Consider the following 144179-nt stretch of genomic DNA (forward strand, 5'->3'; position numbering starts at 1 on the left):
GGTTTATACATGCAGGTGTATATGTTTTGAGATCCAAAACAAGCAGGATTTCGAGTGGGTCGTAGGCGATAAGTGGTTTTGGTCGAGCTCCTCCCGAGCCCATACACTGGCTGCCACATGGCCAGGCCCCGGAGAGAGAAAACCAACCTTTTCGAGCGGTTAAATCCCGTATGCATGAGCCGCCCAAAATGAACCTCAGCAGTTGGATTTAGATCTCTTAGATCAACGGTGGAGATGCGATAAGCAATATAAAGGCGAACCCAATAGGAGTTATAAGGCGGAATTTATAGTATTTCAAGTCCAATAAATGGCAGATTGGCGGATTTTCACAGTTTTACGTGTATTTCTCTGTGTAAACAGAGAATGACCATTTTGGGATTTCAAAGGCATCGATGGTCCATTACGTTACAGAACATGTGGCCACCATCCCTGAAGGCGTTTAGCAATGGTTGCTAATGCTCAGAGGGGGATTCAAGTGGACAGAGGCCAAGACCCAAAGAGCCCGAGAAGGGGAAACGAACAGACATCGTCGATTGGCTTTAAAGCCACAGAAGACAGAAGACAAAGACAAGTAGCGCTAAGACAGAGAGTAAACAGAGACAGAGATTCAGTGAAGAGAGTCTGTGTACTCAGAAAGACTTGGGGGATCCAAGTAAAGCCTTGTTGTTTTGTATTTGTTGTGTGAGACTCAAATTGAGCTCACTTTTGCAAAAACTTTGCTTTTGAAGACATAATAGAGAGATCACCACTGAAGGCTTGACCAGGAGACGTAGCCCAGGAGCGTTGGGTGAACTCCCTATTAAACTTGATGTGTTTATGCGTGTTTGTCTATTATGTTTTTTAACTGCTTCATTGTCTATGTATTTCGCAATCTTGTCAATCCATTGCACAAAGTAACATAGGGAAATCCATGCACATGAGTCTGTAATACCTTAAAATTAATCTAAGATCTTCATTTTCAGATCACTTGTTGCTGGACACCTGAATTTATGTTGCTCAGATGGAGATTTTGACTGCATGGTTGGATTCTTGGCGAGAAAACAAGCAAAAATGACTATAAGCATGACAAATTATTTCACTGGCATCTCTGGCCTTCCAAGGGAATCTTTTCAGCATCTTAAGATTCTCCATGTTCAAGGTTCCGCTGTCTCTGCAACTCATGGTTGCGCTCTAGTCTGGCTCGGCACTCCTCCGTTGGTCTGTTGGGCAAAGTGTACGAGTTTAAATATAAGACCGTGGGCGAACATAACAAGGCTAGACCCCATGGTCTGTTGGTCGGAGTCAAAATTAGTTGGGCAGAGGTTCCAAGATCGAACCCCTAGCCCACACACAAAACAAAATTTTGTCATTTAATTCTCAAGCGGATCGACGGTTATAACAAATATGCGCAACTTTGATAATTGGAATGTGGAGCAATTGCATATAATTTTTGACAAACGGTTATGTTATTTTTAAGTGTCGAACAAGGTTTCTTTGTGGAGGCACTCAGGTAGCAGGTCAGCCAGGCTGGCCAGGGGGTTCAAACCCCGCCACCTCCAGTTATAATGACATATGGCATATTGGAGAGTGGCGGGTCTGCCTCCCACCAAACACAACATTATTATGTTATATGGTAGTGGGGTTTTGGCGGGGGTGGTGACCCGCCAACCCGTTTTTGGGTTTTGTTTTATTATAATTAATCCAATGTTGACAGGTGGGGTGGGCAGGTCCGGCAAGACCAACCCGCCCATTTTTTAATATACTTTTTTGGTTTTTATAACCAACTTGGCTTTTAAATAAGGGTCATTAGAAAAATTAACGGTTCGACAAATTCGTCTGTTCTAATGACCAGATTTCGTGCATTGGGTTTCTGCGATTTTGTTGCCTCTTTAATCTTGCCACTTGGCCAAGTTTGACCAAAACTTTGATCGTGAATATCTAGTGCATACAAACTCGGCTTTGAGCGTCGTTTGCACCGTTGGAATCAAGATTACGAGCACTACGATCTGGTCATGGTTGCACTTCAATCTGAGGATTTTTATTTTTAATTTTTTCCATAGCCACTGTTGAATTCTAAGCATGTCTAGAACCACCTGGATCATAAGAAATTCTTTGTTCCATTCAATCTTATTGTGCATCATCTTCTCACCCATGAAGCTAACAAGATTCAACGGGACTATGGCAAGATTTTTCATCTATCCAAACTTCTTGAGCTTAACCTTTTAAAAAAAGAATTTTGATCCATCAACAACCTTAATGATAAACCCAATATTATTATTTTAAAATCCAATAAAAGCAACAATACAATAGTCATGAATACCTTAGACAATGACTCTAAGACCTCACATCTTTTATTTGTATAAACCTCTCTCCAAGAATCCAATTAATATCATAATTAACGTAATCACTAAATACATAAAATCTTCTTCTTTAGACCTTTTGGTTCAAAAATTTATTATTTCTCATAACCCTCAATCCTCAAGAATCTATAGGAAATCCACAATTCATTTACAAGACATCCATCTTAGACCTATAGTAAGCACCATAGGAACACACACTTACACCGTAGCTTGTGTTCTCTCTGATAAAATTCAACTATTTATTGGACAAACTCCCTTATTATTAAAAAAATCCTCAAATTTTATTAAAAAAACTTGGCATCTTCACCTTGATGAATCATGGTTAGTTTCAATGTTGTTTTCTTACTTGCCAAAACCCTAAAACCCTTCATCTTATTGAAGTATGCATTAAATTCACTTTCTTTACCTTTAAAAGAATATCCATTTTCTTTATCTTCAAAAGCAATATGCTATGAACAAATAGAAGGTACAACTATGGGGTCATCCTTATCCTTTGTGGTTACCAATATATTTATGGAAATTTTGGGGCATTAGCCTTTAAATATTTTTCCTCTAAAGCCCAAATGTTCATTTGATTTTTTTGATGATACTTTCACCATTTGGTCTCATGACTTCCTCATTGAATTATTTTTGTAATCATGTTAATAGTATTTCCTCTCACATCTAATTTACTATGGAAATCCAAAATGGTAATTATCTTCCCTTTATTGATGTTTTTATCTCTCGTCACCATAATGGTACTCGACCCACCAAGTCTATAGAAAAGATACTCATACAAATTGGTTCTTTCATGTCCATTCTCACCACCACCCAACTCAAAAATCGATCATTCTTAAAAAAAGTTGGTGATTCAAGCTATTTGAATCTCTACTTCTCATCTCTTTGAAAAAGAAAAAGCCAACCTCACTAAGGTCGTTTTTACCATGGATACTCAATCATCCAAATCAATAAAGCTTCCCACTCGATCATCCATTCTAAATCCAAAATCCCATATTCCTCTTCCTCGCCTCTAGCTCCCATTTCTCTTCCCTACATCCAAGACATGAATGATCATATTCCTAACATCCTAGCTAAGAAGAATGTCAAAAGCCTTTTTAAACCGTGTAAAACCCGTAACTGATTATTCAGAATTGTTACTTATCAATATAATCTCGTGCTTAGCCAAGGAGTTCACTAAAATCTATGCTATTATGGCCAAATTAGAAGAACCTTCCAAGACCATCTTAAGGAACATATAACTAACACATTCCACCATTGTATGTCTAAGCCATTTATCACCCAACATTCAGGTCAGTCTAAACACCTTATTTTCTTTGACCAAACCAAAACTCTTGCCTAAGTAAACCTATGACTCCTTCCGTATTATTTGCGAAGAGATAAATTAAAAAGGATTTGAAAATTAAATAAGAATAAAAATGTTGAAAGAGGTTTATTGAGCTAGATGATAGATGGTGGATTTTTCAAAATGATTAAATTTGTACTTAATTTATTATGTACAAACTTAATCATTTATTAAGCTAGATGATAAATGATAGGTTTTTCAAAATAATTAAGTTTATACTTAATTTATTAAATACAAACTTAATCATTTTCAAAAACCCACCATTTATCATCAAGCTCAATAAATCTCCTTCTACATTTTTACTCTTATTTTATTTCCGAACCTTTTTTTAATTCTTATCTTAAACTATTTTTCATCTTTACTCTTCTTAAATTTAAGATACATCCTTTTTATTTTATAATTTATAATTTATATTTTAATTTTATCATTTCACTTCACAATTACTTTATTATTTTAATAACTTTCCTATCACATTTCTTTCTTTATTTTATTTTACTTATTCAAAATTTTCTAAAATCATTCAATAGTTTAATATTATTTTATAAAAAATTATCTAATAAATATTTTTATTTAAATTCTAGCTTTAACTTCTTCTCTATTTTATTTTACTTATTCAAAATCTTCTAAAATCATTCAATTATTTAATATTATTTTATAAAAAATTATCTAATAAATATTTTTATTTAAATTTTAGCTTTAACTTCTTCTTTTATGATCATAATTGATAATAAGTAAAACTTTAACTAAACATTTTTTTTTACTTTATTTTACTTTTACATTTAGATAATTATGTAAGAGTAAAATATCTTAATTTTCAAAAATCATTCAATAAATTAATGTTATTTAAAAAAAAGTTATCTAATAAATATTTTTATTAAATTTTATTTTTATTTTTTTTTTCCTATTATAATATTTAAATATGTAAAAAAGGATAGTGTTGAGAGCTCAAATCTACAATGGCACCTCTCGCTAGGGTTTTCAACGCGGCCGCATACGCAGGGGCTGGATCACCCCAGAATCCGCTGGAAGCTGAGGCTCCACGTTTCCAAAACGAGCATGCGCAGACTTTCTATGGAATTTATCAGCAATGCGGCACACGGAAGGTTTTCTTCGCTGCGGAATCCGCTTTTGCTCCCGCGACTGACCTCCTGGACAGGGCAGCGGCACTCTGTACGCCGATCCCCCTGAGCAAGATCCATGGCAAGAATGAAAACCCCTGCCACTGTTCGGCGGGTTGGATGCAAAGTGCCCAGAGCAGGGATCTCGCAGTAGGTCCAAAATATGACCGCATGGGCATATGGGAAGATGAGAACTACCAAGCGGATGGCCAGATCTGGGGCCTCCCCACGGATACCAGACATACCATTTTGGTCGTCTGCGAGTACCGAAAGATAGTTGAGGAAAACTGTCAAGACCCGATTCTTCAGATCTTCAGGGCGGTTGGGCAACAGAAGGGGCAACGGTGTGTTACTGGGTCTGGATCAAACGGATCGCACGACATCACTGTTGAATGCTTTGGATCTGTCGGATTACACATCGGATCTGCCAAGGCAGCACCTGGAAAATTGCTGGTTGGAGGCGGACATTTCTCTTCCACAGTGGGAAGATATATGAACCCTAGATCTGCCATCTTTTCACCAGATCTGGCTTACAAACCAGTGAATCATGGCCTACTCCGCATGGGCGCAAGATCTAATCCAGATTTTCATCAAATCAATTGGGAGCAAATACTCTTGCATGTTGCTTAGTAAGGGTCACCTTGGAACCCCAGCGCAATATCAAAACCTTATATATTCTGGATACAGTATGCAGGACAACCAAACACTCCATGTAGGTTTTAACCCTGTACAGAAATTACCTGCATACGAATTCTTAAACAAAGAAAATAAACAATGCGAGAGCATAACCCATAAAACACATATGCACAGAGATTTTTCCCTGGATCCCAAAACCGGGACTACCAGCTTGATTTTTCATTATGTTCCTTTCAATGTTACAATACATATTTATACATGCCGAAGCATCCAATACCATGGATCGAAAACCATCGCGTCCAATACCATGGACCGAAAAACATCGCGTCCAAAAAACATGTGCGAAAATCATGCACAAAACCATAGGTGGGTCCGCCCAACCTAACATATGGTCCAAAACCAAAATTTTCCGGGGCGCTGCCCCGGACCCGATAAAGTGGGATTACGGGTGCCCTTCAAACCCCCTATTAACTACGTGGAAAGAATATAACACAACCCAACACTCCAGCGCTACAGCATTGCCAACGATTCAACCATTATTCTTAATCTCCGACTGCGTGGCGGAAACACTGGTACTAGCTCTAAAAATACAGGTTCCTTTCGAGATGCAGTGAAAGGAAAGGAAAAAATGAAAAATAAAGCAGCACCATCACCAGAGCTACCGAGACCCTACATTGTTGAACAAAAGCCAGAATCACCAATGCTACTAGTATCTGAGCCAGAGGTAACTAGTCTACACACAGATCTATCCAAAAATGCAGTTATTTGTAGATTTAATGGTTTCTGGCCAAAATCAGATGCCCTGCACCAATGGATATTTTCAACATGGACAACTAACTGTGAAATTTACCTATGCCCTAAAGGATTTTTCATAGTTAGATTTAACACAGAACAAGAACGTGACAGCATTATCAATCAGGGGCCTTGGTTCTGGGGCAGTGCTGGCCTCTTCATTATCCCCTGGTATTCTGATTTCGACGCCAATACTATGAAAGTCTCAACTATGCCGGTATGGGTAAGGCTACATGGTCTCCCTCTACATTTTTGGCATCACAAAGTACTAATTGCCATTGGGAACTCTCTGGGGAAATTCCTAAAAATGGACGAAGACAGAGCTATCAGGGGAATATTTACATTTGCCAGAATATGTGTAGAAGTGGATCTGAGTCAGGGGCTACCTGATCATATCACTCTAAACTTCAATAATTCTCAATGGATACAACCGCTCGACTATGAGAACACAGAGTTCCGGTGCAGGGGCTGCATGCAAACAGGGCACCTACAATATGACTGCCCATTTACTCGAAAGGACCCCAGGAAAACCAAGAAACAACCAAAAAAGGCCAGAGGGTGGTAGCGTTCAGACCCTTTGGAAGAAGACATAAACATGAATCCTACAGAGAATCAAACAGAACCTAATACTCAAATGACACATAAATACAAACAGGAAGAGAACGCCCCAATTACTCACTTGGGTCCACACATTTCAGATCTGCAACAAGAGCCACAAATGGAAGTAAGTGGCATCAAACAAACTCATGGATTAGAGGGCTCAGAATCCGACAAAGAACTTCCATTGATCCCAATGGAAAATCAGCTAGCTATTATTACACCCACTCCTGATACTGGCGGTTGGCGACGCGTGGAGAAAAAGAAGGGCACAAAATTTTAGGCTTGCTGGAACTTATTTTTTTCTATATTGTTATTTTTGTTGCTTTCCTATCATTACAGGAACAACCATCTGCTATTTTGTGTTTTTCTTTCTGTTTGTTGCCTGTCATTACAGGAACAGCCATCTGCATATGCTTCAAGCATCTACAAAATGTAATTTTATCAATATGAATAAAATTACGACTTTTTTTTACAGCCAAAAAAATAATAATAATAATAAATAAATTTAAATATGTAAATTTTAATTTTAACTTTTTCTCCTATTATTAAATATATTTAATAATAAATAGAGTTCTCAAAATATAAACCTTCTATAAATTTTTACAAAATATATATGCAAAAATTCAAACTACCCGAGATGTTTTATAATCAATTAAATAATCATTTTATAAAATAAATGATAAAAATGAATTTTATTTTATTAAAAAAAAAAATACTCTTTATTACAAAGTAAATCCCAATAAAATCCAACCTACAATATGGAGACCTTCTGGAAATTAAATTGACTACCAATAAAAGCCAATATACTACACATTGAGATGATATTTTACCAACAAAAGCCAATATTCAATATTGAGATGACATACCACCCTCAATAAACAATAAAACGGCTAAACACTTGGTACCTAGCGTGACTATTACTCATATTTAAAAAATAAATAAACAGCCGAAGTTGCTTTTGCTTTATTTGACCACTTCATTGTTAAAAAAACAAATGCCTAAGTTACTTTTGCTTATTTAACCACTTTATTGTTAAAGTATACGTTCATATCCGATAACATTAGATTTTCTTCATCTTTAGATAAGATGGATATTAATTATTTTTATTAAAAATAAAGGCGGCCCCTTAAGTTGCTTTTGGTTATTTGGCCAATTTTATTGTTAAAGCATAAGTTCATATCAGATAACATTATATTTTCTTTATTTTTAAATATGATATTAATTATGGAATTTGCTACATGGTAAATATTTTATTTTAAAATTTCAGTGATACACTGTTTTAAGAAACTTTCATACAAATTCAAATTCAAATTCAACCATTGAATAAGATTGAATGGGATTGGTGTGGTCCAAATCAAGTGAGATTTTTGGGTGATTTGGCCAATTTTATTGTTAAAGCATAAGTTCATATCAGATAACATTATATTTTCTTTATTTTTAAATATGATATTAATTATGGAATTTGCTACATGGTAAATATTTTATTTTAAAATTTCAGTGATACACTGTTTTAAGAAACTTTCATACAAATTCAAATTCAAATTCAACCATTGAATAAGATTGAATGGGATTGGTGTGGTCCAAATCAAGTGAGATTTTTGGGTGATTTTGATAACCTAGAAACTCTTGTACTTGAGCCCTAAGTTAATCCCCAATTTATATATAAAGTAAGAAAAAAAATTAATAATTTCTCCAGGAAAAAAAAGGTAAGAAATTTTAGAAAAAAAATGTGCAACAGATTCAACAATTCAGTAGTAAAAAAGGCAGTGCTTCGGTTCACACCAAAGTTCAATTTTCTCTCAGGCAAAAGCAAGCAATTGGGGCCTTTGTTGAATCAAAAATGTTTCCTAGAAAGAAAACTAAGACATAAGTCAGAACACAGGACACACAAAATTGAACATTTATTGCATTGATATAAAAAAATATTAAAATTCTGCCACCACTGAAGCAATAACAAGAAACTCTAAGGAGCAAAAGCAAGCTTAATATACAAGTTAGTTCCAAGTATCCAAGATCCCTTCTTTGTTTCTGGGAAGTTTACATCTATGAGCTCGAATCAGTCCAACAGTGAATCTATCACAGCCTGTACAAGGGAATGGTCTTATCAACAGCAACTGATGATATGGAGCATTTTCTATATAAATAGTTGTGCCATACTCTGTCCATGGTTTTACAGATTATCATGCAGTAGAGCTGCATCATTTCACTGAGGTAGAGAATTTTGTTCATTGCAGGTCATTGGAGAGTATCCCAAAGAGCAACACCTCTCTGGATAGATGCATGATGCTTCTGCCTTTATCATCTGATGAGTATATACATAGGCATTCATACAGCATATTCGCAGGCTTGTAAAGTGGCTACCAGACTGGCTTTGTAGCAGTAAATCATTCTTTAGAGTTCATATATCATAGCCCTGCCAAAAGGATTGCGACTACTGATTTTGAAACCTGAAACTCGAGCAATCATTTCGTTGTCAGCAGCTATGATGCAGTCTCTATATACCTTTTTGTCAGAGAAGCCAGTAATGGTGTATGTAATTGTTCTTAGCATCTATTCGGCTATTCCTACCTTTGCATCAGTTGCCGGGCATGTTTTGCTCTGTATAGGTTCCCAGTCTCTCTGTACTGGTAGTTATACAGATAACAGCATCATATCAAGTGAACTGATGGAGAAACAAAGAGATCTTCAACCTGCAACAGCAGGCTTACAAGATGTGCCAAAAAAACCAAGGAAGGCTTCACTTTGTACTGTGAAGAAAACCTGGCAAGCATCAAAAGAATCTTCATCAACATAGCCGCAACAAATAAAGAATTCGGTGGTGAGTAGAATAAAAAAGGCAAGTTTGACAAATCCACTAACTGGACGTCAAGTGATCTTTCCATTGTCAGAGCAGAAAACCACTTCTATGCAAGCCATATACATGAGAAGCTAGTCAGCCTCTGCAGCATTGAGGATCCCTTACAGACACTCTCTGTCAAGTGAAATTTTGCAGATGAGACCTTTTACTGTTACCAATACTTTCATAGGAAGGAGAAAGATGGATAAAGTGAGGTACTGACTTCCCTAGAAATAAGAATAGTGCATCAATAATTCCCTCTCACTGATAAAGGATCATAATCATATGCTTCTCCAGCTTTAACAAAACGACCTTTCTCACGTTTTCTTACATCGGCCCTGGCTTTGCGAGAGGCATACCGTATCCGCTTTTCAAACCTGTTTTTCAAAGAATGACACCATGACAGTTAAGTATTTATGGAAGCAAGACGCAGTATCAAGAAATCAAGAGTAGAAAACTACCAATGAATTAGTCTTACTGAACTATGAACTAGTGAAATTCAGAAATATGCAAATAATGTGACCAAAAATTACATACATGCGTAATTTTTTCTTCTCCTTGTAACGCAACATTGCATTGTCTCTAGCCTGAGAAAACGCACTCTCAGGGCTTGTAGGGCACCATGGAGGATCACCCTTCAGACAAGTTGTTGATACACCGCAGTCCTGATAATCAGCAGCACTGCTTTCTCCACTGTGGCCTGACAGAGAAAGTGACAAGCTGGAACGTGGCTTCCGTCCAGAAACATCCATGATAATGTCGCCAACTCTACTTGGACCAGGCATACCTTGAACAGATGTACCAGATACAGGATAAGCAGTTGCTACTGGTCCAGCAAAGTGAGAAGATGGAAGCAAGCAGCCAACTGGTGAGACTGAGGATGCCTGTTGAAAGAACAATACAATTTTAGATACTGAACTTCTTCCATGTTTAAAGTAGAGTCAAAACTCCAACCAGCCCAAGTTTTAATGTCCAAATACATGAGATACCATATTGAATTGCACTGAAGGAAAGTTAACACCATAAGCTACTAAAGTGAGCTTAAAGTTGATTTTCAAACAAACAAATTTGACAGCAACGTACTATGGTACACATACATCAGAAATCACAAAAATCTAAAAGCAATAACTGGCTCTGAATCTACCACAGGACCCTTCACTTTTATACAAACATCTACAAATTCACTCTAAGAGAAATAGGTAAAAATCCATGGGCATGAGCCTTTTCCTACAGACAGATGGGCATGAAGCTGCTGAAGATGAGATGACAACCTAGCCTATTCCTCTCTCTTCTCTGTGACATTAAGAGGAGATGACAACCTGGGCCGGCAGTCAAAATGAATGAACGCTAAATCTCTGAAGCTCAAACCCCGTGCATCATTCAACAACCAAATGGGTCTAATTGAACCATTATTGCTGCATCCTCTTGTACCAAAATTGACCCAAACTCAATCCTCAACAAAGCAAAAGAAGGAAACTGTGTGACTTCTAGCAAGACTGGCCTATTTTGGAGGATATAATTTTGACAAAGTTTCAACGGATGCTCCCTTTATCTCTGCATCATATAAAGCTCGGACGCTACTAGACCTGTGTTCGTGTAATTTATAATTCAAAGCATAGGCTGTCACACGCAAAGGAGAGTTAAGTTTATACCACCTCTTGCGAAGAATACTAAATAGTAATGATATTTCCATAAAGTTTTCCACGTAGATCTTTAGGCCCCTCTATTGCATTTCTATTTCTCTCTATTGTGTTGCACATTGTTTCAACCTTCATGTGCCTCCTCCTCTAAAGCAGGCAAATATGTCTGAATCTCCAATGGCCTTCAATACAAGCTACATGAAGGCCATCATATATTCTAGGCGCTCCCACTATAAGCGCATGTTGTTGGATTATTTTGTCCTCTTTTATTTCAGATTCGCTCCATGTCTTCCAAACATTATAAATAACCTTAGTTTGATGGAGACAGATACAGGTGCCCTGACTTTTTTTTGAAAGAGACGTTATGTCTTGGAAATGACGCAAACACGTGTGTCTGTAAAAGAAACTATGAAACAGGAATGGTTGAATGATCTCAAGCTGACAGATATTTGTGTTAGAATATGGGAGGGGACGAGTTGCTTTTTAGTTAAGATGACAGTTTTATCTTTACTCTCAAGTATTTTAAATATTTCTTTACAAAAAAATCAGCTACATTTTTGGAGTTTTTGGCCAGATCTTAATTTCTTTTGTTGTTTAAAATGAGTTTTTGATTGCATATATGGATTCAGCACCCTGAAAAACATCTAGAAAACTCGGATTGTGGGCAGTTTATAACTCAAACTTGTGATTCTAAGAAATCTCTGTCGGAATTTTGGGCAAATGAGACTGAAAAATATGCTGGAAAACTTTCCAAAATGTATAACAGATAGACTATGGCTAAAAAATCACCCTTTTGCAGGAAATGACATGAAAAAAGTGGATCCAGAAATTTAGATAAATTTCAGGAGAGTTTCCTGGAGCAGAACCAAGAACCAAGCTAGATCAGAATCCTGACAAGATTCGGATCTGACCCGGGGATCTGGAGATAGTGGCATCAAGACAATCAGATCTAGTAACATAGTAAATAATCATAGGTATTTTCTAAACATTTTAAGTTTTAGAGTTTTACGTCGGAATCTGACAAAAAAAAATTTGGTCTAAATCTTGATATTTGTGGTTTAAAATAAGTTTTTGACTGCATATATGGATTCAGCACCCTCAATAACCATTGGAGCACTCGTATTGTGGATAGTTCACAACTCAAACTTGTGACTCCAAAAAATCCCTGCTGGATTCTGGTCAAATTATACCAGATAATATGCCAGGAAACGCTCCACAACATATAACATACAGACCATGGCATAACCATATAGCTTCTTTACATAGGATTATGTGTTCAATTAAAACAAATAAAAAGCATATTGGTTTGAAAAGGATCCAGGACAGATCAGAATTCTGACAAGATTCAGATCTGACCTGGGGATCTGGACACACTGACTGCAGGACAAGTGGATCTGGTAACATAGTAAATAACCGTATAGCTTCTTTAAACGGAATCATGTGTTCCACTAGAACAAAATAAGAAGAAAATTGGTTTTACCGACTCCCGACTATTAGGGGTTTAGTTTTGTTATGTTGAGCTGCCAAAGGTTTTTAGGGTTAGTTTAGGTCTTTCGTTTGCTTTTAACTTTTGTAAGTTAAAGAAGAAAATTAAAAAATTGTCAGAAACAACCAAGTCATTGCCAAGGCAAGAATATCATTTAGATGAGCAAACACAAGAGAATCAGAGGGGCCATTAGATTCATCGTTATCAACCTTAGACGAATTGGATTAAGAGAGCATATAAAAGAGGGAAAAAATAATAAGAGGTAACCCACAAAATGCTTTTGAATAGTTATGTTTTGATTTAAAATTATCTAGGTGCGATGTCACCATTTTGGTGTATATGTGGCCTACTGTTTTGGGGGCATCATCACTCATACTAATCGAAGTATCATAAATAATTTTAGAGTATTGATATAATCAGCAAAACTACTAGAACAACATTGATATAATCTACAGAACTTTTTAGAGAAGCATTTTACACTAAATTGTTTTTGGAACTTTCAGGTAGCCTTAGACAACATCCATCATCGCCATTATGGCATTTTCGCTAATTACAATTATAATAGGTTACAAGGTTACACAGATTTGGACAAGGAAGTAAAATATATTTTTCCGATCCATAGCTACAGATGACAAGAATGTCCCTTTCATGTACAATTACAGCCTACAGGGTATAGGCATGCACCAGAAACTAATACCAGCGGAATAATGTTTATCAATCACACAATATGTGGTTATAAGTAAACAAACCTTAGGGGCACTCTCAATGTGGTCACTTGAATCAGCAAAAGAAACATTCATCTCCGTGGAAGAACAATCTGCTCCTACATCCCCGAACAAGGATACAGACTGATCTTCAGAACCAGCAAATATGTCTTCATAGTTTTCAAATGTGAGATCAACATCAGACATGTTAAAATCATTGCAACGATCACCATCTTCACAAAGGCCAAGGTCTTCCATGTGTGGATCCCATAGCTGCAGATTAAAAGAAAAAGGTTCAATAAACACATATAGAATAACAAATCCTCTTTTAAATGCACATTCACAAGCATGTTACCGTGTTAATCTATCAATGAGAGACGTCGAATATAACCAGAGCTGAAAATATTAAATTCCTGTTGTACACTGTTATGATGTTAGACCCTACATCCATATGACTCCACTAGGCATAGTTTTAAGTTTTAGCTCTTTTAACATTCACAGGCAGTGCAAGTAAGAGGCACAAAATACCTTTAAAGAAAAATCAAGACAATGTAAGCACAAGCAGTCAATTGGGTTTATCTCGGGTGGTTGGGAGTCAGGACGAGTGATTGTAATCCTCCCAACCTAGGTTCAATTCCCACACGTGACATAATGAGCTTTGCTGCAATGGCTTCAAGCCTTACAGTTGAGTCTGAGTAGTCCCTCAAAGACCAAAACATGTAAATTGCTCATATGGAATATAAAGATATAAAGATATTTCTCATGGAGAAAAAAATGTAAGCAAAAGCAACATAACTAAACATTCAAAAAAGTTTTCCTATTCCCTTAATTTTTCCAATAAGAAAATTGGCTGACTTTACAAGTTATGTTGAGTTGGTTCCCTGATATTGTTGTGAAACTGTTCCCACAATGAATTGTGATGCTAGATGGAAGCAAGGGCATTAATCACAAATCTCAACTATAAGAAAACCTGAAATCACCAAAAATCACAAACAACATGATGATTTCCACCTTTTTACACAACATTTTTATAACACATAAATATTTTCATATATGTCCATATGCATATATCCATATCAACTAATGAGAAACAGTTTAGACAAGTATCCATTTAATAGAAACACACCTGGCTAATTTCACTGGCAGTATTACAGTGCCAGAAAGAGTCCCCTTGCATGAATCGTTCAATATTAGCATAGGACTTGAGCTGCTGTTCCTCTGGTTGAAGTGGAGAAACAGATGGCATTTGTCGTTCCTGGTTGTTCTGCTGCTGCAATTGCTGCTGTCCTTGAATCTGATCCTTCTGCTGCCTCTCTTGGTGTTGATTTTGTGCTTGAGAATCTTGCTCCATTTGTTTAATGGGTGGAGGTTCCATGAGTTTAGACTCCATTTGAACCTGTGTCCAATTTCGAGGCTGCACTTCTGGGTACTTCTGATGTTGAGATGAACTATGAGGAGGCATCTTTTGTAAATCAAGCAACTGCTGAACCACCACAGGATTTTGTTTTGACTGCTGTCCCAGGGGACCAGAGGTCTGCATAATAACAATTTAGCATTACAAACTGGCATTTTCTATTTGGCCAAGAAGAAAATGAATTTCAAACAAAAGCAACAATTCCAACCATGGCAATTTACAAATCTCAATTTTGGACACACTACATGTAACACAGGAGCCTTAAAAAAACTAACTAAACTAGCCTACATGTAAAAATCACGAACCTAAGGCAAATAGCAATAAAACAGAATCAAACTAGTGAAAAAATAGCAAAAGTATGCATGAGATTGAACAGGAAAGAGATCATTTAATTTTAAGCATATATATAGTCAGGATCACGGGCAATGGAACGAATAGTTTTTTCAAATGCCTTTGCTAAGATAATATGCATGCCATGCGGTATGGACCATGGCCCCTGACGTGTTCATCCATTCACCTCAATTAAGCAATTCATTTATTAAAATGAGGACCCTCGACTACCATCATATATGTGTATTTCCGTTTAGACTCTCAAGCATACAGAATGGCAAGAGGTGTTTGCACCAGTTTAACTGAATGCGGTTATTGTCCACTGTCAAGGCATGGTACAGGTAGCAAGTATATGATGTTTCAGCAGCTTCAAGGGTACAACATGTAAATACGTGAGCACTTGCACCATATAAATATGTGAGGACTTCTTATACCTGTCCCAAAAGGGCTGCAAGACTCTTCCCTTGAAATGAAACTCAGGAAATGCTATGTATCATCTAAGGGAAAGAATGGAAGATCCTTAATGTATCGAATCAGCAGCGTAAGAACACGGCATGTGTCTTGAACTACAGAATAATGAAGAAGCCCTTCAGGTGAGGCCTGCTTATCAAAAAATGCCCTTCCCGGTCGCTCATCATTCATTCATGTTCAATCTATTGGCAAAAACTAAGAAACTCTGAAAAACCAGTATCCATTAGAGGTTATCTGCATAAACTTTGCAGATTTCTTGAAGATGAAGCTAAATCTTTGGGACTTTCTCATACATTCACAAACATCTATTTGATCCCCACAACAAAGGTTGATAATGATCTAGAACAGTCAACTATCACATAAACTAAACTAGTGAAGACCACCATTTGAGTCAGACAAAAGATCTGGTTAGCTTTTCTAACGGGCTGAGCTCTGACTGAGAAAATTTGAAAATATATAATACACAAAAATAATATTCTAAGCTACATGGATAGATAAATAATCTCTGATTCACACTGAGAAATTGGATTGTAAAGCAGAATGCCATACATCCTTGAAATTTCTAACAGGATGATGCGATCCCTCTAGACAATACAAGGTCCCCTTAGAAGCGAGAATGCTTTCAGGGTTTTTTCCTGGTTTCAGTTTAATTTAAAAAAATGGAAACACACCTCAGCTGCTAATGTAGATCCATCCAGTCCGTCTGCAGCATATAGCATCGAACATGCACTGGGTGCTGATGGAGAGGTCTCCGCCATAATATCGAATTTTTGTGCAATCCGTGTGTAATCCGTACGGCCAGCAACCACACAACCCAAAGAACTAGCATTTCTTGAAGCAGCCCAGCGACTACTGCTATTAGCAATATTCTCATTAATTGCAAGCAAACCTGAAACATTCGTAGAAGATTTTCCATAAGAATCAGAAACAGTCGTGTTAGGAAAATCATCCAAACCCCACATTGCCGAAAGCTCTGCAGCAGAAGGGCACCCTGTGTAGCCATTGATTGCACGCCTCTTATGTTGTGATCCCGTCGGTGAGCTTCCGTGAATGTTCCAATCACAATCTTGACAGAGTGAAATATTTTCTGCGTGGCATCGAACTGCAGAGGGCTGTAAATTGCATCCATCGCAGAGAAGAGTACGAAGATGCCGACCCGAGAGGGCATTTGCATTGTGAACATGGCGATCGCACGATAGACAGAGACGAGCTAAATCTGATCTACAGTATACCGTCGGACATACCTCCTGGCAAAAGTCGCAAATATTATCCATTTTGAACTTCTCTTGCGAAATTGTCTGTCCAGACAATTTCAAAACTTTAACCTCTTTCACGAATCCTCGCAAAAATAGCAGAACTTATACAGCAAAAACAAAATTTTAACTTTATACTGAAAAGTCTACTTACTTCTGTTCTTCACAGCTTAATCTTAAATACTCAACCTTTAGGCGGAATCGAGGTATTTGAAGCCTATACAAGCTATTGACTCTGGTAAACACAAACTCACAAAATCCTTTCCCAGATCCCTTAACTTTCTCTTACACAGATTTCCAAGTGAGTCTGAATCTCTGCTGCTCACTTCTGAAAACTTTTTCATAACAAGAACTCAGAATCCCGCTTAATGCAAAAGACTACAGATTACATCCATAAATCTTCACTTCCTTTGACCACAACTTACAGTAAATCTGACATCCACAACTGATATCCAAAGGACATACTTCTCATTTTACAAGACTAGCTTTCCTTGCAAAGAAATCTGACTAAATTCGACCTGGAACTGTGAAGATCTCAGCTTCATTTACACAAAATCCAGAGAAAACTCAAGTCTTGCACGGCTTAGCAGACACAAACCGTGACTGCTTTTCCATAAAAGAACTTTCTTCTGCTCAAATTCGGAGTATTTCTAACCGTTAAGCTCTCTGTGCTAACAAATTCATAAAAAATCCGAGCCTTTACAGCCGAATCCTTACAAATTCATATCGGCACTTAAACTAGCTCGCACATGACCAGCTATATTACAGAATTCCGTCACTTGACAGAAATTTTTTAATCTCCGACAAGGAAACCAAAATTGCAGAACCTTCGCCTCACTTAGGCACTTAATACTTCAAAATACACAGAAAATACCTTAATCTTCACAGCTTTCTACAGCGTTCCCACCAAGCTAAAACCCTGCGTTCCAGATAAAATGAAACTTCACTCAGCGCGACCAGAGCTTTCATTCATACATCTTAAAGCCGAAACCATGGGAAAACTGCTCTAAATTCAACCAAGAAAAAGAAACCTACCGTCTTCGAGAGATCCTCTGCTATATTTCCTCATAAATACACCAAAAGACCCCAATTTTTTCGCAGATTTTATCTTCCCTGACTAGATCAAGAGTCACGTAAACGATTCAGACAGAAGCAGCAGCTTCTGACGCAAACTTTAACGAGCTTCAAAGAAACTCCAAGCTTTCTTGAACTTCGCCGACATGGCTCAGGGGTTGTGAGAGGGGGAATGAGAATTATATAGACACAGTAAACACTGTGCCCGGAAAAAGATATTAACAGTGGGAACTTTTACCTGTCGATTTTAACCCGTAAAAGTGCCAAAAAGAGTCGGCCTTTTGCTATCCGGAATTGTGAGGCAGGGACCTTTTCAGGGAGAAGGCACGCCTCCGTTCATTCATGATAAGCTCCGTTAGATTCCGGCAGCCACCCGTGCGGCCGGGTCCTCCTAAACTAACGGAGAGATTTCGTCTGACCTAACGGAGACGGCAGTAACGTGGCAAAGATTTTATTGTGTTTGCTTGACGTCATCAATGACGATATCGGGACATTTCACAGACAGGCTAAAAGCGTATATATACCGATGACGTGGCAATTTGTGGGGTAGCCATGTGAGATAAGGCTCGAATGGCTTGGATGTACGTGGCGGCCAATCAGACGGCTATACCGAACACACTTACTATTATAATAATAATGGCTTGGATGTACGTGGCGGCCAATCAGACGGCTATACCGAACACACTTATTATTATTATTATTATTATAATAATAATAATATCGAGTAAGCATTTTTGAAATATCTTTCGTTCACGTGTATCGACAACTAATATATATATATATAAAAGCGTATTTATATCGATGACGTGGCAATTTGTGGGGGACATGTGAGATAGGGCTCGAATGGCTTGGATGTACGTGGCGGCCAATCAGACGGCTATACCGACCGCACTTATATCGAGTAAGCGTTTTAGAAATACCTTTCGTTCACGTGGATTGATAACTAATATATATATATATATTTCTTATTAAAATATTAAAAAGTATTATTATTTAAATATTATAAGATTTGATGAAATATATATATATATATATATTATTAAACATATAATATAATATTAGTTGTTTGATTAAAAATCATATATATATTTAGTAGTGGAGGATGACATAAAAGTGTCTACGGACTAGGTTAATCGCCAAAAATAGAATTGAGAAACATGTTAATTGCTTAAAATAGAGGTAGAGGTATTTAGCATGAGTGGAAGTCTACTCTTTTATAAATGATGAATCTATAGTGTGGTTTTTTTTAAATAATTTAATGAATGAATTTAAATTAATTAATAACAATGAGTTGTCATCAACACTAATAATTTATCAAGTAAGTTCTTTTTTTTTTTCTAACTATACTAATATATTATATACAGAAGTCAAAAATTTACATCAAATCAAAACAGAAAGAACCAGGCACCTGAGGTGTCAACCTGGAACAGTTGAGACTGCAAGGTCCAAAGGACTAGACCATTCAAAAGAGCTAGCCCACGCAGGGGCCTCAACCAAAAGTCCAATTGATCCCGTGCAGGGGAGACAGATATAACCCAGACCATTAACAAAGGTTCTTGAACATATACAAAATGCATACATGACGAAACTAAGCTAACACAGACAACAATAGAAACCAAAAGACCAGACAGAAGAGCCATGTAGACCTTGAGCGAGGGCGTCTCTATTCTTCCAGTTTCTCCTCTACTACCCGGCACAATCCGTAAGCCTCCACCTCCGCAGCAGTGGGGGCAGTGTCCATATGGATGTCTTCTATTTCGCTGGTCCTCGCCTTCTGATCCAGAAGGCTTTTCGAGACATTCTCCAGGTCTGTAGCAGGATCCTTTGTTTCTTTCTCCAGGTCTGTAGCAGGATCCTTTGTTTCTTTCTCCGGGCTATCAGCATGCACCTGCCCACAATTGTCCAGAGAGTCATTGTCTTCCTGGGAAGTTTCAATGAACAGAACCGATACATGCGCACTGATCTGGGGGCTGTTCATAGAACTGCTGAAGTTAAAAATAGCAGAGCCGAAGGCGGGCAAGGAAGCTGAGTTTGAAGCACCAGCATCCATGAACTGACTAGATTGAAGGGGGTTAGCTCCAGTAGAGCGAATGCCATGGCAATGACAGCAGTGGGCAGAAGTATCAGCAACGGGAGTGCATGAAGTTCCTCCCTTGGAGGTGCCTCGACGGCTGAGCATGCGCTGTCGAGGCCTTACCATCCTTGCAGGGACCGAAGGGATGAGACCCAGCTCCCGAGTGTGATACAAATCCTTCCTGTGAGGAATGCGAACAGACAGCGGAATAACCCAGACAGACAGCGTAATGACCCAGACGGAGAGGCAGTTGCATGGAGCTGCGCAGAGCATCTGAGGTTGCATAGACCTGCCTGAAGGAAAAACCAGAAACATACCCTGACCCGACGCAGTGACATGGTTTTTAATCGCAACGACCTCACCTTGGAACGCGTCCGCCATAACTGCAACCTCCAAGCGAGCCGAATAGCCGTGCAGGGCATTAACTCTGCTCTGTTGAATGACCTTATACCTGCTTCCACTTACACATATACAGGCTTGAGCCCAAACGTCTGCCACGTGATGGCACATGGCTGGCATGTGGGCAGCGTTAAACTCCCGTCCCATCCTCACTATCACCCGCATCCGAGGAATTTATCAAGTAAGTTATACATTATAGTAGATTTTTTTATTATAATTTAGAAAAATTATACATATATAATAAATTTATGAGATTATTTATTATGTTTATTGATTCATAAAAAGTAGGTGGTTGTAAATTTATTTTTATTTTTAATATTTAAAAAATATTATAATTAGGTGTAATTTAATTTATAAATGAAATGGTTTTTTTTTAACTATTTTTTTTTTTTTGTTAATTTTAATAAAAAACTCTCACTGAAATTTTAAAAAAGTTGAGTTTAAGTAGTTTAATTTATAGAATTTGAGTGCCTTAGGATATTTCCGGAGTTAAATCCATTTATCCATTGGAAATAAGTCTTATAATAATTTTTTTTATATTTAAAAGTTAAAAGATTTAAATGAAATAATAATTTTTTATATGAAAATTTTTAATATTTTTATTATATTAGAATTTTTTTTTCATTTTATTTAGTTACATATATAGAATACTTGTATCAAGCAAATCCACCCTAAGAGAACCACGGAGCCTAATCTAGAGAGTGTCAAGAGAATTCAATCCAAGTTTTTTAACAATAGGGGCTCCACAAATTGAGCTAACCCTAAGGCTAAGTAGATTATCTAGTTGTTAAAACAGCCCTTGTAATTTTGTTGATTCAAAACTCTATACGTTATAATGTTAGGTTGATAAAAATAATGAATCTAGTTATTGAATTATTTACACTCCTAAAAAAATTTACTTTTTTCACTTTCATATTATTGTGTCGATTTCCAATTCAATATGGTAGAGATGTTCTAATGTAATATCCTGTAAGCATTTTAATTTGGTCAAAATAAAAATAAAAATAAAAATAAATTATTGTTTTTATTAATTTTTATAAATTATTACTAATGGTTTTTGATATTATGAGAACCTATGGTATTCACATGGAATATAGTTTATGTAAAAGAAGGAATTAAGCGAACCTAGATCCAAATTAATTTTGGATCCACAAGTATCTAAAAAAATTAAATTCCTTGAAATACATTTTTTTTAAATAAAATATAATTTGATATAATAAATTAAAATTTAAAATAAATTTATAATAACAAATACAAACTTTATTTTATTCTTATTATTTATATATGTTAAATTAACTTGAAACTAAAAATATAAATTTTGCCAAAAAAAATAAAAATAAAATATTCAAATGTTTTTCTTATTAATGTATTAAAATTCAATTCAATGATATTTGATTCAAAATTAATGATCTGATAAAATATATTCTTTACACAACATTTTCAATATCATATTATGTTATTTAATGATGAGAAATTAAATTTGGCTATCCCATTTCCACTAAATTGTAAAACACGCCTCATTTTTCTTTGAAGAATATTTTTTTTTAATTTGTGTAGATGTTTACATTGTTTAGGACTATAAAAATGTTTTTGGTTTTTAAACTATTGCTTAATATAAGCTAAACATTATAAGAATAATGCTCGGGTAGCCAACAAGTCTAAACTAATAAAGTTTATAAACTATTGCTTAATATAAGCTAAACATTATAAGAAAAATGCTCAGGTAGCCAACAAGTCTAAACTAATAAGGTTTATAAACTATTGCTTAATATAAGCTAAACATTATAAGAATAATGCTGGGTAGCCAACAAGTCTAAACTAATAAAGATTGGGGTCCCATATCGACATTTTTATAGGGGATGTTCTTTAATTGTTGGGGAGTTTGATTTTAAAAGTGATGGATTGTGGGATGGCAAAGTTATACTTGTGATTTTTTCTTCTATGTAGTTATTTTTTCCTCTACCTAAAAAGGTGTAAGTAACTTTAAAAAAAATTATAAGCAGTAGAACTTTCATTATACTATGCAAACCACTATACTATGTAAAGACTAGGAAGCATTATCTTCACTCATTTCAATGTGAATTAGTGAAAAGTGAATGGTAACCCCAATGATTATAGTTATATAATGTGGTGTAAGTTATAAAATGTGTATTCTAATTTTGGTGAATTTTCATTTTTCATTTTGAAGTTTTATTTAGGTTTATTTTAAAATATATATATTATTAGTAATTGTATTACATGTTGTAAAGGGAATATCACAAGTCGTCGGTATATGGAAGAATAGTATAGATGAAAAATATATGATATGTTATGTGATTTAGTCGTTGCTTAGCTTGTAATTGTTTCTTTTGCAACATAAATTATTGCCTTTAACCATAGGTAATAAATTAATTTAACTTTACAACAGGTTTACTTGGGCATACATGAATGGAGGCCCCTAATTCCATGAGGTATGTGTCATCTGAGCCTGTTATATGATAGTCTAGTTGGTATAATATACCTTTCAATATAAGCAAATTTAAATAAATTTATATTGAGAATTTGTAACATTTTAATTGCCCTAAAAAATAACATTATTGCTAATAGTTGGTTTAGTTGTGATATTCAACTTTGATTCAATCGTGTCCCACTGGTTGGGTTTATGTTGATTTGCACAGTTTGCAAAGATAAAGTGGAGGACTTCAACTGAGACTGATTGGCTGGTTTGTGGGTTAATTTTGTGGGACTTCAACACTGTCGAAGGTAGGGCTCATAATTGTAACTGAGAAAGCCACAATAAGAACATGTTGTAACATTGCATCCACCACTTGTAGGTTGTGTGTTGGTGTTTCCAATCATGAGATTGCCCTTTTTACATTGCATACTAGAGCAAGATGTTGCTAGAGGTAGTGGAGCACTATACAGGCTACCATTTTTGCAAGCAGGTGAACTCAAAAGCCTAATTTCTAAAACAAATATATCTATATTGAAGATTCTATGCAAGTTGTTAGAAAACTGGCATCTGCAAAGATGTTCAAAACATACAAGAATATGACAAATGCAAAGAGGATTCATTGACTTCTGTGTTACTCTATGAAACCAAAGGAACGACAACTGATGCAAACTTCTGGTCATGCTTAGGAAGGACAGTAGTTTGAGGAATATCATCAATATATGCTTCTTCATAAGTATGTTCACTGATATTATCTGCTTCTTCATAATGAACCATAGGCAGAGATTCCTCAGAGCCAATGTCACTTTAGACAAAAGGAACTTTTGAACACAAGAAACAATTAGTTTTAAGCTTTGTTGGCCTTGTGAAAAGATTGGCCCTAACCTCACTAGCATCACTTGTAGATACAGAATCAGTCTTGGAGAAACAAAAGCAATGCCATATCTAGCATCAAGATGTTGTAGAATACATATCAAATACTTTGTTTCTTGAAATAAAAGCAGTTAGTTAAGTGATAAGAACGAACTCGAAAGTTTAAAAAACTGAGATGGTTGAGATAATTAACATGAAAAATAAAGAAAGACTTCAAAATTATAAGTTCCAAATATTTAAAACTTACATAGCTCATGCCCATCCATAACAGACATATCTTTGTCCATTAACACAAGATCATATGTTCTGCCTTGCTTGAAGTAGTCCACTGCAACCTTTCCATTCTCAGCTTCTTCACAGTGAAGGTTAAGGCTTTGAAGCACTCACCTGAAAATTAAATGAGGTTGATTGAGTCAAAATTAATGAATGAGATCTTAGCAACATGCTTTAAGAAAATTAACCTTATATGGCCACATGTGCTACCTTAAAACCAACCAATAGATTAGTCCTTATATAACTTGCCTTATTGATTGTTGTCACTCTTCCATGAGCGAGATTCATCAAGGGAAGCTACAAAAATGCCAAGAAATCATGGAAAATTTTGACTTGACATTTCTAACTCTATGACTTATGGTTTTAGTCTAAGATTAAGTGTGGTGATAATCCCATATAATGTGTGTTGAGTTGCAATCTATTGTTTGAAAAAACTGTTGGCATTATGTTACAGGTGTTGTCCTTGATGGAAACTCACTCAGATGACAATTCACAGTACAACAACAAAGGATTACAGATCAAACTCCAAAGAATGAAGAAAGAGAGGTATATGCAGGTTAACTTTGTCCAAGGAGCGTATACACACGGGTTAACAGAACAAAAGGAGCATATAATGTATGCACGCACTTTCACAAAGGGAAAAGTGCGTACATGTTGGAAAACTAAGTTTTTGGTCCGAGGTATTTTGTCCAAGGTATTTTGATCCAAGGTATTGATCCAAGGTATTGGTCCAAGGTATTTGGCCCGAGGTATTGAGCCGAGGTATTTGGTCCAAGGTATTGGTCCTAAGTAGTTTTAGTCCATGGTATTGAGAAAGGCATAAAACTATATAAGGAGGAGAATATCATTAGGCCAAGTGTACAAGTATTGAATATCCAATGAAGTGTGAGATCTAGTATGCAGCTTATCGGCTTATGGTGCTTTCCTTGATCTGAACCAAGGATGAACCTTAGTGGTTGATGAGGGATAAGATCTAATGATGGATCGGGATCTTAAGGCTTGAAATGAATTATCATTATGTGGTTTGATCATGTATAGTCTAGATCTGAATACTGACGCATGTGTTATTCTGTAAATGTTATGATCTGGGTATGACTGAAGTCTGGAATAGCTGCAAAATTATGAATTAATATTTGCAAATATGTACACTGGTTGGCTTTGATAAAAGCGCGTATACACGCTCGTTCGACACATCCAAGTAGAAAATACAGTATGAAATATGATATTTGAAGTTGCAGTTGGATCTGACTGTTGTTGCCAAATTCTAGGTTCTGCTTTGTGTTCTGGTGACTGTGTTTTGATGACAGTATTCTAAATGTTCAGATTGGTTGATTGTGATTTGATTCAGTGATGATGGGCCTTCAGTGATTCAGTTGTGGGTGATTCAGAGATTGATGATTGAGTTTCAATGATTGGTTAATGCAGATGTATTTGATGGTTGTATTGTAGTTGTGATTGATTTTGAGCTTCAATGTTGTTGATGGGTCCAGTATGAAAATTGGATGAAACGTGGCCTTCAGATTGTGGTGTTGTGTTCTAGGAGTATCCAGTATGAAAATTTATGAAACGTGGTCCCTGGAGGAAGAAAGAAGGTCGTAGCCTTCTGTAGGTCGGTGCCTACGTACTAGTAAACATATCGGCTAGTACAAGAGCTAGGGGGTTGTAGCTCCCTTCCAGTAGAAGCTAGAGAACGAGAGAAGGTTGTAACCTTCTGCAGGTGGGTGCCTGCGTACTGGCATGAGTCTGCACCAATACAAGATTTTAAACAGGTTTTTCTTATATTAAAAGAAGATAGCAGCAGGTGGTTTTTGTCCCGCATTGGGTTTCCACCTTAAATCTTGGTGTTCATGTGTGTTTCTTATGTGTGATGGTTTGTTCTGATATTACTGCACATGGTTACTATTTATATGGTTAATGAAGTACTGATGCATTGATTAAAGATCAACATATGATGAATTAATTGAATCATAAGTTTGCTGGATATACGCTGGTTGCCTTAAATACAGTTGCGTGTACATGTGAGTTACCTTCATTGAAGTAGCGTATATAAATTAAAGTATGAAAAGAAAAAGTTATTGATTTGACTAATACTGATTCACCCCCCCTCTCAGTTTTATTTCCAACAAAAACAAATGAAACCCATCTCAATGGAGGGAAAACCATTTGAATGTTATCCAAATAAATGGAAACCCATTTCAATTAAGTTAAAACAAATGACACCAATTTCAATAAAACAAAATGGATATTTAGTGCAATCCAAAGAAATGAAGGAATATCATTGAAGTTACCTCTCTTATTGTTTACAGTATAAGCCTTAACTCTCTAGGTTGCCTCCTCTTTCCGCATAGCCCCACAATAAGACCATTCTTCTTATGCTTTCAAGCCATTAGGACCCGATGACAACCTATGGTATCATATGGTCACTGAAATACACATTGGTTAAAGTTTATACAACCATAAATTAATTAATTAATTAATTAAATAAATAGATCCATTGAAATATATTATTATTTTTATAAATTCGTAATGTAATTATTGCATCATCAATCCATGGTAGTAATTGCACCACTTCCTGTGGATGAAGTTGAAAAAATCAAAAACCATATTACAATTTCCTAAATATAATAATAACAACCTAATCTTACAATGGCGAGAATTTACAGCATTTGAAGTTGCAAATCTTACCATTATGACCACCAGGTGAAAAAATATAGCAACAAAGTCAATGAAGAGGTCCAGTGATTGTTTTAAATAATCAGTCTCCATGGTTCACTTTCTCAATGATCATTTATGTGTCAAATATAATATACCCAAGGAAAACTAGAAGACTGAAGTAGATTTGCAAGAAAGTAAGCTTCAGTAATTATTCCAAGCCTTTGGGAAATTTAATTCATTTGTAATATGATATACAATGCTATATTTTGTAATCCCACCAACCCTTTGTAACATGCATATTTTATCTTCTGCAATCCTAAAAACATTTCTGCAAAAATGATTTGATTTGTAATACAATATGTGCATTTTATTACTTACAACACTACTGAAACCTTTCAAAATATGACTTGATTTGTCCTACTACGAACAAATCATCTTTTGTAATTTTACATATCCTTGTGCAAATATGATTAAATTTGTAATTCAATGTGTCCTAGCTTATCTCAGCAAATTAGACTACGTGTGCAAGTTCCTTTTACATTTCTACGAACCCATGGACCCTGACACAAATATCATTTCATTTTTATTAATGTATGTTCTAGCAGAGGCAAAGAACTTTAAATTTTTCTACCTCAAATGTGTAAATTGTCGAAGGACCACCAAAGATCGAAGACGTGAGTTGTGGGCATATCAATATATTGATACCCAAGCCCAATAATCCTCCTAGAAATGGGTACTTATGTCTCTTGGCTGTGATTGTTGCTGTCGAAAAGAGAGTGAAGGCCAAAGAGGTCTCAACAAATGCACTCACCAGTATACTGCCAAAAATTTTGAAATGAAACAAACAATTTCAACAAGATCCATCCCAGTAATCAGTGTTGAGATTATTATAATATTACTAAAAACATCAATAAATATTTTATTAAAATAATTTAAACAAAAAATTAAAACCGTTCTTCACTTATCATAAATATAAATAAGGCACAAGTCCAAGTTGTTGAGAGGAGTGTTATACTCACTCAACCTAAAATCAATTCCAATTCACTTTTAACACAGATATAATCATGGTATCCAATCCACTGAGAGGAGAGTTATGCTCTCCAACTAAAATCAAATTCAGTTCCTTATGATCCAATTCCATTGAGAGGAGAGTTATGCTCTCCAACTAAAATCAAATTCAGTTCCTTATGATCCAATTCCAATTCACTATGGCCGAAATCTCTTTGGCTGTGAATGTGTTAAACTCTTGATCAAGAGTATATCATCGTATCATCCTAAAATCAATTTCAATTCCCACTGGTCCAATTCCCTTAGAGATAATGTGTTAAATTATCATATTAACCTTATATCATGGAAAATTTTATATACTTTAATACCATCCAATTCCCTTGTTGTAAATGTGTTAAACTCTTCATGGGCATATATATAAATCAACCTTGTGTCATGGAAAATCCTATTTACCCTACTACCATCTTAAAAGAGAGGGACAATAAATGTTTTAAATTTTTCATGATGTTATTATCGTATAACCTTTGAGTATAGTATCATATCAACCTTACATCATGGAAAATCCAATTTACCCTGATGTCAACCTAAAAGTGAGGAACAATAACCAGTGAATTTCCTAGATATGTATTTTAGAGACAACATATGACTATAGAATAATAACCTTGATAAATAGCATGGTGTGGATTAATTAATGATTTAGGGACTTGAATGGATCTTAGCTTACTAAAGCGTAAATAATGTCGAATATCATGCATAGTAGAGGAGATTTGTTTCTTATCTAGGAACCCTCTTAGATATATATTTATAGTATGCATTTCAGAGGAGGATTATTTCTTATTCTGAAAATTTTTGTATCATTTGACAATTGCATTGTCATTTTTTTTAATAGCAGAGGAAGGTTATTTATCCTAGAATCCTAAGTTATGTTGTCATCTACAATTTCATTTCTTCTTCTTGATTATGTAACAATGCTTTGATCCAAGACAAGACAAGGAAATGGGAGCATTGAATATGGACATTAATACAAATCGTTTTACTGACTCAAATACATGCACTTCACAGTTGCAAAACATGAGGAATGCATATCCTAAATTCGCACACATGGATGAGATATTAGATATGGAAACTCATGGTACATAATCTTGAATTTCACAACATCAAAGTGGAACTTCTACTAGGATTAGATAGATCTTGAAATAGATGACACTAATCTAAGTGGCAGGAAGGTGAGGTCCATTCTACAGTATCGTTTAGGTAGAGGTATTCCATGTATATCATATCCATTCTAAAACATTGGTTGCTAGAGGTGATACATCATTCCTATGTGCATATGTACTGGTGTATTGAATTTAAACAATGCATTAGATGAACTGAATCTGAACACTAACATAAAAACCCCTGGTTAATTTTCTATGTAAATAAAATAAGACCAAGGTCATGGGACACGTATTCCAAGTTGAATGCTGGGCAAAACATAGTGATGGGTATCAATGGTGATTAATTTATGGCTATGGAAATTAGCAAAGGCATTGGCAAAGGAAAAGTGCAATTAATTGGCATTTTATTTATGAAATAAACAAAAATAGGAGAAAAGGGAGATGAAAGGTCATATATTTGCATGAGGAGGAAATTGAAGGAAAAATAGAGAAAAATGAAGAAAATAGAGGCCTCAATGATAAAAAGGCATATGAGATCATTTCACAACATTTTTTCAATTTAGTTTTGGAGCTCTCTTCTATTCTCTCATTCACTGATTCTCTTGCACTCTTAGAGTATTCTTGGAGCATTTTTGGATCACTTTGGCATATGTTGGATTTGGAGAAAGAAGGCAAGAGAAATTTGGAAAACACAAGGGGACAACGGGATCAAGAACTACAAGTGGATTGCTTTGCAGATAGCAGGTTGTATGTATGATCTCCTTGTTGATTTATGGATGCATGGTATACACATGTGGTTATTTGGTTATGTGTTGTCATTGGCATGGAGGATTTCCTGGTTTGATAGTGGTTTTTTAGCCTTGAATTTCCGTTTCCTAGATAACCATGGTGTTGTGGGTTTTTTTCCATTTGATTGTTTATGATTGGTGCTCATAATTCCTTATGGTTGTGGGTTGGAACAAACGCTCTGGAAGCCCTGGAACAACTTGGGTTGAGTTACTAGTCCTAGAGCCTAGGTTGGGACAAATTTTTTGGAGCCCTTGGTGGGTTGAATTACTAGTCCCTGGAGCCAGGTTTGACAAATGCTCTGGAGCCCTGGAAGGTTGTGGGTTGAGTTACTAGTTCCTGGAGCCCTGGACAACTTGGGTAGAGACCGATCTAGTTGGTGTTAGTGATGTCCGACCGTGAGGTGGAATCACTAGTCGAGGGTTTAGGTGGTTTGGCCTCTGGTTTGGTTTGTCTTGGTTTATTCCATGAGATTCCACATTCATGCTTTGAATATGGCATAGGGGTGATTGGTTGAAAGTGATATTTGGCTCAACCTAATCTATGGTCAGGTGGTACGTGGAAGTCCCTGACTTGGTTGGTATCTTCATATGTTAATAAGAGCTATTCTTCTATTGTTATTCATGTATATTTGTTGGAAATATGTTGGTGATATTATGGTTGGGTTGTCATGGTTTATATGTTGGTTATTTTATGGTTATATGTTGTTTATATGATGTGTATCTTCTATGGATCTTGTCATGAATTGTTTATATATTGATTAATTGATGAATGTATGGACTAATAAGTGTTGTTGCAACTATGTGGAGAGGGCATAGGGCCTTCTCAGTGATTCACAGATGAATCTCAGAATTTTATGATCAAATATGCATTCATGACTTGTAGCTTACATGTTTGCCATGTGTTTGATGAAATATTTGTTATGTTCTAAGAAGTCTAGGTCAAGTTCTTCCTTCAAGTTTGTATGTTTATCCTTGTTGTCATGTCATTAATGCTTCTGAGAAGTTTCAGGAAGCTCTAGGAAGTGGTCTGGAGGCTGACCTGGAAATGAGGCTTAGATCTCGAGATCGCACCCTCTGAAATGGACAATTTGGGTCACAACTACACCCATGCATGCTTGTGAGTGCGGTTGGAGACCTTCAACTGCATGGATTCCTTGTTATGCATGCAGTTGGGGGTTAAGTTGTGTGGAAGGGAGCCCCAACTCAAGGTTTGGTCACCCAGGGTGGTTCTTTGGCCCCTGGGTGTCCTTGTAGCCCTGTGGAATGTTGTGAGTTGTCGGTCGGTGGTCAATTATAGGCCCCACTTTCTTAACTAGAGCTAGGAGGTCGGGTCATGTCATAGTAACTATTCGTCTCATGTTTATCCTGACAGACCAATGAAACCGGGTAAATGTGCGAGGGGTGGTTACAACTAATATAGACACTATAATAGATCCCCTCTAAGCCTCCCCTATCACCTAAAAGTAGCATGCATGTGGAAATCAAAACAACCTTTACACTAGATTCCCTTTAAACCAACCTTTGCATTATCAAGAAAGAGAGGAACAAAATTCGACGAATTGACTTGTTATCTAAAAAAACCCCTATAAACTTGAGGTAGGAAACTAAAGGATCTAAGTCATTTTTACCTGGGGTCAATATCAATGACTGTATCAATGAGCGGTCCCAGGGTATCTCCCTTGAACGCGGCAACTTCTAGGAGTAGTGCTTCCCTCTCACCCTACAAGAAACCCCAATCATACACCATTGGAGAAGATTCACTTAAAAAATCACAACAGAATGACCTACATAATCAAAGAATTAAAGAATTAAAGAACTTACCTCATTGCTCGAGTAAGTAGGAATGGATAAGAGCCAGATTATAGAACCAATGCACGCAAGCCACATGAGGATCTCATCGATATTCAACAGAAGATGTAAATAAACCTCGATTGTTGTTATTATGAGGGCACAACTAAGCGACAAATAAACCCTTTTTAGATGACTCTGCACGACAAGGTTGATCTTTTACATGTTCTTTAAAACATTGTAATTCCATGAAGAGTAACCCAAAACTTAGTTAGGAAATCCTCCGCCATAATAAGAAGTGTAGAAGCCAGTTAAACACTCATAACATTTACACTAAATTCCCTTTAAACCAACCTTTGCATTATCAAGAAAGAGAGGAACAAAATTTGACGGGTTGACCTATTATCTAAAAAATCCCTCTAAACTAGAGATACGAAACTAATGGATCTAAGCTATTTTTACCTGGGATCAATATCAATAACCGCATTGATGAGCGGTCCCAAGGTAGCTCCCTTGAACACGACAACTTCCAAGTGCAATGCAACCCTCTTAACCTACAAAAAACCTGATCATTCACCATTGGAGAAGATTCACATAAAGAATCAACAGAAAGGCCTACATAATCAAAGAATTAAATAATTAAAGAACTTAACCCATTGCGTAAGTAGGAACAGATAAGAGTCAGATTACATAACCAATGCAAGCAAGCCTCGTGAGGAGACTGCCAATATTCAACAAAAGATGTAAATAAACCTCGATCACTGATATTATAAGGGCACAACTAAGCGACAAATAAACCCTTTTCATATGACTTTGCATGACAGGCTGATCTTTTACATGTTGTTCAAAACATTTTAATCCCACGAAGAATGATCGAAAACCTAGTTAGGAATCTTTTTCCATAATAAGAAGTGTATGAATCCATTTAAATGCTCATGATTCAATAGAAACAAACCAAATACATAGAACTCAAAAACCTAAAGAAAGAGCAAGTGAAATGATTGCAAGAACTGTGAATTGGAGATGATACTTGTTGTTATGAGCCAATACAACCTTTGAATATACCCACCCAATCAATTATGGTAAAACAAGACCACCAAACCTCGAAAATCGGGATATGCCGGATATGGAGGCACACTGCAATTTTCTCACAAATCAATTCGATGACAGATGATACTTCTATCATCTAACACCAAATCAATGGTGTGGGATGGTACAAAGTGGCATGGGAGGGGAGTTCTTGCCAAAGGAACACCTTACGGCGTAACAAGTTAAGTTGGGTGAGTTTGTATGTTGAAGTAGATTTTGCAATTTGCTTGTATGAAAAGAATTGGATTAAGGTGATAGATTATGTTTTCTCAACGAATATTTGTCAATTTCTACCTCAGATGTTGATCCAAATTGGATTCAAACAAGATAAATGGTTGTAACACTAAATAACTAGGTGCAAATTTTACAATTAATGAAGTTAAGTGAAAAAAGGGAAAATGCGACAATAAAAAATATAAATGAAATAAGATGGAAAAAAGAATTAGATGTAATGGAAATGAAGAAAATAGAAGGGACAAAAAAGAGAGAGATGAAAGGGAAACGAAAGGATAATCCCTTGGCCTTGCAATTAACATGTCAAATCTCTTGTGTCTTCTTGTAACTTGACTCTTAAAGGATTTTTTCTTTTCTTAGTTGGCCAAGAGAGGAGGATGCATAAGAGCCATAAACTATGTTGTAGCCTAAGATTGTCAAAATAAGACTAAGTAACCATTTGAATGTCAATTTTCTCGTTTGGGTTTCCAAGGTAGATATCGTGTCTTTATGTGATAAAATTTCTCAATGGTTGTGTTAAAATTATTTGTGTGTGTCATGTAAGCTCTTCCTTACATTTAAATTATTGTTTATAATTCTATTAATGGTCTTGAGAGAAATTCATGTAAACTTTCATTAAATTATGTATCCATATATCCTTTATGAATGCAATAGTCATGAATTTATCTTTGTCAACCATGTGGAGATCAATGACTGTCATGAGATAGTTGTTTCAAGTAACTAGTTGAGATTCTAATTTTAATTATAAGCAACAACAAAAATATAACCTAGGACTACTAGTGCTTATAAGGCCATCCTGCACACAAGAGCTTAGGGTCAACTTGAAGGCAATGTGAAAATCATAAAAATAAATATGCATCACTATGGGTTTTCACATCCTTTGGGTGAGCTCTTACTGCTTGGTAGTGCATTGTAACCTCTCCCTTAACTCTACATTGGAGGATTTCTTGTAAACCTAAATTGAAGTATTAAATTAATAATAATTGAAAAAAATCCCAACAAATTGTGTGTAGCTAGTACTAATAACCCATCCCACAAGCCAATAATAGTAGGATACTATGACTTGGAAAGGGTTAAGATGTCTGGAAACACTCCCTATGGCTGTCCCACCCTAGGGGAGATGCCTAGCCCTTGATCCTCATTATAATGGGCCGATATAACTTTATAGGCAATTATTAGCACTCACCACAATTAGGATGATGTACCATTATAATAATCATGGGCACTTTGTTTATTATCATATTCCCTCATTAATTGTTGAGGTGTACACAAACACACACCCACCCACCATGTCATTGGTTATATTGTGTTCACAAGCATCATTGGTTGATGTGAGTCCAATCCAAGAACTATCCAATAGTTCCCACTCCATTGTAATGTTGCTTAGTCAAATCTTGTAGGTTCCAAATGTGAAATGGAAGACACATTCTCTATAAATGCTCTTTCTTTCAATATTTTGGCATATGTGGTTCAAGTAAATTCAACATATCTTGCCTTCAATATGTATGGCTTGGTGTGGTTTCATCTTATTTCCCACTCTTATGCGAAGCTAATTCTTGCATTTACTGATAAATTCCCTTTTCATCTATTCTTTGGATAATTGACATCTCATATATGTCCAATTAATGGAGTATAAGTTGGATTGGAGTTCAATTAAAAGCATAGGAAACTTGATAAATTGCATTCTAATTATCAATAGAACTAAAGCCCTATACATGTCAATGACAAGAACATGTATTGGTAGCTTTATGATAAAGATCATTGGATTGAATTAAGATGGAGCCATATGTGTTTAATGATGGGAGTACAGACATTGAGTAGAGCCTAAATGTCCTAGTATATATAGATACTTTTATTTGTTGGAGTAGTTTATTTTATTTGTCATTGGACTAACATTTCTTACGTTGGAACACCTCATTAATTCTTGATGCTAGAGCCTTGTATATTTTATTATTGGGGTGTTGATGACATGTGTATTGTTAGGTATAACAAGTTTTTTTAATAGAGCTACACATACCTAGACAAATGAATGAGCATAGAATTATTAAGCTACAACCATTATCACATAATACAATATTAGCATTTTTTTACTCCATTTAACCTCTTGCTTTATTTTTCTATTTAGCTTAATGTGCTTTATTTTCAAAGGAAAAGGTGAATGAAGTAGGTGGCAATGAGATTGAATCCATGAGGGGTCTTTTCCCAAACAAGAGTAGGTGTGTTTGTGTGAGTGATCCATTTGGATCTTGACAACATACCATTGCAAACATGAAAAAATTATATCCTAGAAACCAATAAATATACCACCCACACATGCATACTAAAGGATAGTGATCAAATAGGTTTGCAATTGGTTGTTTGTGTGTAGATTACAATAAGAACGTAGGCCTTTTATCCGTTCATAGAACATATATCTTTACATAAGATAGAGAAATGTAGATCATTTTATAATTCTACAATGTATCCATGTTGATTAAGTTAGTGGACTTAAAAGTCCCTCATTTATGGATCATAAGTTATCACAGTGTTGAAATATGGCAACAAGAATATTCCAATTTAATTTGTTATTGAATTAAATTGTGAATTAAAATCGAATTTAGTCTTAACAACTACTTGGAAATAATTAATTAATTTATTTTAAATTAATTAGTTGGAGAAATTCAAGTTAGAAGTATTTCTGAAGTCATGCAAGAGTTATCCCTTAAATTAAGGAGATAAGATTGAGTTATATTTGAGTTGTAATTAGTTAACTCAGTTTACTGAGTTAAGTCCAGTTAAATTAGTTCTGAACTATTTTAGGAACTAATAGAGAGTTAACAGTCAGTTGATGCATGCATGCACTCAACTAGTGCTACTCCAGTTAACTGAAGATTCCCTCATCATAAACTCATGCATGTCTATTCTGAGAAAGACCCAGTTGAGATTAAAGTCAAGGACAATGTACTATCAATTGCATGTGTTTTCTCATGGAGAAAACTCATGCATGCAGTCAAGGATTTAAGCCTTGAGAATTGCGCAGTTTTGGATGGATAATCATCCACTGGGTAGGAGATCATCCACTTGGTAGAGAGGTTTTCCACTTGGTAACAGGAGAATCATCCACAAGGAACAACGCAAGGAAATAGGAGCTTGGAGGGCAAAGAGGAAGGCTGAAGAGAAGCCAAGATTGCCTATGAGCATTTGTGAGGATTGTACTGAGAGCTGGCTAGCTATGAGAGCTAAGGTTTTTTATAATTCCTATGTATTTCCACCTGTATGATAATACAATAGTGTGGGGTTTTTAGCTGAGGCTTTCCCCAAAGTATTTTCATGTGTATTGTGCGATTGATTCTTCTTCTTCTGGTTATATTGTTCAGCTTGATCTTTAAGCTTCCGCAAATTGATAGTAGAAGTAGGTTATAATATTCTGCTTTGATTTATATTGCATTATTAGGTTAACCTACCATCAGATTTTCTACATGGTATCGGAGTTGGATTTGTAGAAATTTTCTACATGGTATCGGAGTTGTGAATAGTATACTCAGAAGAGAATTCAAAGTTTGAAGTTCGGGGTTGCAGGTGAAAATCGAATTCATATCATACTTCAAGGTTGGCCAATGGCGTTCTATGGCTTGAGACTTGAGAATGCCTTGGAAGGTAACTCGAATTACATAGTATGGAAAGATAGAATGGAGGATGTATTAGAAGACAATGGCTTGAAGGAATTCATTGCTTAAGAAATCCCAAAGCCAGCTTCAACTAATGCACAAGAGTTGGCTGAGTGGAAGAAGTGTGTGGCAAAGGCGAGATGGATCATCCTTAAGGGAGTTCGAGACCATATTGTCTTGAGTCTCCATGGGAAGGATACTCCATTTTCAATGTGGAAGACATTGAAGGACCTCTACCAGAATAGTAGCAACCAAAGGAAATTGGTGCTCAAGGATAAGCTTCGAAGAATCGAGATGGAGAAGGGTGATACTATTTCCACATATCTGAACAAGCTCACCACCTGCAGAGATGAGCTTGCCAGCGTGGGAATAAATACTGCCAATGATGATATGGTGAGCCTCACTCTCCTTGGCCTTCCAAAGAGTTGGAATAACTACCAGGACTCTGTGAATGGAAGGGAGAAACTGCCGGATTGGGAACGACTGTGGTCAAATCTTATGCAGGAGGAGATTAGGAGGAGCACACGAGATGGTTCTTCATCCAAGAATGATGATGAAGAAAATCTGGCCTTATCAAGTAAGGTAAGGAAAGGGAAGGAGAAGGCTTCCCAATTCAAATCGAATTTTTCTCATGGAGGGAAGAAGGGTGACATGTCTAAAGTAATATGCTTTAATTGTCACAAGATGGGACATTATGCGACTAATTTCCCATCGAAGAAGTCCAAGAAGGGATCCTCGGAAGGATCGAAAGGTGAGGCATTAGCCTCTCAGTTCAAAATGGACTTTACCCTAATTGCATGCATGGTGTCATCGATGATGGGTTGTGTTTGGTATCTTGACAGTGGAGCCTCATTCCACATGACTCGTGATAAAAATTTATTCAGTGCCTTGGAGGAGAAAAACCTCAAGATGCACATAGAGATGGGTGACAATGGAAGGTATAGTGTTTCAGGAGTGGGCACGGTTGCTTTTCAGAGGGAGCATGGATGTAATGAAACTAGCTCAAGAAAAGATAGAAAAGATAGATCAACGCCTTATAATTCAGCCTCTTCGAGGGGGAAACCTCCTTTACATTACATAAATGAGCAATTCTTGGATGATTCAAATGACAAAACCTCCTTTCTATATATAGGAGTCTATGGAGTCACAATATAATCCAGCCGACCTAACAATAATAATATAAAGCCACAAAAATAACAATAGAGGGATTCTATGGGCACATTAATAACAATATGGGGGTAATGGGGCACAACAATATAAATAAGGGGTATAACTACAATAGTAATGGGGTAATCACTAGTATTATAGGGACCCAACATGCCCCTCTCCTTCAAAAAAGTGTTGTCCTCAACGCTTGAGTAGTTCAGGATACTTCTACATAAAATTCTCATCCTCCCATGTGGAATCTTCAGCGGATAAGTTCTTCCACTTGATAAGGTACTCTGAAATTGATCGATTTCGTAGCTGTCGAGTTCTTGTTTCTATAACTGCTTCCGGTTCCAATATAATTTTTCCTTCCTCGTCAAGTTCTGGCAATATTGTTTGAACTGGGAGCTTGTCGCCTATAACCTTCTTTAAGCATGAAACATGGAAAACTGGGTGCAATCGAGAAGCTGCAGGAAGCTCCAATTTGTATGCCATAGTACCAATCTTTTGCAACACCTTGTACGGACCATAATACTTTGGTGATAATTTATTATCCTTCTTAGCTTGCTTGAGGGACATTTGCTTATATGGTTGTAGCCATAGGAATACCCAATCACCTACATCAAAACTTCTTTCACTGCGATGTTGATCTGCCTGTTGTTTCATTCTATTCTGTGCCAACACGAGGTTATCCTTTAAGAGTTGGAGGACTTGTTGTTGATGTTCGATGTGATGTTCCACTGCCTGAACCTTAGAATTTTCTCTTAAATATGATGTGATGGATGGTGGTTGATACCCATAAAGTGCCATAAATGGGGTCATTTTTGTTGCTGTATGAAAGGAAGTGTTATACCACCATTCAGCCAGAGGCAACCATTTGACCCATTGTGTCTGTTTATCAGATACAAAGCAACAAAGATATCCTTCCAAACATTTGTTTACTATCTCAGTTTGCCCATCAGATTGAGGATGATAAGATGAGCTATGAGCTAACTGAGTACCAAGACAAGAAAATAATTCTGTCCAAAAATTTCCAGTGAAAATGGGATCTCTGTCACTTACAATAATCTTTGGGTTTCCATGTAGCTTTTGAATTGTTTCCATAAATGCAGTAGAAACTGTACTGGCTTTAAATGGATGTGATAATGCACAAAAGTGTGCATACTTGGTAAGTCTGTCAACTACCACCATGATGACACTCTTTCCCTCAGACTTGGGTAAACCTGTGATAAAATCCATTGAAACCTCCTCCCAACGTTGGCTTGGAATGGATAAAGGTTGTAATAGACCCGGTGTCTTAATTGTTTCAACTTTATTTTGTTGGCAAACCAAACATTCTGCCACAAACTTTTGAATATCTGATTTAAGGCCATCCCAAAAAAATTCCTTCTTAACCCTGTGGTAAGTTTTTAAAAATCCTGAGTGCCCTCCTAAGGGAGAAGTGTGCAATTCCATAAGAATCTTTTGTTTTAGCTGGGAATTCTTACAGAGGTATAAGCGATCTTTGTACCATAACGAATCATTTTTCCAGCTAAATGTATCAGACGTACTGGAATCTTGTTGTAGCTTTCGAATAAGTGCCCACACTTCTTCGTCATTCTTCCATTCCTCCCTTGCTTCATTTATCCAATCTGGTTGGATAATAGAAATGCGCACAACAATGCTTCCACATCCTCATCCTTCTTGAGAGTGCATCTGCCACCACATTTTGCTTCCCTTTTTTGTAGATGATTTCAAAGTCATAACCCAACATCTTTGTGACCCACTTTTGTTGCTCTTCAGAGGATAATCTTTGTTCTAAAAAGTATTTAAGGCTATCATGATCCGTTTTTACCTTGAAGTGTCTTCCCATTAGGTAGGGTCGCCATTTCTTAAGTGCATGGAGTATTGCCAACATTTCCTTCTCATAAATAGCTTTGCTTAAAAACTTTCCCTTGATTGGACGACTTTCAAAAGCAATGGGTCTTTCATCTTGCATTAGAACAACACCAATTCCATTTCCTGAAGCATCACATTCCACAATAAAGGTTTTTGTGAAGTCTGGTGTAGCTAAGACCGGTGCTTGGCACATTGCCTCTTTAAGATGTTCAAAGGCCTTTGTTGCTTCCGGAGTCCATGAAAATGCATCTTTCTTCAATAATGTTGTTAGAGGTGCTGCTATTCTCCCATAATTCTTAACAAACTTGCGATAATACCCTGTCAACCCAAGAAATCCTCGCAGATGCTTTATGGATGTGGGGATTTTCCATTCCTTAATGGCTTTAATTTTGCTAGGGTCTACCTTAACTCCTTCATGAGATACAATATGACCCAAATATTCCACCTCCTGGACTCCAAAGAAACATTTGGATCTTTTTGCATATAATTGTTTCTCCTCCAATAGTTGTAGCACCCTGTCAACATGTTCAACATGATCCTTCCAAGACTTGTTGTAGATTAGTATATCATCAAAAAATACTAACACAAATTTTCTAAGGAATGGTTTGAAAATTGAATTCATCAAACCTTGAAATGTTGAAGGTGCATTGGTAAGGCCAAAAGGCATGACCAAAAATTCATAATGACCCTCATGAGTTCTAAATGTCGTTTTCGGAATGTCTTCAATCTTCATTCTGATTTGATGATATCCTGAACGAAGATCCAACTTGGTGAAGTAAATTGATCCATGCAATTCATCCAGTAATTCATCAATGACAGGAATGGGGAACTTATCTTTAATAGTGAGCTTGTTGAGCTCCCTATAATCCGGACACATGCGCCATGATCCATCCTTCTTGTGCACCAATACTACTGGAGCAGAGAAAGAACTTTGACTCGGTTGAATTATACCAGCCTCTAGCATTTCTGCAACCATACGTTCAATTTCACTTTTTTGGACATAGGGATATCTGTACGGCCTGATGTTTGGAGGAACACTTCCTGGAATCAGATGAATAGCATGATCATGATCACGCATAGGTGGGAGACCTTTGGGAGTCTCAAATACCTTGGAATGATTGTCCAGGACTTTTTGGAGATCTGGAGAAATAGATGATTCTAATGTGGAAACATCTAGCGAACATAATTGTGCAATTACACCCCTTTGCTCCTTTTTTAGAAGCTTTGTCATACCATTAGAGCTGATTATCTTTCCTGGTTTCCCTGCAATACCCCTTAATTCAACTTCCTTTCCTTCCATAGAAAATTTGATGAAAAGTTCTTGAAAATTAAAAGCTATTGTACCCAAGGATTGTAGCCATTGGACTCCTAGTACAACATCAGCACCTCCCATTGGAATGGAAAGCATTGGGCTAGTCAATACATATTCTCCCATGGATAGCTTGATATTATGGCACTTTCCAGAGCAATTTATTGTTCCTCCATTTGCAATCATCACTTGACACTCTGGTGCTGGATATAGGAAGCAATTCAATTCTTTTGCTACCCTACAATGAATAAAATTGTGGGTGCTTCCTGAATCAATCAACACTATTACCTTTTTCTTCTTGATTTGTCCTTCTATCTTGATGGTTTGAGGAGTGGTAATTCCCGCCAATGCATTACAAGATATGGTCGGATTTATTTGTTCTTCATCTAGGCTTTGTTCCTGGAGTATATCCTCTTCTTTTGACCTTTCTTGCTCCTTTTCTTCTTCCTCTTCACAATCTATGTAGAATAATTTCTTCTCAGCACACTTATGACCTTTAGTGTATTTGCTATCACAACTGTAACAAAGCCCTTTTGCTCTTTTTTCTTCCAATTGTTGTGGTGTCAACCTTATAGGTTGTGGAAGACTAGGGGCAACTGCACTTCCGTCTTTATAGTTGTGAGTGGTATGCTTCCTGGTTGCCATAATTTTGCTTTCCATTTTTCTTGCTAACCTGAATGCCTTCTCTAATGAATCAGGTTCCCAAAGGCGAACATCATGTTGGATATTATCCTTTAAAGACCCTATGAACACATCAATCCTATGCTCCTCTGGAATATCTTTTACCCTTATGTTCAATTTTTGGAACTCCTCAATGTGCTCCATTATTGAACCCTTTTGTTTGAGACTTATCAATTGGCTAAAAAAAGTGTTGCTTTTTGTATCCTCATAATGTGCTATCAATTCTTCCGTAAAAATTGCCCAAGTGATAAATTGTTTACGAGAGCAAAGCCATTGATACCATACAAACTGATTTGGTTCCAAATATAAAGTTGTCATACGTACCTTTTGTGTGTTTTGCACATTATTGAGATCGAAGAACTGCTCCATCTGTAATATCCATGTGGCGGGATCCTTGCCATCAAACTTCCTCATATCGATTTTTGGAATATGGTGGGTCTTCGATCCAACATTAGAGTCTATGGAATCATGATTAACATTTCTTTTGTTCACATCATGAGTTTCCTTTACAACCTTTTCACCATTAGTAAGTATTTCTTGTAGAAAATTTGTCAAATCTGTCTTCAAATCTGCCATGTCTGTCTTCAAATCTGTCCTCAAATCTGTCTTCAGATCATCCATCTTAGCTTCCATGCCCTTTATCTTATATTCCACGCCATTTATCTTAGCATCTGTTAGCTTTTGTGAGCGTGACATTTGTTGCACTTGTTCTTGTAATTTTGATATATCATGTAGCATTTCTTCCTCTTCTTCATGAGTCATGCTAGAGCTTTCAGGTTCCTTACTAGGTGTTTGCATTTTCTTTCCTCGGGGCATCAGTTACCGATAATAATGCTTTACTATGCCCTTTGAATTCCTTCAAACCAAGCTTATGTAAAAATAAAAAATAAAAACTACACACCTTTTTTTACTTTGTAGAAGCCTGATATTGAATCTGATGTATCTCTGTAATTTCGCATCATCCAGTTCTAAAATTGTGACCTGTAGTAGCCTTCTATGTTCTCTTTCCAATGCCACTAGTCTGAACCAAATTGGATTCTCCAAGAAAGAGTTATGCACAATCTCCCGCAGTGACCTGATTATAGACTAGTTCAGTAGAGCGAACTTGTATGAAGTGCCACGTGTCACTATTTCAACCTTTGACTCTGAAAATATATAAAAGAAAACTACAGTCTGTCCTCTTTCTGTACCTTCTTACGAAATTTCAATCCGATGCTCAGAAAGAAAGTTATGACGATTTTCCCCAGGTCACCTGTTTTGAGTGTAATTCAGGAGTCTGCAAAAAGACCAACTTCCTGAGATAATATCTCCGAAAATATCGCGCGAAAAGCTCTTAAATTCGGACCCAAGGTTCAGCGCGATTTCTTCTCAAATGGGTTTTTTTTGCAACTTCTGAAACGTCACAGAAAAAAAGTTATAGCGAAAATGCCACGATGACCTGTTTGGAGCAGCGAAACCCTAGAATCCAAAGCTCTGATACCAAATGTTATGAAACCAGCTCAAGAAAAGATAGAAAAGATAGATCAACGCCTTAGAATTCAGCCTCTTCGAGGGAGAAACCTCCTTTACATTACATAAATGAACAATTCTTGGATGATTCAAATGACAAAACCTCCTTTCTATATATAGGAGTCTATGGAGTCACAATATAATCCAGCCGACCTAACAATAATAATATAAAGCCACCAAAATAACAATAGAGGGATTCTATGGGCACATTAATAACAATATGGGGGTAATGGGGGCACAACAATATAAATAAGGGGTATAACTACAATAGTAATGGGGTAATCACTAGTATTATAGGGACCCAACAATGGAGCTCCTCTCACCTTGACAGATGTGATGTATGTGCCTGGACTAAAGAAGAACTTGGTATCGGTCACGATGTTGGAGGACAAAGGCTATGATGTTCTCTTCAGTAAAGGAAAGACATTCTTAAGACACATAGCCACGGGTCAGACCAAGAGGATAGGGATTTGGGTGAAGAATCTCTATAAACTAGAGGTAGATGATTGTGCAGCATTGAGTATGAAAGCAGAATTGGTGCAAAGCCAAGACATTGGTGAGTTTTTGCACAAGCGGTTGGGCCATTTGCATCATGGGGCTTTGAAGATAATGCAGTAGATATCTACAGGACTTCCCAAAGGTAAACTTGAGCAAGTTGACACATGCAAAGGTTGTACCTTGGGAAAGTACACAAAGTCTTCCTTTCATGATTGAGACAGTCGAGCAGAGGTTATCTTAGAGCGAGTCCATACTGATTTGTGTGGACCATTCTCAATGACATCCATAATGAAGCAAAGGTATTATGTTATTTTCATTGATGAGTATTATCGTAAATGCTGGATTTATTTCATGCAAAAGAAGGACCAAACTTTCACAAAGTTTTGTGAGTTCAAAGCTTTGGTCGAGAAAGAGTCAGGGAAGAAGATCAAGGCCTTGAGAATCGACAACAGTGGAGAATATGTCTCTCAAGAGTTTAAGGAAGGAATTAAACGAGAGCTGACAACACCTCATAACCCACAGCATAATGGGGAGGCTGAGAGGAAGAACAGAACTATTGTAGGGGAAACACAGGAAATGCCGCATGACCAAGGCCTACCACTTCACTTGTGGGCTGAGGCATGCAACACATCGGTCTATTTGCATAATAGAAGCCCTCATCACATACTTGGGATGAAGACACTAGAGAAAGCTTTCTTTGATAAGAGACCAAATGTTATGAAACCAGCTCAAGAAAAAGATAGAAAATATAGATCAACGCCTTAAAATTCAGCCTCTTCGAGGGGGCAACCTCCTTTACATTACATAAATGAAAAATTCTTGGATGATACAAATGAAAATACCTCCTTTCTATATATAGGAGTCTAAGGGGTCATAACATAATCAAAGCCAACTTTACAATAATAATATAAGGGCACAATAATAACAATAGTGGGCTTCTATGTGGCACAATAGCAACAATATGGGCACTACATGGGTACATCAATATAATAAGTGGGTTGTACTAATAACAATAACGGGTTACACTAGTAGTATAGGGGCCTAACACCAGATGTGGGTCACTTCGGGATCTTTGGCTCATCGACATATTGCCATGTGACAAAGGATGCATGGAAGAAGCTTAGGCCGACAATAGAGTTGGGGATATTTGTGGGGTACACTGATACACCTCACAACTATCAGGTGTACTTGCCTACCAGTCGGAGGACAGTGGTTCGCAGAGATCTCAAGTTTGATGAGCAGAAGGCCATGTGAGTTTCCCTTGAGAGGGAGCTCCAACTACAGGCTGTGGAGGAACTATTGGTTCCTAAGGAGGAGGAGCCTTAGACTGATGCAAAGCAACCGCATGCAGAGGTTCCAGGAGTGGAGACATCCACTCAAGCAGAGTCTTCCAGAGATGGACGAAAGTGCACAAGAGAAGCTAACAGATTGTTGGAGGATGTGAGAGAGAATGTGGGAGCACCATCTTCTCAGCGCAAACAGAGGAGGTCACCTGAGAGGTACACTGGATACATGGCCCTTGCTGGGGAATGTGTTGAGACCGAGCCATCTTCCTTTGAGGAAGCAGTGTAGCAGCCGATTTGGGTTGATGCTATGGTGGAGGAGTATGACTCCATAGTTCGTAACAGTGTTTGGGACGTGGTTCCGAGACCGGAGAACAAGTCATTTGTGAGTTCCCATTGGCTTTACAAGGTAAATCAAGCTACTAATGGTAGTGTGGAGAAGCATAAGGTAAGATTTGTTGCCCGTGGCTTTTCACAGGCAGCGAGGAGGATCATGTTACTACAATATATTTCGACATAGGAGCAAGATGCTGACATTTTGACAAAGGCATTGTCAAAGTGTAAATTTGAGTTCCATAGAAACAGGATCGGGGTGGCAGATAATCCCTTTCTTGTTGAGAGGGAGTGTTGAAATATGGCAACAAGAATATTCCAATTTAATTTGTCCTTGAATTAAATTGTGAATTAAAATCGAATTTAGTCTTAATAGCTACTTGGAAATAATTAATTAATTTATTTTAAATTAATTAGTTGGAGAAATTCAAGTTAGAAGTCTTTCTGAAGTCATGCAAGAGTTATCCCTTAAATTAAGGAGATAAGATTGAGTTATATTTGAGTTGTAATTAGTTAAATCAGTTTACTGAGTTAAGTCCAGTTAAATTAGTTCCAAACTGTTTGGGGAACTAATAGAGAGTTAACAGTCAATTGATGCATGCATGCACTCAACTAGTGCTACTCCAGTTAACTGAATATTCCCTCATCAGAAACTCATGCATGTCTATTCTGAGAAGGACCCAGTTGAGATTAAAGTCAAGGACAATGTACTATCAGTTGCATGTGTTTTCTCATGGAGAAAACTCATGCGTGCAGCCAAGGATTTAATCCTCGAGGATTGCGCAATTTTGGAAGGATAACCATCCACTGGGTAGGAGATCATCCACTTGGTAGAGAGGTTTTCCACTTCGTAACAGGAGAATCATCCACAAGGAATAGCGCAAGGAAATAGGAGCTTGGAGGGCAGAGAGGAAGGTTGAAGAGAAGCCAAGATTGCCTATGAGCATCTGCGAGGATTGTACTGAGAGATGGCTAGCTGTGGGAGCTAAGGCTTTGTATAATTCCTATGTATTTCCACCTGTATGATAATACAATAGTGTGGGATTTTTAGTTGATGCTTTCCCCAAAGTATTTTCATATGTATTGTGCGATTGATTCTTCTTCTTATGGTTATATTGTTTAGCTCGATCTTTAAGCTTCCGCAAATTGATAGTAGAAGTAGGTTATAGTATTCTGCTTTGATTTATATTGCATTATCAGGTTAACCTACCATCAGATTTTCTACACATAGTAGTTGAATCCTTAACCATGCAATAGTTTCCAATACTTTAAAAAGAAAGGAGACTTGGCATGGGTAAAGTGAAAAGAGAAAAGTTGGAATACTTGCATGCCAACAATTTCAACTTTGATAAGATAAAAAGAAATTGAAGGAGAAGATCTAGATGTTTAAGCAAAGAATAAAAGGGATTGAGAAGAACCTTGAGACCTCGACAAGTGTATTTCATTTCTAAATAATAATTTGATGAACACCGAGAGTCCCTCACTATATTTATGGAAAATTAGGAGAAGAGCTAGGTTTAGCTTGTGCAATTGGGAGAAAATTTCATCTGAATCGATAGTTGGTATGAGGATAGGCTCACTCAGAGAATGATTTAGTTGCACTAGGAGTTGTCAAAGAAGTGAGAATCATTGGAAAATATATAAGAAAACATCTAAGATACCAACGAACCAAAGCCAACATCCATTACCATGGCAAAAACCAACACCATAACTAAGACAACTTTAGTAAACTCGCCTTCTTTAAACATTTCTCAAGAGCATTATGGTGAATTTAAAATCATACCAAGTTCATAGATTTGAAATTGTTATGGTGAATGAACTATAATGGAAAAGGTCTAGGGAAGAGAGAAAAGGAATCCTAAGTGTCATTGTGATTGAACTTAAGGTCAAGCATGAAGTTCTAGGTTTTGATATCTGAGAGGAAAAGGCCACTAACAACAAGATCATTTTTGTGAAGGTAAAATACATGGTAGAATTGACTTGCTCATCATAAGAAAGAGTTGCAACAGTAGATGACGGTGGAAACAAATTATCACTCTATCCTTGTTGTGGCAAATTGTAGAAGGGTAGCAAAGAAGATGATGCCAAGAGTTAGCCTGCACCAACACTTAAAAGCAAGCCACATGCCACAATCTAGATTGTTTTTGGAAGAGGAATGGCCACATGCCACAATCTATGAGAAGCAGGCCACATGCCACAATCTAGATTGTTTTTGGAAGAGGAATGGCCACAATCTATATTATTTTGGAAGAGAAACGGAAATAAGGCGTCCCCAAACTAATAACAAATTTAGAGGCATGGGAAGAAAAGCACTATGTTAAGTAGTCAATATAGTAACACCAAGAATTTTTAACACCATTGCAACTTGAGCAACCATTGGGAAGCAAAGTGACTTCAACTAAAACTTCACCCTAGAAACTACATAGGAAAGAGAAGAGTGTGGAGAGTGAAGAGAAAATAGGATGAAGAGGTGCTTGCATCTCTAACCTAAGGAGTAGAAGTTATCTAAGGAGTTGTAACAACACAAGATGTTAGGCTTACCAATGAAACAAGTACGACAATGGTTTTAGGTATGATAGTTGTCTATAATTAAGTTCTTTTCATGTACAATAATTTATCCATGAATAATAGGCCTATGACCTCTTTGCCTTACCAACACAAATACTAAAATGTGGAAATTAATTTGTATATATTTGTTTGCTATTTTGTTGTATTAAATAAATATAAACATAGCTTGCACATCAAACTTAAATGCATAAATAATAGCAATGTAAACAATTACCAACACAACAATAGCTTTCATTTTGGGAAAACCAACAAAATATGATGTCTTTGATTCATTGATAAATATTGTAAGAGAAAAAAAACATACGTGGACTACAAGCCATACTCTCTCTATTTGAGAATTTGACTATTCTTACTCTTTTTTTGCACATACAAAATTTTACAACTTTGGAGAAATTCTACTTACAACTCCAAATGAATATTCTATCCTCTTTATATTCTACAAAAAAATATTAAAACACTAGATAATTTTGAACGCTTCTTCAACGAAAAATAGTAGCATTGTGACAAAACAATTTATCCACATCTTTAATGACAAGCACCACATATCATGTCTTTTGCTTAATGGCACTTCCCCTATCTCATTTATTCTTTTCCAATCCTCTTCAAGTAAATTAACATTTCATTTAATTGGTTGTGCTCATGACCATCCTCGTTAATCCATATGTCACTTTCTCATTTGATCTCATTGAATTTAAACATTAGGGGGCTTCCATAGTCCAACATATGCAATATTATATTCGAGATTATCTCTATAGAGTAATTCATTAATATATGACTCATATCCATGAGTAGTATTCTTAATTGTCCAATTGCTCATGGTTTTGAATATTCCACTTATCACTTATTGCATCAAGTGATGATCATAAGGGTGAAAAAGGATTGATACTAGAAAAGTGAATCACATAACATCAATTATCACCTTTGAGGCCTACACCTAGTAACTAATATTTCTCAAGAGGTCACCCATCCCAAGGTTCCTCTTGCTCAAGTGTGCTTAACAATGCAATTTTCCTCATAATCAAGCTCACATAGCTTGTTACCTTATTTTCAAAACCATAGTAAGTATTTTTCCTTATGGACTATTCATTTATATCTCCCTTAACTCTTTTATTTTATGCATTGAGGGGCTTCCACAATCCAAGACATGGGATATCATTTCCAGTATTATCTATGTAGAGTAGGTCATTAATTTATAACCTATATTTATGAGTATTTATCTAAGCTAATCAATTTCTCACGATTTTGAATATTAGCATGTATTTCATCAATTGATGCTCATTGGGGTGAAGAAGTGGGATTGAAACTAATGAACTGAATCACCTCACATTAGTTATCACCTTTCGGGCTTGCACTTGGTAACCAAAACTTCCTAGGATTTCACCCATGCTAAGGCTCCTCTGGCTTAAGCACACTTAATCCTGGAGTTTTCCCCAAAATTAAGCCCACTTAGCTTTTTACTCCATTTGGGAAACCTTATCAAGTATTGTTCCTTATGAAGCATTCATTTATAGCTCACTTTACTCTTTTATTTTAAGCATTGAGGGGATTCTATAGTCCAACATAGTTTCAATCCCACTTCTTCACCCTTGTGGCCATCTCCCGATACAATGAGTGTTAAGCGGACTATTCAAATCATGAGAAATTGGTCACTTTAGATTAATGATCATGTATGTGGGTCACATATTAGTGGCTTAATCTATGCAAATAATCTTAAAGAAAAAATATTATATGTTGGATTGCAAAAGAACCTTAATACTTAAAATAAAGGTGTTAAGGGATCTCTAAATGAATACTTCATAAGGCACAATACTTGATAATTTTTTGCAAATGGGGTATAAATCTAAGTGGGATTGATTGTGGGGAAGAATTCATAGTTAAGCATGCTTAATCTAGAGGAGCCTTGGGATGGGTGACCTCTCAAGAAGTCTTGGTTATTGGTTGCAATCCCTAGAGGTAATAATTGATGCTATGCAATTCACTTTACTAGTTTCAATCCCACTTGTCCTCCCTCATGAGCATCATGCAATGTAGTGAGTGTTAAGTGGAGTATTCAAAATCATGAGCTATTGGTCAGCTAAGAATAATACTCATGGATATGAGTCATAGATTAATGACTTAATCTACATATATAATCCTAAAGATATATCTCATGGAATTTGTTCCTATAAAGACAACCCTAGGTCTTAATCCTTTATCTTAGAGTAGTGTTCATGTTGTTACCATTACATGTGTCTTCTTAGAAACTATAGCTCCACCATGAACATGGATTCTTCTTTTTGTCCACTTGACCTTTGGATCCATCTTCCTAGATCAAAGTCCCTTCTATAGCTTTTGTAATCACATTAAGTAGCTTTGTGTTCCCTTATCGATATTACTTAGTTCTCTTCTCCTTCTACCATGAAGACTAGGAATGAACTACCAAGAGGATGACCTCCCTTGTGATTTTTCTATGACCCTCTATTAATTATCTTTTACAACAATGTGGTATTCAAGACAATCATTTCCTTTCCTAAGTTTTGATGTTCACATTCCTTTCGCAATTCATTTTTTTTTTTCCTTTGGGAAAGATGAAAAATAAATTCCTCCAAAAATGCCAAGAGGTTCCCATCTATTCTCTAGCCAACAAACCTGAATGTATTTTTGACTTGGGGGGAACAAATGGACAAATATGATATTGAATTTTGGTGGACATGTGTAGATGGTTGTTAGCTTAAGGTTGTTAAAATTTCATTACCAAGAGACTATGTGAATGAGTTGTGGCAACATTACATCTACAACCAATCCACATTTTTAAGGGGTAAACAAATACATTTGAGTCTGATTTTTGGTGGGACACATGTATATGTACCATTTCACCATAGTTGAAATTTCATCTTCATTCGACTTCATTGCTCCATTATGTGAAAAATATAAAACCATTTTTGTAACTTGTCCACTTTCATAACAACTTGTGTTTTGGTATTTTATGCAATGGACTCAAGTCTTGTAATCTTCTATAAATCATTGTTCAAAGGAGACTTTTGTAGCAAGTTTCCATCTTTTGAAATAATATGATTTAAAGTCTTGCTCACCAACTCAATTTTTATGCCTTGTACAACCACTTGTAACATGGCCACTTCACTCTTCTATAACAATAATGAGCATTTTGTTTTCATGATACATGAAACAATAAGGCTCCATTTTTTATTGTGTCCCATGCACTTTTAGTGACTTCTACATATTTACCTTAGTGCAGAGTTTTGACATAAAAACTGGATCCAAGCACTACACACACACACATTAAAACTACCACTTATTTTTTTGTTAATTAGGAAGGATTTGTATCACTGGGTAATTGTTTTACATGCAAAAATAGATGTTGTTATTGGTATTCCATTAGGGAAACCAAACCAATAATATAGCAAGAGAGCTTATGGCATAATATACTATCTGAACATAAAAATAAAATTGTCTTGACAATATAACATATATATATCTACTTTCTTAATAGCATTAATAGTAACATACATATCTAGGTTGGCATCCTTGATACTGATAAAAAACATCTCCAAGATAGAGTGAAAGCTCATATATCTGGATGGAGATTCCACCTAAATTATATCTGGATAGTCCTCCTCTTCTTCTAAAGTGGCTAACTGCAAGTCAACAATCCTCTTTTCCATAGAGGAAAGTTTTCCATTAAGCTTGTTGGTCTATTTTTACAGCTCATCATTGCTAACCGAATTACGTATTGAGTCTTTGAGCACTCCAACAAGACTTTTCCCATAATCATTTATAATTTCAAATAAATTTTGATAATCTAAATGTATCTAAAGTTTCAGGTTGTGGTGTTATTATTGTCTGGGATCCATCCATCTACCTCAACCTCCATATTAGTATTAGTAATAAATCTACATTCTAGCATAACCTCACATTTTTCTTGTTGAATCTCGATTCTAGTTGTTGGAGTAATAGAGTGAACATAAACAGTTGTCAAACACTCTACTTCATTATGAGACTTGGAGTTGGAGGGGACATAGTTTCATCTCCCTCCCCTATATGTAGCAAGACACCTTGGCATAGACATGTTATGGGGTAACAAAGAGACCATAAGAGAACCAAGGCCAAATAAATTCATAGTAGGAAATAGGATAGGGTTGGCTTAACATGGGGAGAGATCAAGAGACCAAAACCAAGGATGTTGGGATCAATAACAATTACACCAAGGAGGATCAAGAACAAAGGTGCTAACCCACTCAAGAGAGGAGAGAACTATCACTAATAAACTGAATTTCTCAGCTAAACCAGAGCAAATAGAGATCATCCAAAGAGACTAGGGAATATTGGAAGAAAAATAAAGAAAAGTTGAACACTGAAGGACAATACAAAAGAAAAAAGAAACAGTTGCAGGGAATAAGTTCCCCTACCCAATAAACTAGGTTAAGACCTTAAAAATTAAATGACAAGACATGGAAGAAAGCCACATGAAAGGAGAAAAGGAAGGATATTGCACCTACTTTTCAATTCAATGAAACCAAGCCACTTTGTAGAATTGTGATCCCACAAAGATATAAACAAGCGAGTGGAATTGCACCTAGAGCTCCCAATTCAAAAATCTTTCTCCAAAGGAAACTCATGCCTAGAGAGGAGAATTGTACTATGGAATCGGAGGGAGAAGATATGCTAAACTTGCTTAAAAGATTATGGAATTTGCTATTAAAACTAATGTGTTTTTTGTTAGATAATTGTATTAGCTAGTAAATTTTCTAGGTTAATATTTAGTATTAGTTATATATATTAGGGGAAATTTTATTTTAAAATTATAATTTGAAATATTATATATAATAATATTTGAAATTATAATTTAAATAAACATTAAATAACTTTTTCATTTGTGAAAGAAAATAATTTTCTTTTATAGGGGCTTGATCATTTAATTTATTTAACATTTATAATCAAAATTATAATTTTAACTTTAATTCAAGGAATTTTCTTTCTCTCCTTAATCTTGTCCCTTCTTTATATATTTTTCTTAACACTCTCACAATTATTTAAAATACTTTATTTGTCCCGAGAATGGGTAGAGTGTCTACTCAAAATGTCTAACATTTCACCTTACTTACATAGTTTAGCTCCAAAAATCTATTTACACAAATGGATATATATTATTAATCATTAAACTTAAACTACATAATAAGAAGTCGAGTAAAAAATCCACTATAAAGTATTACAACCATTTACTATAAAGTGTTACAAGCATCCAAAACATAGTAAAAGAAATCTAGCATAGAGTATTACGAGCATCTAAATGATATATTTCAATCCATTGTAGAGTAAAAGAAATCCCTTAAGAAAATTATGAACATTCGCCATAGAGTAAAAGAAATTCACCACTCAATGTTAATAAGGTAAAAGATATATATCTCAATCAACCACAAAGTAAAAAAAAATCCATTTACTCAAAATAAAACAAATCCACTACATAATATTAAGAGTATCCACCACAACTTAAAAGAAATCCACTTTATCAATTTATTACAAAAATTAATATTCAAAAAATAAATTAGACTATAATATTAATAATATTTAAAAATTAAATTTTAAAATAAGTTAGACTATAATATTAATTAATAAGTTTATTTTTCTCCAGGGGTTGGTTTGTTGGCCAACGAACATTTTATTAAGCCATTTGCGTACAACCCCTGTGCAAGTCACAAGTTCAATCCTCACTTTACATGTGCTTCATTCTTAAGAGTGGACGGATACACCTAGGAATTATAGTGATAGTCCACGAGTATTAACTTTGTGTTTACCAATTATTCCAAGAACAAAAAAATAATAAACATATTTTTTTTGAAATATAAAATATAATCATTAATGTTAATAAATTCAAATATTAAATTATTACTAAAATCCAAATGTTAATAAATTCAAATATTAAATTATTACTAAAATCCAAATGTTAATAAATTCAAACATTAAATTATTACTAAAATCTAGTTCAAAGTTTATTTGATGCATCATTTTAGATTCAGTGGTTCAATTTCAACCATTTTTAAGTATGGAAGAACAACAATCTTCCTAATCATAAAGTCGTGTAATTTAATAAAAATATTTGTAATATTTGCTTTTGGTTTTTCTTTATTTTAATGTAATTGTTTCATAAACTATGTAAAAAGATGATTCTTCCAACATTAACAAGATTCTCAACAAGCTTGATTACCATCAACCATTCAAATTCTCATAAAAGAGCACTTCCTTTGATCCATCACCTCCTCTTACTATATAATAGCACGGGGACCAACTAATCTTAATTTGCGGATCTAATAATAAATTTTTCCTCCATGATAATTTATCCGATCACAAGGTCTTCATCTTTAATGGTGGCCACAACCTCCACCAAATGTGCCTCGCCACAAAGTGGGTCTTTAATCATTCTTTTTTTTATTCTTCCCTCCCTTTCCATGAAGGGACATGGTATTTATTAGTTTGTTAAGTAGGTATTGTGATATTTTTTTTTTGTTATTAATAGAAATTTATTGAAGAATTTGAATAACTTAAGAAAGTTATAAATTCATTTAAAAAATAATGGAAAATTTGGCATGATTTTTCTTAAAATTTGGCAGTAATTTTAGAAAATTTGGGGTACAACTATCAAACTTCAAGGTTTTTGGTGCCTAGGGGGTTTTTGATGGTGCTCAATCCATTTCCACCATGAAAAAATCGATTCAAATAATCCTATCATTACATTTTTTGAAAAAAAATGATTGGATTACAGTGAAAAATAATTTTCTAGACGAATTTGTGGCGTCAATAGACAATGCCTACAAAAAAATAAATATTATTATATAACCCCACAATCCTCAAATAATTTGTCATAAAATTATCATGGTTGTTACGTTGCTCTAGTTATAGCTAGAGCTATATAGTGTGACATTTCATCTTATCTCTTATCATCTTATCACATATGTAATCTTGATGATGAACCACGGAGGATGGTTCGAAACGTCGATACGTAAAACAGTAAAATGCGATGAATCCGGAAGAGAGAACCACACAATTAAATTTAAGAGAAAATTTCACGACACTTTCTTTAATCTAGTCTCTAAAATGTTTATGAAAAGCTTTAGTAATCTTGCATGAAGACTGAGAAAAATATTTGGAAAAAGTGGTTTCCATGTGCCTATAAGGAAACCTTACCTATATATCAAATTTAAGGAAAATTTTCACGACACTTTCTTTAATCTAGTCTCTAAAATGTTTATGAAAAGCTTGAGTAGTCTTCATATCTAGTCTCTAAAATGTTTATGAAAAGCTTTAGTAGTAATCTTGCATGAAGACTGAGAAAAATATTTGAAAAAAGTGGTTGCCATGTGCCTATAAGGAAACCTTACCTATATATCTAAAGTCAACATGTTTGCATTTTAAATATTGATTCCAAACCTTATTATCCACCATAACCGATAGTTCTTTAAGCGAATAATTTTCTAAGAAAAATTTAAAATTTAAATACAAAATCTAATATAAGATGTGATATGCCTACTAAGTGTTTTAGGAGAGTGAAATGAAACTTTCTTACAGCATGCGAATGGAAGCTAAAGTTATAAGAACAAATAACTGCAAAGGTAAGTTAAGAAGCCTAATCCATGTTAAGGATGATGTTAAAGTATGTTTCATGAGATCAAAGGTATAATGCCAACGTTTCATGCATAAGTAACAAACCAAGCTATAAAATGAAGAATGCACTTTATCCCTAGCAAAATAAAACTCTATAAGTAGAACTCATGAGAAACATAAATCAAAGTAGCATTTTCATGAGAATGTATGATGCAAAAAATTGAAAAATATAATGATAAACAATGGATGCCAAAACTTTTTTTAAAAATATTTTCTATAAAAAGCTTTCCATGTTTACGATAGAAGAAGCTTCCAAAAGATCCCACAAATAATTTGTTATAGCAAAATAACAACACCCACACAAACAAATTTATACACATTTTTAAGAGATAGATTAATCACCCCTTAGAGTCATGAAAGTTTTTAATGTGAAGGACCAATAAGGGCTATTCCCTTCTGTGCTTGATTGCTAAATTTTGAATGGATTACAAATTTTGTCTCTTTGTGTTAAATAAAACTAACAACAAGGCCCTATTATAGCATGTAATGGTTAATTATTATCTTCCAAATAGTCAAAAGAAGATAAAGATTGAAGTATACCATTTTATGTAACAACAAAGCCCTATAGTGGCATGTAATTGTTAACTACTACCTTCCAAATAGTCAAGAGGAGATAAAGATTGAATTTCAACTTTATGTGTTAATGGTGTTGATTACTTTGATGTGATATCACTAAATATTATTTAGATATTTAAATTATGCTAAATAACTTGTTTACTCATATACAACTAACAACTCTAATAATCACCATGATCAATTCTTACTATTATCTAAAATAATTTATTTAAATATGCCCTAATGAGTTCATTTTGTTACTTTCAAGAATTAAATTTATGTGGGAATAATAACAATCATTCCTCCTAACCACTCAAAATAAACTCAATTAACATAAATAATGATTTTAAATTTGTTTCATTGGTCAAGTAAGAGTGATGATATCTTGAAGACGGAAATCCATATTCGGGAGCTCCGCGGCTGCTGCTAGGGTTTATTCGGCTCTGGTCTGCTGCCTTCGCGCCTGCGGCGGCAGGGCTTGCCTCGGTTGAGGCTTCCGGACCGCCCTCCTAACACCTTCGCTTGGTGCTTCATCTCTTCGTCGTGCGGCAAAGTTCTGTGCCGGGGGTTGTTGCGTTTGGTGGGGTTTTGCTGTTTCGGTTCCGGTAGTCGGTGGAGCGGTTTCGACTTCGGCCTCTGTTCCCTTCTCTCCGGCGGTTCTCTTCCCTTGCGACGTGCTTTCCTCTGCGCGGCTCTGATACATCATCTTTCGTCTGCCGTCCCCGGGTTGGTGTGCCTGCTCTGCTTATTTCATAGGCAGAGTTCCGTCGCATTGTGCTCTGTCTTGGGCGGCGGCGGAGTGCGTCCATTCTCCTCTGGTTTTCGGCGGACTTCGGCTCAACCCCGGATACTCTGTTTTGGCGGTCCTTCCTTGTTAAGTGCTGAGCCGTGGTGAGTGGGCCGGGGCTTTGTTAGGCCTCATGGGGGCGAGGTGGCTGCCCTAGCCGCCTCTGCCCCCGGACCCGAAACGCCTCTGCTCTGGTTGAGCCCTGATGGGTTCCCTTGCTGAGGTGTGGTTTTCTTTTTTTGGTTTTTTGCTGGCTTACCTCGGCAGTTATTGGATGCGTTGAGGGATCTGTGGTGTGGAGTCTGTCTCTGCACCGATTCGTGCCGTCTCTTCAATGGTTGTTCCTGGTTGGTTTTTTATGGCTTCTTTGGATATATGGGCGGTATCTTCCTCTGGCTTCTTCGTTTCACAGAAGGAGAGTTGAGGGGGTGAGGGGTGTGGCTACCTTGGCTGCTCCTTTCCATTTCGTGCCTCTCCTCCTTGTCTTGGCGGCCATTTCGAACTTTCTGCACTTTCCCCAGGAGCTATTGTTTTTTTCTGTTTATTTTAGCTTGAGATGGGTAGGGGTATCCTCCTGTTGGGGTTTACAGATCCATTCTTATTGCTGCCCTGTTTGAGGGCTTTTCTGCATACTTCTCTTGAAGTATTGTTTTGTAAGTGGTTTATCCACACTACAGCATATGCGTTTCAGCATCTACAGCATGTAATTTTCTGAAATTAATGGAAATTACGAATTCTCTTCTTCGGAAAAAAAAGAGTGATGATATCTCTTCATAAAAGTTGTAATTTGAATTTATTTCATTGGTAAATAAAAGTAATAATATCTCTTCATCAAAATTCTAATTTCAACCATTACAAAAATATAATTAAATATTTTTTTAAATATTTTATAAAAAAATATTTAACATACTCAATAGTATAATTAATAATTAATAAAAATCTTATTTTCCAATTTCATCAACATTTTTTCTATTTAAAATATTAATGAAATTATAATATAATTATAATATTAATAGAATTATAATAGTTAATTTACAATTATATTATATTTGTTATTAAAATTTAATTTATTAATTAAATAAAAATAATAGTATATTTTTATCAAAATATTAATTTTGACAAATTTAGTAACCTATTTCAATATATCACTAAAAAGCATCTACCATAATCAATGGAAACCAATTATGGATGTTAATGGATAAAGACCATAATCAATACAAACAGATATGGATGTTAATGGATAAAGACCCCAACCTTGTTGTCCAACATTCTATAAGTATAAAGTCATTTTCACCATTATCTCTAGATAGATACATTAATGAAAGAAGACTTTGGCTACTTACAAGGCTTTATGAATTGTACTAAGCATTTGCTAAAAGAGTCAAGTCATATAAAGAGAAAACTGCAATAATTAGTTAATGATGATCCACCACAAGCAACTAATTAACATCCGTGAAAGCTTAATGATAACCTACAATCTGAAACTCCTAATTTAACGCTGAATATACTTTTTCACTATGTTTCATGAAAGCAAATATTAGTGATCTTCACCGTTAACGAATTCCTAATCTTCCCATTACTTTGATGGTTCATGTAAAATTATATGACAAACAAATATTCAGTTATTCTTGTAAAGTGAAAGTTTTGTTTAAATATATTTTAAGATAGGATTATAAGAAAAGATTAATCGCTGCAACGTACTATAGTTTTTTCTTCTATTATTAATTAATTGATTAAGGTTATGTGGAGTGCGGAAGAAGCACAATGAAAATTTCTTTCACATTTCTGTACTTTGCGCAATAACATATCGTCCAAAGCAACGCCTAAAAACTAATTACATTTTAAAACAAATGCAAAAAGATATATGTTTCTTCTACACTCAATGAAAACGAATGAGAAAAGGCAAAAGTGTGGAAGCTTTCATTGTGCAGAAGCTTTCTCATTGTGGCCTGAATGAAGCAAGGCTCGAAGAGCATTGTGCCAAAGTTAAGTTAAATTAAATTGTATATGAAAAAACTTTGATTTGCGAAAGTGCAGAGGTGCTTCTTTTCACTTCCGCACCTCCACACTTTCGCAAATCATTGCAAATCACATGCAAGGGAAAGTGATGTTAATGCATCAGGTTGGAGGAATTGATTAGTTGAAGTTGGAGGAAGTGATCTAGATGGATGTGCCCACGTTGGCTTATTATGAATGCCCATGAGCTTTAGAATTTGCAATAGCTACCACGAGTATTGATCAACAAGAAAATATATTTCCTGTAAGTGACTCTATGCATATATCAGAGAAAATATATGAATGACGTAAATAAACTAGTTGCGTAAATTAAAAGGCTTTGATTTGGAGAAGGTAGATGTGCTTCTCCACACCTTTGCACTTCTGCAAATCAAAGTCCTTTATTATATAATTTATTTTAACTTACACATAACGACTACTTTGAACGAATACACCATGAGTGGTTGGTTGCTATAAAAAACACAAACGACGTAGTTGCACACATATGAGTTTGTTGGGTAATCAATTTCACTCCCCCTAAATAACTAGTTTGGTGGGCAAAATAAGCAAGGCCTTGATCACTTAAAGGACATTGATTCGTGGAAGTGTGGAAGTGTTTCTTCATAGCGATTGGATTTGCAGAAGGTGGGACTTATCATTATAAGCTTTATTATTATCATTAAATTGATGGCAATGTCTTATGAACAAGTTTTACAATTAATATAATATAAATTGTTAAAACACTAGTTTCAATTAGATTAGATGGTAAAAGTTTTAAACAATATTTAAAATTAATATAATGTTGTTGGGAACGGGTCCCCTAGGGTCAATTTTGGGGTTAAAAGCCCAAGTTTTGGGGCCAAAGGCCCAAGTTTCATTGAAAGATAACTATCCACTGCCCAAAATGGATCATATACTTCAGCGAGTAGTTGGAGCATCTCGTATGTCACTACTCGATGGTTATTCTGGATATAACCAAATTTCTGTCCATGAAGATGACCGAGACAAGACAGCGTTCACCACTCCGTGGGGAACTTTTCATTACGCTAAAATGCCTTTTGGTTTGAAGAACGTGGGTGCCACCTTTCAGCGGGCAATGGACTTGGCTTTTGCAAATGAGAAGGATGTCTTTTTGGTTGTATACCTTGATGATCTGACGGTGTTTTCCAAATTAGATGAAGAACACATGTATCATCTGAAAACTGTCTTTCAAAAGTGCAGAAAATATGGTCTATCGCTGAATCCGAAAAAGAGCTTGTTTGCCATGGAGGAGGGAAAACTACTTGGGCACATTATCTCAAAAGATGGCATTCGTATTGATCCAGCACGTGTACAAGCTATTCAGCAAATCGATCTACCCCAGAATAAGAAGGAGATTCAATCTTTCAATGGTAAAATGAATTTTTTACGCCACTTTGTACCTAATCTTGTTGAACACCTAAGAGAGATTACAAACATGCTTAAGAAGGACAACCAAGTGAAGTGGACGGAAGAGGCTGTAAAATCATTCAATTTAGTCAAATTGGCTCTTTCTTCAGCCCCAGTTCTAATTAGCCCGGAATACACTCAGGATTTTATATTGTTTTCATTTGCTTCGGAGCATACTATGGCAGTCGTGTTGATGCAGAAAAGAGATGATCACGAGAGACCAATTGCTTTCTTCAACGAACTATAAGAGATGCAGCCTTAAAGTACAACATCATTGAGAAGCAAGCCCTCGCACTTGTGAAAGCATTGAAAGATTTTCGGGTATACATTCTGCATTCTCATATTTTGGCTTATGTTCCTAACGCTGCTGTCAAAGATGTTTTAGTGCAGACAGATCCGGAAGGAAGACGAGGCAAGTGGATTGTAGCTTTGTTGGAGTATGATGTGGAAATAAAGCCCACAAAGCTTGTTAAAGGACAGGGATTGGCAAAGTTAATGGCCGAATCAAACTTGCACGCCTTAGACATAAATCTGATTGCTGCTATGTCCGACGAGAATGAGGAAGGTTCGTCAGTTCAGGTATCTAAAATGTTTGCTCTTTCTCCGTGGTATTCAGATGTCATATATGTGCTTCAAAATTTATCACCACCACCTGGCATGACTAGAAACAAAGCTAGAACTCTCAAATTAAAGGCTGCCAAGTTTTGCATTCTAAATTCTGCACTTTATTGGAAAGATCCCGGTGGCGTTCTTTTGAATTGTTTGGTGGAAGAAGAAGCAAAGCAGGTCATGAAGGATTTCCACGAAGGAGATTGTGGTGGTCACCTTTTTTGGAAAACAACAGCAAATAAAGTTCTGAGAGTGGGATACTATTGGCCGACATTGACCGACATTGTTTTCTGATGTATATAAGGTTGTCAAGAGCTGTCATAAATGCCAAATTTCTGAAGGAAGGCAGAAATTACAGCCTTTGCCACTTAAGCCCATTGAGATGAGTGCCCCTTTTCAGCAATGGGGGTTGGATTTCTTTGGTGAAATTCATCCGCTTCTTCTGGTCAGCATCGATGGATTCTCACGGCAACAGATTACGTCACGAAATGGATCGAAGCAATTCCCACTAGACAAGCTATAGATGCGGTAATTATTTCATTCCTTGAAAATAACATCTTATCTCGCTTTGGTTGCCTGACTAAGTTAATCACTGATAATGTAGCAGCTTTCAAATAAAAAAGGATGGTAGAGTTTTTTCATAAATATCACATCATTCTGGGTCACTCAACTGCCTATCATCCGCAAGGCAATGGGTTGGCGGAGTCTTCTAACAAATCTTTGGTCAACATCATTAAGAAGCTGCTAGAAATCAACAAGAAGAGCTGGCATAAGAAGTTGGTCAATGCACTTTTGGCAGATTGGGTCAGTCAAAAGAAATCCATTGGTATGTCCCCCTTTGAGCTTGTGTATGGAGTTGAGACATTGTTTCCTACCTCTCTCACAGCCCCGGTAGTCAAACTTCTTCAGGAAGCCGTCAGTGAAGACGATCCTATGCAAAGAATATTGAATCAAATGATTCATTTGCAGCAGACCAGAGAAGAAGTTTTCCAAAACACATCCAAGTTGCAAGATAAGATTAAGAAAATTTATGACAGAAAAGCCAAGGCGGACAAATTTCAGTTGGATGATGTGGTGCTGAAGTGGGATGCAAGGAATGAGGAAAAGGGTAAGCACGGTAAATTTGAGAATCTCTGGAAGGGTCCCTTCAAGATTGCAGCATATCGGGGTCAGAATGCCTTTCTTCTGAAGGAAATGAACGGAGAAGATTGTCCAAGAGGGCCGATCAATGGTCGGCTGCTCAAGCGGTACCATTTCTGAGTTGTTTATGCTGCTTCCATTGTCACTATAAATACCATTTTATTTCAGTTTTGGTTTGAGTTTGTCTAGTCAGTTTAAGTCCAAATTTGAGTCAGTTCGAGTCAAGTTTCAGTCAATAAATGAGTCAAGAGTTTTGTGTTGTTTGTCGAAATAATGACTCCATAGCCCAATGGACGAAGGCACTGTCTGCTCTCCCAAAGATTTGTTGTTCTTGGCACCTTTGAGGAGCTACCATCCCCCATCGGAGCCAATGTTAGATTCGGTCTTGTAAGTCCTCTGTCGGAGATCAAAACTCTTTCTGCATTTCATTTTTAGGTGTCTCACTCCATTCACTCAACTGCATTCCACTAGGGGCATGCCATAATCTGACGGAAGGGTCTTGTCAGTCATTACCCCTCATGCTTTGTACCTGTTGGCTCAGGTCTGTTCATCAAAGTTCATTAAATGACAGTCAATATTTGGTATTTTGATGGGCAAAAAATCATGTCAGTCATAGGTCTAGGGTTTCATAAGTCGTGTTTTCAGAGTACCCAAATATGCCAGCAGGCCAGAGGGAGGTTCAACAAGTTTCATCTCCAGATTTTCATCATCCATAATGCTCAAGGGTGATTCCTCTTTCAAAAATCTGTTTTGAAGAGGAAATCGTTAAATTAATGTTTATGATAAATATGTAAAGTTCTCCACCATGAAGTACTTCGAAGCAGATTCTGATCATCCTTTGCCAAATGCCATGTCAGCTACCCCTGCAAAAAATTGCCAAAAATTTCATCATTTTAGTCAAAAATCCAAAAAGGAAATGTGAAATACAGAGTTGCATTAAATTGTGGAAAAAGTGCCAAAACAAAACATTGCAAAAGTGGGTTTTGAAGAAACACTGAGCAAAACCATGACTCCATGTCTTTATATAGATTTTCCCATAAGGATCAAGGTCATTTTAAAAGCCAAGGTCGGAGAGAAGCATTTCAAAGGAATTGGGTGAGCCAGCATGCGTTTTGGGTGAGGTTGGAGGTGTCTTGACAAGCGCGGCGCATACAGTAGGTGGCGCGGCGCACTAGGCCAACGCGGCGCATTGGGCGCGTTCCTCCAGTGCAAATTTTAATGGGCGCGGTGCACCGGTAGCGCGCGGCGCATAGAAAGGGCGGCGCGGCGCATTCAATCTAACTCCCAAAAAACGCTCGAAAATCCTCCAAATCGCCATTGAATTGCTTGGACGTGCTAGGTAAGGTCAACATCTCGGTGGTTCATACATTTTTGTGTGTTGTGTGATGGTGGTTTATGGTTCCAAATGTTTGAAACAAAATTTCCAAATCCTACCTCTAAAAATCCTTATGTCAATTGGTGTTAAGGGTTGCAAATTCATCATTTGGTTACCGAGGTTCCCCTTCCATCCCATCTGTCCGTTTGTCCTCCATTCCCTTTTTCCTTATACCATATCCATTTGAATGTCATTGCCCCCCCATCCCCTAAATTTACTAAACCCTTATCCCCAATTCCCTTTCACCCATTGCCCAATGTAAAAACCCCAAACCCTACCCTATGCAAAGTTCCCAAACCCTCCTACACTGCCCTAAATAAAATCTATCCTAATACTCCTAATCCCTTCATATTTTCCCTCCCTAACAGTCCCTTGTTACATTTCTCCCTTGGTGACAGATTTCAAACATATCACAACAGTAGTCCAACACAGTCTTGCGACCAACATTCATTTCTCCAAGCAGTTTTCATAGCATCAATTATGTCATCTGATCATTCATTCGACTATGAGGTGGAAACTCATAGTGACTCACCCACGGAAGAACGTGCACCCCAGAGGCCTCACAAAAGTGGTAGACATGTTAGAGAAGAACCGACTACCCTCACCGAATTGCAGGCCTGCCCTTTTGTCGTCTCTTGTTTTCGGTTTCAATCATGCTATGAGTTTTGTGAAAAGGTGGCAAATGTTCAATTCCACCATGAGTTGGCTCGCCTATTTGTTCTACATTTACATGGTGCTCAAGTTACTTTGGCCGGTGTTACTTTCACACTTACACCGGACTCTATCTCATTAGCTACTGGCATGCCTAATATTGGAGAGCCATGGAACAAGGGACAAAAAGTTGACCGACAGCATTATCAGCCATATGTTAAACCTAGTTTCTTGAGGTAGCTTATGAGGGTGTTTCCATTCCGATATCTTAAAGATGAATATGCCCCTCTAATGAAGTTAATTATGAAGTATTTCAGTTGTGAAGGCCGTTTCTCCCGGTTATATGCTTATCACATCAGGTTGCTCATGCATTTCACCCGGGTACACATGATGAACATCCCATATTTCATATGCCGAAACATAGAGAGGATGACTGCCCTTGTGCAACACAAGACCCCTGAGCAACAGTTCAACAGCATTTGTCATTTTGCTCTCATCAAGATTTTGGTGGTGCATCAGCTTGATTTACAGGGTATCACTTGGGATGATTTCATCTCTCGTGACTTCTTCCGAGCTTCATAGGGACCTTCAGAGACTAGATTTGAGACAGGGGGACCTTCTCATCAGTATGAGCGCCATGAGACCGCTAGTGTGCCGATATTTATCACATATCAGAGGGGAGCTAGGCATTTGTTTGTAGCAGCAAAGCGAGTGTTATCTCCACCCGGGGTGGAAGGGGCCTCGCTTCCGACATCAACACTACAGGTACAGGACAGAGGTAAGGAGCCAATGCATGATGAGGGGCCATTAGGTGAACGAGAGACCGACTTCATTCTCCTTCATGATGATGATACAGATACAGATCCGCAAAGTGCACAACTTAAAGAGATCATCCAGGAGCAGCAAACAGAGATTCAAGCCTTGTCCCTTGACTTGGAGAGAGCCAAATGGAATATGAAATATCTGGAGCAGAGGAAGATACACAGCTGTTGGAGAAGGCTAATAGGGAAAAATCAATGCTGAGGCGCATGACTCACCATTACATGGCCCGAAACATGAGCTCCAAAGCGAGAATCAGGAGCCTAAAGGCGAAATTGAGGAAGGTGACAAAAAGACAAAAGAGGCAAAAAGAGCAAGATAGGCTTCGAATCTTGGCCGAGGCTTCTTTGGTCCAACATGACATGTAATAGAGAAGGTACAACCCAAATTTCAAGAAATTTGGAGCACATTTTGAAATTTTGAAATTTTTTGCACAAAAAACAGGTTTTTTCTCCCTGTGCGTTGCGCCACCTGGCGCGCGCTTTCGCTAGGGATCTCCAAATGACAAAAAGTTTATATTTTTGGATTTTCCATGGAAAATTACAACTACTGGTGCATGGCCAAGAAGTTTGGGCAAGTTTTGAGTCCTCAGGAGGTCAAAAACACCCAAAAAATGACCTCTCTGCCCCTATTTTGACACACAGGAAGCAATCTTGGGAGATTGCAGTTTTGGAGGGGCAAATGACATCCAAATTGAAAAATTTCACTTGGGTTGGAAAGTAGACAGGCAAGGCTTTCCAACAAGCACACTTGGGCTCAATTTGGACTTCAGGAAGTGCCTCAAAACCACCTCCAAAGTGGCGCGATGCATACATCTTTTGGGCGTGGCGCACAGAGATCCAAAGGCCAAAATCACTTCCGCTCTGCAAGAATTCGATTTGTTTCAGTGCGATTTGCTCCAAGTAAGTTTGTCAAAGCCTGTTCAATGATTTTTGGCTATGGTACTGTGGTTCAGAAGCGAAGACAGTTGAAAGTGAATATTGGCGCATGGGTGAGTTAAACGTAAATTGCAGGTGGGCCCGTTCAGTAACAATATATGTTTTCTCTTCATTAGAAGCACATCTTATTTAAAATGCCATGTTATTAAACTGATAGTTGTGATTCAAATGGTCAAAAGGAAGGCAAACAGTCGCCCCAGAAGATCTACGCTCCATTTTTGTTTTTTTTTATTGGTCATCAGAGAAATGAAATGTAACGCTGCTCCCGTTACTGATGGTTGGCTTTTCATTTCCGCTTGTAATGATTAAACAATCCCTCAACTTTGGGTCGATCCACTTTCTGATAGCAAAGCTTATTTATTGTATTGAAAGTCATTTGTAAGGGGTTGGAATTTCTGGGAATAGCGTGGAGAAAAACTTAGCATTTTCATTGTACAGTTTTGGCTTGGAGATTAATAGAATGATGCAGCTCTGATTCATGAGATCCCTGTGGTGTGAGTTTAGCAATTTGTTTCTTCTCTGTTTCATATGTATCTTGTTATGTTTACAGTTCATTCATGATCATTTCCAGTTGAATGTTTTTAGTGAGAAAGGTAGAATCCATTTTATTGCTCTGCCTTGGAAAAGCGTTCATGTGCTGTGTATCTTCCTCTGTCTGAAAAGGATTCATCACATATGCCCTTTTCAGCTCCCTCAACAAACTTCCCACTCCGTAATATTTAAATCTGATAGCTAAGCTTCCTGCCTATCTTGCCTCACGAACTATTCTGTGTTTTCGATTTAATTTCCCAGCTCATGCGGTCCTTTGGTCCCACGCAGCCCGGAAAATTTCAAAAATTGCCCCTTTTCCATATCTATTTACTAGCCTAAAACCAGTATCCATTTTAAGTCATTCTCAGACCCTATTTGTTTATTCTTCACTGAGCGTGACCCGGAGAGAGCCCTCTCTTGTTCTGGTAGGGCTCGCTGCCAGACTGAGCGTGGTTTGTGGTTACCCTGAATTTTGCCTTCCTTCAACCTAAGGCAGATTTAGGCCCTAACATATATTTCAAAATATTATGTACAAATCCTCATTCTAAACTTAAATACATATGTTTATTTTAATTGTTTATTTATTCTCATATTTAAAGTGGGTTTTTTGCTCTTTTAAAATTTCTCTATAACATGAATATGATGCTACACTTATGATCTTCCTAATAATTATGCCAACATTGATAAATTAGAATTATGCCAACATTGATAAATTAGTTGAGGGTGATTTGTAATTTCCATGGTGATTTATCATTTAGTCAAGATAATTGGTTAACATTGATTTAAATATAAAATTGTTTTAAATAACACAAATTGGTTATTGGTACACCTAATAAAGTCATAAAATCATGTTGTTATGCTGTGGCCCCATGAGAGTACTATGAGACATTTAAAAGGATTTGGTTTTTGCCCACCAACAACGTACAAGTTGTTTTTTGGATCGTATATTGTTAGTAGTATCAAACTGAATAATGGACCTGCAACTTTCCACTTTTAGACTCCAAATTGCCTTGTTGCCTAGAAAGTGGAGAACGTACTACTTGCTTTTATTTTCCTTATCCACACTCCTCTAATAATTTAATATTGTTGTTTACTCCACTTGCGTTTATTCTGGTTTAGTAATCTAATTTTTAACATTGTTATGCAACGAAGGTTATCATAAAAACCAAACCATGGCTAAGGTGATGACCTTCTTTCTTATTTAAATTGTTTATTTAATATGCTTAAGTCATTGTATAATGTTATTGAAATCATTAAATGTACATGTTAATCATATGTTTATTTGTAATGGAAGTGTATGCTAATGTTATCATGAGTTAGTGGAGATTGAGGATTTTAGCGAGATTAGAAGATTAATGTAAAAGGACAATTAAATGTTTATATATGTATATAATTACATGTTTTTTTTTAAATTTATTTCAGTATAATTTTTCAAATGAGAATAGGCAACTAGAATAATATTATATAAATATAATATTTGAATCTTTAAAAAATATTTTATTAATGAGATTTATATTAATGAGGTGAGAGAGATCATGACACTCATAGAAGTAACAAGATAGCGGAAGAGGATTATAAGAGATAAAGATGGGGTGAGGTGGGCATTGAGGGGCTAGAGGGCTCGACAACTGGAACCCTAGCCTCCTTTACCCTTTAGTTCGTGCTACCTACCCTTTTCTATGGGGTTTGAGTGTGTGTGGTCATCCTCTGTCCCTAGGTGTCGTGGTTCCTTTAGCATGTTCATGACTCTTTCTCAAGGGTTTCATCGATGTCAATGTTGCCTCTCTTCGTTGTTGCTTTCGTCTTTTTTGTTTTGGGCATTGGTTCGATGTCATAGTTTCGTTGCTTGTCGGTTCTTGGCCTCTCATCTTCTATTGTCTTTCATCGGAGCCGCTTGCATTGTTGGATCCTCTGGTTGATTGCATTGTATCGTGGTTGTTTATGGTTGTGGATTGGGGCATATGTCGACGCCTAGATGGTGTCATGGGCCCTCTTCTTTTGGGTTCGACCCAAGAATTATTTGGTCCTATTTGGGTTTATTGTATGCGAGCCTTTGTGCCCTAATTGTATTTTTCTAGGGGGTTTCGACCTTGGTGCATGGTTTTTTGTGTGGACCTCCGAGGTTTCTTTGTTGGGGGACTATATTTGGTGTTTTGTGCACAGTTTTTTGTAGGTCGTTTGACTATCTCCTAAATGTGTTTCAACATTTACAAAATGTAATTTTGTTTTCAATAGTAAAGTTAGAGGGTTTTTTTCTCAAAAAAATAGTATAAGGGAGGAAGGTGGTAATTTTGAATAACATGGAGAAAGTGAAGTTGGAATAATATGATGAGGAGTAATGCCTTTCAAATCACAATTAATTGTACTTATTGTAGAGATTTTTTGCATTGGCTTGAAACTCTTCAACACAAGGAAGTATGATTGTCTTATGGTGGATTTATTGGCAAACTAGAACCATAACATGTGGGTTTATATTGGGGATTTAAATATTGATAAAATTTAACTCAATATTTTAAAAGGTATTAGGAGAGTGAGAGTGAGAGTGAGGTATTTTTAAGCTATACAAAGGGTATACATATTTTTGGGGTTCAACCAGTCAACTTTTTATGGGGGAATGAGTGGGACTATAGTTAGCAATGCAAGGAGATATGTGTTTGTGAGTTTTTTTATAGTAGCAAAGGATCTCATGGAGGACCAAGATGATTTATTTATAATCATTATTCCTTAGAGAAATTCTCAATAAACTATAAAATTCTCTAGACATGCAATGGAAATAACCATAAATTCATAATAGACAGATTCAAAGATGAAATGAACTTGTGATTTCGAAGGAATATGTTTGATGTTTAAGACTAAAAGCTCATGTAATATATGATAAATGAGATTTTTCTAAAGTGAATGTCATATGTGTACATAAAGTACTATGACTAATACAATGGGGGTAGAAATAATACGGAGTATAAAAATTGTTGTGGGAAAACATGTACTTACAATATTTGGTGAAAATAATGGGTTATTTTATTTGAAAACATAAATTGGGGTGGTGGAAAGGTTGGATGGGGTACATATAAATTTTAGGATATGGAAATAAAATCAAAGGCTTTCTTTAATACGGCTTTCTTTAATACCCCATGAACACAAGTTCTATGCCACAGGCTTACAAAGAGATTTTCTTATGGATTGTCTAATATAAAATGATAATAACATGGAGGAAAAAATCTCAAATTTGTAGATCCTTATTGAAAATGTCTTATAAAGAGATGTAAATCACCACAATGGCTTAAGACTTACACCCCTTTACTCTTTATATTAATCATTTTCCTCTTACAATGCTTCCTAATGTACTTAAACAAATATAGGTGGCACTCAATATATGCAAACTTGACCCCTTTCACTTTTTTAGAACTAACCAACCTAAAATACAAGGGTTGAAAAGGCGCTTATGGAAGTAAGATCATCATCCCACGTAGTCTCTCTAGGAAGGAAGGTAGTGTAATGCAAATGTAAAGTATTAGACAATATGGATTTAAAGGAGAGAGTGGCTTTTCAATCTTCCTCCAACTATTGAGGAAAGAAGCAAAAGAAGGAGGCAAGGGTAAGCCACGATAGAGGTTACCCCATGAGCCTCTTAACTTAGAGACTCTAACAATCCAAAGACAATCTTACTAAAAGGAAAGTAATCTAAGGTTGAGAAAGGTAGTGCAATGGCCCCATTTCATTCATTATCTATGAAACACTATTAAACATTGGCACTTCAAATTATGGACATGTGGACCTACACATATGTGAACATTATGAATATATATTGTTTATGTGATTAATTTTGAATGTAGTGTGATTTAATTATGACATGAAAGTTTAAATGAAATATTTTGGTACATTAATACTAAGTTTGAATGATATGTTTAATAAAATTAGCACCATGCATGTGATAAATAAATAGCTAGCTTAAATGATTCATCAATGCGTAACATGGCCATCACATGTCAATAGTTTATGTTTATGCATAATCTTGTATTGTAAACTAAACTACAGGATGAATGGGTTATGTGATAGTCAAAGAAGTGTGATATTAAAGTGGTCAATGTTGTGTACAATTAATGAGGAATTATATGATAAGAAGCACCATTCTACTATTTTTACATTAGTTCAAATGCATTGCTAAGATATGTGGGAAAGTGTAGGTTTCCTAGTAACATGACTATCCAAACTCAATATATGATGATAGAGTTCTCATAACAATAATAGTACCATAATATAGTTAGTAATAGGGTGTTGAATCTAGTTCTATCAAGAGGGGTGGAGATATTCCCCATCACTAATCCTTTGAAACCTTGAGTTGTGAGAGAGTTGTGTTAAACTAATGCTCCCATAGATATGTGATAGTGACTACTAGTTGCCTTGCTAGGAAGCTTGGTGAAGGTCATTTACACTTCCACTTATTGGTTCTATCTGGAGTTAGGTCAATATAATTGATGCTTCAGTATAGTCCAACAAAGGAAGGAGATGATCTGAACGATGGAAGTAGGTTAGGGAGGAAGGATGCTTTACTGTAGTTGAGGGTGGTGTTTGACTTTAGCCATGTAAACTTAGTTCTTGACTTATTCCATTTTTTGTGTTACATGCCTAATTTGGTTGTAATGGTCTAGGTGTATTATTTAATTCATGGTCTTTTTATGAATGATAATTGATTTGTTATTATGTTATCATAGGTTATTGATTAATGCCTTGTGAAATTATTGTACTGCTTATTTTTTGTGAACATATGCTATCACTAGTGCACACATGAGCTATGCATGCACTAACTACACATACATACCTTGCACATGTATACTTGTATTTTTTTTTCAAAAGAAAAGACACCCGTAATTTTATTCATCATAAAAGAGAGAACAAAATTTCATTTTGCATATATTGTAAGAATTCCATAAATATGCCTCACAACATTAAGCTAAAAAGAATAATCAAAAAATAAAACTTAGAAAAAGAAACAAACGAAGCTAAGTGTGAAAATAATCACTTCTCTTTTTTTCCTTTATTTTTTTACACTTTATGCCATCCTCCTGTGTTTAGTTCAACAAGAACCATTGACAGGTCTCTTCCTGTTTCCTTTAGTGTAATTTCTTTGTCTAAGTCTAAAATTAGATGTACACTCGTATTATTATAATATATATATTGGTTATTATAATATTATTTTGTATGGTTGTGTATGATGTTTAAGAGAAATTTGTATATTAATGTCAATTTATTGGATTATTAGTCTTCATTCAAGGATTTATTATATTTAGTAAAAAGAAGAAGAAGAAGAAGAGAAATCTATTTCATTGAGTTGATTACATTTAGTGAAACTTAGATTTGGTACCTAACCAAAGTTATTTTGTAAGTTATTTATTTAATTATTTAAGGGAATTGATAGCATGTCAAAGTAATGTGGGTAAGTAGCATGAGAGTATTTGATCATAATTTGGTTTTTGTAGGACCTTTTTCAAGAGAGGCTTTGAAGGTGGTGGAGAAGGCAACAAAGAGGGAATTTTGGACATGTAAGGGAGGCCAATTTTGGGAGAAGAAAACTTTGTGGTTTTGGGAGGGAGGAAAAACCAAGATCATCCAACTTCTCTCTTTAAAAAGAGTAAAACATCATAGGTCAGTATTCTACCATTCAACCACAAATATGCTAAATTAGATGGTAATTTTATTGAGGAATAGTCCCATTAGATTTTAGGGCTTTTAATTTTTGAGAGAGTAATTATATTTTTTATAAGCTACTTGCAATGGAAATTTGTATATTTTAATATGGTGTTACGTAGAAATGAAGAGAATTGAGGTAAGTAACATGGATACTCTAATATGAAAAAAAGCGATACAAATAATAAAATAAAATAAATCAAATCAACATAAATTTTAATTTAGGGATTTTTTAAAAATATTTTATTAAAATAAGATTAATAAAAATAAAATAAAATAATATTATATATATATATATATATATGATGATGATGATGATGATGATGGTTAACGTCCGTTGAGACCAAACAATGTTCTATCGGACCTAAAGAAACAAATTATTTATTTTGATTTAAGATTTTATTCCTATGCTCAAAAAGCTTGGAGAGAAGCCTCCCGAGCTCACTATAATTTTGACATTGTAAAAGACTGGGAAGGTCAGTATTGTTACAAAGATTGTGAAACTGAGATCTAATGTGGTTGTACGCGGGGCACTCTAAGAGGAAGTGGTTTTCATCCTTGATGTTCCTATTCTCACATATATGGCAGATCCTTTCCATCCATGGCGTTTTAGGAACTGCCCAATGACCTGTTTCACTATGGAGCTCATGAGAATTCGTTCTAATCTTTGCTATATTAATTTTCTTCTTTGAGCTAGTTAAAATAGAGAGATACTTTTGATCTTCTAGGGTGGGGTTGATGACCTTCTTATAGAGAATAACCAGGCCTTTTCTTTATAGAGAATGGCCACTATCATCATTTCTACAATTTAGACTAGATATGACTACATCATCAAAACTAATTTTCCAAAACGCTTAAGGACATTCCAAAACATTTAGTTCTTCAACATTATTAAATAATATTCAATTACAAACCATAATACTAAAAACAAAGATTTAAAAGTTCTAAAAATAGTTTTGGCATCAAGCTACAACTCTTCCTCCATCATATTCCAGTAACGTGTAAGCAAAATCCATCCTCTGATAATTTATCTACTATATGTTTTATTTCATAGTAAACATGGGAAAATTCAATGTTATATAATAGAATGGACGCATCCTTAACAAGAACAGCCAGTGGCATTGAGTTGATGTTGAGTAATTGGCTAGTTCCTTGAATTAATTTTATTACCAAAGTGGAGTCTCCACATACTTGCAAATAATTCACTTCTTTCCCCTCAACAAATTTTAATAGGAAAAGCAAATCCATAAATTCACTATAGTTATTTGTGCCAACCCCAATATTTTCCAGGAATGTAAAGTATTATTTTTTGACGGGTATGAGGAAAAACCACATCCACACTTTAAATATTTACTAGCACCATGTCAAAAAAGGCCCACGACCTAGTCTTATCAATCACCAAGAATCCCATTGAACTAGGTGTCTTTTAGAATACAAGAAGCTTGTAAAAAAAGAAAATGGACTTAATATCTAAGCCACTATTTGGAATATAAGAATGCGTTTCTCACTAAACACAACTAAATTTCTCACTAAACCATCTCAAATAAATATATTCCGATCACAACCCATTATAGCATTTGACCAAACTCTAACATGTAAACCATTCCCTACTATCCATGCCAGATATTTTCCCATGGCAAAAAAATCCAAGGTCATTGATTTCCATTAATCAGAGATGCTCTGAATGGATTTTCTTTTAGTCCTATCCAACATAGGATGGAACCTAGAGCTATGTATTTTTGTATCAGAATTATTCTCCATAAGTGTTGGTTATTTGTCATGTTTTGGAGGGAAGTAACATCAAGATAAATTACAAATAAATGTATGTCCTTCAATCCCCATCTTCCAAATGCCTCTAGGCCTAAAATCCTTCATTAATTGACCCAATGAGTGCCTTTGTACTCGTTGCTACCCTACCATAGAAAGTTAAAGTAAATTTTTCTTATCTTTTCTATGGTATCTTTTGGGATGTGGTCCAATGTGGACTAGCACACTATAATAGATTCTAGTATAGATTTAACTAGTACTAGTTTCCCAGCTCTCGACAATTTTAATACACCATAAGGAGATTCACTTCTCCACATCTCTAGTTAGCCAATTCAAGTCAAATATTATGGAGTTGTTGGGTTTCAACATAAATACGGGGCATTTTATCCCAACATTGATATGAAGAGTTTAGAAAGAAAAATCCTTTTAACAACCATGACCATCTCATCTTACACACAATGTACATTCCATTGACATGCTTACATTAGACTCCATTCCAATTCATTTTGATATAGAAGTAGGGTATCATTGAATTCCTCTAGTTATCTCTTTGATCCAAAGAAAAATAAGATGATGTCATCTACAAATAACAATTTTGATAGAAGATCTCACCTTCCAACCTTGATCCCTCTTACCATGTGCTTGTGTTTTTCATCATCCAAAGCCTTGCTCAAACCATTATTCAACAAGAGAAATAGACATGGTGAAATAGGACAACTATGTCTCAGGCCCCTAGAAGGCTTAAAGAAATTTAATGCTATGTCATTTATTAGTACATCAAAAGAAACAATTGTCACAAAAACCATGATCCACTTGAACATAAGCGAGGAGAACCCAATATGCAGTAAAACTAATCTCATATAAAGCCAAGAGACCCTATCATTCACCTTTAACAAGTTGAGTTTAACCATTGTTGCAGGGTCCTTTGAGTTCTTGATAGAATGAATTCCTTCCTAAGAAGAGCCTATGGCTTCATGTATTCTCCTAATCTCTAAAAAACGAAATTGCTTGGTAAATATAAAATTTGACGAAAAATATTTAATTTTACAACAAATCATTTTTAAAATAATTTTATATAAACAATTACATAATGGGATAGGTTGGAAACTCTCAAAATACACAAGGTTATCATCCTTTCGGATCAATGCAATGAAAGTGGTATTAATATTGGTCAGTAACTTGCCCGAAACTCTCACCTCCTCAACAACATGAAATAATAATTTCTAAGAAGATAAATGAAATGTAAGAGAAAATTAGTTGTCCACCCTTTTGGCCTAGGACTTCTATCCTTCTTAAGAGTAGTGAGTAAGTAAAATGCCTCCTTTGTAATGTGTCTAAACAATTGTTCATTATCATCATCATGAAATAAGTGTGGGAAAAAGGAAATTACCTTAAGTCGTTCCACTAAATTTGAATCCTTGGGCTCTTTAAAATGGATTTAAATTATTGAATGCTAAGAGATGCCAAGTCTATAAAACCCATTATCTTAAACCATCATAATTTTCTAGTTACCAAATAATGTTGATGTTCCTTTAATGATTTGCGTAATTTTGAAAAAAAAAAATTGTATTTGAATCACCCATTTCATCCAAGTTGCCTCAGATTTTCATTTTCCATTCCTCCTCTCTATACCACAATAACTTTGTACACTTTGCTTCCAACTACTAGATTTTCACCAGATCTTGATTGGTGAAGACTCCTTGTTCATTTATTTGTATTAATCTTACTGCCACATTTTCAATTTTCATAAGATGAATATTTCTAGATCTATGTCTCTCACTCATCCATAAAACCACTTGTCTTTTACATATTTCAAACAATGTGAAAAATGCTTATAGGTTGTAGCTTGCTAATCAAGATTGTAATGCTATATCATTTATTTTTCAATATTTTCAAACTCTTCTTCATCCACCCAAACCGATTTAAATTTAAAAGGTGCTCCAAACTTACATTCTAAATTATCAAGTTCCAACCAAACAGGATGATGATCTAAAATCCTGATATTACCAACCTAATATTTATAGTTAGAAACCTTCCATTGGAGTGTATCCTAGATTAAGAGCCAATGTAAATGTCTAACAATCACTTCTTATCCCACCCTATTATTTGACTAGGTGGGATGAAGCTTGATATGCTCAACACCTACCTAAAGTAGTGCAAACAAATCACTATGCACGAGCTGTAAAGGGGCTGAGGTGTGCCAAGAGGCACGTTTTTCAAAACTGTCTCGATGATGTTTTCTGAGTACACATCCGGAACAAACACCATCTCTGCAAGATACCATTAGAAGACCTGTCACCATATTTTCTTTACATAGATTCTGAAGAGAGCGATAGTTTAAGTGACCAAATCACTCATGCCAAAGTTTGCTCACTTCATCATTATGAGCAACAAATACTGAGGGAATATTTGATGACCCAAAGTTGTGAAACTTATACAACCTTGTAGAATCATCAGCAATGCCAGTAGCTAAAATCTGTCGAGGATCTCTTAGGTCCTTGATTACAACATCGTGATGTGAAAATTCAACGATTTTACCTTCACCTGAATGGGTTATCTGATATACAGATAGAAGGTTGCAGGATAAGGTTGGAACACATAATACATCATTAAACTGACCATTGTCTAGATGAACAGTTCTAGTCCCTACAACACTAAGAGATCTATCATCACCAACATATATATTTTTGGTGTTACAATCATTTAAAGAAGAAAACATGGCTTTGTTTTTGGCCATGTGATAAGAAGCTCCAGAATCAATGAGCCACTTATGAGAATGAGAAGAAGAAGATACATTTAGTGCATAGCCAGACTGAGATGCTTGACAACCACATGCAGAAAGTGCCATTCCTGAAGATGAAGTTGAAGCTGAAGAGTGCTCCAAATGGATGTTATGCTTCTTCATTGTTGCTTCCAAGGCTTCCATCTTCTTAAAGCATTTGGATTCTAAGTGGCCATCTCGATTACAAAAGTTGCAATGTCTATCAGTCTTCTTCCCTTTGTTTTTATTTGTCTTATCATTTTGTTGAAATGATTTTTCATTTTGAGGCTGAAATTGCTTAGGACCCTTGTTTGGTTTAGGACCATTCTTTTTAGGATACAACTTCTTAGGATTCTTTGGATTTGGTTGCTGCTGGGTGGCTAACGCTTTCTTAGAAGAGTTTCCAAGATGAAGAAGACCAAGGTGTAAGAGTTTTTCTTGTTCTATTATTAAAGAATCACAAAAGGAATCAAAGGAAGGGGACTTGTAGGTTTGTCCTTGAGAAATGAAGGCTTCTCTTATAGAATGGAAGGTGGAAACAAACACAGAATAGGCTGGTCCCAACTTAGTAAGAATGGAGTAGATAAGGCTACTATCTTCTTTCTTAACCTTAACACCTTCCAAGAGAAGTCTAAGGGTCTTGAACTTGGACAAAAAATCTTCAATGCAAGAAAAATTATTGGGGTCCAATGTAAGCAATTCATTTTCAAGTTGATGGGCTTTAAGTTCATTTTTAATTCCAAAGACTTTAGTAATCTGTTTCATTACTTCATCAGGAGTATCAAGTTCTGCAATATGGAATCTAAGATCTGGAGAAATAGACATCCCTATCAACCCACGTGCTTGGTCTTGTCTATTTTCCCATTTAGTTGCCTTGTCTTCATCTTTCGGTTTGGTCTCTTAGCCTGTGGCTATTTTGTAAAGACCTTTACTTCTAAGTAAATCCACAATGTAGGACCACCATTGGAAGTAGTTGGTGCTGTCAAGAATAACTTGGCATGGAATTTCCATTTTAAAAAAAAATGAAGCTATATATGCTGAAACTAAGTGTTGCAATGGAAATATCTTGAAAAATTAGGCTGTTTAAAAAAAAACGGTTCTGAAAACGGCTTCCGGATGAAGAAGTTATGGCTTTTTGAAGAAAATTTGATGAAGTCAGTGATGAAGTGCGGGAATGTGCGGAAATGAAAAATCCGCCCCCACAAAATGGAGACTTGAACCCAAGACCTCTACTCTCATAAATTAGCTTTGCACCAAGTGAGCTATACAAAAAGTTTGAGAGAGAGAGAGAGAGCGGGGGGGTTGATGCTTTGGGTTGCGTGCTTGCTTTGAGAAAGCTCTTTTTCCCTACAAAACAAAAAACACAAAACCCAACACGGACATACAAAAAAAAACGAACCTTGCGGCTCGAAGTTAGCTTTAGCCGAAAACTAAATATTTTAAAAAACGAACCTTGCGGCTCGAAGTTAGCTTTAGCCAGAAACTAAATATTTTCCTCAATGTTTCTGATTTTCCGAGATCACACTAAGGCACAATGGAAAAGAGCATACGCATGAGAAAAATCCTTCCTTTCTGTTTCTGATTTGCCCAGATCGCACAGAGTCGCAGGGCAAAGAGCATACGCATAAATGAAAGGTATAGATCCGGTAATAAAAAAGCTAAATAAACCGAAAACCGAAATAAACAGAGAGAAAATAACTGTAAACTGCAAATAAACACTATATACCTCTAGATCTTAAAAATGACACAGCTAGGGCTACCGGAAACCTTTTCGCGTGAAACGAAAGGGTTCCTCACTGGAACAGATGCTCCCAACACAACAGAGCAGTCCTCTCGGCCCGAAAGCAGTCAGAAACAGTAAATCTAGGAAACGGTAGTCAGATTCAGTTCTACCGGCTTCAGATTTGGATCACCAAAGGACGCGGCCCTAAAATAGCTCTGATACCATGTAGGAATTTACAGGGTAAGTTCCTCAGACAGAACACCAAAGGACACCGCTCACAAATAGATCGCAGATCAATACACCAGTACTTTTGACGTGGTTAAAACCCTCAAAAAGGGAAACAGTCCACGGCCTGAGCCAACGTGGCCACTTCAGGCAATTTATTAATAAAAGAATGAAAATTTACATATGCTTCTCTCATAGACGAATTACCCTACAAATGACCCTCCATGCTCTTTAAATAGAGATCATGGACCAATCGGGTGTTAAGCCACGGATCAAGTGTCGGTAATACCGAGGAGAGAATGAACCGTCGGATCACTACATATCGTGACCGTCGGATTGTAATTTACAAAATGTAGATAGTAAAGAAACACACTTTACTTAACTCTATACTAGACCAAGTTGTACTTAATTATTTCCTATGTGTCGGAATATCCTAACAGACATCTTGACCAAACCAAATAAGCTCCTTCAACTTCTTTCAAGAATGATTGGTCTTGTCTCTTGTCCCCCTGGGCTTTGCTCTTCACCTTAGCTTTAATACCATGTTAAACTTTCCATTATTCTATGTTGTTACAATCACTTTAGCCAAATTCTTATCTTCAATTAGCAATCTTTAAGCACAATTCGATGTTTCAATTTTCAAAAGCAATTGTAGATAGAATAGTAAATACAATGAACAATAAGAGACAAATAAGAGACACTAGATTTGGTCAAAGACTAGGGAAAAACCCCACAAGGGGGAAACCCCTTCGAATTATTCCTCTTATTAGATTTGCATAAAATGTTCAGAAAAGATAGAGTACAATGTTCCACAATATTATCAACAAAACCAACCAAACAATATCTCAATAGACATGTATGCTTCAAATCATCCCGCGGTCAACGATCAGGATGTCAAATGTCATCAAAACCCTACTTCACAACCACATGGATATAGTGACCATGCATGCAGTTCTAGCTCTCTAGTTGTACAAAGAACCCTATATGTGTGTGACTACAATGGAGATTTCCCTGTTCCAACCCTATGATCCCATACCAAAAACCATAATTCACACGTGCGAGCTTAGACCCTTAAATTTTGGACCTGTACAAACCAATTCCTTGAACCAACCTCAAACTTGTGTGAGCCAATCCAAAGAAGAGAGAAGAAGAAGATGCTTGATGATGATTTCTAAATGAGGTCCACTTATAAGCTTCTAAGGGTGTCTAATTTCTCTTTTGGGCCGACCTGCACTTTTGTGTTCATGTGGGTTTCCATATTAAAAATATGTTTTTTCTCAACCAAATTAAATTCTTCCAAGGGCTAGGAGGAGTCTTTCTTGATGAGGAATGTTGTCCAAAGGAGATAATTTATCCCTAAGCTACCAAATTAACATTTCAAACATTTGATTGGACCATAACTTGAAGGTCTTATTGTATCCTTTACACAATATAATGCAATGTGGATAACTGTATCACATATTTTATGACATAATTTATGGATATGGTTCCATTTTCATGCAATATTTTTAGATATTTGTGTAGTGATTTTTTAATCTAAAAATAAAATCCTTGAAAATAGCTCATATTTACATAAATAACATATTTATCATTAGTTACTTCCCGCTATAATTTAAGTAATTATTTACATGAAAATAACTCATATTCACATAAATAACATATTTACCATTAGTTTCTTCCCGCCATAATTTAAGCAAGTATTTACATAAAATATGGATTGAAATAACATGTACATAAACATAAATTCAACATATCAAGCTGGCATTTGAAAATATTGACATACATACATCCATACTTATGTTACACCTACACATCTCCCTATACTAAGCTACAGAAAGTCTCTCGACATAATTAGCTCATTAAATCATGTGCCTAACTAAAATCACTCTAACCAATTATAGATTCCCACATTTTATATATTATATATATTTCAAAATATTATGTACAAATCCTCATTCTAAACTTAAATACATGTGTTTCTTTTAATTGTTTATTTATTCTCATATTTAAAGTGGGTTTTTTCCTCTTTTAAAATTTCTCTATAACATGAATATGATGCTACACTTATGATATATAGTTTTCCTAATAATTATGCCAACATTGATAAATTAGTTGAGGGCGATTTGTAATTTCCATAGTGATTTATCATTTAGTCAAGATAATTGGTTAACATTGATTTAAATATAAAATTGTTTTAAATAACACAAATTGGTTATTGGTACAACTAATAAAGTCATAAAATCATGTTGTTATATTGTGGCCCCATGAGAGTACTATGAGACATTCAAAAGGATTTGGTTCTTGCCCACCAACAACGTACAAGTTGTTTTTTGTATCGTATATTGTTAGTAGTATCAAACTGAATCATTGACTTGCAACTATAAAATTCTCAATAAACTATAAAATTCTCTAGACATGCAATGGAAATAACCACAAATTCATAATAGAGAGATTCAAAGATGAAATGAACTTGTGATTTCGAAGGAATATGTTTGATGTTTAAGACTAAAAGCTCATGTAATATATGATAAATGAGCTTTTCTTAAGTGAATGTCATATGTGTATATAAAGTACTAGGAGTAATACACCGGGGGTAGAAATAATATGGAGTATAAAAATTGTTGTGGGAAAACATGTTACTTACAATATTTGGTGAAAATAATGGGTTATTTTATTTGAAAACATAAATTGGGGTGGTGGAAAGGTTGGATGAGGTACATATAAATTTTAGGATATGGAAATAAAATCAAAGGCTTGCTTTAATACCCCATGAACACAAGTTCTATGCCATAGGCTTACAAAGAGATTTTCTTATGGATTGTCTAATATAAAATGATAATAACATGGAGGAAAAAATCTCAAATTTGTAGACCCTTATTGAAAATGTCTTATGAAGAGATATGAATCACCACAATGGCGTAAGACTTACACCCCTTTACTCGTTATCTTCATTTTCCTCTTACAATGCTTCCTAATGTACTTAAAAAAATATAGGTGGCACTCAATATATGCAAACTTGACCCCTTTCATTTTTTTAAACTAACCAACCTAAAATACATGGGTTGAAAAGGCGCTTATGCAAGTAAGGTCATCATTCCACGTAGTCTCTCTAGGAAGGAAGGTAGTGTAATTCAAATGTAAAGTATTAGACACTATGGGATTTAAAGGAGAGAGTGGCTTTTTCAATATTCCTCCAACTATTGAGGAAAGAAGCAAAAGAAGGAGGCAAGGGTAAGCCACGATAGAGGTTACCCCATGAGCCACTTAACTTAGAGACTCTAACAATCCAAAGACGCTCTTACTAAAAGGAAAGTAATCTAAGGTTGAGAAAGGTAGTTCATTGGCCTCTTTTCATTCATTATCTACTAAACACTATTAAACATTGGCACTTCAAATTATCGATATGTGGACCTACACATATGTGAACATTATGAATAAATATTGTTTATGTGATTAATTTTGAATGTAGTGTGATTTAATTATGACATGAAAGTTTAAATGAAATATTTTGGTACATTAATACTAAGTTTGAATGATATGTTTAATAAAATTAGCACCATGCACGTGATAAATAACTAGCTAGCTTAAATGATTCATCAATGCGTAACATGGCTATCACATGTCAATAGTTTTATGTTTATGCATAATCTTGTATTGTAAACTAACCTACAGGATGAATGGGTTATGTGATAGTCAAAGAAGTGTGATATTAAAGTGGTCGATGTTGTGTATAATTAATGAGGAATTATATGATAAGAAGCACCATTCTACTATTTTCACATTAGTTCAAATGCATTGCTAAGATACATGGGAAAGTGTAGGTTTCCTGGTAACATGACTATCCAAACTCAATATATGATTATAGAGTTCTCATAACAACAATAATACCATAATATAGTTAGTAATAGGGTGTTGACCCTAGTTCTATCAAGAGGGGTGGAGATATTCCCCATCACTAATCCTTTGAAACCTTGAGTTGTGAGAGAGTTGTGTTAAACTAATGCTCCCATAAATATGTGATAGTGACTACTAGTTTCCTTGCTAGGAAGCTTGGTGAAGGTCATTTACACTTCCACTTATTGGTTCTATCTGGAGTTAGGTCAAATATAATTGATGCTTCAGTATAGTCCAACAAAGGAAGGAGATGATCTGGAAGATGGAAGTAGGTTAGGGAGGAAGGATGCTTTACTGTAGTTGAGGGTGGTGTTTGACTTTAGCCATGTAAACTTAGTTCTTGACTTATTCCATTTTTGTGTGTTACATGCCTAATTTGGTTGTAATGGTCTAGGTGTATTATTGAATTCATGGCCTTTTTATGAACAATAATTGATTTGTTATTATGTTATCATAGGTTATTGATTAATGCCTTGTGAAATTTATTGTACTGCCTATTTTTTGTGAACATATGCTATCACTAGTGCACACATGAGCTATGCATGCACTAACTACACATGCATACCTTGCACATGTATACTTGTATTTTTTTTTCAAAAGAAAAGGCACCCTTAATTTTATTCATCATAAAAGAGAGAACACAATTTCATTTTGCATATATTGTAAGAATTCCGGAAATATGCCTCACAACATTAAGCTAAAAAGAATAAACAAAAAATAAAACTTACAAAAAGAAACAAACGAAGCTAAGTGTGAAAATAATCACTTAACTTCTCTTTTTTTCCTTTATCTTTTTGCACTTTATGCCATCCTCCTATGTTTAGTTCAACAAGAACCATTGCCAGGTCTCTTCCTGTTTCCTTTAGTGCAATTTCTTTGTCTAAGTCAAACTTGGATGTACACTCATATTATTATAATATATATATTGGTTATTATAATATTATTTTGTATGGTTGTGTCTGATGTTTGAGAGAAATTTATATATTAATGTCAATTTATTGGATTATTAGTCTTCATTCAAGGATTTATTATATTTAGTAAAAAGAAGAAGAAGAAGAGAAATCTATTTTCATTGAGTTGATTACATTTAATGAAACTTAGATTTGGTAGCTAACCAAAGTTATTTTATAAGTTATTTATTTAATTATTTAAGGGAATTGATAGCATGTCAAATTAATGCGGGTAAGTAGCATGAGAGTATTTGATCATAATTTGGTTTTTCTAGGACATTTTCGAAGAGAGGCTTTGAAGGTGGTGGAGAAGGCAACAAAGAGGGAATTTTGGACATGTAAGGGAGGCCATTTTTGGGAGAAGAAAACTTTGTGGTTTTGGGAAGGAGGAAAAACCAAGATCATCCAACTTCTCTCTTTAAAAAGAGTAAAACATCATAGGTCATTATTCTACCATTTGACCACAAATATGCTAAATCAGATGGTAATTTTATTGAGGAATAGTCCCGTTAGATTTTAGGGCTTTTAATTTTTGAGAGAGTAATTATATTTTTTATAAGCTACTTGCAATGGCAATTTGTATATTTTAATATGGTGTTACGTAGAAATGAAGAGAATTGATGTAAGTAACATGGATACTCTAATATGAAAAAAAATGATACAAATAATAAAATAAATCAAATCAAATCAACATAAATTTTAATTTAGGGATTTTTTTTTATATTTTATTAAAATAAGATTAATAAAAATAAAATAAAATAATATTATATATATATAGCGAGAGAGAGAGAGAGAGAGAGAGAGAGAATTACACAGATTGTCATGTTATTTCAAATATAATGAAAAAAAATCAATATATTAAAAACATATTATACATAGGATATAAGTTTAATATCCATTTCATGAATTTTGTTTAGAATTTTTTTAATATTAGTTGTGGTTTTGGATCATTTTGATAGAACAAAGATTACTTATTCCAGAAGCTCTTCGATGGAGGAGTATTTGTTTAATTGATTAAGATGATTCATAAGAATTAGTGAAGGAACATCTCATTATGGATAACATTGTAAAGGAGCATCTCATTGTGGATAATTAGTGAATTAGTCCAATGTTTTCATAGTTACTATGGTTGAAGTGTTTTTTTTTTTTCAAGGTTTTCCACCATACATGTGTTTCACCTTTGACATAATTGTGTTGATATGTTTATGCACTTTTGATTTATAATTGGCTTGATAATTATTTTGCCCCAAAGAAAAAAATGTATTTATATTTGAGGTGAAGATAAATGTAATTCTCAGGTGTTGTTCCACCCTAAACATAAATATTTTCTTTATAGAGAATGGCCACTATCATCATTTCTACAATTTAGACTAGATATGATTACATCATCAAAACTATTTTTCCAAAATACTTAAGGACATTCCAAAACATTTAGTTCTTCGACATTGTTAAACAATATTCAATTACAAACCATAATCCTAAAGACAGATTTAAAAGTTCTAAAAATAGTTTTGGCATCAAGCTACAACTCTCCTCCATCATATTCCAGTAATGTGTAAGCAAAATCCATCCTCTGATAATTCATCTACTATATGTTTTAATTCATAGTAAACATGGGAAAATTCAATGTTGTAGAATAGAATGGAAGCATCCTTAACAAGATCAACCAGTGGCACTGAGTTGATGTTGAGTAATTGGCTAGTTCCTTGAATTAATTTTATGACCAAAGTGGAGTCTCCATATACTTGCAAATGATTCACTTCTTTCCCCTCAACAAATTTTAAGAGGAAAAGCAAATCCATAAATTCACTATAGTTATTTGTGCCAACCCCAATATTTTCCAAGAATGTAAAGTATTATTTTTTGACAGGTATGAGGAAAAACCACATCCACACTTTAAATATTTACTAGCACCATGTCAAAAAAGGCCCACGACCTAGTCTTATCAATCACCAGGAATCCCATTGATCTAAGTGTCTTTTAGAATACAAGAAGCTTGTAAAAAAGAAAATGGACTTAATATCTAAGCCACTATTTGGAATATAAGAACGCGTTTCTCACTAAACACAACTAAATTTCTCACTAAACCATCTCAAATAAATATATTTTGATCACAACCCATTATAGCATTTGACCCAACTCTAACATGTAAACCATTCCCTACTATTCATGCGAGATATTTTCCCATGGCCAAAAAATCCAAGGTCATTGATTTCCATTAATCAGAGATGCTCTGAATGGATTTTCTTTTAGTCCTATCCAACATAGGATGGAACCTAGAGCTATGTATTTTTGTATCAAAATTATTCTCCATAAGTGCTGGTTATTTGTCATGTTTTGGAGGGATGTAACATCAAGATAAATTACAAATAAATGTATGTCCTTCAATCCCCATCTTCCAAATGCCTCTAGGCCTAAAATCCTTCATCAATTGACCCAATGAGTGCCTTTGTACTCGCTTCTACCCTACCATAGAAAGTTAAAGTAAATTTTTCTTATCTTTTCTATGATATCTTTTGGGATGTGGTCCAATGTGGACTAGCACACTATAATGGATTCTGGTATAGATTTAACTAGTACTAGTTTCCCAGCTCTCGACAATTTTTAATACACCATAAGGAGATTCACTTATCCACATCTCTAGTTAGCCAATTCAAGTCAACTATTATGGAGTTGTTGGGTTTCAACATAAATACGAGGCATTTTATCCCAAAAATGATATGAAGAGTTTAGAAAGAAAAATCCTTTTAACAACCATGACCATGTCATATTACACACAATGTACATTCCATTGACATGCTTACATTAGACTCCATTCCAATTCCTTTTTGATATAGAAGCAGGGTATCATTGAATGCCTTTAGTTATCTCTTTGATCCAAAGAAAAATAAAACGATGTCATCTACAAATAACAATTTTGATAGAAGATCTCACCTTCCAACCTTGATCCCTCTTACCATGTGCTTGTGTTTTTCATCATCCAAATCCTTGCTCAAACCATTATTCAACAAGAGAAATAGACATGGTGAAATAGGACAACTATGTCTCAGGCCCCTAGAAGGCTTAAAGAAATTTAATGCTACGTCATCTATTAGTACATCAAAAGAAACAATTGTCACAAAAACCATGATCCATTTGAACATAAGCGAGGAGAAACCAATATGAATTAAAATTAATCTCATATAAAGCCAAGAGACCCTATCATTCACCTTTAACAAGTCAAGTTTAACCATTGTTGCAGGGTCCTTTGAGTTCTTTATAGAATGAATTCCTTCCTAAGAAGAGCATATGGCTTCATGTATTCTCCTACTCTCTAAAAAACTAAATTGCTTGGTAAATATAAATTTTGACGAAAAATATTTAATTTTACAACAAATAATTTTAAAAATAATTTTATATAAACAATTACATAATGGGATAGGTTGGAAACTCTCAAAATACACAAGGTTATCATCCTTTCAGATCAATGCAATGAAAGTGATATTAATGTTGGTCAATAACTTGCCCGACACTCTCACCTCCTCAACAACATGAAACAATCATTTCTAAGAAGATAAATGAAATGTAAGAAAAAATTAGTTGTCCACCCTTTTGGCCTAGGACTTCTATCCTTCTTAAGAGTAGTGAGTAAGTAAAGTAATGCCTCCTTTGTAATGTGTCTAAACAATTGCTCATTATCATCATCATGAAATAAGTGTGGGAAAAAGGAAATTACCTTAAGTCGTTCCACTAAATTTGAATCCTTGGGCTCTTTAAAATGAATTTAAATTATTGAATGCTAAGAGATGCCAAGTCTATAAAACCCATTATCTTAAACCATCATAATTTTCTATTTACCAAAATGTTGATGTTCCTTCAATGATTTGCGTAATTTTGAAAAAAAAAATGTATTTGAATCACCCATTTCATCCAAGTTGCTTCGGATTTTCATTTTCCATTCCTCCTCTCTATACCACAATAACTTTGTACACTTTACTTCCAACTATTAGTTTTTCCCCAGATTTGGATTGGTGAAGACTCCTTGTTCATTTATTTGTATTAATCTTACCGCCACATTTTCAATTTTCATAAGACAAATATTTCTAGATCTATGTCTCTCACTCATCCATACAACCACTTGTCTTTTACATATTTCAAGCAATGCGAAAAATGCTTATAGGTTGTAGCTTGCTAATCAAGATTGTAATGCTATATAATTTAATTTTGAATATTTTGAAACTCTTCTTCATCCACTCAAACCGATTTAAATTTAAAAGGTGCTCCAAACTTACATTCTAAATTATCAAGTTCCAACCAAACTGGATAATGATCTAAAATCCCGACATTACGAACCTAAGATTTATAATTAGACACCTTCAATTGGAGTGTATCCTAGATCAAGAGCCAATGTAAATGTCTAACAATCACTTCTTATCCCACCCTATTATTTGACTAGGTGGGATGAAGCTTGATATGCTCAAAATCTACCTAAAGTAGTGCAAACAAAATCTGACAATCTATCAATCTTAACACTTTCCCACTAAATTTCCCTATAACTAACTAACTTATATTTAATTTGATAATTTAAATCTACATTTGTAAAAAATAATTTAAATAATGCAAAAAAACTCTGAAAATCTATCGATCTTAACACTTTCCCATTAAACTTCCCTATAATTAACTAACTTGATATTTAATTTAATAATTTAAATTTACACTTATAAAAAAATTTAAATATTCATTTAGTTAAAATGTTTACATTACCTAAAATTTAAGTAATACACGTTAAGGTTAGATAATATTCAGGTGATACAAATGAACTTATATAATACAAATTGGTTAGGTAATATTAATACTAATTAGTACATTGTATTGATATTAATTGATATGATTAAATCAATATCACATGGTGATTAGGTTATTTAAGTGATACAAACTCAATACAATAAAATCAATAACTGACATTAAAATAGATCATAATCCCCTTCACAATAATGGTTACTACCACAAAGAGTTAGTTGGCATGACCATGGGGAAGGATTTGATTCTTCCCAATCAAATATGCCTTTATTGCTTTCTCGATTTGGTAAATATTATTATAGTGGGAATCAAATAAAATTAGTGACATGTAACTTCACACTTTTACATTCCCTATTTCCTTTCCACTGAACTTAGTCTTATCTTAGCTAATTCCTAATTCCGTTGGGTATTATATTGAGAAAACATTCAAATCTATACTTGAATATTGTGGTTTACTTCCAACTTCAATTGGACTACCCTTTTAAATAACTCAACTGCATGTGCCATGTCTTTATATGTCTTTATCTCTAATAACTATGGTTGGGGAGGTTACCTTCTTGGGCACTTAAATGTTTAGTTACCATGTTTAAGTCAATGTCAAGGTTGATTGAGAAACAAAGGTTTATCATAATGACCAAATCTACCCTTTTAAATAACTCAACTCGTATGTTTTTTCTCTAATAACCATGGTTGAGGTGGTTATCTTTTTTTTCTTAAATGTTACTTAGCATGAAGTAGAAATTTATTAAGGTGGATGGAAAAGTAGAAATTTGTTAATGTTTCGGAATGAGTTGGTTGGGTGAGGATTTCAATGAGATAATAAGAATCATTATATGAGAAGAATTATTGAAAATATTTTAATAACATATTACCATTATATTATTAATGATTTAGGTGAGATAAAGACTCATGAAATTTATGGAGAAAGTTAAGTTGATAATGTATATTGAGAAGTAACACCTTTTTAATGGCATGGATAAGATATACAACAATTAAAGACAATCAATATAAATGTTCACTTCATGAGTCTGTGAATTATTAATACAAGTAGGCTTGTTCATAATTCAACCATAATAATTTAGAAAGAAAAATATCCAATTTGTAAACATTTATAAAAGTTTTTTTGTGAAGGCATACAAATCACCATGATGACTTACATCCTAACAATGGTTATCTCCATTTTCTGCCTCTTACATAACCTCCTAACATGTTTAGGAATCATAGATGACATTAATTATGAAAAATTGATTCCAAGTACAACTTTGATTTTTTTGGATAGACCCAACCCAAAAACTATACAAGGGAGCATAACACTAGAAAATGTGGGACTTACACTACAAGAAGATCAATAAGAAGTGTTTTCAATCTCCCCCTAATTATTTTATAAAAAATCCAAGGAATAAAGCAGTGTTTTTCAATCTCCTCTTCAACTTTGACTTCCTTTTTTCTTCAAACTTTCAGCCTCCTTGAATTAGGTCTACAATCCTAATTCTGAAACCCTAACATATGCATAATACCCTCTTATTATGACTTGATTCTATTCTCTTTAGTGGTACATCTTCTCCTTGTAAACTTGGCTAGAGATATACCCTTATCTCCTCTTTCTTTGACCTTCTTGCAATACTTCAGCCTCTTCTACAATAGAAACATTCCCATTTTCTTACACATGTGAGTGATGGATAACCCTAAAACAGACCCAAACAATCCTCTCTCTTCCTTCCTTCCTTTCACTAGCTATACAACTTCCTTCCAAGTGATCCTCACACTTTTTACTGCATTTCTATACTTGTCCGAAATTCTATTATGAAATTAATATGTTTTGGCCTATTTATAGTTTTTGTAGCATCATAATAAGCCGAATTGAGAGAGGGTGAGTCGACATGTCCTCTACTGAAGATATTTTTATTCCTTTTGAGGTTGATTTGAAGGGAGATGCTTGTTCTTATCTTGGAGGTTTATTTAATCTTATCGAATGACTCATACAAAATGTAATATGCCCAATACGGGTCCTTCATACATGACATAAACTCAAATTGACTTTTATGACTAGATGACAAATCCTAAATGCTCACAGTGGGAGCCATCACTAAAATAAAATTCCCCGCTCATGAGACCCATGATATAAGAATTACAATAATAATTTTATTTTAACTTCTTTTCATCAATTGCATAAAATCACAATTACACATGTCATTATAAAGACCGAACCTAGTTACACTTTTCAACACTCCCTCTTAACTAGGGAGGTATTCATAATGGTATTTGGTCATTCTCAATCTGAATAATTTCTCATAAGAAGAGTCGGATTGGTAACCCATCTATATAGAATCATATAAACTAACATTGTCACATAGAAATGCCTTGATTAACAACTCTGTCTCTCCATGAGATCTGAGCACAATGTTGGCAAGACTAATGATGTATAGACACCCTCATCATTGTCTCTCTTAGAACATACCCCACCTGGGTTCTCAAGGCGTGTTCCATTAGGACTATTCTTATCTTGGATTCCCTGTCCTCAAATAATATCGGTCCTCTATGACTACGCTTAACTTGGATGCCCTAACACACACTCAAAGAGCATCTAATGCCAGATGTTTACTCAATCCTCAATTTTTTCTTCCCAAGAGAAGACAAGAATGATGTGTCTATCTCTCCCTCTTAATTAGGGAGGATATATCTATTCCAATAAAGGAATGTACTCATTCCTATGGAAGGAATGTACCTAAGCTCCCTCTTGGATTATAAATTTTGCTTCCAAGTTTCTACCAAGTAAGAAAATTGTTTCCAAGATCCCTCTTAATTAGGGAACTACAACAACTCCTCAGGTGGAGATAATGGGACAACCAGCTGCTTGAAGAACTCCTCCTCAAAATGTCATGAAATTATTTTCGTTATCTAGGAGTCTTCATGTTTGGTACTTATTCATAGGGCAAAAACCATCCATCATTTTCATCCATAAGTTAGTCATGTCATCATTGGAAAGGGATCCATTTGTTCATATCTGGCCTTCCTTCATGCCATGTTTCCTTCTTCATGCCATGTTTCCATGAGGATCTGTCATCCTACTACATCGACATCGATGGTGGAATATATCCATAAATATTCCCTTAGAATCCTTGCATAAGCCCATCCAGAAATTTGTTCAAAATAAGAAATGAACGCTTAAATAAAAAATTACCTTTGTGATGGTTTATAATCATGACATCTTCTAGTTTAAATCATATTTGTTCAAAAATAAGAAATGAGCACTTAAATAAAAAATTACCTTTGTGATGGTTTATCATCTTGACATCTTCTAGTTTAAATCAACATCCTGCATATTTATCGACACATCTCCCAAAGATATATATTGTCAAGGGTCTCTTTCTTTTTCAGACTCCATCAGAGTCTTCATATATTTCATGGAGATATCCTAGTCAAATATTCTTGGTCTTTGGATGTTGATTTCCTTTATCCATGGTTGCATATCTATAATCTCTTCCTTCCTTTCTTCACATATTTCATTCTCATAAACTTCCAATCAAAGTTCCTCCAATTAATGTCAACTACCTCATACTTCATATGAGGACATATTATGTTGATTTCATCTAGTGCATGTGTGACGCATGCATTCTTGCATTCCTTAGAAGGATGATATTCTTCCCTTGATTATGCTCTCAAGATAGAGCATTGATCCATGTTACTTGCAACCATATGACATGACTCTTCAATATAGATTGTGAGCATACATACCTCATTTTCCTTTGGGTCATGTAGACTTTCTGAAACAACTTCCTTGATTGAAATAACTTCAATCCCTTGATTTGCTTATCCTTTTATGTCATCATACCATCATCCCATGAATTCCACAAGTTTTGAATTCTTGATGAAACACTTGCTTCCTCTCTTGATCGGTGAACCTGATGAAGATTCCATCAGAGAATCTTGAGGATCTAGAGTATCCCCATCCATTTTTTTTTTCCTTTTGAAAAATGTATGATGATCCTTGTATTAGATGACTCTTTTCTTTCTTTCCCATAAGTCCCACCTATGTTACAAATGAGGTTTCCAAGAGCTATATCTTTCCATAGTTGTATCTCATGCTTTTCTATGTTGATGTCACGAGTTATTGTTTTCAATGCTTCTATGATGCCATGATGCATCTCATCATTTTTCTTACTGAATCATGATAGCCATATCTTACAACAGAAGACCTAGAAACTTGAGAAGAATTTAGGTGAGGAAGACTATCTCAGTCATAGTAGAGATCTCTTACTTCCTCTTTCTTAGACTTCTTCTTTTCAACTTCCTCCAATTTTTTGGTGATATGAGCTTCTTCTCTTCCTCTTTTGTTATTATACTTGTTGATCTTAGGACAATATATTGTTTAGTGCCCATAGTCTTGACACCCAGAGCATTGGATCTTAGACATATCCCTTTTCTTTTTTTGAGAACTAGACTTTCCAAAATTTCCCTTTCTTCTTTTGATTGTAGCATAAGCTTGATTTTGCTCACCTTCTCCCACATCAGATTTGGCCTTTAGCCTAGATTCTTCAATCTTGCATATGGCCATAGATCCTAGAATGGGGCAGCTTCTTTCTTACCATAAATACTTGAAGTAAAGTTACCCCACTCCTCCAGTAGTGCATTTAATACAACTTTAGTCATTTCTCTATCAGACATGACATCTCCTAGATCTTGTAGTTGATCCCAGATTTTAGATATCCTCATAAAATATGAGGCTATTCCATATTTCCTTGAAATATTCAGCTTGTATAATTCTTGCCTTAATGAGATGAATTCTCCAGTAATTCTTACGGAATACAACTCTACCAGTTTTTCGTAGATTTATTTTGAAGTTTCAAGTTTAGATACATATGGGACGAGGGGATCCTTGATGGATTCTATGAGAATCCTTTGAGGCCTAAATTCCCCTTTCATATACTTGGAAAGAGCTTGAGAATCCTCCTTTGTTGGTTTGATGATAGATCCTTTGACATGTTCCATAACCTAATTTTCAATGAGATTCAGATCTATCCTTTTCATCCATGCAAGATAGTTTGAAGCCCTAATCAATTTGTTGCTTTCATTGGAAAAAGACATTTTGATAGATTCAGATGTGTATATACTTACTTGATAGGATGCTCCTTCTCCTTGCTTCTTCCTTGATGTTGATGATGATATAGAGAATATAAAACTTCTCTTTGATGAAGATAATTTTTTTCAATAATGATCCTTGATCTCAGAGAGAGAGAGATCCCTTTTGATGGTGAAGTCCTGTCAATGAATATCAATGATGACTTCTTGATGTTGTCTTCAGTGGTAGGAATATAAGGTTTTGATGCTTTCTTTGTAGGTCTTTACTTCAAGATGATATTCACTTTGATTCATTTCTTGAGATTTGATCCTTGAGTGTCCCTTGATAAGATGCCCTTCCTTGATTTAGTCACCTTAGCTATGATACCAAGTTGAGAATTCTATGGCATTAAGGTTAAGTGATTTCTCTTCTATTAGTAACTGCTTGTGAATGCTTTTTACTTCTTAGATTAGGATTTTCCTTTACTTATGTTAGTATATTATTATTCTTCATCAAACAACTACCAATGCATGAGCCATAAAGAGACAAGAGACACTGAATATAGGCTATAAGTCAGGGCCAAAACCTCTCCTACTTGAGAGAAAAACCTGAACAAATTCTTCTTCTTATAGAGATTCCAATTGACAAATTCCAAGACCAAGAACCTTGACTTATTTTCCACTCCAAGACCAAGACACAAGCTCCCTTGATGAGATCCTTAGTCAACGATAGTCAACCTTATGCACCTTTCTTCTATTCCAGTCCTCTTCAACCCCGAATTCCTTTTTTATTCAGAATTTTGACCTCCTTGAATTAGGTTTGTAATCCTAATTTAAAAACCCTAACATATGCACAAGACCTCTTATTATGACTTGATTCCCTTCTCTTTAGTGGGAGATCTTCTCCTTGGCAACTCGGCTAGAGATATACCCTTATCTCCTCTTGCTTTGACCTTCTTGCAATACTTCAGCCTATTCTAGAACAGAAACAGTCCCCTTTCCTTGCACGTGTGAGTGATGGATAACCCTAAAATAGACCCAAACAATACTTACTCTTCCTTATTTCCTTTCGTTGGCTATACAACTTCCTTCCAAGTGATCCTCACAGTTTTTACTACAATTATGTACTTTTTCGATATTCTATTATGAAATGAAGGCGTGCTGCCTTTTTTATAGTTGTTGTAGCCTCATAATAAGCTGAATTGAGAGAGGGTGAGCCAACATGCCCTCTAGTGAATATTTTTTTATTCCCTTTGAAGCTGACTTGAAGGGAGATTCTTACGCTTGTCTTGGATGGCTATTTATACTTATCTAATGACTCATACAAAATGTAATATGCCTAAGAAGGGTCCTTCATACATGACATAGACTCAAATTGACTTTTATGACTAGATGACACATCCTAAAGGCTCACAATGGGATCCATCACTAAAATAAAATTCCTTTTCCATGAAACCCATGAGACAAGCATTACAATAATAATTTTATTTTTCTTCTTTTCATCAATTACATAAAATCACAATTACACATGTCATTATGAAGACGAAACCTAGTTACACTTTTCAACATATTGAAGGGTCCATACTTGACTAGCACCAATGGAAACAAATGATCTAATAGTGGTGTAGTGGGAAACTAGTGCAAATATGTAATCATAATCTTCTCCCTCTATCTAGGGGAATCCTCTAGCCATGAACCTTGCCTTGTAATTTTCAATGTTTCCATCAACTCCATGTTTGATCGTCTACAACCATTTTGAGGTCATGTCGGACTTTCCTTTAGGTCTCAGAACAATATTCCATACATCATTCTCCATAATTGATTCATATTCTTCGACCATAGCATCCTTCCATACATATTATTTCACTGCTTCTTCAAATGTGGAGGGCTTAGCCGCTCATCACTACAACATATCCTTGATATCAACACAACCTTTTGCTTTCTATAAAGGTTCCTTTGGCAGTAAAAAACCTCTCAGCATCCTATAAAGTATCACAAAGCCATAATGGTCTATTCCTAGTAGGGGGATCACTTGGAGGAAAATCTATGAGGTCCATAGGTTCCATGAGATCATCAACAATGTCCTTCTCTAATTTAAGAACTGAAATACCTTCTCATATATCCATATCATCATATTTCTTCAAAGGAGGAGGAGGAAAGTCTTTTGCTTTTCCAAGAGAAACATCTTCATCAAAGGTCACATCCCTACTAAACTTGATCTTCCTTTGGCTAGATATATATATTCTAAATGTTTTAGAATTTTCACAATACCCAAAAAATGTACCTTTCTTTCTGGTGGCTTCCAACTTGTTCCTCTTATCCTTCGGCACATGAAAGTATATAGGGCAACCAAATACCTTGAGATGACCAAATTTGTCACGATTTACACTGGTGAACATTTCTTTGGGAGTCTTGTTGTCCAAGGCTTGATGAGTAACCCTGTTTTGTATATAGACCGATGTATTAATACTTCTCCCCAAAGGAACTTTGGTAACTTTTAATCATGCAACATGGTTCGAGAAGTTTACACAATTGACCTATTGTTTCTTGTAGCCACTCCATTTTTCTCAACATTGTAGGGTACAATTATATCCTTCTTAATACCTTCCTTCTTGCAAAAGTCAATGAACTCATTTGAAATATAATCTCCACCACTGTCGGACCTGAAGACCTTAATGTTCTTCCCTATTTGATTTTCTATCAACACCTTGAATTCTTTGAACATATCAAAAGCCTCGTCGTTATGCTTCAACTAGTAAATTCATGTTTTCATTGAGAATTCATCAATGAATACGATGTAATAGAGATGGCTACTAAGGGAATGCACTGACATGGGTCCACAAAGATCATCATGAATGAGTTGAAGAATAACATTCATCTTATTCCTACTAGAGGGGAATGGTCCCCTTGTCTTCTTTCCACTAGCATATCTTATACAAATTCCATCATGACTTGCTTGAGCATCAAGTATACCAGAGACTAGCTTCTTCAACTTTGGTAGGGAATCATAATGTATATGACCTAACCTGTGGAGCCATAACTGACTTTGGTGATTGGTGTTGTGGACCATTTCCAGTAGAGTTCTACAATTAACTCGATAGAGTCCTTCAACTTTAGATCCCAATGTGAAATCATTCCTCATGCAAGATTCCTTAGGCCAAGTGAGGACTTTTCCCTTTATGAAAACTACTCTCATGCCCTTGTCTTCTAAAGAAGAAATAGATACTGGGTTCTTCTTGCGTTCCAGAACATACATTACATCATGAAGAAGGATGGATTCCCTAGAGTAAAAATCAAATTTGACAGAACCAAATCCCTTTACTAGATATGTAGAGTTATCCCCACAAATGATCTTCAAACTTGTCTCCCTCTCATCTAGATTTGATAGGACTTACTTGTATCCAGAGAAGTGTTTATAAGACCCACTATCTAACAACCAACTATCATGCGAATTCAGAGGAGAAGAAATTGAAGGAGTGGAAATAGGAATATATTTGGATTGACTTGTAGCTATATTATTTTCATACTTGGAATTTCTTGCTCTCTTTTGAGGACGATAGCTCCCTTCTCGATCATCATGTGTATCTCTTTTTCTTGTATCATCTTGCCTTCTTCTGTCATCACCTCTTATTTTATCATCATTTCTTCTTCTATTATTGAACTTGTTATTGTTGAAGCCATGATTGTTGTTGTACCTTGATCTTGGATCATTCCTCTTTTCTCAACAATCTTGAGCATAGTGGCCAAACTTGTGACAATTGTAACATTCAATCTTTGACATATATTTATCTCTCCTCATTCTCCTATTGGAATCCCTAGGTGTTGGTGCAAACTTCCTTTTATTAGATGGACCTCCTTTACCTTTCCTTTTCTTATCTTGAGTGGCAAATGCAGAAGGCTCTCCAACTTCATGCTTTTGAATTTTTCCTCTATCAATCATCCTAGTCTCCTCTTGAGTGCATTTACCAACGAGCTCATCAAATGATGATAATACATTATTTTTGCTTAGAGTAGTAATGAAGGTCTCCCAAACAGGAGGAAGACCTCAAAGAGTGATCAATACGAACTGCCTATCAGATACTTGTTCATCCACAGCTTACAATTGATCCCTTAAACGAGATACCCTCATGATACATGATTGCAAATATTCTCCCTTGTTCATCTTTATCTCTTTGAGTTGATATTTCAAAGAGAGGATGTGATTCAAGCTGTTGACATCATACATCTCGACCAACTTGTCATACATATCCTTAGATTCCTTCAAGTTACCAACATAAACAAGCAAATGATCTTGTAAACCATCAATGATAATTTTCTTAGATTTGAGATCACCTTTCTTGTACCTAGATTTTATAGCAGCAGAAGCATTCAATGGAGGCTTAGGTACATTTCCTTGGACAACATCATTGTCATCTAGTATAACTTCCAATATGATATTTCAAGCAACAGAGTTAGATGAGTCACCCAATTTCTCATTCTCCTTGAAGTAAGAGGTAGACATCTTGACCAAACCAAATAAGCTCCTTCAACTTCTTTCAAGAATGATTGCTCTTGTCTCTTGTCTCCTTGGGCTTTGCTCTTCACCTTAGCTCTAATACCATGTTAAACTTTCCATTATTCTATGTTGTTACAATCACTTTAGCCAAATTCTTATCTTCAATTAGCAATCTTTAAGCACAATTCGATGTTTCAATTTTCAAAAGCACTTGTAGATAGAATAGTAAATACAATGAACAATAAGAGACAAATAAGAGACACTAGCTTTGGTCAAAGACTAGGGAAAAACCCCACAAGGGGGAAACCCCTTCGAATTATTCCTCTTATTAGATTTCCATAAAATGTTCAGCAAAGATAGAGTACAATGTTCCAATTCACCAAGCACAATATTATCAACAAAACCAACCAAACAATATCTCAATAGACATGTATGCTTCAAATCATCCCACGGTCAGCGATCAGGATGTCAAATGTCATCAAAACCCTACTTCACAACCACATGGATATAGTGACCATGCATGTAGTTGTAGCTCTCTAGTTGTACAAAGAACCCTATATGTGTGTGACTACAGTGGAGATTTCCCTGTTCCAACCCTATGACCCCATACCAAAAACCATAATTCACATGTGCGAGCTTAGACCCTTAAATTTTGGACCTGTACAAACCAATTCCTTGAAACAACCTCAAACTTGTGTGAGCCAATCCAAAGAAGAGAGAAGAAGAAGATGCTTGATGATGATGTCTAAATGAGGTCCACTTATAAGCTTCTAAGGGTGTCTAATTTCTCTTTTGGGCCGACCTGCACTTCTGTGCTCATGTGGGTTTCCATATTAAAAATATGTTTTTTCTCAACCAAATTAAATTCTTCCAAGGGCTAGGAGGAGTCTTTCTTGATGAGGAATGTTTTCCAAAGGAGAGAATTTATCCCTAAGCTACCAAATTAACATTTCAAACATTTGATTGGACCATAACTTGAAGGTCTTATTGTATCCTTTACACAATATAATGCAATGTGGATAACTGTATCACATATTTTATGACATAATTTATGGATATGGTTCCATATTCATGCAAGATTTTTAGATATTTTTGTAGTGATTTTTTAATCTAAAAATAAAATCCTTGAAAATAGCTCATATTTACATAAATAACATATTTATCATTAGTTACTTCCCGCTATAATTTAAGTAATTATTTACATGAAAATAACTCATATTCACATAAATAACATATTTGCCATTAGTTTCTTCCCGCCATAATTTAAGCAAGTATTTACATAAAATATGGATTGAAATAACATGTACATAAATATAAATTCAACATATCAAGCTGGCATTTGAAAATATTGACATACATACATCCATACTTACGTTACACCTACACATCTCCCTATACTAAGCTACAAAAAGTCTCTTGATGTAATTAGCTCATTAAATCATGTGCCTAACTAAAATCACTCTAACCAATTATAGATTCCCACATTTTATATATTATATATATTTCAAAATATTATGTACAAATCCTCATTCTAAACTTAAATACATGTGTTTCTTTTAATTGTTTATGTATTCTCATATTTAAAGTGGGTTTTTTCCTCTTTTAAAATTTCTCTATAACATGAATATGATGCTACACTTATGATATATAGTTTTCCTAATAATTATGCCAACATTGATAAATTAGTTGAGGGTGATTTGTAATTTCCATAGTGATTTATCATTTAGTCAAGATAATTGGTTAACATTGATTTAAATATAAAATTGTTTTAAATAACACAAATTGGTTATTGGTGCAACTAATAAAGTCATAAAATCATGTTGTTATATTGTGGCCCCATGAGAGTACTATGAGACATTCAAAAGGATTTGGTTCTTGCCCACCAACAACGTACAAGTTGTTTTTTGTATCGTATATTGTTAGTAGTATCAAACTGAATCATTGACCTGCAACTTTCCACTTTTAGACTCCAAATTGCCTTGTTGCCTAGAAAGTGGAGAACGTACTACTTGCTTTTATTTTCCTTATCCACACTCCTCTAATAATTTAATATTGTTGTTTACTCAACTTGCGTTTATGCTGGTTTAGTAATCTAATTTTTAACATTGTTATGCAACAAAGGTTATCATAAGAACCAAACCATGGCTAAGGTGATGAACTTCTTGCTTATTTAAATGTACATGTTAATGATATGTTTGTTTATTTGTAATGGAAGTGTATGCTAATGTTATCATGAGTTAGTGGAGATTGAGGATTTTAGCGAGATTAGAAGATTAATGTAAAAAGGACAGTTAAACGTTTATATATATATATAATTACAATTTTTTGGTTTTTTTTTGTTTTTTTTTTTAAATTAATTAATTAATTTAAATTTTATAAGTAAAATTTTTCAAATGAGAATAGGCAACTAGAATAATGTTATATAAATATAATATTTGAATCTTTAAAAAAACCTTATTAATGAGATTTATTATTAATGAGGTGAGAGAGTTCATGACGCTCATACAAGTAACAAGATAGGGGAAGAGGATTATAAGAGATAAAGATGGGATGAGGTGGGCATAAAGGCGTTGGAAGGCTTGACAACTGGAACCCTAGCCTCCTTTACCCTCTAGTTCGTGCTACCTACCCTTTTCTATGGGGTTTGAGTGTGTGTGGTCATCCTCTGTCCCCAGGTGTTGTGGTTCCTTTAGCGTGTTCATGACTCATTCTCAAGGGTTTCATCGATGTCAGTGTTGCCTCTCTCCATTGTTGCTTTCGTCTTTTGTGTTTTTGGCATTGGTTCAATGTCGTAGTTTCACTGCTCGTCGGTTCTTGGCCTCTCATCTTCTATTGTCTTTCATCGGTGCTGCTTGCATTGTTGGATCCTCTGGTCGATTGCATTGTATCGTGGTTGTTCATGGTTGTGGATTGGGGTATATGTCGATGCCTAGATGGTGTCATGGGTCCTCTTCTTTTGGGTTCGACCCAAGAATTATTTGGTCCTCTTTGGGTTTATTGTATGTGAGCCTTTGTGCCCTTATTGCATTTTTCTAGGGGGTTTCGACCTTGGTGCATGGTTTTTTGTGTGGACCTTCGAGGTTTCTTTGTTGGGGGACTGTATTTGGTGTTTTGTGCACAGTTTTTTGTAGGTTGTTCGACTATCTCCTAAATGTGTTTGAACATTTACAAAATGTAATTTTGTTTTCAATAGTAAAGTTAGAAGGTTTTTTTCTCAGAAAAATAATATAAAGGAGGAAGGTGGTAATTTTGAATAACATGGAGAAAGTGAAGTTGGGATAATATGATGAGGAATAATGCCTTTCAAATCACAATTAATTGTACTTATTGTAGAGATTTTTTGCATTGGCTTGAGACTCTTCAACACAAGGAAATATGATTGTCTTATGGTGGATTTATTGGCAAACTAGAACCATAACATGTGGGTTTATATTGGGGATTTAAAACTCTATAAAATTTAACTCAATATTTTAAAAGGTATTAGGAGAGTGAGAGTGGTAGTGAGGTATTTTTAAGCTATACAAAGGGTATACATATTGTGGGGGTTCAACTAGTCAACTTTTTATGGGGGAATGAGTGGGAGTATAGTTAGCAATGCAAGGAGATATGTGTTTGTGAGTTTTTTCATAGTAGCAAAGGATCTCATGGAGGACCAAGATGATTTATTTATAATCATTATGCCTTATAGAAATTCTCAATAAACTATAAAATTCTCTAGACATGCAATGGAAATAACCACAAATTCATAATAGAGAGATTCAAAGATGAAATGAACTTGTGATTTCGAAGGAATATGTTTGATGTTTAAGACTAAAATCTCATGTAATATATGGTAAATGAGATTTTCTAAAGTGAATGCCATATGTGTACATAAAGTACTAGGACTAATACACTGGGGGTAGACATAATACGAAGTATAAAAATTGTTGTGGGAAAACATGTTACTTACAATATTTGGTGAAAATAATGGGTTATTTTATTTGAAAACATAAATTGGGGTGGTGGAAAGGTTGGATGGGGTACATATAAATTTTAGGATATGGAAATAAAATCAAAGGCTTTCTTTAATACCCCATGAACATAAGTTCTATGCCATAGGCTTACAAAGAGATTTTCTTATGGATTGTCTAATATAAAATGATAATAACATGGAGGAAAAAATCTCAAATTTGTAGACCCTTATTGAAAATGTCTTATGAAGAGATAGAAATCACCACAATGGCTTAAGACTTACACCCCTTTACTCTTTATCTTAATCATTTTCCTCTTACAATGCTTCCTAATGTACTTAAACAAATATAGGTGGCACTCAATATATGCAAACTTGACCCCTTTCACTTTTTTAGAACTAACCAACCTAAAATACAAGGGTTGAAAAGGCGCTTATGGAAGTAAGGTCATCATTCCACGTAGTCTCTCTAGGAAGGAAGGTAGTCTAATGCAAATGTAAAGTATTAGACAATATGGGATTTAAAGGAGAGAGTGGCTTTTTCAATCTTCCTCCAACTATTGAGGAAAGAAGCGAAAGAAGGAGGCAAGGGTAAGCCACGATAGAGGTTACCCCATGAGCCACTTAACTTAGAGACTCTAACAATCCAAATACACTCTTACTAAAAGGAAAGTAATCTAAGGTTGAGAAAGGTAGTGCAATGGCCCCTTTTCATTCATTATCTACGAAACACTATTAAACATTGGTACTTCAAATTATGGACATGTAGACCTACACCTATGTGAACATTATGAATATATATTGTTTATGTGATTAATTTTGAATGTAGTGTGATTTAATTATGACATGAAAGTTTAAATTAAATCTTTTGGTACATTAATACTAAGTTTGAACGATATGTTTAATAAAATTAGCACCGTGCACGTGATAAATAACTAGCTAGCTTAAATGATTCATCAATGCGTAACATGGCCATCACATGTCAATAGTTTTATGTTTATGCATAATCTTGTATTGTAAACTAACCTACAGGATGAATGGGTTATGTGATAGTCAAAGAAGTGTGATATTAAAGTAGTCGATGTTGTGTACAATTAATGAGGAATTATATGATAAGAAGCACCTTTCTACTATTTTTGCATTAGTTCAAATGCATTGCTAAGATATGTGGGAAAGTGTAGGTTTCCTGGTAACATGACTATCCAAACTCAATATATGATGATAGAGTTCTCATAACAACAATAGTACCATAATATAGTTAGTAATAGGGTGTTGACCCTAGTTCTATCAAGAGGGGTGGAGATATTCCCCATCACTAATCCTTTGAAACCTTGAGTTGTGAGAGAGTTGTGTTAAACTAATGCTCCCATAGATATGTGAAAGTGACTACTAGTTGCCTTGCTAGGAAGCTTGGTGAAGGTCATTTACACTTCCACTTATTGGCTCTATCTGGAGTTAGGTCAATATAATTGATGCTTCAGTATAGTCCAACAAAGGAAGGAGATGATCTGGAAGATGGAAGTAGGTTAGGGAGGAAGGATGCTTTACTGTAGTTGAGGGTGGTGTTTGACTTTAGCCATGTAAACTTAGTTCTTGACTTATTCCATTTTTGTGTGTTACATGCCTAATTTGGTTGTAATAGTCTAGATGTATTATTTAATTCATGGTCTTTTTATGAATGATAATTGATTTGTTATTATGTTATCATAGGTTATTGATTAATGCCTTGTGAAATTTATTGCACTGCCTATTTTTTGTGAACATTTGCTATCACTAGTGCACACATGAGCTATGCATGCACTAACTACACATACATACCTTGCACATGTATACTTGTATTTTTTTTTCAAAAGAAAAGACACCCGTAATTTTATTCATCATAAAAGAGAGAACAAAATTTCATTTTGCATATATTGTAAGAATTCCGGAAATATGCCTCACAACATTAAGCTAAAAAGAATAATCAAAAAATAAAACTTAGAAAAAGAAACAAACGAAGCTAAGTGGGAAAATAATCACTTAACTCTCTTTTTTTCCTTTATTTTTTTGCACTTTATGCCATCCTCCTATGTTTAGTTCAACAAGAACCATTGCCAGGTCTCTTCTTGTTTCCTTTAGTGTAGTTTCTTTGTCTAAGTCTAAACTTGGATGTACACTCGTATTATTATAATATATATATTGGTTATTATAATATTATTTTGTATGGTTGTGTCTGATGTTTGAGGGGAATTTATATATTAATATCAATTTATTGGATTATTAGTCTTCATTCAAGGATTTATTATATTTAGTAAAAAGAAGAAGAAGAATAAGAGAAATCTATTTTCATTGAGTTGATTACATTTAATGAAACTTAGATTTGGTACCTAACCAAAGTTATTTTATAAGTTATTTATTTAATTATTTAAGGGAATTGATAGCATGTCAAATTAATGTGGGTAAGTAGCATGAGAGTATTTGATCATAATTTGGTTTTTCTAGGACCTTTTTCAAGAGAGGCTTTGAAGGTGGTGGAGAAGGCAACAAAGAGGGAATTTTGGACATGTAAGGGAGGCCAATTTTGGGAGAAGAAAACTTTGTGGTTTTGGGAGGGAGGAAAAACCAAGATCATCCAACTTCTCTCTTTAAAAAGAGTAAAACATCATAGGTCATTATTCTACCATTCCACCACAAATATGCTAAATTAGACGGTAATTTTATTGAGGAATAGTCCCATTAGATTTTAGGGCTTTTAATTTTTGAGAGAGTAATTATATTTTTTATAAGCTACTTGCAATGGCAATTTGTATATTTAATGTGGTGTTACGTAGAAATGAAGAGAATTGAGGTAAGTAACATGGATACTCTAATATGAAAAAATAATAAAATAAAATAAATCAAACCAACATAGATTTTAATTTAGGGATTTTTTAAAATATTTTATTAAAATAAGATTAATAAAAATAAAATAAAATAATATTATACATATATATATATATATATATATATATATATATATATATATATATATATATATATATATAGATAGAGAGAGAGAGAGAGAGAGAGAGAGAGAGAGAATTACACATATTGTCATGTTATTTCAAATATAATGAAAAAAATCAATATATTAAAAACATATTATACATAGGATATAAGTTTAATATCCATTTCATGAATTTTGTTTAGAATTTTTTGAATATTAGTTGTGGTTTTGGATCATTTTGATAGAACAGAGACTACTTGTTCTAGAAGCTCTTCGATGGAGGAGTATTTATTTAATTGATTAAGATGATTCATAAGAATTAGTGAAGGAACATCTCATTATGGATAACATCGTAAAGGAGCATCTCATTGTGGATAATTAGTGAATTAGTCCAATGTTTTCATAGTTACTATGGTTGAAGTGTTCTTTTTCCAAGGTTTTCCACTAGACATGTGTTTCACCTTTGACATAATTGTGTTGATATGTTTATGCACTTATGATTTATAATTGGCTTGATAATTTTTTTACCTCAAAGAAAAAAATGTATTTATATTTGAGGTGAAGATAAATATAATTCTCAGGTGTTGTTCCACCCTAAACATAAATATTTTCTTTATAGAGAATGGTCAGTATCATCATTTCTACAATTTAGACTAGATATGACTACATCATCAAAACTAATTTTCCAAAACGCTTAAGGACATTCCAAAACATTTAGTTCTTCGACATTGTTAAACAATATTCAATTACAAACCATAATACTAAAAACAAAGATTTAAAAGTTCTAAAAATAGTTTTGGCATCAAGCTACAACTCTTCCTCCATCATATTCCAGTAATGTGTAAGCAAAATCCATCCTCTGATAATTTATCTACTGTATGTTTTAATTCATAGTAAACATGGGAAAATTCAATGTTGTAGAATAGAATGGAAGCATCCTTAACAAGATCAGCCAGTGGCATTGAGTTGATGTTGAGTAATTGGCTAGTTCCTTGAATTAATTTTATGACCAAATTGGAGTCTCCATATACTTGTAAATAATTCACTTCTTTCCCCTCAACAAATTTTAAGAGGAAAAGCAAATCCATAAATTCACTATAGTTATTTGTGCCAACCCCAATATTTTCCAGGAATGTAAAGTATTATTTTTTGACAGGTATGAGGAAAAACCACATCCACACTTTAAATATTTACTAGCACCATGTCAGAAAAGGCCCACGACCTAGTCTTATCAATCACCGGGAATCCCATTGATCTAGGTGTCTTTTGGAATACAAGAAGCTTGTAAAAAAAGAAAATGGACTTAATATCTAAGCCACTATTTGGAATATAAGAATGCGTTTCTCACTAAACATAACTAAATTTCTCACTAAACCATCTCAAATAAATATATTCCGATCACAACCCATTATAGCATTTGACCCAACTCTAACATGTAAACCATTCCCTACTATCCATGCCAGATATTTTCCCATGGCCAAAAAATCCAAGGTCATTGATTTCCATTAATTAGAGATGCTCTAAATGGATTTTCTTTTAGTCCTATCCAACATAGGATGGAACCTAGAGCTATGTATTTTTGTACCAAAATTATTCTCCATAAGCATTGGTTATTTGTCATGTTTTGGAGGGAAGTAACATCAAGATATACAAATAAATGTATGTCCTTCAATCCCCATCATCCAAATGCCTCTAGGCCTAAAATCCTTCATCAATTGACCCAATGAGTGCCATTGTACTTGCTGCTACCCTACCATAGAAAGTTAAAGTAAAATTTTCTTATCTTTTCTATGGTATCTTTTGGGATGTGGTCCAATGTGGACTAGCACACTATAATGGATTCTGGTATAGATTTAACTAGTACTAGTTTCCCAGCTCTCGACAATTTTTAATACACCATAAGGAGATTCACTTCTCCACATCTCTAGTTAGCCAATTCAAGTCAACTATATGGAGTTGTTGGGTTTCAACATAAATACGGGGCATTTTATCCCAACATTGATATGAAGAGTTTAAAAAGAAAAATCCTTTTAACAACCATGGCCATCTCATCTTACACACAATGTACATTCCATTGACATGCTTACATTAGACTCCATTCCAATTCCTTTTTGATATAGAAGCAGGGTATCATTGAATTCCTTTAGTTATCTCTTTGATCCAAAGAAAAATAAAATGATGTCATCTACAAATAACAATTTTGATAGAAGATTTCACCTTCCAACCTTGATCCCTCTTACCATGTGCTTGTGTTTTCCATCATCCAAAGCCTTGCTCAAACCATTATTCAACAAGAGAAATAGACATGGTGAAATAGGAAAACTATGTCTCAGGCCCCTAGAAGGCTTAAAGAAATTTAATGCTACGTCATTTATTAGTACATCAAAAGAAACAATTGTCACAAAAACCATGATCCATTTGAACATAAGCGAGGAGAACCCAATATGCAGTAAAACTAATCTCATATAAATCCAAGAGACCCTATCATTCACCTTTAATAAGTCGAGTTTAACCATTGTTGCAGGGTCCTTTGAGTTCTTGATAGAATGAATTCCATCCTGAGAAGAGCCTATGGCTTCATGTATTCTCCTACTCTCTAAAAAACCAAATTTCTTGGTAAATATAAAATTTGACGAAAAATATTTAATTTTACAGCAAATCATATTTAAAATAATTTTATATAAACAATTACATAATGGGATAGGTTGGAAACTCTCAAAATACACAAGGTTATCATCCTTTCGGACCAATGCAATGAAAGTGGTATTAATGTTGGTCAGTAACTTGCCTGACACTCTCACCTCTTCAACAACATGAAACAATCATTTATAAGAAGATAAATGAAATGTAAGAAAAAATTAGTTGTCCACCCTTTTGGCCTAGGACTTCTATCCTTCTTAAGAGTAGTGAGTAAGTAAATTAATGCCTCCTTTGCAATGTGTCTAAACAATTGTTCATTATCATCATCATCAAATAAGTGTGGGAAAAAGGAAATTACCTTAAGTCGTTCCACTAAATTTGAATCCTTGGGCTCTTTAAAATGGATTTAAATTATTGAATGCTAAGAGATGCCAAGTCTATAAAACCCATTATCTTAAACCATCATAATTTTCTAGATACCAAATAATGTTGATGTTCCTTTCATGATTTGCGTAATTTTGAAAAAAAAAATTGTATTTGAATCACCCATTTCATCCAAGTTGCCTCGGAATTTCATTTTCCATTCCTCCTCTCTATACCACAATAACTTTGTACACTTTTCTTCCAACTACTAGATTTTCACCAGAGCTTGATTGGTGAAGACTCCTTGTTCATTTATTTGTGTTAATCTTACCGCCACATTTTCAATTCTCATAAGATGAATATTTCTAGATCTATGTCTCTCACTCATCCATACAACCACTTTTCTTTTACATATTTCAAAATATGTGAAAAATGCTTATAGGTTGTAGCTTGCTAATCAAGATTGTAATGCTATATAATTTATTTTTCAATATTTTGAAACTCTTCTTCATCCACCCAATCTGATTTAAATTTAAAAGGTGCTCCAAACTTACATTCTAAATTATTAAGTTCCAACCAAACAGGATAATGATCTAAAATCCTGACATTACCAACCTAAGATTTATAATTAGAAACCTTCAATTGGAGTGTATCCTAGATCAAGAGCCAATGTAAATGTCTAACAATCACTTCTTATCCCACCCTATTATTTGACTACGTAGGATGAAGCTTGATATGCTTAACACCTACCTAAAGTAGTGCAAACAAAATCTGACAATCTATCAATCTTAACACTTTCCCACTAAATTTCCCTATAACTAACTAACTTAATATTTAAGACCTCAGACTGGCTGGTCATAAAGCGAACTTTGGTCTAGTTTTGAGAAGGTCTTTATTGCTTGTCCACTGGGAGCAAGGGTGAACACTTGCTTGACCAAAGGGAGGGCAAGGAGGTGCGTCAATCAAAGAAAATCCTTTAAGTGCGGAAATCCAAAATCATAGTACGCCCACCCATTCAAACCCTATTTTATAATTTAAATCTACACTTATAAAAAATAATTTAAATAGTGCAAAAAAAACTCTGACAATCTATCCATCTTAACACTTTCCCACTAAACTTCCCTATAATTAACTAACTTGATATCTAATTTAATAATTTAAATCTACACTCATAATTTTTTTTAAATATTCATTTAGTTAAAATGTTTACCTACCTAAAATTTAAGTAATACACGTTCATTTACACAATACAATTTGGTTAGATAATATTCAGGTGATACAAATGAACTTATATAATACAAATTGGTTAGGTAATATTAATACTAATTAGTACATTGTATTGATATCATTTGATATGATTAAATTAATATCACATGGTGATTAGGTTATGTAAGTGATACAAACTCAAGACAATAAAATCAATAACTGACATTACAATATATTATAATCCCCCTCACAATAATGGTTACTACCACAAAGAGTTAGTTGGCATGACCATGGGGAAGGATTTGATTCTTCCCAATCAAATATGCCTTTATTGCTTTCTCGATTTGGTAAATATTATTATAGTGGGAATCAAATAAAATTAGTGACATGTAACTTCACACTTTTACATTCCCTATTGCCTTTCCACTGAACTTAGTCTTATCTTAGCTCTATGTATTCGTCATAGAAATTCCTAATTCCGTTGGGTATTATAGTGAGAAAACATTCAAATCTATACTTGAATATTGTGGTTTACTTCCAACTTCAATTGGACTACCCTTTTAAATAACTCAACTGCATGTGCCATGTCTTTATATGTCTTTATCTCTAATAACTATGGTGGGGGAGGTTACCTTCTTGGGCACTTAAATGTTTACTTACCATGTTTAAGTCAATGTCAAGGTTGATTGAGAAACAAAGGTTTATCATAATGACCAAATCTACCCTTTTAAATAACTCAACTCGTATATTTTTCTCTAATAACCATGGTTGAGGAGGTTATCCTTTTTTTCTTAAATGTTACTTAGCATGAAGTATTTTTCTCTAATAACCATGGTTGAGGAGGTTATCCTTTTTTCTTAAATGTTACTTAGCATGAAGTAGAAATTTATTAAGGTGGATGGAGAAGTAGAAATTTGTTAATGTTTCGGAATGAGTGGGTTGGGTGAGGATTTAATGAGATAATAAGAATCCTTATATGAGAAGAATTATTGAAAATATTTTAGTAACATATTACTATTATATTATTAATGACTTAGGTGAGATAAAGACTCATGAAATTTATAGAGAAAGTTAAGTTGATAATGTATATTGAGAAGTAACACCTTTTAAATGGCATGGATAAGATATACAACAATTAAAGACAATCAATATAAATGTTCACTTCATGAGTCTGTGAATCATTAATACAAATAGGCTTGTTTATAATTCAACCATAATAATTTGGAAAGAAAAATATCTAATTTGTAAACATTTATAAAAGTTTTTTTGTGAAGGCATACAAATCACCATGATGACTTAACACCTACATCCTAACAATGGTTATCTCCATTTTCTGCCTCTTACATAACCTCCTAACATGTTTAGGAATCATAGATGACATTCAATATATGAAAAATTGATTCCAAGTACAACTTTGATTTTTTTGGATAGACCCAACCCAAAAACTATACAAGGGAGCATAACACTAGAAAATGTGGGACTTACACTACAAGAAGATCAATAAGAAGTGTTTTCAATGTCCCCCTAATTATTATATAAAAAATCCAAGGAATAAAGCAAGGGTTATGCTAAAGTAAAAGCACTCTCACAAACCTCTCAACCTATAGACTCTAAGAATCCAAGAACCTATTGATTGAAATGGAAATATTTAAATATTTGTGAAAAATAAAAAATACATAATTCAATTCAAATAAAACTTTATATAATCAAAGTACATTAAACCTATTACAAACTATTTAAAACCCATCATTAATAAAAGATATATCAATCTATCCAAATAAAATTTTCCATAAACAAAACACATTAAACCTCCTATTACAAATATTTCAAAAACTTATTATAAATAAATAAATAAAATAATTAAATCTAAGTGTATTTCTTCTTTAATTATCAAAATACATTAAAACTCATTATAAATTATTAAAAATCTTATTATTAACCAAAAAAACCATGAAAGTAAATTTAAATTAGACTTTTTTATAATTAAAAAACACTAAGACCCATTACAAGCCATTACAAACTAACTGTTCAAGATCATCATTTACCAATGATAAAAAAGAAGGTTAACATTTACCAATGATAAAAGAGAGGAAAGTATTAAAAGAGAGGAAAAGTATCAATAGTATTATGCCATTATCAATCCCTATCAATGTGACCTAAGTCTAAGAGAAAAGGGACAAATTTTAAATCTTTTGAAATTTTTTATATAGCAAAACATAATTTATTATTTTATTTGCCTTTTTCAGACTTAAGAGTGCAACTTTTCCATGTGAATGACTAAATACTAGTAACCCATCATTTTCCCACCTTGACAAAACATCTAATGCATGTCGACTAAGCCAAAAGAAATTAATACAGGTAAACCTATGGAAAATTGTGAGTCTGGTTTACCTCACCATAAGCAATCCTGAATGTACAAGTGGCCACCCTAAGTTTCTTATCTAAAAATAAGATAAGGTGATGGGACCTCAAGTAGGCCAAGATTGTTTCATATGAGAATCAAATTGGATTGTTGACATCTAAGTTTACATTTTAGGCTCCCATGTATCTTCTTGTCCAAAAAGTGGAGGACAATGGGGTTCATCATTCCATTCAAAATATGTATAACTCTTGGTTATTATGTGAAGAAAACACACAATTCTATACTTAATATATGTTGGTAATAATAGTTTGTGTAATGTGCTGATGTCATTTTCCAATGCCAGTCAAGTCATTAAATGTAGACTTTAATGATAGGTAAAACTTTAAAAAATGGGAAGTTGATTGGGAAGTGGAACTTTTATTTAAGTTTTAGAGAGAGTTAGTGGGGTTGAAGATTTTAGTAAGTTAAGAAGATTTATCATTGAAAATCATGCATATCAAAGTTATTGATGATAAAGGCATGAGAGACCTATAAGAGGAGGAAAGTGGAATCCATATAGAGATGAGGTGGCTATTTTGAATAATATAAATAATTTTAGGTTGATGTTAATGTTAAATACCGACTATCACTTTTCAAATGTTTTGGTTGTGGTGTTGATTATTTAAGTGTGATTATGTGGAGATTATCTAATTTGTTTTAAGAATGAGTAGATAAAGCTGAGTAAGATTATTCATGATTTGGCATATTTAGAGATGAAACTGAACTTTTAAATTAGATATATGGATTTTATTTTTTTTTAAATAGATTGCGTCGAAGATTGACCAATAATTGGGATTCTTTTAATTATTATGGCATTTATTGGTGGAAAATATATTTTTTAATAGGTTTGTTTTCATTATTTTAATGTTAGATGTTGTTAGTAGAATTTTGGTAAGGTAATATTATTTTCTTTTAAAATATGTTTAAAGTTACTGGCAAATTTAAGAAGTGGAAAAATTACCACTAGAGTTACTGGCAAATTTAAGAAGTGGAAAAATTACCACTAGATATTTATTCAAAATTACCACCAGATATTTATTTATGTATGAATAGGACATTATATTTTAAAGTTACTTGCAAATTTAAGAAGTGGAAAAATTACCACTAGATATTTATTCAAAATTACCACCAGATATTTATTTATGTATGAATAGGACATATTTGTCGAGAAACTGCTTCTCAATCATGCTCCAACTTTAAATTGTACATATTTATCGACATCAATAAACCCAAGTGCAATTCTTGTTTGTCGATTCCATTGACTTCAACATCAACAATACAATTGTCCATGACTTCATTGTCTATGACCCTGCTTTTTTAAGGTAATCATTCTATAGATATGGTAAATACTACTTGAGTGATTACATGAAATACTACTTGAGTGAATACATGAAGGTATTTATTTTTTTAAATATATATTTTGATATAATGGTACAAAAAACAGAGTAGGGAACTTTAAAATTATATGAGATAGGAAAATTTTAATTGTTATACCAATTTTTAAGAATAAATAATGAATTAAAATAATTAAAAATGATATATTATAGGGAGTTAGAGATATGAGATAAAGATATAATAAATTGGAAAAATATCGGTAATTCTAATAAGTCTATTAATTTGTTTTTTTGTTTTTTGTTTTTTGTTTTTGTTTTTGTTTTTTTATGATTTTCTAATCAGTGATTTCATTATGCCTATCTATTAATGAATCTTGTTGTTTATTGTGGATGAACTTGTTGTTTATTGGTGAACTTGCTATTTGTTGTCAACAATGTGTGTTGTTGGTAAGGGCATTGATATTGCAATATATTGTTTATAATAATATCTTATTGGTATGCTTCCTCATCAACAAATTTCTTATCAACCATACTATATGGTTGTTTTGTCAATGATAGGCTTGTTGATGGTTATTTTGTCAATAAGTCTCTTGCATGATTTCTCTATTGATGATAGTTCAACTCGACTTTCTAAGCCATTTTTTGGACTAGCCATAAGGACATGAATTGATGCTAAAAATAAATGACATGGACAAATCATCATAGGACACTATAAAAAATGGCTTGTTTATGGTCCCAAACATTTAATGTCAAGTATTATCTTCCACATAGTCACACATCTTTGTAGATATAGAGACAATAATTGGATGACTATTGATGCAACTAACATCTTCAAAGTGTAGATTGTATCTCATGAAGCCATTGCACTGAGAGGCACTCTACAAACTAGTATGAGGGAGATGTTGTCATGTAACGTTACATTTAAAAATTATAAAATAATACTTACATTAACAAATTAAAAAATAGTAATAACAAAAAATTCAATGTTGGCCATAATTTTTAGCTTAATTTTAAATGAAATTTATAGAAAAATAAAGTTTTTTTTGTTCACGGACCCCAGAGATCGGGGATCACTACGTCCGCGGAATATTTGTACTAGGTAGATCCACCTGAAGGGATCACTTCATGTTGGCTCAACCATGGAGCCTGACCCTAAGGGTGTCGAGAGAATTGAACCCGCGACCTTTCAATAACAAAGGTGCTTTAACGATAGGGACTCCCCCAATTAAGCTAACCCTCGAGACTTGTACTACCTAAATCCATTACAATACTATTTATCAAGGAATTATAGCTCATCATGTCACTAGTGGGGATTTGAACCATGGTGGGCAAGATAACAACCATTTCTTCCAACCATCAAGATAACCCCAATCAACATAAAAAAATAAAGTATTCGAAAGTAAAAAAAATAAAAATAAAAATATTTTTAGTATGAGGGAAATGCGTAATTTATTCACTACTTAATATGGAGTTGATTGAAAGTAAAAATAAATAATTTACTTTGTAGTATGAAATAAATATGTAATTGTGATCCAGATTAATGAAGGATTGAGATGAAATAAATATTTAAGCAGAAAAAAATAGATACAACAACACATAACTTCAATTAATAAATAGCAATTGCTGAAAACTATTTACATGTAGGAAGGAAGCAAAATAACTTAGGTGATGGTAACTTATCTATGAGAAGAGATGTGACAACTACATGTCTTCTGACTGAGGCTCTTAGTCCTTTATATCATTAAGAAATAACCCCAAACATCCAAAAACCCAACCCTAGGAGATGAAGCACCAAAGGTTTGTGGGCCATACTAGGGTTAGTTGTAACGTCAAATTCCCGAGGTTGTAACTTTGGCATATGATCTTCGTTTGGCATACACGATAGCCCGTTAGAAAGGTTTATCCGAGACAACAAATTTCGACTACAAACTTTGTCATGGGCTACAAGTTTTCTCATTTCCCCAAAAAATGTTGTTTAGGGCCCTAAAACAACTTTGAAAGTTCAAGACTTGAAAAATGACCAAAAATAGAAGATTGTTGAAATAGGAAACTATGCTGGAAATTAAAAAACTGAAAGGAAGCAATGTTGGGGGTCCAAGTGCAATAGGTGGGTGGCCACCAATATCCACCCGGATCAGTGCTCCCCCCTTAAGAAGCAATGTCCCCATTACGTTGAGTGCCTCCATGAGATGAGTAAACTTCTGTTGAATTTGGTCCATAGTGAGCCACTTGCCTTGGTGTGGAAACTAGCTAGCTTTGACAACCCGATACAACTGGATCCTCTATTGGCGAGTGTTTTTAACCTGTATGTCTATGATCCGATCAGTTGTGGCATGTTTGTTGCAATGTGGATTGAGATTTGCTGGTGTCAGTTGCTCAACAATGTCTAATGTGTCCAAAAATGGTGGGAAGTATGGTTGAAGACGGTCCATGTCGTAGGTTTTAACCCTATAAAAAAATGACCTATAGATGAATTCTAAAAACAAAAAATAAACAATGACAAGAATATAAAATAAATACATAGATATTTCCTATGGATCCCAAAATCAAGACTACCAGATTGATTTTTCATTATGTTCCTTTCAATGTTATAATACATATATATACATGCCGAAGCATTCATAAACCCCAATCCATTAACCTTGGATTAGAACATAACCATAGTTCCCTTGACTGGATCTACAAAATACCATGGGCAAAAAACCATCATGCCCAGAACCATGTGCAAAACCCATGCACAAAATGATAAGTAGGTCCGCCCACGTAATATAGGGTTCAATTTTTTTTTCCTGGGGCACTGCCCCAGACTTCGTGCAAGGGGGTTGCAACCCCCCCTTTGACCCCCCTGTTGCACCCAGCGCAACGAACAAGGGGGGCTATCGCCCCCCCGCGCATGCGACTAGTTGTGGAAAGAATATAACACATTGAATACGAGGTGCAAACCAAGGAATGGAGGGATGCTTAAAACTTGAAAGCATTATTACCCACACCCTTAGTGATGGTGTAAGGCCAGTACTGAAGATGTCGAAGCTTTTGATGGGTCCAGTAAGGCATTCCTTTTGTAGATGTAACCACACCTTGTCACCCACTTGAAACTTATGTGGCACCCAATTATGATCATGATGTTGTTTATACTTGGCATTGGATTTATCTAGGATATCATGAACTTACTGATGGATGTGTTAGATGAATTCAATAAACCTCGTGGCTTAACCAACTTCAGACTGTACATGTGCAGATTATGCTTGTGTAGTTGCAAGAGGCATGACAACATCAATCGAGCACAATGGTTGAAATCCCAGGCCCACTTGAAAGGGGATATGGCCAATCGAGCTATGGAGAGCTCAATTATAGTTGTGTTGCACATAAGGAGACTCTCATCCCATGTTCGTGGATGCTTGGAGTTATACATGCATATTATGTGCACTATCATCTTGTTTATGATCTCTATATGGACATTAGCCTAGGGGTGGAATGTCGTCAACTTGGTAAGCTTGGTGTCCAGAATGACTGGAGGGTCGACCAAAATGTGCTCAGGAACCTGTTGTCCTGATATGATAGAATGGTCAGTGGGATCCAGAAATGCACCCACACTCGTTCGAAGAAGAGTTCGACAGTGTCTTCTGTTATGATATTATTCTGGCAAGTAGCTAATATAGCCATCTTAGAAAATCTATGAATGACCACATATACAAAGTCATTACCATGCTTGGTAGAAGGAAGGCCAGACATATAATCCATGGAGATGGATTCCAAAGGTTGGCTAGGAGTCAACAAAGGAGTGTACATGCCTTGCTTCTTAATGGTTGACTTGGCAATGGCATAAGCAATGTAAGATTTGATATATTTTCCAACATCTTATTGGAGTTTTCACCAACAAAAATATTTCTGCTGTACTACCACTATTTTGTCTAAACCAAAATGTCTTGCGACCTGATTGTAGTGTGCTTCTCAATAAGCTTGGCACACTCACTTGAAGGAACATAAAGGTGCCCAAAGTAGCATAAAAGTGTGTCCTGGAGGTGGAAGTGTGGTGCTTTCTTACCATCAATCAACATCTGGTATGTGGTGGTGAATGCTGGATCATTTTGGACCTAGCTCATGCCAAAGGTGCATTTATCCAAGTTGGCACATAGTTTAAGCTTCTGCATGGTTTGAAGGACATATCGAATATATTGCAACTTCTCTTCCCAACTCTTATTGAATATGAGGATGTCATCCATATATAAAACCAAAAACAAGTTGGTGCAAGGATGCTATATGTCATCCATCAGCCTCATAAACGTTGCAGGTGCATTTTTCGACCTGAAGGGCATGACCAACCACTCAAAAAGGCCCTCCTTGGATTTGAAGGCAGTCTTACATACATCTGTGGGTTCTATTGGAACTTGGTGATAGCTAGACTTCAAATCAATCTTGTTGAAGTACTTGGCCCCCTTGAGCTGGTCAAGAAGGTCATTAATCTGTGAGATTGGATACCTGTTCCTGAGAGTGATTTTATTTAGTTCCCGATAATCAATGCAGAGTCTTCAGGTCCCATCCTTATTCTGTACAAGTACTATTGGGCTCCCACAAGGTGAGGACCTTGGTTGGATGTGCCCTTTTTGTAGCAACTCCTAGATCTACCACTTGATTTCCTTGTTTTCCAGAAGAGAGAGACAATATATAGACCCATTGGGTAGAGGTGCTCTGGGAGTCGAATCAATCCAATGCTTGACTTGACAGTGCAAAGGTATCCCTGTGGTTGAGGAGAAGATGTCCCTATACCCTTCCATGACCTTATCCACTTGATTTTGATGCAAAGAGGAACCCTTTTTTGGGGCCATGGATGTGGTCATGATCTTCCCCTTACTTTGAGAGTGAATTAGAAAGAAAACAAATTTCCTAAACTGGGAGATTGTTGGCATTATGACTCAAGTGTTTTCCTTGATGGCAACTCACTCAGAGGTTGGTACAGTTGCTCAGAGGTTGGTACAGGTGATGGCACTTAATCAGAAGACAGATCTTAGTACAGCAGGCCAAGAAAGTTCATACACGCAGGTTCATTAAGCCCAAGTCGCGTGTACACGCAGGTTGGCTTCAGTAAAAGCGCGTGTATGTGAAAACGTACCTTTGGTCCATGGCGGTTAGTCCTTGGAAGTTGTGCCTATGGTTTTGGACCATGGCGTCTCGACGGACGTGTTGATCCCTAGTTTTGAAGTTGATGGTATTGTGTTACTATGGTTTTGGACCGTGGTATTGTAAAGGGCCTAAGGCTATATAAGGAGAAGATCATTAGGCAAATAGAGCAAGCAAGGTGCAAGAGTGTGTGAGTGATGAAGATCTGAGGAAGTGTGAGATCCAAGTGCTGGTTATGGGTTGGTGATCTGAACCAAGGTTTCACTCATGTGGAGGATGATGAATGATGGAACGAGATCTCAAGGCTTGGAATGATTATCTTCATATGGTTTGACTGTGGATAGATCAGATCTACTGACGCATGTTTATTATTATGATCTGGGTATGTTTTATATAGCTGCAGAGTTATAAGTTAGAATTTGCAGATCTGTACGCGGGTTGGCTTTGGTAAAAGAGCGTATACACGCAGGTTGGGTTCATCCAAGTAGCGTATACAATGTGAAGTATGATATTTGAAGATGAAGTTGGATCTGGTTGTTGTTGACAGGGTTACAGTGATTCAGAATTGGGTGTTTCAGTGATTGATGATGCAGGTTGTTCTACAATGGTGATTGTTTCATGGATCCAGTATGAAAATGTATGAAACGTGGTCCCGGGAAGATCGTAGGCCGGCACCTACGTACTGGTAAACATATCAGCCAGTACAAGAGCCAAGGGGGTTGTTGCTCCCTTCCAGGAGCAGCTGGAAAACAAGTGAAGGTTGGAGCCTTCTGTAGGGTTGGCACCTACGTACTAGTAAATGGATCGGCTAGTACAAGAGCTATGAGGGTTGTAGCCCTCTGCAGGTTGCAGCCTGCGTGCTGGTAAATGACTGCACCAGTGCATTGTAAAAGAAGTTTCTTATTAAAGAAGAAAGAGATGAATTGCAGCAGGTGGTTTTCACCCACATTGGGTTTCCACCTTATATCATGGTGTTCATGTGTGTGGCTCTTGTGTGATGTTCTGTTCTGTTATTCTGCACCTGTTTACTGTTAATATGCTTAATAATGATCTGATGCATTTACTGAAGATTAAGATAATTGAATTATAAGATCTCTGGATATACGCGAGTTTCATTAGACACAGTAGCGTGTACACGCGGGTTCACTTAATTGAAGTAGCGTATATGTTTCTGAGTATGAAATTGAAAAAGTTTGATTGATCTGATAATACTGATTCACCCCCCCTCTCAGTATTATTTCCAACAGAGATGATATTACTTCATTTCTTAGTAGATATCAAAGAAATGGCAGTAGGAAGGACTACCTTTGGTATCCTGCATATTTTTCATCCCAAAATAATAATAATAGTTGGAGGTATAGACTCGTACACAATATGATGCTTCCATAATTATGGTTGGCCTAATAAAACATCACAAAATTCAAGAGGAGGAACATCACACAATACCTCGTCTGTGAAGGGCTTGATACTGTAGGGAAGGAGAAACTACTGCTTGATGCAGAGATCTCGTCTTTGGTGGAGCCACCCGATGGAGTATGGTTGAGGGTTTGGTGTGGTCAAAAGGCCCAACTTCTTAACAACCTCTAATGAGATGAGTTTCTTTTGGTTCTTACTGTTGACAATGAACTATAGCAAAGAACCCTTTACTCACATATTTGAGTGGAAGAGAATGTGCCCCTCTTCTGGATCTTTAGGCTTAGCCTTCTGGACCTTGGTTGCAGCAATGGCAACATTGAATTTTGCATCAATAATCTACTCCTCCTTGTCGTTCCCCTTTTCGGGTTATGTCTCAAATTCGAAACATGCATCTCACTCTGAGCTTTTAGCTCGACCACTAGTGACTGCTTGGCACGACACTCATTTGTTTTGTGGGTGGGGCTCTTGTGGATCACACACCACATTCGTGTGTCCTTCTTCATCTTTGTGGTGTTATTATTTACCTATGGCTTCGATGGGTTGTCCTGGGTCACTCCACCTTAGATTTGTCCTTTGTTATGTAGTTTGGAGGTCCCTTTTCCCTGCTTCAGATTCATGGATCCAAAGTCTTGCTTCTTCTATTTAATTTTATGCTCAATCTTGACAACATATCGGTATTGTGCACTAAGTGAAGAGATGTACATGAACTCTATCTCCTCCTGGATATATTTATGCAGACAACCACGATACTCAAGTACCAAATTCCACTTAGAATCCTTGATACCCAACTTCGTGCATAGGGTATAAAAAATATTCGTGAACTCTGACATGTCTTGGTCCCATTCCTGTCGTAGTGTGGTCCATTTTATGTACTTATCTTTATAGCTCCCGGTAAGGTAATATTATTCCTTAACGACATATTGGAAATAATTCCAAGTGGGTGTAGCTAAAAGTAGTGAGGGTTCCTCCTTGTCCCTCTGCTCATTGTAAGTTTCCCAGTAGTCCTTGACACGGGGGGCGACTTTGAATATTGCAAACGTAATCTTTTCCCTATTGGAGAAATTATGGACCGAAAACTATCCTTCCAGTAGATTTAACCATTTATCTATAGCATCTGTGTCTATATAGCCTTCAAATATAGGAATGTCAAAGTTAACTTGTACCTTAAAGGGGGCGATGCCTCCGAAGTGACTACTGGATGAAAATGCTTCACCTGCCGATACCTACTGAAAGATATGAGAAAAATTATCCATCATCTCATTCATTTGTTGCTCGAGGGCCTCTTTGCACAACAATTTGAAAGGATCCCATGCTCCCTCATCTTTATTTTCTTCTGTCACAGGAGGTCATCGGGGTCGGAAAGACCAGTCTTGCAAGGGTTCAACCAGTTCAAGTCCTAACTCCTTATACCCCAACCTCATTGGGGACATGCACAAAAAAATAGAGAAAGAGTTGATCGCTTTGATATCATTAATCCAAATTTATGAACTAACAAAATGAAATACAAATTTAAGTAGAAACACAAATATACAACAAAACAAAATTTCAATTAATAAATAGTAATGGTTGAAAATTGTTTACATGTAGAAAGAAAACAAACTAGCTCGAACGATGGTAGCTTATCTCTGAGAAGAGATGTGAAGGCTATACGCCTTTTGAAGAGTTTCAATGAGGCTCTCAGGCCTTTTTATCATCAAGAAACAACCCTAAACATCCAAAAACCTAACCCTAGGAGATGAAGCGCCAAAAGCTTGTTGGCCTCGCTGGGGTTAATTGGACCGTCAACTTCCCAGGGTTGTATTTTTGGCATACGATCTCTGTTTGGCAATCATGATAGCCCATTAGATAGGTCTATCCGAGGAAAACAACTTTTGGCTACAAACCTTTCCATAGACTGCAAGTTTTCTCATTTACCCAAAAAAACGTTGTTTAGGGCCTCAAAACAACTTCGAAAGTCCAAGACCCAAAAAACTGCCAAAAATAAAAAACTGCCAAAATAGGACACTGTGCTAGAAATTTGGAAACTAAAAGGAAACACTATTGGTGGTCCAAGTGAAATAGGAGGGTGACCACCAATATCCACTTGGATAAAATTGATATGACATGTAAAAATAATATTATTGATATTACATGATGTGTAATTAATTCTATATTCACTTGACATGTAATATCTAAAAGAAAAACATATTAATAACAAACAAACATTTTAGTTTCAGCTATAAATAAAATATTTTAATGTCTATATTAAATAACATAATATAGAGAAAAATAAAGTAATATAAATAAAAACAAAAATCTTATTCATTGAATAAAAGAATCTATCAAATTTGTGTTTGTGTGTATAGAGAAAAATAAAGTAATTTAAATTAAGAAATTCCTATGTGTTGAGTAAAAGATTATAACATCAAATATATGTGTATGTAGATAGATAGAGAGAGAATTAATGTGTGCTTTCTAATTCAAGATATGAGGAAAATTTGTAATTCGTTCAATGTTTAATATGAAGTTGACATGTAGTATGTAAAATGTTAGAGAGAGAGAGAGTTTTATATATCCGAATATAAAGAATATGTATTAACATTTTAATGTGGAGAGTGCAAATCATAAATAAAATGTTTCATTGTTTCATTGTCAACTATATATATTATATAAAAAGTGAAAATAAAAAAATTATAGTTAAAACATTTTATTAATGTGTTTTTCAAAACAAGTATAGATCTGTCCTAACTCTAGATATACCAAACATCTAAAGGATCAAATCTCTCAAGGGGTGCTAACCATTCTTAAGTTTTACACTAAAAAAAAAATTGCGTCTTAAAAGATTTGTTCCCTCTTTAATAAATTCAGAATTAAGATAAATCTATATAATATAATTTCATTAAAAAAAAATATAAAAATTATAGAATATTAATTCAAATATTGTTCACAAATTAATGGATCTTTATTACACTCTTTATCTTCTTAAATCACCTAAAGTAGTTTTGAGAGATTCTATTTATACCAAAAAAAAAAAACAAAAAACATTAAAAAAACATCAAGATTTTTTCATATCAACAATACTATTGACTTGTGAAAAACTATTAACAATCCAAGTCAATCTTAGTTATTTCTCTTTTTTCTGAATTATTTCCAAAATATGTAATGAGAATAAGTTAAAATAATGTGCTTTCAAATTTCTTAACTTTCTTTTTAAAATAGAAGCATGGTAACTAATTATTCATATTTAGATAAATTTGAATACTAAAATATTAATTAATTTATTTTCTTAATCTAATAATTATTAACAAGTTTTTAAACATTATCAAATTTTCTAATATTATCTTATAACATAAATTTTAGATATTTAATTTAATAAAATGCTTTAAAAACCAATTTGTAAAATTGATAATTATGATAATAACAGATAACACTTTTATATAAATTATTTGATTCCATAATCTAATGATTACTATTTTATTTGTTTTTAAAATTCTTTATTATTATTTTTTTTTGACTTTATTTTTTGTAGTTCACGATCATACAAATAATGATATTTTTATTGTGTGATTTTTTGGAAGTTTTTCAGGTGGTTTTTTTTTCTTTAATTTTTTTTAAATTTGATAGAAATTTATTGAAATCACAAGTTTGATGGGTAATCCTTGCACAATCGAAGTGCCCTAAAATTTTAACACAAATCAAAATTTCACCTCGAAATTTTCCACCAAATTCTAACACCAAAAAATTTAAAAAATCAAACTAAAAACAACTCATATAACTATATCTAAAATTAAAATGTTCCAAAACCACAAATTAAATTAACAACAATTTTAAATTACATGAATTATGTTTTATTAACGACCGCTAAGAGGACTCCTTATAAGGAATATTTTTCAAGGAAGATAAATGTCAATTTCTAATGAAGTAATACTCCCATTGTTCCTCCACGTGGACATAAAGGTTTCAAAAGTGTAAAGTTAAATATTAATGATTTTATCTGATTCTAAGGTCTCAAAAGTGCAAAGTTAGATATTAATAATTTGATCTGATTCTAAGGTTTCAAAAGTATAAAGTTAGATATTAATAATAATATAGGGATCAAGAAAACAATGATGCTTCCTTTCTCCAACCAAATCCCTTCCTAGTGCCTATCACAGCTATCAATTTAGGTTGGTAACAATTCCTATCCAAGGAGGGCTGGGATTAGATTAGATTGTTTTTTGCGATTTCATTTTTAACATCTCATATATATATATTATTTTAAATATTTTATATCATTTAAGTAATTGATTGAATATGTTGTATTGAAAAAATATTTAGTTTATAATAGATCATGAATAATTTAGATTAAAAAAATAAAAGGGTTAATTATTATTAATTAAAAAATGAATTTTTTGGTTTTAATATAAATATAAATATTTTATAAATAAATAGATAAAATAGTAATAATTATTGGCTCTGATGATGAACCACACTAGTTAATTCGAACTAGCTAGTGTGATTCATCATCTAATCTTGATGATCAACCATACTAATTGGTTCAAAAACATAAACAAAATTTTCTCTTATATAATTTTTACTAAACAAACTCTTTTTAATATAATATAAATCACATAAAACTAAATTCAAAAACTATTATAACAATACTTTATCATTCATTAATATATACCTAAAAACAACCATAATAATAAATTATATTTTAATTAAAAAACAAATTATTATTTTAAATTAAAAAATTATATAATAAACTAAAAAGTCTAATGAAATATTTTAAAAATAAATATGAGCACTGAGAAGAAGCTCACTCCTTGACTTTATGTAAAGCTGACATACATATTTATCTTTACACCTCAACGAAATCTCAACTTCGCAAAAGAATTTGCTCTCAAATCCCTATCCTTCGCCATCTTAATATTGTCTTCAAGGCATTAACCATGCCATCCCATTATATTTTATAATGGAATGCTTTAAAATGAATCTTAATTTGTCCATTTGTCCATTTTCATATAATGGAATGCTTTAATATGAATTTTAATTTGTCCATTTGTCCATGTTCTTCTTTATATTTAATATGAATTTTAATTTGTCCATTTGTCCATGTTCTTCTTTATATTTATTGTTGTGTTATTTTCCTCTTCAGCATTATTAGTGAGTTCTTGAATCACTATTGATATTGAAAATAATAATGTGATAAATTTATTTTTTATTATATTAAACTATATTTTATGATTATATTTTAATTTATATATGTGGGGATAATTCAATCAGTTTAGAAAAATAAAAATACAAAATCTCTAATGTTGTTGGTTTATTATTAGGAAAACTACACTAATAATATTAAAATAAGTTATTCGTCTAAAAAGTATAGAATAATAACCAAAATTAACACACATAGAAAATTACGAGAGACATAGAAATGGCGGAAAAGGCCCCAGCCTTACTCTATTCCTCTCATAATACAATGTACAAATAATGATAATAGTACAAATAAATACATGAGGAAGTTTGTCTCAAGATAGTATGTTTATCTTGGACACTATGGTTGAGCAAATCTCTCAACCAAACACTAATCTAGGAGCCTAACTAGTTGGAGAGAATATCTCAACCAACTGGGCCTAAATTGACTCCTAACCACGAGGAACAAACTCAATCTAGAAAGGTAGGATTAAATCCAACTTTCTTGCTTTTAATTAATTTAATTATTTTGGACTTGTAATTGTTTTAAACACACGAGAGTGAGGCTAACATTCCCCTCCTCAATCATAAGTCCAAAATAAGAACTAGGAACCATCTTCCAAGTTCTCATGCTGAAATTGTTGATCCTAAAAAAACACTGCCTGAAAAACTGCCAAACCTGGATGCTGAAAAAAATCCAATCTGAAGAGAACATGAATCAACTGCAAGTTTGATTCATCTCTGAATTTTGCTTGACGACTCCATCACGTGCCAAGCTGCAAAAGGATCCATCTGTCCTTTTCTTTCAATCAACATCCTTTGTCCACTGATAAAATGTTGATGACGCCCACTGGCGAATTTGCTTTGTCCACTGACAAATATTGAGAATGCCCACTGGCGAATTTGCTGATGTCAAAACTGCTCACTGTGGTTTGTTGAAAATTGCTCATTGTTGCTTTTTTTGTTGAACGCCCACTGGCGAATTTGTTGATGCGAAACTGCCCACTGGCTACTTGATGTTGATGATGGCAAAAATTGTTGATCGCCCACTAGCGAATTTCTTAATGATGCCCACTGGATGCTTTGTCGATGCCCACTGGCTGATGAGGATGAAGACTTCCCACTGGCTGTGTTTTCTAATGTTGTCGAGACTTTCAGTTTGACAACCACCTTCAATTCCATTATCATTTCCCCCCTTTGTCAGTTGAAAGGAGAGACAATCATTTGCACTTGATTTCTGAACTCCCCCCCTTCAGGTGTAGGAGAGTTTCACCATCTTCATTTTACTGTAGAATTGGTCTTCATGTGAGACTGAATCCTTTGGTAACACATAGACAATTGTTTGACTGTAGATGACCACTTCCAAGGATCAATCCATGCGTAATTGATCTTCACTCTAGGTGGTTGATTTTGCTTGTAGCATCTTTCAGATGAATGATTTTTCTTGCCACAATGGTGACAAGGATGGAGGTCAAAGCATTTACTCTCCATATGGCCATTTCGTTTACAATGGTTACACTTAACCATATTCTGATCACTGTCTAGAAAACCAGCACTTACAAATTGAACTGGATTTGAGAAATATGGAACAAACAAAGTGTTTTCTTTGTTGTATCCTAGGCCATGTCGATCTTTGTTGAAGGAGATTTCTTCCCAAGGTCTAATCACCTTCTTGGAAATACTATCTTGTTGTTGTTATTCATACTTGCTGCTGTTGCTAACATCTTGTCCTTGATTTATTAAACCTTTTGTGTCACACTGGGCATCAAGCATTAAAAATTCATCTGTTTGACATGCTGCATCAAACTAATCAATTTGATCTTTGGTACTACTTGTTGCATCATTAAGTAGTACAACTAGTTGGATAAGATCACTTGTGTCACAACTAAGATCAACCTATTTGATTAGTTCATCTGTGTCGTAACTTATATCAACTTGCTTGATTAGATCATCTATGTTGCAACCTTCATTAATATGCTAAATAATATCACTTGTATCACAAATTTCATTTGTTGTTGTGATGAGGTCTTTTGTGTCACAACTTGCATTTGTCTTCTCTACACATTGTGCTTCAAGTAAATCTTGTTTTTCACTTAACTTAATTTGGATTGCATGAATGAGTTTTTCTTTCATTTCGAGCTCAATTTGAAAGTCATCTACTGCTTCTAATGTACTGGTAATTTGATTGATTAAGGTTTGAATTTGCTTCAACTTCCATTCTAGTATTTCAACTTTGTTCTGTAATTCATGATTGCAAGATTGCAAATCTTTAATCTCCAGTTCTGATCTTTGAAGACGTTTTCCTCCTTTACCCATTATGAGTTTTGACACGCTCGCTTGTATTGGCTCGCTTGCTTGCTTGAGTTTTCTTGATGCTTGCTTGTAACACTTGCGGGATTTGAAGATCTCGCTCGCTTGAATTCTTGAACTTGTGTGCTTGATTTAGTTTATCACTGGAATGGTTGAACTCACGTTTGCTTGAATTTTGTACTAGGATGAGGGTGTCAGATACCACCGAAAATGTACCGAATGTTTACAATGACAAGATCAAATGATATTGACTCACTTGAAGAGAATTGATTCACTTAATTGACTCAGTTGAGGAGAATTCACTCACTTTACCTCCTATAAATTCACAATTTGGGTGTCGGTTTCGACCGAGAATGCACCTTTACAAATCAACTCAACTTGATTTGAATTTGTTTACAAGTTAACTTACAAATTATGATTTTTCAAGTTACAAAATGACCAATTGTCGTTGAATGTTGATGTAGTCTTTTGAAATGCATAAGTTTGCAGTTGCATTAACTTGATTCTCTTGCGTGAATTTGCTTGTTGATGTAGAATGCTGATGTTTCCAACTTTGATTATGTGTTGTAGTTGCGGAAATGCATGTGATTGATTGTGCTGGATTGAATGCTCGTTGTAGCTTCTTGATTGCTTGTACTTTGCTTATTTTAGCTTGATTACATGAAGAGAATTTATTATGTGCATGCAACTTGTTGTGTACTCCATGTGTATCTTTTTACAAAAGATAGTGTCAAAACTAGACACAAAAAATAAGCAACATCAAGAATCATGCACTACACAAGGTGTTCCTAAGATCCCCTTATTCAATTTCGGGCAGATCTAGGAAACTTCAACACCACAAAAAAATATGTATTTATTAAGTATTTAAGTACATCAACCTTTCATCTTTACAACATCTTCATTGAAACTTCTTAAGCACAAAGTTTGAGAACTCCTTGGAGGCAAATTGTCTTCAAAAACTGGATGTTCACTGATTTAATCTCTCAAAGTAAAACATTACTTTGAATTACAACAATGACTTTCTCTAAAAAAAAATTCACTTATCACTCCAAATACAAAACACTTATCGCTCCAAAATTACAAAAAATAATTTCACCTTATCACTCCATAATAAATTTTTTTACCTTTTATCACTCCTCACCATAGATCTCCGCATCTTATTTCTCCATTAACAAATTTCATTGAATCTTCCATGCCTCCAAACATAAAATTTATACACCTTATCTCTCCAAAAACACTTTAACTAATTTATGCCCACTTAAAACTCAAACATATTAAAATTTTTACATACATCCCTTTTAAAACAATTAATACAATTTGTATGTCCCTCTTTTTCCTTATTCCTCCAAAGGCTTAATATCACTTTATATAAAAAATCACTTTATGATGTAACTTAAAAAAGTGAAATAACGTTTACTAAGTCACTGAAATGATTTCAAAAATTAAAATTTTGTGCACTTTCCCTTTTTAAAAAAATCAACGCACACCTTATAAAGTGATTTTGTTGGAGAGACTAACACACTTCTGATATACGCATAGTTTTCTATGCAGATTCTAGTGTTGTTCTTTTTTTTAAACGATGTTGGCTCCACACCCTGTCAGCCTAGAAATCGATCATAGACCTTGAATTCAGCCTCGAAGAAACCAACGTGGGCAACAATGTTCAGGAAGCAGGAATGTTCTCCAGGCAGCAACGTTTTCATCGCTTTTACCTCTTTAAGCACGAAGTTGTTAAACCAGTGGTCAAAAAGCGGATTGAGGATGTTGTCAGGGATAAGCAAGAAGTTGTTGCTATCACCACTGAGATATAAGAGGAGCTTCACTTGAATATTGGCATTGATCCACACATTTTGTTGAAAATGGCAACAAGAAATGCTAAAAATAGAAATGCTATAAATAGCATTTTAGGTACCAGTGTTGGAGATAGCAACAAGGAATGATAAAATAGAAATGCTAAAAATAGCACTGCTATTAATAACATTTCGAGATACATTCCAATTTTAGTTAGTCCTTGAACTAAAATTGAGAATTAAAAAAAAATCAACGCACAACTTATAAAGTGATTTTGTTGGAGAGACTAACGCACTTCCCGTCTACGCATAGTTTTCTATGCAGATTCTAGTGTTGGTTCTTTTTTTTTAAACGATGTTGGCTCCACACCCTGTTAGCCTAGAAATCGATCGTAGACCCCGAATTCAGCCTTGAAGACACCAACGTGGGCAGCAATGTTCAGGAAGCAGGAATGTTCTCCAGGCAACAACGTTTTCATCACTTTCACCTCTTTAAGCACGAAGTTGTTAAACCAGTGGTCAAAAAGCGGATTGAGGATGTTGTCAGGGGTAAGCAAGAAGTTGTTGTTGTCACCAACAAGGTATAAGAGGAGCTTCACTTGAAGATGGGCATTGATCCACACATTGTGTTGAAAATGGCAACAAGAAATGCTAAGAATAGAAATGCTATAAATTGCATTTTAGGTACCAGTGTTGGAGATAGCAACAAGGAATGATAAAATAGAAATGCTAAAAACAACACTGCTATTAATAACATTTCGAGATACATTCCAATTTTAGTTAGTCCCTGAACTAAAATTGAGAATTAAAATTCGAATTTGATCTTAGCATCTATTTGTAAAATAATTAATTAATTCATCTTGAGTTAATTAGTTGTAGGAAATCAAACATGAAGTCTATGTGAAGACATGCAATAGTTTCTCCATTGATTGAGGAAGTTATCCCTTGATTAAGGAGATCAGGATGAGTTGTACTTTGAGTTGTAATTAGTTAGCTCAGTTATCTGAGTTAAGTCCAGTTAGATTAGTTCCAACAGTTTGTGGAACTAATTGTGAGTTCAGTTAGTTAGTGCATGCATGCATGTGACTGTTACACTTCAGATAACTGAATATTCTCTCATAAATAACTCATGCATGTAAGTTTAGTCAGAGACCCAGTTGAGATCAGAGGAAGGTACATTGTACTATTAGTTGGAGGATTTTTCCTATGTAGGAAACTCATCAATGCAGAAGGAATTATCTCCTTCAGGATTGCACATTTATTTCAGAGGTCAGTGTTGTGTGTGAGGTGAGAATCACACAAGTTGTAGTTGGAGGACCCAGGAGAAACTGTGCAAGGAAATAGGAGGCTTGGAGGACTGAAGGAAGGGATATGTGTTGTCTATTCTGTCTATGAGGAGCAGTGAGGGATTGTACTAAGAGCTGGATAGCTTGAGAGCTAAAGCTTTGTGTAATCCTGAGATATTTCCACTTGTATGATAATATAGATAGCGGGGTTTTTAGTTGAGGCTTTCCCTAGAGTATTCTTCTGTGTTTCATGTGTGATTGAATATTCTTCTCTATTATATGTGTTCTATTTGATCTTGCTCAAAATCGATTAAGCTTTCGCAAGTTTGATTGTAGAAGTAGATTAAGTATTTTGCTTTAGTACATTGCATAATCAGTTTAATCTACGGTGAGAATTTCTACATGGTATCAGAGCAAAGGTGATCAAAGCGAAGAACAATATACAAAGAAGGGAGAAGTTTGAAGTTTGAAGTTCCTGATTATAGAATTCGAATTCTTATCACATCTCAAATTTCACCAATGGCATTCAATGGTTTAAGACTCGAGTATGCCCTTGATGGCAGCTCAAATTATATAGCCTAGAAGGATCGCATGGAAGTAGTATTAGAGGACAACAGTTTGAAGGACTTCATTAATCAAGAAGTCCCCAAGCCAGCATCATCTAATGCTACAGAATTGGCGGAACGGAAGAAATGTGTGGCTAGAGTGAGGAGAATCCTTCTGCAAGGAGTTCGAGACCACATAGTCTCGAGTCTCCATGGGAAGGAGACACTATTTTCAATGTGGAAAACATTGAAGGATCTATATCAGAACAACAGGTATCAGAGGAAGCTGGTGCTGAAAGACAAGCTTTGGAAAATCAAGTGTGAAAAGGGCGACACGATCTCTACATATCTGAACAAGCTCACTACCTACAGTAATGAGCTTGGAAGTGTAGGGATCACGACAACTGATGATGATATGGTGAGTCTTGCTCTCCTCGATCTTCCTAAGAGCTGGCATAACTACCAAGAAGCGGTAAATGGAAGAGAGAAACTACCAGATTGGGAACGACTTTGGTCGGATCTGATGCAAGAGGAGATAAGGAGAAGCACCAGAGATGGTTCTTCATCCAAGGAGGATGAAGAAAATTGCGCCTTAGTGAGTAAGGCGAAGAAAGGGAAGGAGAAGGATTCTCATCCCAAATCGAGTTCTTCCCATGGTGGGAAGAAGTTTGACAAATCAAAAGTGCGATGCTTTCATTGTCATGAGGTGGGCCATTATGCAACAAATTGTCCACAAAAGAAATCCAAGAAGGGATCCTTGGAAGGATCAGAAGGTGAGGCACTGGCCTCACAGTTCAAATTGGATTTCACCCTCATCGCATGCATGGTTTCATCGATGATGGGTTGCGGTTGGTTTCTTGACAGTGGAGCTTCATTCCACATGACCGATGATAAGAGTTTGTTCAGTACCTTGGAGGAGAAAGACCTCCAGATACTCATAGCGATGGGTAATGATGAAAAGTATAGTGTTTCAGGTGTGGGCACGGTTACTTTTTAGAGGGAGCATGGAGCTCGCATTACCTTGACAGATGTGAAGTATGTGCTAGGGCTGAAGAAGAACTTGGTATCGATCGCGATGCTGGAAGATAAAGGATATGATGTAGTCTTCAGTAAGGGAAAGGTTTTCCTTAGACACATCACCACGAGACAGGTGAAGCAGATCGGTTCACGAGTCAAGAACCTGTATGCTCTTGAGGTTCAGCATGCATGCAAAGCCTTGAGGAGCAAGGCAACTGTTGGAGACTTGGTGGTTGAGAGGGAGAGTATATTACCTCTCAACATGCAGCACCAGAAGAAGTTTCAGACAATTATGGAGGATCCACAATTGGTGAAGCAGCTTCAGGAGGTTGTGGAGGAGCCACAACTAGAGAAGCCAAGAGGAGACCGAGTGGAGGCATCCACTCATGCATAGACCTCTAGTAGGGGGAAATTTCGAGCCAAGTGGGTAGAGGGATCACATGCATCCATATCTCCAGGTAGGAGGTGGGGCGATGTGGAGTGACAGTTCTAAGAAGGCTGAAATAGGGGCAGGATCATTGAGGTACCCAACCTCTTTGATTAGACCTTGCTATGGGAGCCCCGACAAGGAGTAGCGGGACTGGTTGAGTGGGTAGAGACAGATGCAGATGGAGTGGTAGAGGAAGCTTTAGCATCAGAGGATGTTTCTAGCCCAACATAGAGGTCAGTTGGGAGATCGGTTACTTACTTCTCAGTAACTGAGTTGTAGTGCAACAATGGGTAGCACGATGCAACATGATGAGAGGAGATGCAGTGCGGATGCAGTGCTAGGAGATAGGACTAGCAGCAGCACAGACATAGCAGTAGGAATCAGTGTGATTGATGCAGTCAGAGATCAAAGTGACAGAGGCTAGAGCAGTCAGATACTGAAGAGCTTAGAGGTGCAGAGTTTTTCAGTTGACAGAGGTAATCACAGTCAGAGACTTTGATGACAGAGGCATCATTCTGATTCAGGTTGGATATTTTTTGTTTCTAGAGTTGCTGGAGCAACAACACTAGTGAAAAGTGTTGCATGTAGAACATTCCAAAGGTTCAGGATCGGGTTCGAGTTGAATGCCTTTCTTGTTGAGAGGGAGTGTTGAAAATGGTAAAAAGAAATGCAAGAAATAGAAATGCTATAAATAGAATTTCAGGTACTAGTGTTGGAGATAGCAACAAGGAATGATAAAATATAAATGCTAAAAATAGCATTGCTATAAATAGCATTTCGGGATACATTCCAATTTTAGTTAGTCCCTGAACTAAAATTAAGAATTAAAATTCGAATTTGATCTTAGCAGCTGTTTGTAAAATAATTAATTAATTCATCTTGAGTTAATTAGTTGTAGGAAATCAAACATGAAGTCTATGTGAAGACATGCAACAATTTCTCCATTGATTGAGGAAGTTATCCCTTGATTAAGGAGATCAGGATGAGTTTTACTTTGAGTTGTAATTAGTTAGCTCAGTTATCTGTGTTAAGTCCAGTTAGATTAGTTCCGACAGTTTGTGGAACTAATTGTGAGTTCAGTTAGTTAATGCATGCATGCATGTAACTGTTGCACTTCAGATAACTGAATATTTTCTCATAGATAACTCATGCATGTCAATTTAGTCAGAGACACAGTTGAGATCAGAGGAAGGGACAATGTACTATCAGTTGGAGGAATTTTCCTATAGAGGAAAATCATCCATGTAGAAGGAATTATCTCCTTCAGGATTGCACAGTTATTTCAGAGGTCAGTGTTGTGTGTGAGGTGAGAATCGCACAGGTTGCAATTGGAGGACCCAAGAGAAACTGCGCAAGGAAATTGGAGGCTTGGAGGACTGAAGGAAGGCATATGTGTTGTCTATTCTGTCTATGAGCAGCAGTGAGGGATTGTACTGAAAGCTGGATAGCTTGAGAGCTAAATCTTTGTGTAATCCTGAGATATTTCCACTTGTATGATAATACAGATAGCGGGGTTTTTAGCTGAGGCTTTCCCTAGAGTATTCTTCTGTGTTTCATTTGTGATTGAATCTTCTTCTATATTATATGTGTTCTATTTGATCTTGCTCAAAATCAATTAAGCTTCTGAAAGTTTGATTGTATAAGTAGATTAAGGATTTTACTTTAGTACATTCCATAATCAGTTTAATCTATGGTGAGAATTTCTACACATTGGCATTGCTTGCTTGGGAAAGGTTAACACTGTTTATGAAAATGATCGGGAGCTGATGGTCCAATTTTATGACTTTATAAACCAAGAAGAGATGGCTTGTGATGAAGCAGAGTTAGGACCAGATGCCTACTCAGAAAAAATCCAGTATCAACAATGATTACGACAGCAGCAACAACAAAGTTTTGTTCATGATCAGGCAGGAATTACGCTGATGCAGTGCGTTGAGCAAGCGTATAAAATATCGTGGCAAATAGATTCAAACGACAATAGTTCAGGTTGCCGATCATTCATGCATATTTCACATTGATCTGATCCACACTCAGTGGATTCCTCGCAGGCTCCTTCACACGGCTTCTTCATCCAAACGCTCCATGAGTCTCTTCAAAGCTTTGTTTTCATTATAATTCTGCTCCACGATAAGATTTTCCACGTTGACAGCAGTTAACAATCAAAATATCACAATCAAATGACCAATTAAAAATTTCCATAACAATCAGCATTCCACAGAAGCCAAAAGCCAAATAATTATCAGTGCCCAAGAGAGTAGAAAATTGACAAATGTCAAACAACCACGCAACATCCTTTTCTATAAACACAGTGAACACCGTTGCGCACAACATAGTCCATTGCACGCAGAATCCTCTGGACAGATACCGATTCTTCTCTTTCGCTTCACCAAATAGCTGTGTGTCTCTGATTTTCATTATGGACTCACAAATACTGCCAAATGTTACTTTCTCAGCGATCAGAATGAGAATAATCCTTGCAGTATGGTGCCTTTCCTTCTGATGCAAACCCACGAGAAATTAATGGCCCCATGGCACTATTTTCATGAGTATGTGCTCGAAGGCGAAGGCTGGGAGGGAACTTTCATGAAGGCCCATGGGAAAGATGTATGGGCTTATTGCATGGACGATTCAAATCTTCTCCCTCATCAATCAACGCTACCAATTGACTGCTCTTCTCAGGTGGCGTAATTGATAGACAGTGCTTCATTTCTCCATCGTTGGTAGCTGCATCATGGATTCAAGTCCTTTCTAGTAGTGTATTTCAACAACAATAGCAGTCTCACGGCTCTCATTCTGCAGCGTCCATACTGAGTAGCTTGCAGTTCAGTTTCAACTACAACAGATAGCTCACAACCTTGCTTCGATACCACATGTAGAATAATAAAAAAATACCAGAGACATAGAAATGGCGGAAAAGGCCTCAACCTTACTCTATTCCTCTCATAATACAATGCACAAATAATGATAATAGTACAAATAAATACATGAGGAAGTTTGTCTCGAGATAGTACGTCTATCTTGGACTGTATGGTTGAGAAAATCTCTCAACCAAACACTAATCTAGAAGCCTAACTAGTTGGAGAGAATCTCTCAACCAATTGGGCCTAAAATGACTCCCAACCATGGGGAACAAACTCAATCTAGAAAGGTAGGATTAAATCCAACTTTCTTGATTTTAATTAATTTAATTATTTTGGACTTGTAATTGTTTTAAACACATGAGAGTGAGGCTAACAAAAAGTTTGAATTAAATTTTATATTAGAAAATAACTGAAAGATTTTTTTAATATATGGAAATGTTCGAAACCATGAACTAAAAAAACTAAGATATCTATGTCAAAGAAACATAATATCTAAAAACCTAGTCATGCAAAATATTAGTCTAGGGTACAAAAATCAACACCAAGGAAAGGCACGTGGTATTTTTGTTGAGTAACATAAGGGTGATGAGCATGAACCTGTTGAGTTGAAACCGATAACCTTGAATAAATGTCTTTGAATTATAGGTAGACTTCAAGTTATAAGAAGAACTCTTTGGCTTCATCACGAACCATCAAAATCTTTCCAACGACCATTTTAAGATGCCAATAAAGATTGAATTTTTGACAATATTTCATTTCCCTAGCCCTAGATATCCTTGTGTCTCAGATCCAATTGCCCAACTCTACATCAATATCCAAATAGAGAATGTGTTAGATTTTAGGTAGCTTGGATGGTACTTTTGAAAGAGGACCACCCATCAATAAGTTGTTTTTTGGGCGATTTACCCAAAAGTGGGGTTTTGGACCCAAGCAATGTGTTTAGGACCAAAAGAGAAATAATTAAATATTCTAAGGGTCTAAGAGGCTAAAACCATAGATCTAGAAGGTTTCCTATGTGACCCAAGGAAAAGTATATAAGGAGCCTAAGGTGAGGTTCATAAGAGATATCGAGTGCAAGAGAGATGTATCCCTATTGTGTTAAGCATGCCCTAGGAGGGCCAAGTTCTTCTCATAAGGCTGAGATACTCTTGTTCTATGAAGGTCGAGTAGGGCTGAAAGGTGTTGAGTTATGCTACAACCAAGTGAGGAAGCTACAATGTGGAATAAAGCCCTAGATCTGAGGGTCGAGGTAAGGAGAAGGAAGCCTAGGGCCTCTAGGAGGGCTTGGTTGTGATCCTTGCCATGAAACTAGGTTGAAAATGGAGGCCAAGGCCTGAATGATGAAGGTCAAGGACTTTAAGTTACCAGGCTGAGTGAATATAGGTAAGGATAAGGGCCAAGGGTAGAGCCTAAACACCATAGTGACTGTTAGCTCTGCTACATACTTCGGCATTTTTTGGGTCAAAGACAGCTTGGCCGTGTTGTTTGTGCTTAAAGAAAGCTCACATCAGTCGCCTACTCCCTTTCACCGCATTGCCTCTGTTTTTCCCTTCACTCCACCTATGCTCTCATAGCCCTCATTATCCCCATTTCCCTTTGTAACCATGTATAAATCCATATTCTCTTTAAACAGTCCGGGCACTGAGTTTAAACTATTATGTAACCACGATCACATGACCCCGTGTTTCTGTAACCCGTCGCCATCCTTCGTTTGCAGCCGTTGATCACCCCGATCCAACGGTCCTCGCCGCCAAAACCTTCCCCCCCGACGCGCTAAACCCCATTTATTTCCCATTTTCCGATCATTTGCCGTGCGATCCGACGGCATTCGCACCTCCCACACCCGTAAGATGCCCACACGTTAACTCGGGGGGAAAGGGGTTTTCCGTCGGTCCCATCTGCCATGTGTCGAGCGCTGATTATGATCAGGCGGCTGTGTATGGTTACTGTTCGCCTCCGAACGCAGTGCGATATATACCGCTTATCGCCCATCGTACCATCCCCGCTCGTTATCGCCCGTGCTACTCTTCTGCCCGATAGTCGTCGGATCTGTCTACTCGCGATCCGACGGCTCACGGTTGTCCATTCCTGTTTTCGCCCGATACCCTCTGCAAAACGATCTCCGCCGTTCATCTACTAGATCCAACGGCTGATATTTGTTCCCGTCTTGCCCATGCCTCCGCCATACTGTCTGTGCCACCCTTGACTGTTCTGTGCTGCCGAAGGATGAAGGCGATCATCTACCAGCACTCTACGCAGTTAATCTTCAACCACCACATTCAACAAACAGCATGGCCGAGAAGGAAAGGACAACCTCGAGCAGATAAACGCATTTATCATTTATGGAGTTTCATTCATATTACATGCCGCCTTCTTAGAGAAGGACCGCCGAACAGCAGAAAGGATCGAATTCATTCATTAAAGCAAGCAGATTGTAACAGAGACCCATATCAGACAGTTAAAGTGGTTGGTGGTCCATTATGACCCCTCCACGCAAAGAACAACAGAGCATTTTGTAAAGAAACTCTATATATACCCAGAACACAGATGGGATGAAGGTTGATGGTTGTAGTTTTGATGTAAGGTTCAACTTCTGGAGACTGTAACTACTTTGATACTTGTAGTATCTGGTCTTCATTTTCAGCTAATACAAGCTTCTTTTGCTGTTAATTGCTCGCTTTCCATTTCTACTCTGTTCCAGGCTGTGCTTGTTATGCATTTGTTCATGTGCTCTTGATATTTAGCATTAGAGGGGTTGTCATCCCACCTCTGTGTTGAAGTCTAATATGTATCATTAAATGCGTTATGCAGGTTTCTGTTTACTTAGTGCCAGAGAGCTGTCATCCTGTCTGTGCATTAGGAAATAGATTTGCAGACCTTTTTACTGGTTGCAGCCGGCCATCACATGGTCTTGTGCATCTGCTGGTGTGGTCAGTATTCTCCATGTTCACCTAATCCCAAAACTGTGAGTAATTGGTGGTCTAAAGCCTTGTAGTCTGGGGGTGTTCACCCATGTCTGGAGTTAAGCATAGTAGAAGTGGTTATCTAGCTTGAATATGCATCATTCCTTCCATTCATCCATTTCCAACATTTTGTTGAGTTTGTAATGTTCCTGAGCATCTCTGAGATACAACCTAGGAGAGTTTCTTGGGGCGATAACATTAATTGGTGCCATTGTCGGGGAGAGGAGATTGAAGCTCAGCTTCCCTGGGAGACAACACAGTTCCAGATTTTGATGATAGACAAAGTCTAGGCACATTTCTGGTTGTAATCATCTATCTGGTGACTCCACTGGAGGAAGACCAACCTTTGGCGACTCCACATTGCAGTTTTGGCTCAGTTTGTGAGACATGCTTGAAGAAATCTTCAAAAATCACCAGCTGTTCCAGTGCTTGACCCTGAGAAGATCGTTAAGCAGAAGAAAACTTCACAGAAAGGAGCATCAGGATCAGGTAAGCCCAAAAAATCCCACGTATCTCTGCTAGTGAATAAATCACCTTTAGAGATGCATAAAGCTCTTGTTCATTCATTTCCCTTTCAGATTTCAGCCCAAAGAAAGCATCCCATGCTGTCCATCATATTCCTGTATCTATGTTATCCATTTCATTGATCCATACTACTTGATCTACCAGTATCCTTCCACCCACCTTAGTCATGGCACGCCAGCAAGCTCCCTCAAAGATAGAAAGAATCGTTGCTGCTAGTTACAGACCTTTGGTCTTGCCTGTCCCTTTAAATGCCATGCTCGCAGGAGATTATTGGGAATATATGCCTAAGTTTATTGGTACAAAAGGAGTAACAGTTGAAGAGCACCTTGAGTCCTTTTATAGCTATGCTGATAGCCTGGATATCAATGAAGAGGATATGTGGATGAGGGTTTTTGTCCAAAGCCTAGATGGGGAGGCTAGAAAATGGTTCAGAGAATTACCCCCTAGGTCTATAGCAGACATTGAGGCCCTAGATGATGTGTTTTTAAAGCAGCGGGGGGATAAGAAAGATCTGCTCTACTATCATGCTGAATTTGGGAACTTGCAGAGGGAGAATGGTGAGTTGTTGTTCGATTTCAACAAGAGATTCAACCATATGTACAACAGAATACCATATGAAGTGAAACCCACCCCTACTTCTGCTATGATCACTTATGCCAATGCCTTTGATTCTCAGTTCTGCCTACTGTTAAGAGAAAGAAGATGTGATTCTTTGGCTGATATGCAAGATGCAGCCTTTGAAGTAGAATCAAACATCATAGCTGCAGAGAGGCTCGGAGGTAATGCTGATAGGAGAAGACAGGGAGGAGAGCTCTCATCATCCTCTGATCCTGAGATCGATAAATTAGCCAGGATGATAGAGTTATTAGCCTATGAAGTTTCCAGATTAGAGGGCGAGTAGCACTCTGAAGAAGCAGGAGCTCCTTGTGACTTTTCTCTTCCAACTCCAAATCCATATAGAGGAGCAAAGGAGCAGTTACAGATTTTACAGAGAAGAAAAGATTCTAACGAAGCCAAAAGGGTGAAGACACTTTTTCAGAGAATAGTCATGGAGGAAGAGCACTTTGAAGAAGAGGATGAGGTCCATGGTTTGGAAGATAAGGGCAGTGCACCTTTCTTAACTCGAGTTGCTTATGAAAGGTCATTATCCAAAGGAACTGCTCATGAATTTGTTGTACCTGCAGAACAACAAGCTTATCAGCAGAACCAACAGGCAGCAGGTCCTACCAACCTCGAAGAAGCTGAGCCTAAAGTCAGCCCATCTTCTTATGACTATGCAGATCTGCAAATTGGCTAGCTTGCTATTATTCCTAACACAGTGACCAAAAAGGGAGAGGAAAGCTCCCCATCATCTTTTGTCCCTCTGTCTTCTCAAGTGACTATCCCTCACAGTTGCCCACTAGGCACTGAGGCAGGCCATAACTCAATGCCCAAGGCTGATACTGATCATCTCAGTCTTGATATTTTGATGCCTGCCCAAGTGGCCTCCACACAGCTTGCCAGATGACAGAGGAAGAGGGTGCACAGTTTTGGGACTCCTCCTTGGATGTGGACTGTTCTAAGAAAAATGAAGGAGCAGATTATGTCTCTATGTCCCCTACATAAGAATACATTGGTTTACCATTCATATTAGTTGTGCAGACCACAAATGACACAGAGAAGTACACAACCACCATGGTTATTCAGTAGGTGTACAAAGGCTCCCATGAAGAACATCCGAGGATGAGAGTATACAGAGAGGGGATGAAATTTGATCCATATCTATCAGATAAGGTCAAATGCCCTAAACTCTTTGAGGTAGAGGATCAAATCAACCCAATTTTGCAGATCTATGATGAATGGGTCGAGAGCCAAAGAAACAGTTCTGATGGTCTTGCAGACGACCAGTTTTGAATATTTATGTTGTTTAAGGTTTTCGAGCCTTAATGATTGTAAGCATTTTCTTTTACAGGTTTTAGCATAGACTTAATTAGATTCCATGCCCAATGGAATACTAGGCAATATTTTTAAGATTGTTTTGTATGAAGGCATTGGTCTGCAGTTCTTGAGACCTCACAGGGAGGATCTCATCCCCAGAAGGAGCCAGTGTTAGCTCTGCTCCATACTTCGGCATTTGTTGGGTCAAAGAGAGCTTGGAAATGTTGTTTGTGCTTAAAGAAAGCTCACATCAGTCGCCTACTCCCTTTCACCCCAATGCCTTCGTTTTTCCCTTCACTCCACCTATGCTCTCATAGCCCTCACTATCCCTGTTTTCCTCTGTAACACTGTATAAATCCATATTCCCTTTAAACAGTCTGGGCACCGAGTTTAAACTATTATGTAACCATGATCACGTGACCCCTTGTTTCTGTAACCTGTCGCCATCCTTCGTTCGTAGCCGTTGATCGCCCTGATCCAACAGTCCCCACCGCCAAAACCTTCCCCCCCCGCGCACTAAACCCCGTTTATTTCCCCGTCGTCTGATCATTTTCCGAATGATCCGAGGACATTTGCACCTCCCGCGCCTGTAAGATGCCCACACGTTAACCCACAGGGAAAGCAGTTTTCCGCTGGTCCCATCTGCCACATGTTCAGCGCTAATTGTGATCGCGCGCCCGCGTACGATTACCGCTCGCCTCCGAAAGCGGTGCAATATATACCACTTACCGCCCATTGTACCATCCCCGCTCGTTATCGCCCGTGCTACTCTTCCGCCCGATAGCCGTCGGATCTGTCTGCCCATGATCCGATGGCTCACAGTTGTCCATTCCCGTTTCCGCCCGATACCCTCTGCAAAACGATCTCCGCCGTTCATTTGCTAGATCCAACTGCTAATATTTTTTCCCATCTTGCCCATGTCTTCGTTGTACTATCCATGCCACCCTTGACTGTTCTGTGCTGCCGAAGGACGAAGGCGATCATCTACCAGCACTCTGCGTAGTTAATCTTCAACCACCGCATTCAACAAACAAAATGGCCGAGAAGGAAAGGACAGCCTCAAGCAGATAAACGCATTTATCAGTTATGGAGTTTCATTCATATTACACGCCACCTGCTCAGAGAAGGACCACCGAACAACAGAAAGGATCGAATTCATTCATTAAAGCAAGCAGATTGTAACAGAGACCCATATCAGATAGTTAAAGCGGTTGGTGGTCCATTATGACCCCTCCACGCAAAGAACAGTAGAGCATTTTTGTAAAGAAACTCTATATATACCTAAAACACAGATGGGACGAGGGTTGATGGTTGTAGTTTTGATGTAAGGTTCAACTTCCTGGAGACTGTAACTACTTTGATACTTGCAGCGTCTGGTCTTCATTTTCAGCTAATACAAGCTTCTTTTGCTGTTAATTGCTCACTTTCCATTTCGACTCTGTTCCAGGTTGTGCCTATTATGCATTTATTCATGTGCTCTTGATATTTAGCATTAGAGGGGCTGTCGTCCCACCTCTGTGTTGAATTCTAGTATGTATCATTAAATATGTTATGCAGGTTTCTATTTACTTAGTGCCAGAGAACTATCATCCTGTCTGTGCATTAGGAAATAGATTTGCAGACCTTTTTACTGGTTGCAGCCGACCATCACATGGTCTTGTGCATCTGCTGGTGTGTTCAGTATTCTCCACGTTCACCTAATCCCCAAACTGTGAGTAATTGGTGGTCTAAAGCCTTGTAGTCTGGGGGTGTTCACCCATGTCTGGAGTTGAGCATAGTAGAAGTGGTTATCTGGCTTGAATATGCATCATTCCTTCCATTCATCCATTTCCAACATTTTGTTGAGTTTGTAATGTTCCCCAGCATCTCCGAGATACAACCTAGGAGAGTTTCTTGGGGCGATAACAGTGACCTATCCCATGAAGAAATCAAGGCCAAGAAGAAGACGCCAGAGAATCCATAGGGAGAAAATAAAGCTATAATGGTCTAATTTATTATGAAAGAAGACCAAATCGGTCTGTGAAAGAAGGTTGTGATTTCTCTATTTTTTTGTGCCATAAGAGGGATTAGGCCATGCTTAGGAGGAGTATCCAACGAAATTGTCTGAGATCCATGCTCTAACAAAGGTCTTCATAGGTCAAGAAATTTTGCCAAAGTTCTATTGGAGATTCGCATTCAATTTTGAGCAAAAGGGAGGAGGGTTGAGAATCTGAAAGAGGCCTAACGTGCCTTTGTTTGGCTAAATGTGGAGGGCCACAAGGCTAGAAGGTGTACATTGGTTTTATGTAAGTAGGACAAGCCTTAAGGGAGGTCAAATTAGTCTCAAAATCTTGGTTGAGGTTAACAAGTGATCTCAGTTGTAGAGAGATGGAAGTAAGAGTAGTGAAGGGGCTGATGCATTGGAGTCTTGGGTTGCTGAGCATTGTATTCAGAAGTATTTTCACAAACATAGTTATGAATAGAGTACATTTTGATGGTTTGTAAGTAGTAGGTTGATGGAAAAACCTGTTGTGGGTAAACTGATTGTTGGAGAGCTGATTGCACAATGATTTGATGGGAAAATCCACTGTGAGAAGCATATCTACTAGGGCTAAGTATACAATGTATTTTGGAGCAAAAATACACTTGTGAACAACTGATCTAAGGAGGAAAAAAGACATGCTAGGTGTCAAGGAAAACAAGTGCAAAAATGGATGATCCAGATGGGATACTTCAACAAGTAAGCTATGTTTTTGTTCTTGTCTATTTCTCATTAGATAGATTGCAGATTTGATGTTGTAAACTACAAGCCTTGGTTTGTATAGTAGGTATACTACTTGTACTAGTGATCGAGGGCCATGATCCCTAGTACAAGAGCTCCATGATTCTTTAATTAATGAAATAATAAAACAATTGAGCTTTGGGATCAAATCTCTGTGTAGATTGATTTCGTTGCTGAAGTTTTTTGTTGTGCAAAGTGTTAGTAAGTTGGGGGTTTCTAGTGTATTTATGTGTGTGATTAAACTCAGACTAGATATAGGACCCAAAGGAAAAATCAACATGATATCAGACCTACTTTGAAGGTAGATGGATCATAGTGTGCATAGGAAGTAGAGTGAGCCAGTGGAGGTTGTGTAGGCTCAGAGGGAGTCTAGATTCAGAAAGAGACTACAAAGGATTATTAGCTGCCCCATGGAAGTTTGAATCTTTAGGTTCTATCGAGATGAAGGATTTTTCAACCCCATGTAAGGACAATCATGGACCATGTGAGAATATTCATGGTGGTGCAAGGAAAGTCATAGATCCTGCGAGGACATGCATGAATCACGTTGGAAAGTCATGTTGCATGTGAGTATATTCATTCACTATGAAGACAAAGCTAAGCCTAGTATAAAGAAGTCATAGCACATGAGAGGATGGATATGGATATGCAAGGAAATTCATGACTCATGTGAAGACATTAAGGGCATGTGTGGAAAGTCATGGAGCTAGAAGAGTGAAGGAAATACCTTCCTTACTAAGTGGGAGTGTTAGATTTTGGGTAGCTTAGAAGGTATTTATGAAAGAGGACAACCCATTAATAAGTTGTTTATTAGGTGATTTACCAAAAGTGGGGTTCTGGACCCAAGCAAAGGGTCTAAGGCCAAAGGAGTACTAATTAAATATTCTAAGGGTCAAAGAGGCTAAAACCATAGATCTAGAAGGTTTCCTTTGTGACCCAAGGAAAAGTATATAAGCAACCTAAGGTGAGGTTCATAAGAGATATTGAGTGTAAGAGAGATGTAGCCCTCTTATGCTAAGCATGCCCTAAGAGGGCCAAGTTCTGCTCATAAGTGTAGGTTTTAACCCTCTACATAAATTACTTGCATACGAATTCTAAAAACAGAAAATAAACAATTGTGAGAGAATAAAACATAAAACATATATACACAAAGATTTTCCCTTGAATCCCAAAATCAGTACTACCAGATTGATTTTTCATTATATTCCTTTCAATGTTACAATACATATATATACATGTCGAAGCATCCATAAACCCCAATCCATTAACCCTGGATTAGAACATAACCATAGTTCCCTTGACCGGATCTACAAAATACCATGGGCAGAAAACCATCATGCCCAAAACCATGCGCGAAAACCACACACAAAACCATAGGTAGGTCCTTCCACCTAATATAGTGTCTGTTGGCTTAGTGGGCCCTGACCCAGGTTCAGTGTTAATTAGCCAAACAAATCCCTACACTACTAGCCCTTTCGGCATCAACCCCCGGAGCGCGGATTGAAGTCTCACTCGAAGCAGTATGGGGGGATGCAGGAACCAAGTTTCCACACCTAGAGATGGTGTTGATGTCGTTTTGGTGCCTTAACTCTGCCTTCACACAGGTCGATAAATGTTTTAGGGCTTATCGATATACTTCCCTTAATTAGCCTCTAGACCTTCGCAAAGGTCTACGACTACTATTCGCGGACCCTAAACAAGTGATTTATCTACTTACGCGCTTCTGTAATTACCCTCTCCTCTGTATTTACCCA

At 35.6% G+C, this 144179-nt stretch overlaps 1 protein-coding gene and 1 pseudogene across 4 annotated transcripts; both read right to left on the reverse strand.

Moving 5' to 3' along the window:
* Window positions 1-8786: 8786 nt before the first annotated feature.
* Window positions 8787-18207, reverse strand: LOC149173509 (zinc finger protein CONSTANS-LIKE 10-like). 4 transcript variants are annotated; one of them, XR_016259130.1, is made up of 6 exons: window positions 16380-18206; window positions 14620-15027; window positions 13539-13766; window positions 10201-10547; window positions 9396-10040; window positions 8787-9274 (listed from the first exon to the last, which is right to left on the reverse strand). XR_016259130.1 is itself a non-coding variant. In XM_089424633.1 (6 exons), the coding sequence occupies exons 1-5, from the start codon at window positions 16980-16982 to the stop codon at window positions 9911-9913; spliced, it is 1716 nt and encodes a 571-aa protein (XP_089280759.1). In that variant the 5' UTR covers window positions 16983-18207; the 3' UTR covers window positions 8787-9587; window positions 9887-9910. The 4 variants fall into 4 exon arrangements, 3 of the variants coding, with proteins under 3 accessions (XP_089280759.1, XP_089280758.1, XP_089280757.1); XM_089424633.1 differs by having other exon boundaries at window positions 8787-9587; window positions 9887-10040; window positions 16380-18207; XM_089424632.1 differs by having other exon boundaries at window positions 8787-10040; window positions 16380-17880; window positions 17997-18206.
* A 5287-nt stretch (window positions 18208-23494) lies between these two features.
* Window positions 23495-56573, reverse strand: LOC149173510 (bax inhibitor 1-like; annotated as a pseudogene).
* Between the last annotated feature and the right edge of the window lie 87606 nt (window positions 56574-144179).

This window comes from Pinus tabuliformis, chromosome 4_2 (genome assembly GCF_031772625.1).
Source record: "Pinus tabuliformis cultivar Carrire ecotype Pingquan chromosome 4_2, CPIR1, whole genome shotgun sequence".
NCBI classification, from domain to species: domain Eukaryota; kingdom Viridiplantae; phylum Streptophyta; class Pinopsida; order Pinales; family Pinaceae; genus Pinus; species Pinus tabuliformis.

Excerpts from the sequence above, each read along its gene's own strand:
- LOC149173509 (XM_089424633.1), bottom strand. The coding sequence starts at position 16,982 with ATGGATAATATTTGCGACTTTTGCCAGGAGGTATGTCCGACGGTATAC. Across the intron at positions 13,767-14,619 it reads CTGCCAGTGAAATTAGCCAG|CTATGGGATCCACACATGGA; the intron begins GTGTGTTTCTAT and ends TTTAATCTGCAG. Across the intron at positions 10,548-13,538 it reads ACATTGAGAGTGCCCCTAAG|GCATCCTCAGTCTCACCAGT; the intron begins GTTTGTTTACTT and ends TTCTTTCAACAG.